At 41.6% G+C, this 116,041-nt stretch overlaps 2 protein-coding genes across 4 annotated transcripts; one reads left to right on the forward strand and one right to left on the reverse strand.

Moving 5' to 3' along the window:
* Positions 1-6,268: 6,268 nt before the first annotated feature.
* STAB2 (stabilin 2) lies at positions 6,269-81,742 on the forward strand. Its single transcript, XM_066184690.1, has 67 exons — positions 6,269-6,322; positions 7,111-7,244; positions 8,058-8,173; positions 12,133-12,218; positions 13,028-13,097; positions 14,881-14,976; positions 15,144-15,269; positions 16,723-16,919; positions 17,655-17,788; positions 21,708-21,841; positions 23,369-23,451; positions 24,083-24,232; positions 25,531-25,674; positions 26,438-26,500; positions 26,593-26,712; positions 27,280-27,333; positions 28,027-28,107; positions 29,047-29,196; positions 34,404-34,490; positions 34,994-35,105; positions 36,316-36,496; positions 37,504-37,597; positions 37,793-37,951; positions 38,338-38,433; positions 39,184-39,279; positions 40,271-40,318; positions 43,051-43,187; positions 43,552-43,666; positions 44,622-44,699; positions 44,845-44,937; positions 45,062-45,169; positions 47,585-47,716; positions 48,760-48,885; positions 49,473-49,529; positions 50,732-50,827; positions 51,864-52,059; positions 52,585-52,680; positions 53,648-53,693; positions 54,754-54,830; positions 56,331-56,456; positions 56,977-57,050; positions 58,390-58,461; positions 60,355-60,474; positions 61,414-61,461; positions 62,465-62,548; positions 62,635-62,781; positions 63,177-63,302; positions 63,637-63,696; positions 64,089-64,265; positions 64,345-64,434; positions 65,671-65,817; positions 67,468-67,524; positions 67,957-68,080; positions 69,076-69,225; positions 70,998-71,102; positions 71,471-71,578; positions 72,243-72,436; positions 73,424-73,565; positions 73,870-74,003; positions 74,704-74,869; positions 75,096-75,202; positions 75,801-75,920; positions 76,722-76,880; positions 77,723-77,830; positions 78,512-78,640; positions 79,684-79,803; positions 80,397-81,742. The coding sequence occupies exons 1-67, from the start codon at positions 6,269-6,271 to the stop codon at positions 80,445-80,447; spliced, it is 7,467 nt and encodes a 2,488-aa protein (XP_066040787.1). The 3' UTR covers positions 80,448-81,742.
* A 151-nt stretch (positions 81,743-81,893) lies between these two features.
* Positions 81,894-110,815, reverse strand: NT5DC3 (5'-nucleotidase domain containing 3). 3 transcript variants are annotated; one of them, XM_066183932.1, is made up of 14 exons: positions 110,661-110,815; positions 98,704-98,888; positions 95,712-95,786; positions 95,187-95,242; positions 92,918-93,008; positions 91,131-91,268; positions 89,771-89,831; positions 89,435-89,537; positions 89,193-89,294; positions 88,123-88,204; positions 87,698-87,784; positions 86,370-86,510; positions 85,947-86,011; positions 81,894-84,832 (listed from the first exon to the last, which is right to left on the reverse strand). In XM_066183932.1, the coding sequence occupies exons 2-14, from the start codon at positions 98,869-98,871 to the stop codon at positions 84,571-84,573; spliced, it is 1,431 nt and encodes a 476-aa protein (XP_066040029.1). In that variant the 5' UTR covers positions 98,872-98,888; positions 110,661-110,815; the 3' UTR covers positions 81,894-84,570. The 3 variants fall into 3 exon arrangements, with proteins under 3 accessions (XP_066040029.1, XP_066040030.1, XP_066040028.1); XM_066183933.1 differs by lacking the exon at positions 110,661-110,815 and adding an exon at positions 110,555-110,590; XM_066183931.1 differs by lacking the exon at positions 110,661-110,815 and adding an exon at positions 101,932-102,118.
* Between the last annotated feature and the right edge of the window lie 5,226 nt (positions 110,816-116,041).

The raw sequence follows: 116,041 nt of genomic DNA on the forward strand, positions 1-116,041 counted from the left end.
TCCTAGCTTCCAATATCCTTTGATCATGTCTTAAAGCTGAAGCTCCTTATATGCTGGCATTACACAGCCACATGTTAACTGAAACTACAAATTTATTTTGGTGTATTTACCCAGCAGATCATAATTGCAATTCATTTTACTTCACATCTCTGCAAGGAATACATGCTATATTTATACTCCATTAAACATGAGATTTAATGACTCTGATGTGTGTTATACCACCAGGAAGAGCCACAGTGTCCAAAGAAAGTCGAGATTTTGTACTAGGGCAGTACCTCCTCCATTTATCACACCATTAGCTGGCAGCAGCATGGCATCAGAGTCTGTGTATGGTCCATCAAGAACAACAAGGCAGTAGATGGAAAGTAGAGACAGGGACACAAAGAGGGCTTTAATATTCCTGTAAGCCACCTGCACTTCCAGATCCAGGTTCTTTCCCCTGCCCCATGGCATTGCTGCCCAGGAACCCTGTAGATTCATCCCCATGTACATTCGTCTCACAGCTGTACGCAGAGAACACTTCCAAGAAACTGGGGACTTCTCAATAAGTCTTGTGTCCTACAGAACCTACACAACCTGGGACTTTACCCATTCCTTGAGGATGACTTCCATTTTTTTTAAGCAACTTGCAATTATAAATAACGTGAAAGGGTAGCAGAGGTACCTGTGAGCAGCCCCTGATTTTGTGGTCATTCAATTTTAGAGCATGATACCGATTCTAAGCTCAGCCTCGCAGCTCCCCAGCCCAATCTTGCCCTGAAAATTTGTGGTAAATATCATTGTCCAAATTAGCACCACACACACCACTCTCCTCATGGCTCCCTAGCAATGCTCTCTCGCCACGGCTTCAGCTAGAATGCCTTTTGTTTACAATTTCACCAGCTGAAAGACTCTTTTGAGTACACAAAAAAAAAAAAAAAAAAAAAAACAGAAGGGAAAGAAAGAAAGCTGAAGAGGCCACTATGAGGATCTAATCTATGGCTAAGACCACCCCTTGCCTGGCAGTCTGCATTGCCATCAGCTGTATGCATCGTGAGCGCACTGGGGTTTAGATCAGCTGTCTGTGCCTTCTCCCTCATTAACATGGATAAAAGCGATGGCCTCTGCCGGGTGCACGGCATTCCTCAGCATACCAGCTGCAGCTCCATCTTAATGCATCCTCTGGGCTTGGAGAATTAATTAGTTCTGATAGTCACCATGTTTCAAAATGATGGCTGTCATAACCCCCCAGATAAAATTACACACCCCTGGCATTTTCCACATTGCCCATTCAGGCTCCCCATAGGCCACCGTTGGCTTCCTCAGATGCATGGCACTGGAAAGATTTAACTTGCCAAACCCTTTTTTTTTTAATATCTCTTTGTTATGTTCCAATTAAGTCTGTGTTAATCAAAGGCACTATTTCCCAAATATTCCCCCCTCCTTTCCCCAAGCCTCCTCCTAGGCAACTTGATGGTTTGTACCCCCCTGCCTCCCACCTACAATTAGCATTCAGACGTTTCTCTTGGCAGAGTCAAAGCCTCCCTCCCCCTAGGAAGCCTTCTTCTTATGAACACATTTTATATTTCCCTAACCCTCTGCAAGGTGCTTTAGCCAGTTTCCAAACAAAGAGCAAAGTGACTTCCCTCAGACATGTGGAGCCTCCAACTGTATTCAAACACCCCTGTGACAGTTTTCCTGCTGTGACTGGCTCTAAAACAGAAGCCACATACAGTAAAAAAACAATAATTCATTGATTTTCTTCCGCTTACTTCCAAATTACCAAGTAAGAATATCAAATTTAGCTCAATACTGCCCTCACCCTTGACACTCTCTAAGATCTCACTAAGTAGTCTGCACCCCTGGGAAAGGAGCAGAGCTGCAAGTAGGGTAGAACATACCAGGAAAGCAGTACCGGCTTTTATCATGCAGAGCTCAAAAATATTCAGGCTGCAATGAGTGCTTTCTATCAAAGTAGTCTTGTTTCTTTCTTATTTCTTCATCTGAAATGGTTCTTTGGCAATATGATTGTGAAATGGATGAGTTTTGTATGAGTCTCTGAGACCTCATCATGTGAAGTTCAGTCACCTCTAGTTGCTGGCTGAGAGAGTTTCACATTCTGAAATTTAAGGGGAACAATAAACAATGCAATCTATGTGGTCAATATTCAAATTTTTTTTTTTTTAACTGCAGGAAATTGTGTGGTCGTCAAAACTGTGTAGAGTAAAGTGGGTGCTGCAACCCTCATGTCTTTATCTCTGTTGATTTTGTTTTACTTTTGAACTGACCTCATGAACCTAGCTCTGAGAAAGAGCAACTACTTCATTGTAATGCTGATATAAGCACAAGCATTGCTTTCAAAAACATCTACATAAATGAGCCATCACATATTCCCTGGTTGGTTGACATTTACAGCACTGAAATAGAAGCAGTAACTCAGGGAGAGGCAGTAGGTGGATTAAGAAAGTAAAAGGACAACTAGTTCACAATTACCTAAAGTAGGAGCATCCAGTCCAGGAATGCAATAGCAGAGCAGTGCAAAACTGTGACACACAGAAGGGAATGCCCCAGCACGTGGTACTTGCAGTATTAAAGCACACACAGTGACTCTTAATAATCTTTTTCACCAGACTGCTTGCAACCTGAAAGTTTTCAGGGGTACAAGGGTGACTAGCAGCTGAGACACGTGGTATCTGAGGAGGGAGGCTTGGCTGGGCTCCCCATGCCAAACTGATCTCAGCTTCCAGGAAGCCAGCTCCCTGGATGGCTGTCAGACACCCTGCCACACTGCACAGGCTGCTTCAATCCCTGAGGTGCCACCTTCTCACTGCCAAGGGCCCAGGGAGCCCCAACCTGTGTGCTAGGTGACCTTTTAGCCTGAATTTCTGTCCAAAGCGGGCCAGGAGCCAGCCAGGTAGAGCTGCAGACAGAGCCTGGCACAGTCTGTAACCGCAATGAAGAAGGAAAATGCCCATCACCAACAAGAGGAAAGGGTGGCTGGTCCCTCTGGAACAAGGAAAGCTGTCATCACAGCAGTGAGGAGGCCACACCCTGATGAGAAGGGAAAGGAAGGAAAGGGGAAAAGAATTGACTTCACCCAAATGCCTATACAAGAGGCAAAAGCAGATAACAAGAAAGCTGATGCTGTTACTTTTTATCTCAGTCTACAGGACAGGAAAGGGATGTGCTTGACATACAGCTCCTTTCACCACTGTGTTCCCTGAAGTGGTAACAGGCAAGAGACCTAGGCGACCTCAAGCTGCTGAAGAAGCTGTCAGCTCCTGCCAGCACCCACACAGGGACCAGGCAGACACGTTTTGCCCAGGTGGCACAGACCCTGCCCAGACAGCCACTCTGCCCACACTCCCACCAGGCACTTCTGCACAAGAGGGAGGGTAAGTTTCATTCCCAAACATCCCACAAAGAATGGGATGTGGCCATGGGCTATCACCACCAGGAAGAGGAGTTCCTCCAGGATTCTGCTTTTAGAGTAAAACCTGAGCCATCCCTTCCGCCAGGCCAGACTGTGCATTGTATGCAAAGCCAAAGTAACGTGAAACCTTGACCTCAAAAAAAAAACCTCAGCCCTTCTTAGGAACATACCTACTGTCAGCATGTCCATCACAATCCTGGCTGCTATCATGTCTGCATAAACAAGGAATGATTTACTCTCCTCATCATATAGAGAAAGGAACAGGATCTGATGAGTGCACAGGAAACACCTTGTCCTGCCATCTCCAGCGATTTTGCAGTGTTCTTTTAGAGCATAGAGCAAAAGCAGACGGATTTATGCATTATGTTATATGATTATCATCACTCAGTCCTTTAGGAAAACCACACAGAGTTAAAGACAAGGTGTTACAAAGCACAGCTTTGTATTAAGGCACCTGTAAGGAGCACTTTCTAATGACAGAAAAAAATCTAAGGTCAGGGGGACCAGGCAAAGCTGACAAACTGGAGGGAACCGTATTGGCAGGTATTTGAGACATGAGAGAACCTGCCCTTGCAAGACTGACCAGAGCAGTGGCAAAGAGCAGCACTAAAAATGAGCTGAAAAACTCTGAGAAGGGAGAAAAATTATTGCTTTTGGCAAATAAAAATGGCAAAATCAAAATGCTTTTGACAAATCTGAATATTCATCTTTCTCAACCATATCCAAGTAATATAACTGAGTCCATTTTCTTCTGCTAAGCCCCAGAAAATCAGTCAAAATGATTTAACAAAAATAGCAAAAAAGAGGGGGAAATATGCCCATTTTTATCTAGCTGACCAAATCTGGAAGATGTTCTTTTGGCCTCCTGAGGTAAAATCCATAGTATTTCTCCCAGAACCACATTGGGGTGACCTATCCTTATGTTATTAGGGCTGATAAGTCAACTTCCAGAGATCCTTAGCTCTGCCTTAGATCTGTTAAATAGCTGTAATAGTAAGAAGCACAGTAGTTACTCCAGCCCCCTATCCATGCTCACCTAAAAGAAGAAATCATCTTCTGTCATAAAAGTTCAGTATCCTTGGTTTTGTACTATCAACAGCTCCAGAGAGAGGAATAAATGATCGGAGCCCCATCAGGATATCCTGTCATTCAGTGAGGGAGGCTTTATTCAGCTTTCCAGGGAAACTTTCAGCAAATACTCTGCATTTTGCAATCTCTCCTGCCTGGGCAAGCTCTGCATACCTTATCCTTCACTCATTTACCTTGGGGAAGACAAGAGTCCTGTTAAAAATTTGCCTGAGAATGCAGAAGAAACAGCACCTTTAACAATCATTTGATGTCAGAATCTGAGTTTTTGTGCTTGGACAGCTCTGAAAGAAAAAAGTCCAATTCACAATGGAAAAAAAGCCAGGGTTTTTGTTCTTTTTTGCTTTTTTGGCTGCAGTGAAATTATGTTTGACATCACAAATCCAAGATGAGGTAAGAAGCAGCTTTTTACATAACAGATTATTATTTGTCTGTATTGTTCTGCATTATAGAGAGAACAGTTATCAGATTCTGTATCTTATAGCAGAAAAACCCACTTTAACAGTCACTGGTACATATGACAATCAATTATAACCTAAGAGCTTTGGAATTCAGGCCTCTGAAATAACAGAAATGCATTTGTTTATTCTGCATGAAAATTTGTCTCAAACGATACAGCATGAGTACACTGAAAAGGTCTCTAAAACTGGCATATGTGGCAAAAGACTATAAATGATGCATTTATCAAAAGAAATTCATTGTGACTTCTGGTAAGTCAGAAATGAAAGTAAAAATTTTTCTATAGTGAAAATTATCTTTTCCTACTAATTAAAAGGATGAAAAGCTATTTTAGAGAGGTAAGGGAAAAAAAATCTAGGGAATTGAGATATTTAAAGTAGTAACACAAAGTTATAAACATAATTAAAGGGTTTGTAGACCATTGGGGAAGTGGTGCATTTGTCATGTACAAACACTATGAATCTGTAGAATTTCACAACATCATTTTCACCACCCTTGTAGAAGGGCAGAACAGATTTAGAAGAGGAAACAAAAGGACAGAGAGAAATTAGAAGGGGGGAAAGAAAGACACTCAGGTGTTTCGTTGCTCTTGTTGTTGGTTGGTTGCAGTTTTTAAATGGAAACATGTATTGAAATGTATAAAAAGTACTGAGAAATATGTTTAAGTTATTCTTTTTCTTAAAAAAAAAAGACTAGAAGAAGAGACACTAAAAGAAGAAACAAAAAAAGTCAACTTTCTTCAATTTTCTCTAAATAGCAAAAAGGGAAAATGAGGAATTGGGAGAAAGTGGAAATAATGTTACCATTCCAAAACAAATAGTATTTTACAGCTGGTAGTAGAGAAAGGGCTTAAGTTATTTTTATTTAAACCTTTGTTTTTCAAAACACTCAATTAATTTTACTGTTCCAGAAACAAAATTTTGTGGGGTGTCTTTTTGTTGGCCAAAAATCTAACCAAATGTCTTTTCAAACTGTATCCACATTATACCCACATCTGGGAAAAGGTCACATTTTTACTTCAAAAACACCTGAAAAGCATCTACACAACAAAAGGGTTTCACTACCCTAATACTTCAACATTGCCCAGACCAGATTTCAGCAGTGCACTTATGAAGACTAAAATTTGACAACTGACAACAGAAGTTGCAATGTGCTTATATGTGGGTAGTGGCAATCACATACAGTGGCTCGGAGATTATCAAGCTAAATCTCCTTATCAGTGTCTGTGATACATCCTCACAAACTTTGCTGCTGGAATGTCCATCTGTCAGGGGGAGAATCTGCTGAGGGTGGGCTTCATTCAGGACCACCATGGGAGGTGTAGAAATCCTGCCCAAGGTGCCAGGGTACCCACCCAGACCAGCTGTGAGGTTCTGCAGGGGCTGCTGCATCCCACGAGTACCCAGAAGGTCCAAGACTCTCTGGACTGCACAGGGTTATGTTGCTGGATTTTAAAAACATACTCTGAATTAGGCCATTTCTCACCATTTGAGAATTATAAACTTCCTCCAACAAATACCAGGAAGAAAGAAGATGAGGACAACATTAGATGCAGTTCAGCAAAGACTTACTGTTTTAAAATAGACATATAAAAACAGGTTAAAAAAAGAGAAAAAAAATGGGGCTGTTCTCAGCTCGGTGGTCTGGTGGGGTCAGGCCCAAAACCTCCACCAGATCTGAATGCAAAGCAAGATGTCATGCTTTGTCACCAATTTGAAAATACCAGCCATAGCCCTTTAGATCAGTATGGTGGTGCTGATTTAATTTTGCCTCTTCCACACCTTGTTTAATTTTGCCTTTGAGTGGGGACTTTGAGAGGCACTTGTCAGCAACTTTGGAACTAATACACCGTAGGCTGATGCTGTCTCTGTAACCTGGCTTTTAAGTCTGAAAAACTTAGTATTTGTTGATAAAGCACTCTTAAGGAAAATATTACACTTAGAAAGGTTTGTTCTGCAGTGGTTGGACATATTTTGTGCAGACAAAGCTTCTGCAAAGCATTAATATGTGGTCTATTACCTAGTTTAGCTCCAAAACAAGGAGGTCCTGCTGAACAGAAAGGGGTTGTGAGTGGGAACAAACTTGTCACTTTTCAGCAATGTCATTTGGGGTGGTGTTTTTCCTTCTTGGTAATTATTCTTCTCCTATTGCAGGTGAAGAAGCAATGTGATCAAAAGCTGCTCATTAGAATGAAAACCAAATGTGTACCTTGCTCTTTAAACCTTGACACCCAGTGCCCTGCTGGTTACACCAAAATTACCAACGGGACTGGGACACCAGACTGCAGGTATCTCCTCTGTCAGAGCTTTGCTCATGAATATTGTTCTCCAGTAATTAGAAAACGTTAATACATATCAAAATTTCTCTAGTCGATGCAATTTTCTGACAGAATATTTACCAGTGGCTTCACCAACTCCACAACTCAAGCTGCATTCAGGGTATTTGATGCTTGAGGTTAAACAGCAAGTGATGTAAGAGGAAAACAAACATTGCTATTGATGGCCTAACAGATTTTCTCTTGAACAGTATCATAGAATCACTTCTATATTTATTCTGCATATTTGATATGAATGTTACAAAAATATATGATAAATACATATTATTATATTTATGTGTTTATCTTATACATCTTATAAATAAAGTATTTTTCACACTTCTAGACTGGAGAGTTGTGAGGATGAAGGGCAGGAAGAGATTTATAAAAACCAATTTCACATCCTGCCATTCCAACTGGGAAAAAAAAAAAAAAGAGCAGTTTTTAGAGAAAATGTAATTATTTTGAGCTTACTTAGCATTGAAAGAACCTTGACATTAAACATTTTTTAAAATATTGTTTCAATTCAAAACGTTGAGAAATGTGCTGTATTTAGGCTGGGATGAGAAGATAAATACACTGTTCAAAAGAAACAGTTCCAAGGATCTTTTTAGACCTTGTCATTCAATGCATGTTTTAATGAAGAATTTAAAAAGGTAGACCTATGCAACCAAGATTAAAGTGCTCTTGTCTGACAATGAAAGAAGGAGAAGAACCTAAGAATTTCATTTTTCCCTACAGGAGGCTTGTAAGTACTTTAATGAAGCTCTAACTTCTTTTCCACAGGTATTACCTGGAAATTAAAACATACACACTTTCTTTTCCGGGCTGTCGGCATCGTTGTGTGAAGGAATTTGAACAACCTGAGTGCTGTCAGGGTCACTGGGGCCCAGACTGCATGGGTAAGTTGGTTTGGGCTTTGGGGTTTTATTTTCGTATAGAATTTGAAGAGAAATAAACCAGCAACTTGTCTTCTTTTCAGAAACTATTGCTGTCAGAAGTTTGTTCCTTAGAGCTTGTTATAAAAGTAGAAATAAATAGCAGTTTTCAGCTAAAACTTAGGGGATTTGAAGAAAATCTGGTATTCAAATTTTAATTTAAAAAGAAAAATTCATAGAAAAATGTAAAGAGCCTCAGAAAACCTCCGAGAGCTTGACATTTTCAAAACAAATCGTTACAGGTAATGCCGGCAAAATTATTTCATTTGGGAGGATCCCCAAAATGGATTTTAAAAATTAAGATTTTCAAACCACAAATTTAAATGTTTCGTTTTAGGTCAAAACCACCCTTATCTGCATCTGAAATATTTCCAGATCTCTCACTCTTGACTTCATGGTGTAGGGAGGGTCTTTTCTTTCACCTCAGCTTGAAAGAGTTTCTTGAACTGCCTTGCAAATGCTGAAGGCAATTACTGAAGCAAGGGAATCGGGAGTGCCTCCTCTCCTGCTGCCCCTTCCTCAAGAAAAGCTTTTCAGCATCTCCACAAATGCATCAAATCTCAGGCGACCAAGAGGGGCATCCAGACCCACAGAGCAAGTTTCCCTGCCCAGCCAGAGAGTTTCCTCCTTTAGTTAATGGCGTTAAGGTCTGTTTCAATGTCTGTGAAGTCCTTTGTCCGCAAAATAGATTTTTTAAAAAGTATCATTTTAGCCCAAGCTATTATTTAAATACCAGTCATTTGTCTACTAAAGGGAAATAGTTTAAACACCAGCCATTTATCCACTGAAGGAAAGCAGTCAAACTGCTCACAGCAACTCAAGAGAGAAGATGGGCAAAGAGTTGAGTGCATAGTGTGTGGTCATGTCTCCTGGAGAGACTGACCTTGGTGGTGGTTCACCATCCCACCTCCAAACGCAGCCTAAGTGCTCATGCTCCCATTATTGGGGTGCTCTGGGCAGCCACACAAGGGTCATCACTATTTCTGGGGAGTCCTGCCTGCACCACTATGTGAAGGAGGCTGCAAAGGCAAGGAAGCCCTCTCTTCCTTTGGACAAACTTCCTGACCCCAAAAAGCAAAGAATCAAGGTCTCAGCATTGTTTCTGCTTTTATTTGCAGGGGAAAAAAAATTATCTCTACATTATCACAACCTCTGTAATGGAATATGATGCAAGCTGAAATATTTGGAGGAAAGACAGTCCTTCCTGAGGCCAGGCAAAAATCCCTGACTAGGTGTTTACTTCATATTTAGCATCTGATGGCAAGGACAAAATTAGGTCTTAAATAGCACTCTGACTTCCTTAAAGGACAGCACATGCTGAAACACACAGCATAAATGAAAGATCTTTTGTCCTGCTCCCTCCCCACGAAGAACACCGAGCCATCCAGCTGCACACCAACCCCTCTGCAAAAAGTCATAAGTCAAAGGAGAAAAGCACTGGGTCTGAAAAGGTGCAGGCGGAAAGAGCACAGCCTTTCCACACTGCCAGTATCATCCAGCCACAGCTACCACAGCTGGTGGAGCTGCTCCCTACCACAGCACAGGTTCCCACTCTGGGCAAATATGTCCATGGCTCCCAAGAAAAGCCTGGGTACCAACTGAAAGGTGCATGGCACACCAACTGACTAGAAAGGACAGTAAGAATAAAAGGGGGGAAATATTAGAAGAGAAGGTAAAGGCCAAAAGGAAAGATACTAAATTTAATGCCATCATATTATATGGGTCAAAATACTTCTTTCCAAGTACTACTCACTGCTTCAGCCTCACAGGGAGTCAGGCAAAGAGAAGTATTTTAAGAGGCTCTATTTCATAACACTTGGAAAGTCCTGAATTTAAGTCCATGAAGGGAAAAAATGCTGATAGATTTAGGTCCTTTTGGCCTAGATTCAAATATTTGGCTTTCACACTCTGACAGCTGTTAAGAGATAGCAAAATTATCTCCTTCTCATTGCTTTTCAAAAAACATCCCCAATAAAAGCAAAGGTCTCTCTTCTCCCTGAGGAGGCAGCAGGTGACGGTGCCAGCACTGCTCCAGTGTCCCAGCACTGTCTCCTGTGGCCCTGCTGGTTGAAGGAAGGACTTCACCTGCCTCGCCAAACTTGTACAACAGTATGATAATTTGCCCAACTTCTGATAAAGCTGTCCCTTGGTGCTGGTGTCAAAACAAGAGACAAGATGTAGCGAAGACAAGGGGAAGTGCAATGAATGCCAACAGAAAAAAACAAACCACACCTGCTTTGTCAACAATTTTAAAGTAACTTTTCCTAGGAATTACACCATGAACTCTGAGTTTTCTCAATCCTTGCACATTCAATAAAAGCATCAGTGCAAGTAAACTATTTTCCATTCTGTGCAAATATTAAACAGTTGCCAGAAATCCTAAAGATAAGATTTAGCTGTCATATGGTAGCCAGAAAACAAGATTCACTAAAAGCCACTTTAAAGACTAAAGTGAATGTATTAATTAGTTTCCCTCAATTATAGTTATTTAACCCAAATTCTTAAAATATTATTTCAGCGTGTATGAGGTAAACAGCAATAAAATTTTCATCTTTAAATTTATTGGTTTTTCAAAAGAAGCTTACACAGATACAATAGACCCCAGACTACATCAAGGAATAAATTGAGAAATATTAACAGACTGGTTTAAAGCCAAAGCTTTCAGTGGAATTAAGTGAACACATATGCACATCTACTTATTTGCTCATCACTGTATCCAAATCAAATTAATTTTTGCTAAAACTTCCACATTACTTAAATACTCTCAATCAGGATAAACTTAGGCAGGGGGAGTATAAATCCAGTCCTGCTCCTCTCCACCCACACAGAACAAACTCTGGGGCTCTTTATAAGCAATAAATCTCACTAGTAAGGTACAACAGAGTACCTGTGAGGCCAGTAGGGGTTTGATTCATTTAGATCTCACCTGCATCAAAATTATGGTACCTAATGGAAATTCTAATTACAGGAAGGAAAGGCTTATGGAAGAGAGTTAATACATCATTTACAAGGAGGGGCAGGACAACTGTGAAAAATAAGGGTATTCCTATAGGAGAGAAAACCTGACAGAATGATCTGCCTAAAAACCACTGTAATATACATTTCCTGTAGGCAATCTTTCAGTAAAGATTTGAATCTTTCAAGCTTTCAGACAAAAAATTAGACTATTTTCATTATAAATATAGTAATTTTTTTATTTTCTCATCCTGCTGGCTGGGGTTTTTGTTCAGACTGTCTCCCTTCTATGCCACTGCCTGTAACCATGGTTTTAGCACCAGAGACACTGAAAAGCATAACACACCGTTGTCACACAAGTTTGATTAGTGACCACAATCCCTTGGACAGGATTTAGTTGTGAGATATCTAGGCATTTCAATTCCCAAGATTGTTTGAATCAATTATCACAATCTCATGTATGTAGCAGGGAAAAGAAAAAAAATCCAACGTAAAGCAAATGCAATTTTTGGTGGGGAAAAAGGTGACTTATTAAACTCCAACTTAGCATCAAATAAAATCCTGAGAGCAAATTATCAATCCATCAGAGTTTTATCAACACACAGGAGTGGTCAGGCAAGCTCCACTTGTACCAGAAAAGCCAACAGCTTAGGGTGTGGCAGACAGAGGTGGATCAGCAGGAACAAAACCATATTTTTTTAGAATAAGATAATTATTTTTTGTTCAATCCTTTGACTACAGTCCCTAGCCCAAGCTCCCAGACAAGAGAGGGTGATGGTGTCTGCTGATGCTGAGATTCTAGTGAAGAGATTGAGGTAGCTGCAAAACAGCGGCTGTCCCCCAGAGTCCCTGTTTGGCCCAGAATGCCAAGGTGGTCACCTGCACAAGGGGTGGTCACCTGTACAAGTGCAAGGGGAGCAGAAGGGTCAGAGCAAGGTGACTGATGGCTTAAACATTTTCATTTCCAGCATGTCCAGGAGGAGCTGCATCACCATGCAATGGGAGAGGACGCTGTTCGCAGGGCATAGCTGGGAATGGAACATGCACTTGTCAGGTACGTCCTTTCTTTTAAATGAAAAAGAAGTACAACAACAACATGCAAGTTGTGCTGAAAAATAATGAATGTCCGACTGCATAAATACAATTAAAGTATTCCAGAAACAGTAGACATGATCAGCTTGGAGGGTTTTTTTCTGCTTGGATTGCAGTAATCTTCGCTCTACTATTTCTATGGACTTGAGCACGTTCAGGTGATATTATTAAGAAGTTTTTTCTTCTTGCCTTCCTGACACAGGTGTTTTGAGTTCCTCTTTTTTTTTTTTTTTCCGTGCTATTACTTGTGGCTTTTTGCCCTAAATAGAATGTACTTCTACATGGGCCTATACTCTCCATACATTGTTCCTTTGCTGAGAGTCAATGTATAGTGCTTAACCTCAGGCAAACAGATTTTTAATAAGCAATTCAAATCAACCTTTTTTACCTCCCTCTCTACTGGTTCATCTTTACTTTACATCAAAAATCCTCTTCTGGGGACATGTGGAAAAGTGGCAGAGGTAGGAGCAGACAGAAAACACAGCCTAACAATTGTAAGCCTGATTTGGACATTAGGCTTGATTATTTTACTTCATTGTTACCTTGATACTCAGAACATCTGATTTGAAGATCTACAAATTATTTTTTTAAAATATGTGGGGGCAAGATTGTTCAAAAGACAATGTTTTCTAGATTGTGGTAGCTGTTGATTGAAACGGTCATGTTACTTTCTTTTGGCAGCAAAAGATTCTGTTTTCATCCTGCTAAGCATGTATCTGTACTGAGATAGATGAGAAACTTAAGTTTTGATTTCCATTGTGTAATTCACAGAAAGGGTTTGGTGGAACAGCCTGTGAAAAATGTGCTGAAGACAATTTATTTGGTCCTGACTGCACATCAGGTACATTTCAACTTGCTTTATGTGATTAGGGAAAAGAAGGGAGTGAAAGCTACATTCATACTCTAAGAAATCACAGTGAAATGGGTAGAGGGCCCAAAGAGCTCCCAGTAAGAGCTGCTGCCTGCCTCAGAGAACACAATGGGGAAAGAGAGCTCCTTGCTCTATTCTGTGCCAGGGAGATATACAATTCTGCCAGAAGGGTGGGAAAAGGTGTGTTTACTTTAGTTTTGGGGTTTGGGTGATTGATGAATTCACTGCTTAGCCATACATCTATCAGAAGTGGAGGTCTGATGGAGCAATTGAAGCTGTGCACACTTTTTAAAATGTTTATGTATCACATGTGTATATATGCATATAACATTTTCCACTTTAGCCTGCTTTAATCATCTCCACTATTTTACCTTCCTGAGCCTTGCTGAAAATTACACTGAAAAAACAGAAAATTCCCTGAAAAAATGTTTAAAACACTCTTAAGGGGTAATAGTTGCTTATCTCAAAGTAAAACTCTTTTTCTTCCCTCAAGATCTACATAATGTTACTTTTAAGGAGTCACAAATTGTCTCAATTTAAATAATCTGTGTTGGCCTTTCTACACTAATCCTACACCACTGCTGGCTCAGAGGCCCTTCTTCCACCAGTTGTCCACTGGATGCCAGTGTTGATACACAGAAATGTAACTGAGCCAGCATTTTCATGAAAATAGGGTACTTGAATGAATTTAATATCATAAATGTAATTCTTTTCCAAGAAGTTATTGGAGGATTCAATTAGATATTAATTTAAGCAATATTTTACACTTCATCTTTCAGATATTTGATCTCCTAAAAGTGTTCTAAAATAGATAAAATATAAACAATGTTCATTTGTGGATAAGTGCTTTTCAGTAACACCTTAAACATTCCTGGGTTTTATATTATTACTATTAACATAGGTAGGAAGTTATTAATTAATTAGTGCAGGTGATTTCCATGAACATGAGCTATGTTTTTAAGGGGAAGAGGATATGCTACATCACTGCAACTTAAACATGAAGTCAGCAATACAATTCTGTACCACCTTTAGGCATTTCCAAGTGTAACTCCAAATGGCCTTTTAAAAAAGCATCATTGCCATAATTCAAACAGTTACAACTATAAAGCTTTTGCAGCATACCTAAGGCCTCAAAATTTATTTATAGATGGGTCTCGCCGTTGCCTGGACTGTGAATGCGTCATCTTGTGTGCACACTGTCACTGAGTTCATAATCAGAATATAACCAGAAATGAGAGACTACAAAGAAAGAAGCCTGGGACCTCCACAGTGAACAATTCCTCTTTTAACTAAATAAATTCTGTTCAGGAAGGGGATAAAAAATCACAAAATGTATCTCTTCTTGAGGTACTTTAGAGGTACAGCATTGAAGCAAAAACAAACAATAGCTTAACTTTTATTAAAGAGGTCTATGTTACACATCATGTCCAATTTTGGCATCAGACAGTTTCTTAAATTTTACAAGTTTTATGGCATTAGCAACAAGTCAGTTTGGTGTTCACAGTGTCTGTTCTGCCGATTTTCAGACCCCGAGATCTTAACAGCCTTCAAGAATTCGTGTGTTATTTACTAATGTATGCAACTGCAAGTAGTGATCACCTCAGTAATGGAAGCCTATAAATACAGGCACTCAGGTCAGAGCTTGGTCTGGCCAAAGCTGCTGGCCAGGACACACCTTGCTATGAGCAACCACTAACAATGCGATTCCAAACACCATCATTGTTCAGTAAAGCAAATCCATTTCTCCCTACAGTTTGTGATTGTGTTCATGGAGTATGCAACAGTGGAATTACAGGGGATGGAAGATGCACTTGCTTGTCTGGATACAAAGGGCTCCGCTGTGATCAGCGTAAGTAGCATTTTCCATATGAGATGTATTCAACAGCTGCGATACAGGTAGAACTGGTAAGGATGAATTGGTCTCAGGCTAGTCATGCAAGAGCAACCAAACATTCACTGAACCTCAAAGCCTCACAGCGTGCAGGCACAGCTTAACCTGTCCCCTCTGTCCCTCAGCCATAGCCGAGTGCGAGGCGCTGCGGTGCCCTGCGAACTCCAGGTGTGCTGCCTCAGGTGAGAATGGAAGGCAGCTGCAATGCACCTGTCTGCCCAACTTCCACGGGGACAGTACACGATGTGAACGTGAGTAATTTCCAGGCCTACCCCAGTTCTTTGAATACACCACCATTAGTGTTATAGTTCAGATACAGAATGTTCTTTTGAGCCACATGTCACCATCTAATTTTTCTTGGGCTCATACCCCAAAGCACAAACTAGATTCCTTCTGGGTGAAACAAAATCCTAAAATGTGCTCATCAGAAGCCCATCCATCCATCTATCCAACTGCTAACAAGTTACTGCCCATGCAATCAGACTAAAGCTAGTCAATCCCATTGAAATACATAAAGTGGATACTGGGTCATCAGGGCTTACAAATCCACTGCTGCCATATCCCTCTGCTTGGTCCAGTTCAGCTTCATAGCTTGCTTCCATAAAAATCAACAACAGCAGCCAAGGGCTTATATTTATTGAGCATCCATCATGCAGCAGCTCAGTTCCTTCAGCAAGCATAAACTCTACAGGCAAGTAAAGTTCATTTTAGCTTGCCTGCTTTTCATGAAACAAAGCTAATAGCACCTCAGCTAGAGGTAAACTCCACCTTAGAGACATCTTTATAGACTCCTCGACTTGCCATTGAATGCCCGAATTGACTGTATAAGAGTCCAGATTTTCTTTTCCCTACTCACTTTATATCTTATGGTACCAGTATTTTCTAGACCAATTGCAACAAAGAATATTGTTTAATCCAATGCTGGAAGCAAAATTTAGAGGGGGTTGGCTCAGATCAGTCCCAGCTGAGAGGAAAGAAGGGGAGAAAAAGAGGAGAAACCATGAGAAGCACCGCTTTTTAGGTGTGTCCTAGGCATGCCATCTTCTAGATACAATGTGTGCTTAACCATAACCTAACCTGCTCACAAAGGTGTGAGAAGATTCGCTCCAAGCACTGCTTGATTTTGAAAAAATAAGCAATGCTATGGCCTCAAAAAAATGGTTCATGGAAATAACTAGTGAACTTCTAGTTCCATCCTGAAAGTAGAAAAGTGTGGAAGACTAAAGCACTTGCTGGATAGTTTTCCATACAGCTGAACCGATGACATTATATTGTTTAACTACCGGAAAGAAAACAGCGAAGGCCTATTGTATTGAGAAATATTTTCCAACTGATCTAACATGTGCTTGAAGCTTGCACAGACCTCACACCTCCCACCTGACCTTCTCTAGCTAAAATCCACCAGAGAACAAGGAAATAATTGTGATATTTTAATGACCACGGTTACATGCTTTAAACTGTTTATAACTCAATTTGCCAAGTTAAGAGATCGTTTCTGCTCAAAAGCAAACAGCTGGTTGCTACGTTAGCATAAACACATTCCTCCCTTCCATCTCCATGCGGCCACAATAGTTCAGACTTGGCTGTTATGAAAAGTTTAGTCTACCCAGGCTTTGTTTGGCATGGAGGTGCTCTGGTAAATCCTTGTCTTCAATTTTAGAACTGTGGGCAATGATTCATTTACTTCACTTCTTTCTTCACAAGCTATCAACCCATGCTCCAAAAAGGTCTGTGATCCTAATGCCAACTGCGTTTACCTCGGGCCAAATCAGCACAGATGCACCTGTCGAGAAGGTTACACAGGGGATGGTGAAATCTGCCTGCCCACAGACCCTTGTCAGGCAGCAGGTGGGAGCTGCCCTGCACAGTCCAGCATCTGCATCTATGACGGACCAGGAAAGGTCAGTGCAACTGCCCAAGAAGAAATAATGCTTTCTCTCCAAAAAGAAGCTGTGAGGGTATGGAAACAGCTCTCAAGGAAATCTGTTCCTAGCTTTACCATAAGCCCTGCTGGTGACCAGGAGGGAGTCCTTATAGCTCCCCTCCGAAAACAGGAATGGCAATAGTGTTGCTGTTTCTGAGATTATTTTGGCTCTGATTTGCCTCCCCAAAATAGAAGCACTGAAATAAATCTTACCCACTTAAATTTTGTCTCTCTGACCACAGGGGACTTGTAGAACCAGCAGGGTCCTTATGCTGGTACCACATATACATGTCTAAATTTAGTTTATTTAGGAAAGAGGCAGTCTGAGCCTTTGAAAACAATCAATGAGCAGCACTTTGCAAAGACTGAATATTATTCATGATGTTGGGAACTGGCTCCAATTTCTCTGCGTAAAACTTCCACCATCAAAAAAGCAAGACTTCAAAAGGCCTGGTTTGCTTGGACACCCTGAAGAGCCAAAAAGGGACTTGATCATTCAGGCTTGTTTTGCAGTTCATGTTCACGTCACAGTGAAGTGCATATTTCTGAAACACATGCTGGTGTGTACAAATAGAAGCTTTATATTTGTGTCTGGACTCACCAGGTGATTGACTAAGACACTCTGTTCAAGCCCTAGTTCCAGAAATTATGCTGAAATCCACAATTTCTGCACAGCTAATTTTCTCTCCCTTCTCACATCCTTCTGATTTAGTCCCACTGTGAATGCAAGGAGCATTATACCAACTTTGTACCTGGGAAGGGCTGCAGCATGAAGGACATCTGTGAAACAAACAACACCTGCCACAAAAAAGCCAAATGCTTAACAGTTGCACCAGGACAAATTGCGTGAGTCTTTTTGTTTATGAAAGTTTCTCACAGTTTCTCCCTCCTTCCCTAGTAAATGGGCTGCTAAAACAAATCCTGTGGATGGACACCTCCTGAAGCTATCTTTAATGACTTCTTTATCAAGGACAAATCACAAGATTAATGGGGTTAGGGTCAGCCAATTAACATAGTGTTAGATTTCATCAGGCCATTTGCTAATACCTATTAAGTTTTATTTTTAAAGCAGTCAGAGGTCATTTCTATACTAGTAAATAAAAGGGACCAAAACCTCTTTTCTCTTCCTGAGGGCAAGCAGCATTGTTTGTCTCACAGCTAAAGCCTCTTCCAAAACAGAGTAACTGCCTCTTGGCAGCAGTCCCTGGCACATGCTATCCCTTCAACAGTGCCTGGGCACTGCCAGGGAAAACGCTACTTGGTGTGGGCCAGAAACAAGCCAGGCAACATGCTGAAAAGTAATCAGCATTAATTATGGGATAGCACTGGAGACCTGCCTCCTCTGAGTATACCAATACAGATACAACCAGGGAATCTGCCCCCCAAGCTGTGAAAGCAACACCTACCCCAGCAGATTCCTTAAAACCTCAAGTCAAGCAGATAGGAAACTGCAAAACCTCTGGCAGACTTGGCTTTTCCTGTACAGAAATCAGCTGCACAGACGTTAGGACAAAAGAAACAAATGGCACTAAACTCGACAAAGCTCTCTTAGACAACAGAATTTGGCCTATGTGTTTCTACAGCACAATGATGGAAGGTACTTGGTTAAAGAGCTGTGCCTGAAATACAGTTTTTGGGAGCTGAGAGCTTGAACATGAAGGACAATACAGGCCATTCATTGTAAGTTAGGAACAAATTATCACATAGATCTATAGACAGAAAGCAGTCAGGAGAGTATCCCTATTGCCAGTCCTCGTGTCATCATGCAGCTTTCCCTTGCAGGGTAATATCAGCATCTCTTCTGCATAAGCTATTGTGCATTTCAAACAAATTTATCTAGAAAACCCCCTAGTTCTCTTCTACAGCATAGTGTGCTACTCAAACTGCTTACCATAGACTTACCCAACACTTAGTATAGAGTACCACCATACTGCACAACATCAGTTGGAATTTTGAATTAAAATTCCAAATCAGAAGCTTTTTTCCCTGATCAGTTGTTATTTCACTGTTGTAAAACAATTTCCTAAAGCTGACAAAGTTTTGAGAATTTTAGAATGGGAAAATTAAAAATTTATTACTGGTGATGGAAAAGAACAATAGAAATTCTCTGCACTTCATTCATTTAATGACATTTAACGGCAAAAAAGTAAAGAAGAATGGACTGAGATTGAAATAAAACTTGAGCTAAGGAAAGTCCATATATGCAAAAGGAACTTTACAAAGAAAAGCACCGATTTGTAAATGTGGGCACAATAAATAGATTTTGGTAGGTGAGAGACTGTATTTTGGCTGCATCTCAGATTTTAAATGTATTCAGGAGAGGTTTTTGATTGGGGGTTTTTTGTTTGTTTTCTAAAACACAAAGCTATAACAGAGGCCACAATACTGCATTTCTTCCTTTCTATTTTTGTTTTGGTTTGGTTTTTTTGAGGATACAGTTGTGCTATTAGCTTTCCCCACACAGACAGTTCTACTTTCTCCAGAACCAAATTATTTGTACAGGAATAAATCTCTTGTACAGTCAAAGATGTAAAAAACCCAAACACTGGATTTGTGAATATAACACAGCAACCTCCTCAAAAATCTCAATTGCCTCTGTCTTATGTTCCCATGTAGATCTTTCCTGAGTGAGTGCTGACAATTTCTACAGTGTTTCTTCAGCACAGTAATCATGTTCAGCCTTGCCCAGAAGCTATGAAGCTCCAACCAGTGCAGAATTACACTGTATATTAGATCACAACCTCTCTGGTTTCCAAGGAGAGCTGCAGTTAAACTCTATTATTTTCTTTCTTAATCCTACTCTTATTTTTTCCTCTAGGTCTTCAATGTAGAAATCATTAGCTTCATAAACCAAAACTCTGTTATAGAGGGTTTTGGTAAAATGGAGACAGAAACTTGAGCTTTCCTCTTCCAGAGATAGAGTTTTTCTTCCCTGAGTAAGTTGAAGTGGTGACAGTTCCCATCTTTTCCAATCCTGCTGGTCTGTCCCATGCCCAGCCACAGAAAGTCAATTCCTTCATCAGTAAGAGTGAGGAAACACACAGGTTGAAGGGCCCAATCCCATGCAATAGGTGCTAATCTTTAATTGCTCAGTGCTTTCCCTTTGGCACACAAATTCAAACTATGTTACTTGGATGCCCACTCAGTCATGAGCAATATTTTCCTCAGGAGAGAAGTTTCAAACTATGCAGGTATTTCTGCAGTTCACTGTGCCCCCAGAAATGATAACCAAAAAAAAGTTATTATGTTTAACCACCTGCTTCTTTACGAACATTGGATGACGAAGAGAGGAGAGCTTTATTTTGAAACCTGGATCTAATTCATGCCATATTTCAAGGGTAGTTCCTTTTTTCTATTATGCTATTTCTCAGCTCCTTTGAAGCCTCAGTTGTTTTCTTCTCTGTTCAGAAGAGGAAGGAAGCTACCTACAGCAATTCAGCAATATTTGCCCAACCAGCTCCCAAGAAGCAGCCGTTCCTCACTCCCAGCTGCAAACCCTTCATCCACACTTCATGGTCATGCTCTCTCTGCTCAAGAGATCCCCTTAAAAAGAAGTGGATTCACCCTCAGAATAGCATCAAATAAAAATTTAGGATGCTTTTAGACTGCCATTTTTACCCGGGATCAGAGTCAAAAGCTTGAGACTCTTGGCTAAAATCTCAACACTCCTCTGAGCCTGTATGCAGCTCCCCAGATTGCAGGCACTTGTGGGGACTTTCTCTCAGCAGGGAAACAGCTACAGCAGAGACCATACATGGGAAAAAAGAGAGGGTCTGGCATCAGGCTGATACTACTGTGGGGTGTTAGTGGCAGGTGTGTGTTTCTACCAGCACATGCGAATGATTAATTATAGGAAGGGCATCTTTTCCTGACGTGAAGTAATGTTCCTTCTCTAGTGATGCCACTAGGAAAAAATATCCAAAGAGATGAATCGTGGATAGAGTTTATATGAATATTGAACATGTTGCAGACTTAATTGGGAAAGATACTATTAAATCCAGTGTCTGTCTGTCCATCTCATGGGCACTGTGACTTGAGTCTGCTTCAGACATCGAGAGTAATGGGTCAGGAACATATCACTGGCACCTCTCACAGGCTGGAGTCCCCAGGACTGTGAGATGCTATTGGCAGAAGAGAGACAGCAGCAACACATGAATCTAAAAATGCAGGAGATTTGTACTGCAGCAGAAGAAAAAGATAATGTTAAAAGTACAAGTATTATTGCCCAAAATGGTGGCATTACTTAAAGGGCAGGGTAACAAATTACCACTTTGCTTTGTTGAAAGGAAAAAAATGTTTTCCACAAAACCCAGGCAGCTATTCAAAGGACTGATGAGCTGCTATCGCCTCCCTTAACTACCATTAATCCTGTCAAATCCCCTGTCATGAGTGAAGTCTTCACAAAACAGACTCCCTGCTGCAAGAGTCACACCCGACATATTTATGCTGTGCTCTCTCCTCACCCACAGACGGGCAGGTTCAGTGGATTTCTGAGCTTCAGCAACCACAACATTTTGGGACCAGAGCCTGCACATAGCCTTTACTCAGAGGTCCTGCAAGACAGACACCACTGTCGCATGGCCCAGCTAACAAGAGTCCACCACATCAGGCACTGCCCCGCACACTGACACACTTCACAGCATGCCGACGCAAAGAATTAACTACAATGCACCGATGCTTCCTGAAAATGCCTTCAGAGAAGCAATCGGTAACGCCTGGTGCCTGTTTATTGAGAGCCACAGCTAAAATCCCAACCCCTTCACAGGTGCACGTGCAAGGGAGGCTCCGTGGGGAATGGGGTTGTGTGCTACGGGAACATCATGGAGCGCCTCCAAGAGCTGAATGCAGAGGTGGGAGGACAGTGGCAGGGCAAGCTGACATCCAGCCTCTTGCTCATGGGTGAGTAACCACACACAAGCAGAGCCAGCTTTTGCCCAGGGGGCTGATCCTGTCCCGTCTTCCCCCAACACCCCCTGCTACAGGAAAGTGCCTCCCACAGCATGACAGCACACGTGCTACTCACTGCAAAGTCCCTTCAGGCCATCTAAAGCTGCTCTGCTCCTCATACCACGAATGCAGTCTGCAAGAACTTCCAGGCAGAGGTGCTAAACATGTTTCCACAACCCCTCACGCATCATTTGATATCAACAGTGGGTTTTGCCCTACAGTGTAACAAGTGGGATTACCCCACTTCTTCTCCCTGTACCCACTGTTCTGGACAAAACACTAGTCCATCAAAAACACTGGCATTCCCAGTTACCTTGTGAACTGAACAACCTAACAGCCTTCATCATCTTCTCTATGGCCAAAAATTCGAGCTATGAACAAAAATTGCTAGAATTGAGCTAGATATTTAACTTGAACTTGCAAATGTGGGGGGAAAAAAAAAATCTGTCTGTTTAATGTAGTTTGCTCAGTCCCACAGAGCCCAGCAATTAAAATAAAGACCATAAATTCCTGAACAGAATAAGAATCCTCCATAGCTGGCCAAGGTCAAACCTGGCAGTGACTTTCATACTCAGCCCTGAAGAACAATATCCATTGCCTCAGCACTGAGAGCCCAGTTGCAGTTTCTCTATGCATTTCTTCTCACATGTCTGAAAAGTGCCCAGCATGCTCAGTTAACAACCCAGATTTTATGTTCTTTGGGTTAGGTTTTGGACATAAATGTGCCATATAATCTACTAGACAGAAGCTATAAAGACACATTAACCACACAGGTTATCTTACAGTATGTTCACTCCACACTGATGTCTTTCAAAAGCTAAGAATTTATAGAAGTTGTGTAGGACAGCATATTAATTTGGAGATAAATTCTCTGTACAATATACCTGTAACAGCTGTAAAGATTTTTTCAGTTCTGATTTTATACCGCCAGAAAAAGAGTTGAATATCAGAAATATTTAATGCATTCAGCTGCTGAACCAGTGGTCTCTCATGCTGCTGTCTCAGATACAGAAATAGCCTCTGGTACTAAATGAATTCTAATTAACTTTCAGTACATCAGTTTTGATTACCAGTCATATGCTTGCTGATATTTGCAGTACCAGCAGGTTATCAGCAGCATATTTCTCACTCCATAGAGACGGAATGATTTAAAGCAGAAGGCTGTATTCCTGTAAGGACACATCTCCAAAGAAACTGCTCATTTTGTGTTCTTGCTCTGGCCTGCATGCCACAGAATCCAGGCTGCCAGGAGCATCCTGAATGTTTTGCCTCATTTTGTATCAAATATGCAGCAGCACCTGGATTTCACACCCCATCTGTCTCTCATCTTTTAATGACTTGGACTCTAGAATCTTAAATTAATATTTAATAATCAGATAATATTATTTCTTATTCTCCCCTCACAGCTTTGCACAGTTCCTTTGTCGAATTAGCTTTTCAATAGGCATTTAAACTTTTTTTATTCCCTCTTCTCATAAGAAAATACCTACGAATGGCAGCTGAGCACTCTGGGACCATTTACTGTGCTTGTACCAACAAACGAGGGACTCAAAGGTACAAATGTAAGTAAACAAGAGAAAAGGTTTCACGTACGGGGGGAATTGGCTTCTGCAGAAATCTCATCTGTGCTGTAAGCGTTTAGATTCAGCAGATACAGATAATTCACTCTTGTACACTTCTGGTCACATTTAAGTCTAGGGACTACAGACTGCATTTTTCTCACTTGAAAGAAAAAAAATAATAATTTGGTGAGTTAGGGTAGAACACTGCTATGCCTCAAGTAAGTTTTGGTTTGTGTTACAGACTATGCTCAAAATCTTTTCACCCAGTTGAGACGTGTTGAACTAAGATCTGAATTGTCAGCAGCTAGGCCCTCAGGCCACCTTTTATATAAAGGGTAAAAAAAAATAATGGCTTTAGTGGAAAAAAAAAAAGACTGACATGTAAGTAGCACCTTCCATTGACATCAGGACAATTCTGGAGGCACCTACTGCTCATGCAGGGACATAAGGGTGCAATGTGAGCTGAACTGAGAACAAGAGAGGTCTCCACTTTTTTCAGATTCCATCACCTTGCTTCAGGGTAAAATATGTAACTTCAGAAAAAAAGAGAACAAAAGAGCATTCACCATGATTATTTTTTTTTTTTAGATGAAGCCTGCATTGAAATAAATCTGTTTCTCTGCTTTTCTAGATAAAGGATCTTCTGAAAAATAAACAGAAAGCCCAGTACTTCGTAAAACTCCATATTATTGCAGGTCAACTGAACACCAGTAGCTTGAAAAATGCTAATGTAATATATACTTTGACTGGCAAGTCAGGAGAGATGTCAAAGGGAGAAAAGGTAAGTGGCCTTTCAGCCTCCCACACCAAGAATAGTGCTCTCTTTTCCCTGTACAAGGAGTAGGAAAGTTTTTTTTGCAGGGAGACATCAGGGTGGAGATAACTGTTGTATTATGAGAGAACCACAGCTGCGGCCATGCATTACAAGGAGTTCAAGCCGAACTTGAAACTACACTGGCATCAAAGTTCCTGCTAAAACCAGCAAAAAAAAATTTACCTTTAGACCTGTATCAGCACTGAATGACTTGGCAGACTAAGACAGACTGGTCTAAAATGTTTACTAAAATGAAGTTATCTTAAATCTGGAGATATGACCAACAGAGCTGGGGGGGCAGGGGAAGGGCATTAAGAGAGCCCAGGTGAAGTAAGAGGTGGCAGGGGGAAAAAGAAACCCAGAGTTTATGCTGGAAACCTGCAAATACTGCTCACATGGAGCAAACATTGACTGAGCTGCAGATCTCACTTCCCACAGAGTATCAGCAGCCTTGGAATGATGCAGCAAATGGAAGTCTTCAGCAGAGATAGAACACATGGCAATTAACCATGAAAAATAGATGGCAAAGTTCATCATTAGCCCTGATTATCTATTGTCAGTAAACATCAGGGCAGTCTGATCCCACAGTTTAAAAAGTTTGTACTTAATGGATGATACACTAGATTTTGTAATCTGGAATTATTGTACTTGGTCCATTATGTGTCTCTTGATGGATTGGGCCTATGTGGAGGTTGAAATCAAATACTTCTCATGTTTTGCAGTAGACCAGTGGCATCTAAGCAGAGATATCTATTTTGTATATTCAGTGAGTACACACTCCATTTGTAACAGGAAAATAGCCTTGCTGTCTAAGCCCTGTTTGTTTCCTGAAGGCTTCGGTACAGTGCAGAATCAGCAATATTTCGTTGTTTTAAATATACATAGAATATAAGGAAATGTATTGGAGTCCCATAAGATTATAGAAGCTGACCTTTCCTGCACAACAATATTTCAAATCATTTCCTGGCAGATTTTTAATTACTAGCAGTCACCAGAACACTTTCAGGTACACTGAAATCCCCTCAGGGCCTGTCTCTGTTTCTCTTCTGCATTTTGCAGTCATGAAGCAAAAGAACATGGTTGTGATCCAAAGGATTTTATTCCATTTCCTTGATAAGCATTGGAAGCAATCTTTAGCCTCCCCAGATTTAAATTGCTCAGGTGCTGGCAACAGGAGGGGATCTTAGAGTACATTCAACCTGTGTACTCACTCTGCTGTCATTTTGTAATAAAGAATTCACTAACCATTGCCTGGCTTCTTTCAGGATAATCAGTTAAGGATTAGAATCCAAGAAGGAAGGGGGAAAGGAAAAATTTTGCAGGGAGATATTATTGCTTCCAATGGAATTTTGCACATTATTGACAAAGCCATGGACAATGTGGAGCCAACATTTGAGAGCAGCAAAGAGGTGAGCCATAAGTTATACACATGCAATGTCAAAGTTTCTCTTAAAATAAACTTTCTCTTCACATTAAGTGAATGTGAAGGGGGATGACTGACAGAAACTAAAGAAACTCTACTGAGCCATTGCACATAAGCTCACAGAAGCAACATTCAACATGAAAGGTAATGACACAGTTTCCACAGAAAACAGACATTCACCCTTCTTCCAAGCTGGTCCATGGAGGGTTTGGATGTTCTCACTGCATCTGAGTGGTTCTCCGGAAAATTGGCAGTGAATTTCACTGAATTCCAGGATCACATACAAAAAGGAGGGACATCTGTACAGATATCAGGCAAGACTTGTATTTAAAGTTTCAATTCCTACCCCCAAAAGGCTAATTTTTTTTAATGGTAATTTTAAATGCTTTGGGTTTCTTGGGGCTTAGCTTATCATGCTTGCTTAAAAGTTCTCTTCCTTATGTTGCATTTGTCAAATATTTTACTCCTCTACCTTTTCAAAATGGGGATGAAGAGATAATAACCCTTCCCCCCCACACACACAGCTGTGTCTCCTGGGACACCCCAGTATTTCAGGACAATGACAAAATCTAACTATAAACCAGCATAGCACCAGAAAAAAAAGTGCTGCCATCTCAGTCATTTCCAAACACCATCAGCCCTCCAAATGAAATGGGGAGACTCACAGAGTAAGCCAATAAATGTTTCTAAGAACTGGTGTTTATTCCATGTTCCCAACTAAAACAAATCTTATTTTTATCCTATTTCAGAAAACCATAATGTCAGTACTTCAAGCTAATGGAAGATACAGCCAATTTGCATCTTTAATAGAGGTAAGGATCCAGAAAAGCAATTACATAAAGCTACTTTCACATGTTCTTTGGCATTATTATGTAATTTCACTTTTATTTTTAAACCAAAATAGAAAACTGGCCTAGGAATGGATTTACAGCAGGACAACCAGCCTTACACAGTCTTTGTTCCAAGTAATGAGGCTCTGAGTGACATGAAAACTGAGGTTCTGGATTACCTGCTTTCTGCAGAGGTACACTGTATCAATAAGGCAAATCTTTCTCAGATAGCAGACAGATGCATTGTCCAGAGTTCACCTAAATTAGCTCCCATGACCAAGCCATCTCTAACAGTTAAATATCAAGACATCACCTAGAGAGGAAGAGGATCTGGGGTCTCCCATCACATATGGGGATGATGTTCTGCAACACCAGGCCCCCAAACCTCTCCTTTTGCCGAGACATCACACCCTGGACAGCCACATGACACAGCCCCAAAACCTCTCCTGAAATCCATCACCCTTGGTAGGAACAGTCAAGGGAAGCAGTTGCCACAAGGGCCCCACTGGATGGGAGTCACTGCTGATGGGGTCCCAAGAAGTGGATATTGGTGTCCAATCCCAACACACACGCATGTCATGGAAGGCCCATCTCAAAACAGAACATGGTGTAGGGTGAGGGCATGGAATGCAAGAGTACCTGCCACAAGCTGAGCACCACCACTGACCCAGAGGTTTCTCATCCCCATGTCTGCTCAATAAGTCAGACTGAGATTCTGAGGCTCATTTTGGGCTAAACCAGTCTCTTCTCTGCACTGGCAGGGTTCCTGGAAATTGCTGGAGCTGGTCCGATACCACATTGTCTCCAACACTGAGGTGAGTGCAGCCGCATTGCCAGCCCAGAGTGTAAGAGCAAGAACCATTGTCAGGAGGTATTGCCAGAGCTGCAGGCACAAGTAGCAGGAAAAGGAATTGCTGCCATTGAAATCAGGCTATTTCTGAGCCTATTCTGCTAAAATCAGTCTTAAGGTTTTCAGAAAGAACTGGTTTTTTCATCCTCCAAGCAAGCCCCCTGTTTTGCCTGCGGGGAAGTTCATCCCCACCCCAGTCTCTGTTGTGGGAAAAGAAGGAAAGAAGTGACTGTATCCTTAATGAAAGGCTCTGTTTATATCATCTGACCTGGTCACTCCAAACGTAGAGAGTGGAAACAGGGAACAGAGGGAACACAAGAACTATGTGTACCTTCATGGTTCCAGCACCATCACAATGGTCGATGGATGCAAACAGAACTATTTTTAGGGACAAGTACTAACTTTATTTAGACTGATTGTGATAATTGGAAGAAAAATTAATATTCTTTTGAGCAATAAGGTCCTCATATGCAGGAACCAGCAAGCTCAGTCATAATTTAATGACACTAACTTTGTTACACAAGCTGGCTAGTCAATGCAAGGCTGATCACATTGATAACAATTTTCTCGCCCTGAAGAAAGTCTTTCTCGTGAAATCTGTCTGAATTTGAAGAGTAATGATGTTACACTTCTCTCAACTAATTTATATTCTTTTCAGCTAGAGGTTGCTAGCCTTGTCTCAATAGAGCACATCAGCACCATGGCAAAGCAGTTCATTCATTTTAACAGGACCAGCACTGTAAGTCACAGCCCCCACCTGTGAGCAGCTCACTCTGATCCAGGCAACTTTGTTTGCATGCAGGGGGAATAAAAAAAGGGAATAAGGGGAGGCATTAGCAGAGGAACTTCTTGCTAAAATGAGGCAGGAATTTTCAACTTCTCATTCCCACCTCCTGTTAGCATTAATATTATAAAGGATGCAGAGCAAATGAGAGGTATATAAGGACAGCCTAAAGGGATTTTGTCCTTATGATTATCCACAATCCAGGAAGGATCCTCAAACATGCTCTGCCTCACTTTAAAAAAATTAAAATATTTAAAATCATTCTGTTACGTATTTTTAGTAATTTTAAACACTTTTCAGTGCACACAAAAACATTCCTTTTCTCTCTTTAATATTATTGTCTCTGATCCTGATGTCCCTAGTGAACAATTTTAAAAGTGTTAATTTTTCGGTAGTTGTGTAAAACCAAATGATCTGTTAGGTTAGCTTCCTTCTCTTCTGGAGTAGAGATGCACCAATAAAAATTCTTGTAAGGGCAGAGCAGCAGCAGGAGTAAATGCCAAAAGAATACTTTTTTTCTCTCTCCTGTGAATTTGGATGGATCCCAGATTCTCTCTCACTTTCCCCCTCCCATGTCAGAGAGGACACCAAGGCATGCTTAAACCCAGTGAAATCAGTGCCTGAAGTCGTCAGTGGTCTTCTCATTTTGGCCAGTTTGTTATTCACCAGTTCCACAGGCTGGCAGGGCAGATTCATAGAAAAACTTTAGATACCTCTATTGAAGACCAACATTCAAGAAAATATAAAATGTATGTGTGCTTCTTGCATAAACAAGCATAATAAAGATAAGACAGCAAATTCAAAAGCAAGTAATTTTAAACATTTAAAATTCAGCCATCAGAAACTGAGCAGCTAAAAACACTTTATTATTAATACTAATTTATTGTTTCATAGGGAAAAGTATTAGTGAGTGGAGAAAAAATGGAAGAAACAGATATTATTGCAAAAAATGGTCGCATTTATACCCTTGAGGGCGTTCTCATCCCACCCACAATTGTTCCAATCCTACCACATTGGTGTGACGAGACAAGTCAGGTCACAAAGGTAAGAGAATCACGATGAATCTATCTCCAACTCTTCCACACAAGGCATTCCAGCTTCCTCTTTACTAACTTTCTCTGATATCATCCATTTGAAAGAGATATTCTTGGAAATAAATATATCAATGATCACCAGCCTAGGAGTACTGCAAAGAGGGAACTCATACAAACACATCCTATACCATTAAAAAAAATCTAGTTGTTGCATTAACCCTTTGAAATACCCTTTGTCTCTCCAGCCCAACTCTTTCCTCCAGTTTCTGAATCCCATCTGTGCACACAAGTACATGGGCATTTAAAAGTGCCATGTTCTCAGGGAAAACTACTCCCTGTTTCTCAGGGAAACTACTCCAGATTAATATTTTCCCTTCCATTAAATATGCAGGAAAAGGAAAGAGCAAATTAAAATATTACCATAATAATTTTATATTTATATATTAGAAATATGTTATTTTCAGCAGCAAAAAAAATTCCCCTAGCCCTGCTTTCTTTCAGAAACAGAACTGTTCCTATTTAAAAGGGTGGATTCTGACAAACCTTGCTCACTTAGGTAACACAGGACAGGCCATTACTTGGTAACATTCAGATGCTATTTCTGGTAGGAGGGCTGAATGTCAGACCAAACTTTTCACTTGGAGTAAGCACAGCTCCAGCGAGCTGCCTCTGGACCATGTTCAAGCCCATATCTGGGCCAGGAACAGTTCTGGTACAAAAGGAAAACATTTAATGTCTTAGCTTACAACAGTCCAGAACCACAGCCTGGAAAGAGGTTCCCAGCAGAGCTGGACAGCATCAAAATGTAATGAAGAAAACACTGGCAGTAAAGATCTACTACCTCTGGCAATAAATACAAAGTGCTGTATGTGCAATATAATCATAAACCAGGCAGAGCTCCAAGCAGCAATCTCTGATACAAAAAGCAATCCACACCCAGAACACTCCAATAATCTGAATTCCTTACCAAAAACCTACCTAAAACTTATGTCCAACATCAATCAATCCTATAGCAACAGGAAAAAAATTATTTAAAGACAAAACAAACACTGTCAGTCACAAAAATTATTCCCAAATTTAAGTTAGGCACCTCTGTCAGCCTTGAAAGCTTCATGCATAGTTTAAAATATAGTTATATGTTCCAATATTTAAGCAGAGCACTGCTAGCCAGGAAAACACAAAGGAGCAACAAAGGCTTTTGCAGTTTTTACTCTGCATTAAGCATTTCCATCGCTCTCAGAAAACAGGAGTGACACCACCTAAAAAAATACTACTTATATTTAAAGAGTTAAAAGACACAAACTTTTTAGGGGCTGGTAGATCTACACACTTACAAGGACTTTGCATCCCTAAATATGAAACCTTTAGACTAATGCATACTTATCCGTGTAACTATACCCAAATGCTGAAAGCTGCACCTGGGCCTAACTGAAGGACAGCAGGGCTTATTCCTAACGTCACAGAGAGCAGAGAAGGCACAACAGGTCCTCAGTCCCTGCCTGATGTGTGGACTACAGCCAATTATGATGATCTGACAAGTGGTGAGGGGAGCACTGAAGGAGCAGCTGACCCCGGTTCCCTGCTCCACCTTCCCCCAGAGATCTCCACCGCTGTGGCAGATTTGATGGGAATACATCTCTGTGCTCCAATTACTTCAAAGTAAAGGCAGTGTATCAATCTGATACTGAAAACAGGCAGATCTGACCTTTCCCGGAGGTGCAGACACTTTGATCTGTCCTCTGCTGGGGCGTGGCAGAAGAGAGAGACCAGACTGCCATCCTCAGGAAAAGGAGGGGGCAGGTACACATGGGTGGGACCATTCCAGGGGAAGAAAGGGACTGAGTAGGTGACACTAAGTGGGCACTGAGCAGCAAGGAGAGCAACACCAACAGGGGGAAACATTGCCCACAACGATCAGCCAGATTTTTAAGTTCCAAAGGAACAAAGGTGCACTTTGTATTTTCAGAAATACGAAGAAAAGCAAGACCGTGTGTCGGCTTCAGACATGCCTATGCAGCTTATAAAAGAGCTTTTAAAATGTCTAAATCTATTTGCCAAGATACATCTGACCCAAAAACCTTCAAAGCATAGTAGCCATATTGGTACCTCAGCTATTTGATGCAAAAATTCTTTTTAATTCTGATCCTTTATTCCTTTAAGTCCTGTACAACGTGAAGGACTACTAAATCCAAACAAGTATCTGATTCTTTCCCCACAGCTCCAGTGATAAATCTGTGGGAGAAAGGCCATAATTCAGGTTTATAGTCTCCTGTCCAATGGCTACAAAACACAGCAATGTAACACATCAAATTCTGGCTCTAGGATTTATGCTAACTTGATTGAAAAACAAGGCATTGATAGTCACAAGGACCATAGCTTGGACAAACTCCATATCCACACTCTGAAAGGTTTAACCTCTCTGAAGTTATTGCATGTTGAGTTTGCAGAGAAATCACCTTTAAAACTGCCAGTGGAGTTTATATCTCCTCAGTAATGTAATTGCCAGCCTCTGTCACCAACACAGGGTGATAAATTGGCTAGTCAGGTAAAGAAACCAAAGGGTGAAGTCAAAAAAATATCTTTGTACCACTGGATTATAATGTAGTACAGAATCTACGATGGGGAAGAAAATTCTTTGCCGCCTATACACAAGACAAATTTCTGTTCACAGTGCTTGCGTTCTAGACTCAATTAATCTGTGTTTTTCCCAGAAAAAATAAAATATTCTCATAGAAGTTAAATGTGTAGGCTTCACTAAACTCTCAGACAACATTAGTTAACTCAATATACTGAGTTGAATAGAAGACACCAGTGTACTCGTGTCCTTGTTTTCTTCTGTTGAGGAAGCTCCATATTCATTAAAAGAAGGGAGTGAGGGAAGGAAAAGGGGAGAAAGAAAGGAGAAGGTGGAAATGAACCAGCATTCTTCAAAAATCAAAGCCAGTAGATATAGCCCTGGTGCTGCCCTTTGGCTCCAGATTCATGCTGTAACACTTAGAAGTCATAAAACAGAGGTACTTAAAATTCACAGGATACACCATCCATAAGTACGCATCTCAGCAGTTGGTATAATGCCTTTTTAAATCCCTATCCCTATTGTTTCCATCTAGAAGGTGTGTGCAGGTCGTTTACAACATGCACTGTCTCCCTGTCCCCAGGATGCACAGCCCATTCTAAGTGACATTTCCCAACAGAGTTGCTGGTTGTACAAAAGGCACAGGGGGAAGTCATTCCTATATTTTGGTTGTTGCTCTGCCAACGTAGAGAGCAAAAGAACCACATATGAATACAGGAGACTTCATAAAAATACAGAGAGATATATAGATATATATACATTCTTTTACGTCTTTTTGGCGATGACTGAATCTGATAATTTCAGCATTATTTTGTTTGCTGTTGCAAAATTCCCTGTATACTTCATAGAAGCTCTAACTTGTTTCTCAGGTGGAGCAAGTCCTATTTCAGCAGAGGAGAGATGTGAGCAATGAGAATCAGATGATGATGCTTTGAGAGTTAATAAACTGAATATGTTTAAAATAGACCTCACATCTGTTAGAAGTTTCCTTTTGATTAAGCATCCTCCCTGAAGTAACAGTCTGTAGACGCAGGTTCAGGAAGGATTGAAGATCTCCCATCTGCTTTATATCTAAGAGATGCAAATTTAGCTGCATATTTCTCCACATACAAAATTCAAGTCTAGCTACCACAGGAATGTTATTCCCTATTTTATAAAAATTAACTGATAGCAGTCCTGTAAATCAGAACTCAGAAACAATGAAAAAAAAGTTCATATTGTGAAAAATAAGTAATTTAATAAAATTTTAAAATGCAATACCAGCAAGGTGCTTTCTGTTCTCCAGGTAAATTATGCTGTGATATTAAGACTGTATCACAGAACTCTACGTAGCTTAGAAATACTAATGTTTCCCTTTTGTGCATGTTCCAGCCTTTCTCAAAACAGAGCTGTTTATGGAACACCCAAACCTTTCAAGAATTGACTATACTAAAGCCTACAATATAACAGCAAAGCTATAGAATTACAGCTCCTTTAGGTGAAATGTTTGTAAAAGTTTTCCAAAATATCATCTTATACATGGTGAACTTTTCTTTTGGAATTGAGAGATGTTTGGACATATCCATGCAGTTTCCATGCATTTCAACACCAGGCTGAGAGGAGCTAGCACACATCTCAGAGCTAAATATCAGGGAAAATCCAGATTAGATTTCATATGTCATTGACAACAGCACACTCATACTCTGCCATGCAGGAGTTTTCACATGAGGCTCTAAGTCCAGGTGTACTCATTTTCCCATACAGCTTCACCCATGAAGAACAGGACAACTCACCCTCTCCTGGTCCCAGCCACTTCTGTCCCAGGACTTCCCATGGTATCAGATAACAATGAGTGGGAAACACTCACGAGAATCACACCCCAACTACTTCTTGGGAAGTCCAGTTCTTGCAGAAATCATTAGCCCCTGAGAAGTACTTACACCCTTCTGGCTTCTGGGGCTCCTAAACAGGCTTCTGCACTTTGTGAGCACCACTTAGTGACAGGCAGATAAGTCTAAAAACAGTAAGCTTTGTAAGCCTTTTTCTAATTCCTAGTTCTCTTGAATCACACATGCAAATGAGCCTTTTCTAATACACAGTTTCCCTTTACAAATAAATGGATAAAGAAGCCATTTCACAAATAAAACAACAGATACGACTGAAAGGGCCATTCAGAGCTGCATGGTGGCTAAATCCCACACTGATGCAGAGGGGAAGGAGGAAGGTCAAAGCAGCACATCTGACTGTCACAGTATCTCCCTGGGGCAAAACATCCTGAGGTTCCTGATCTCAGATTCCAAGGAAACTGCCTGCATCCTAATTCCACTGTACTCTCACGGGCACATATGAGACTGCACGCAATACGAGCAGATCCCACTGGCATGTTCATAAGTGGAGACAGGATGGGGATTTCTAGCACTGAGTCTGATAAGAACAAGGGCAATACCTGGTGGTCTTGCGCATGCCCTTATTGAACTGTCACCACCCTTCCTGGCCTTTAACAAGGCCTTTGCAGAGTTGGTTCTGGTTCAACATAAAGCTTTTCAGAGACAGTTTTCCCTGCAGGCCTTTCCCAGAGGGCCAAAACACAATAAAGATTGGGTCTTTATACACTGTCCCTACTCTAAAGCACTGAAAAAGAGGATGTTTTCTTTATTTTGCAGGAACGAAAGTGTTGCAAAGGCTTCTTTGGCCCTGACTGCAGACCGTGTCCAGGAGGTTTCTCCAAACCCTGCTCTGGAAATGGGCAGGTAAGCAGAGCATCCAGCAGCACCCTGCACTCCAGAGGGGGGAAGGATGAGCTGTGTCCCAAAAGACCCTGGAGCATTTCTGCACAACAGGAATGTTGGGCTCCACAAGGGCTGCCCCCTTCATCTGTGTCCAGTGATGGCCATGAATTTCAGGTTCAGTTATAGGTAGGAGGGAAAATGAACCTCTCAAATGTCCAAATTTCAGATTCCTAGGGTTCCAACACACAGGCAAGGCTGAGTGGCCCATTCTCATGTTTTAATTTGCACAACACAGAGTAATGACCCAGCTCGCTATTCTCACGTAAAAACTGCAAAGAAAGGTAGAATATATAGCAGCAAAGAAAAAGCATAAGGAAAGTTTTTGCTTTGAAACACCTTTTTCAGCAAAGCTGGGGTTCTTCCTGAGAGTCTATCAGAGTCACAAAACAGGCAAATAGTCTCTTTTCTAGGGTAAAGATCTGCTTGAATTCCTACATAACAATCTCCTCCCTTCCATATCACAGTGTATGGATGGCCTGGATGGAAACGGGACTTGTGTTTGCTCTGAGGCATTTCAAGGTTTGAGCTGTGAGTTCTGCTCAGACCCTGGCAAATATGGACCTCGGTGTGACAAAGGTAAGTGCAGCTCTATAGCCTCAGCACAAGAGCATGGCCTATTTCTTTTTGGGCCCTAGTGATGATCTGGTAGGAGTTAATTGGTTGCTAAACAGTCTCTATGGAGAATGAGCAAGATGTTCCTGGGGTATTTTCATTTCCTATTTCGAAGAGGCACATCATAAGGCCAGGGTCAGTGTAAATATTCTAAATTACTTTTTGCAGAGGGCATAGCTTGTTTTATACTAATTTATTGTTCTTTTGATTTCTGTCTCCTCACACAAGTAATTGTAAAGAAAATCTTTACAATTCTGTTTCCATCTGCTATTGCCCACAACAGAACAGATTCTGCCTGCAATGACAAACACGTGAAACCTAAGAACAACTAGATCTATAAACAAGACATGTTTAGGCTACTTAACTGTCCTCACTGAATAATTTCTGCTCTATTTTATAGCTTATAGTTCTACACTGACAGATTTAATCCTACTGAGCCAAACCATAATACATTTGAGAGTCTACAGCATATACAACATCAAATACAGATACATTCCTCATCTACAAAGCCATTTTTATCCTTCTTTGTTATGAAGCAGCCTGCCATTCATGAAGCACAGCTCATTTGAGGTACATGGACAAAAGCTGAGACACAAATTCCATAAGGAATGGTGGTAGTTCCTAAACTCTAGTCCCACCAAAGTAATAAGTGCTTGCTTTACTAGTCACCACTGGCATTTCTTTGGAATGAGCAAAGCTTTCCTGCTGTGTCCTTTGGGCACATTGCTGTGCCTCTAGCAGCACTAATCCCCAGTCCTAGCAAAGTCCTGGCAGGTCTGTGCTGATGCTCTGTGTACCCAGCACTGAGTAATCTAGGATCTGTGGGTCCAGTGTTTAAAGGCTTACCTGTCACTGAAAGCACAGCAAAAGTCATGCAACGAATAACTTTTATCATCTAGGACACAGTATTTTGTTCCTACCTCTCTGAAGCACTATGAAATTCATTGGTAAGAGCAGTGTAAAAATACAACAGGTTTTAAATAGTTACCCATAAAACACACCTGAAAAGACATGGCTATGATTAACAAACAAGTCCTCCATCAAAGTGAGATTAAAAACTACAAAAGTTTAGATCCTTGAAAAAAATAGGAAGAGCTGATTCATAAGAAATGCCATGTAGGGAAAAATGCCTTTTTCCACTGTGGAATTGCACATTGCAATTTCTCTCTGGTAGAGTGCCTCTGCATTTATGGGGAGTGTAATAACCGAATCGACAGCGATGGGACATGTCTTCCTGGATCCTGCAGAACTGGATACGCAGGGAAACTCTGTGAGAAGCAGATTGTTCCCTGTGAGCCCTCCCTACAGCTCTGCCATGCACATGCAGACTGTCAGCTAAGCGATGGCACAGTGAGGTAACTCAGTAACTTGCATCAAATTAATATTCACGGTGCTGCAGCTCCTTCCCCTTTGCCTGACCAAAACAGTCCCTGGCAGCAGTGCACAGACAGCAGCCACTGCAATCCTGCTATGCAGCAAATAAGCATAATCATGCACCACATCAGCTTTGAGTTGCAAGATAATAATTACAAGTTCTCAATATCCTGTACCTTATATATTTAATGCTGAAAGACAGTTGCATACAGATCTGATCCTTGATTAAAAGCCTCCCTTCCTTCCAACATCTACAGAGGCTTTTAGGATGTTCTTATTTCTAATTACGCCTTAGTGGTTTAGGAGTTTAAGCCCTGCTGAAAAAGAATGAAATTCTCAACAGTTTGAGGACATATCTCATTCTGGTCAGCTCAGGTAGGTTTTACACACCACAGCACCACAGAGTTCAGCACAGGTTCCTCAGTCCTGGTCACAAAACTCTGTTATTGCTCAGCTGCCCTGCACTTGCCTAAAGCTCACCTTCACACGCAGCAAGTTTGCCTCTTGCCGCAGTGTATCCATAATGAGTCACGACAAAGCACAATGGGGGATGCTGCAGAACCTGAGTGCTTAAGTAATTCTCTCCAATATAGGTTAATCCTGGGGAGGGACCCAGGGAAACAGCAGTGCTCGTTGTCTTGCACACATTTCAGGGAGAGAGCCATCTTCTGTGTCACTGGAAGAGAGCATAACCAGTCCATAAATATTTTAGAGCTGTTAGCTCAACTTTCCAATGATAACATCAGCTCAGAATTAATTTCACTCCCTGTCTCATATGCAGAGAATGGATCCCTGATTTGACTCTAATTAACCCAGTCAACATTTTGGGAAAAAACCATAATGCACACACTTGAGCTACTTGCATCATGAATCCAAGGTTACCAATTTTCAGCTGACTATAAATAGCACGTTGCAGTGGAAAACAATCACTGTACTTAAGAGCTGTCCTGTCACGTGTAACGCCTCCTTCCTCCCCTTGTCTCTGTAGCTGTGTTTGCAAACCTGGCTATGAGGGAGACGGCTTGAGCTGCAGCCAAGTTGATCCTTGTGCTGTTTTAAACCCTGGTGGCTGCAATATCAATGTAAGTATGTGCTTTTCCCACAGACAGGTAAGCAAAGAGGAAGGTTGGGCCAGAAACTTCTACAGAAGAGTTACAGTTTTCATTGGAGTTCCAGGCTCTTTCCCCAGATACCACTGTAGAGCTTAGAGAAGCCTTATGGCTAAAGCCATATGTCCTCTAAGAGTCCTGAATGGCTGCCTCTGCATCTTCCCCTAGGCTGAGTGTGTTCAGACAGGCCCAGGGGAGCACAGGTGTGTTTGCCAGGCAGGATGGACAGGCGATGGAAGGGACTGCTCAGCCATCAACAACTGCCTGCTGCCCACCACAGCACAGTGCCATGAGAATGCCACCTGCATATACATTGGGCCAGGTCAGGTAGGTCCTCGCATTCAGTGTCACCTTCAGAGCGTGTCCTCGGCCATTTTACTCTGCCAGAGTAAAATGTTTTCTTCCCCAAAGCCTCCTCTCCCTCACAGCCACGATGTTATTTCCACATGGTGCTCTCTACCCAAAGCAGTTCCTTAAATTCCAATTCCAGTGTTCCCTCGTTTCTATGTGGTGGTGCTGGGGCAGCAAACACATTTTTAGAAAGTACATAAATAGATGTCAGGTATAAAGGTCTTCTGCAGATATTAGTCAGTGTCATTCCACTAAGGGCAATGCTAAGCTACAGAAACACAGAGAAACTGATTCACCATGTCTAGAATATGCACACTATTTTAATCATTTTAATGAATTGCCATGTTTTATCAAAACAACAGAATGACTGTAAGTGTAAGGATGGATTTCAGGGGAATGGAATTGAATGCACACCCATAAACTCGTGCCTGGAACAAAATGGAAAATGCCATCATCTGGTGAGTAATTAATCACTCTCTAAACAAAGTGTTCAGATACATATCACACCTTGCCTCCTGCACACACCATAGAATTTATTTGCCATTTCAAGCCTGCAACTTCTATTTGAGAAAGCACTTTCCAAGCAGTTCTACAAGCACCAAAAACTGTGTGAACCACATCAGTATGGTACATGAGCTGAGGATAGACTGCAAGGGCAGCTCCCTAACCTGCCAGTACAGAAGGACCATCTCAAGCCTGGAATAAGTAAATGCTGTTTTTCTACCAGCAATTACAATATGGATGCACTATCCTGTTGGGATATTTACCCAAGTCAAGCATCTCTACCAGGCATCTATCAGCTTTATCAGCAGCTGCATGTGCTCTGCTGTGCCCTGGAGTCCCAGCCTCAGTTGGGGCACAGGAACAGAGCTGAGGTGAGGAACACTGGGAAGCAGAGGATGGATCTGCCATATTCAGAAGAAAGAATAGGGCCCAGAATATGAAGGGAGGAAACAAGAAAAGGTGGAGCAAGCAAGGGTTTAGATTCCTACAGACTTAGTGCATGGTGGGTAGGGGAGGGAGTTAGTGCCCTGGGTTGATGGAGTGTGTCCTACTGGAAGGTGAGAACACCCATGGAAGATGGTGAAAAGCTCATTCGAAAGTTTATGCTTATATATAAACAGGTCCTAGTAAGAGGCTTCACAGGCCACCCTTGCTGGAGTGGTCTCCTGAGTATTTGACAAATTCTCTCTCTTTCTGGTTCCAAGGCAACATGTCAGCTCAAGTCTTCTCGTGGCTGGGAGTGTGTGTGCCCAAAGGGCTACGAGGGGGATGGTACAATATGCTACGGAAACGCTGCAGATGTAAGTAACGTGGTCACTTCCTCTGGACACAGGACCTGCTGCACAGGTCTCATCCTGCATCTTAACCAGAGAGAGTAGCAGAGCCTTTATAAACAGTCAGAAAAATATGATGCCCACCAGTTATCTCTGCAAAGAGTGTTCCAGTGGGAGATGCTTGCCTGTTTCATAAATGATCTGTGTTTAAAAATATGGCTTGGAAAGGAGCCTAAGAGTGCAGAGCATTTTTCTGGCTTCAAACAATTTGAAAATTTGAAATTGAAAACAAATTGAAAAACGCCAATCCTAGAGTCCAGACCTGCAGAAGTGCTAAGCACTCACCTGCCAGCTGGGAGCACCAAGCACTGAACTCTTCTGGAGTTCTGCCCTGCAGTCTCTGTGGAAATGATCAATTTATCATGTTGAAACAAACTGTGCTGATCCCCAGGCAGATAAAACCCAAACAAGCCAATTGGTGAAATAAATATACACATAACAGCACAGGAAAAATGAAAGTGTCCTCAGTCTCAGCTCCTGGCAATAATCCGACATGGCTCTCAGCACTATCTGCCACCCCTGCTTATATTATCATCTATCTCTGTTCTAAGTACTGTGGCAGAATAAGGTCTGGGTGATGTGTAAGATGCTGTACAAATATCCGCTAAACAACATATATTTCAATCAATTTTATATGGAGTTAACAGAAGAATTAAGTTTAAAATCACATGAAATTAATGCTTAGACTGAGATCAGTACACAGCATATACCAAGGTCAGGTATACACCTAAGCAATCCATGGCCTAATTTTCAAGAAATGGTAACTCACCATTCCCATTACCCGAAAGTATCTGTATTAAGAAAACATTCATGAGATTGCTTTTCACACACACTGAAAACCTCCTCCTCCATGTCACATGAGCCAGACCAGACACGGTGGGTTGCAGCACAGTCAAGAGCACTTTGGTACAGCTAATTATAGTTTACAAACTCATTGGTCTCTCTTCTTTCTAATCAGGAGCTATCCACTCTGTCAGAAGCAGCTGCTTTTAACCAATGGGTTAATGTAAGTATGCTTCTTGGTTGATTTCTGTAGTATGTTCAAGTTTGCAGAAATACATGAGCCTTGTAGAAACGGGGAACCTCACAGCAATATTTCTGCCAGAGAGAAGTTCAAGATCTGGAGAGGCATCAGGGTGCCTTTCCCACAGTTGTGGAGGAGTTGGTCGTCTAGTTCCCTATTTCTGCCTGATAAACAACTTCTGAACCCAAAATCAGCGAGTAAGAAAGCTTCACAAGCAGCAGAGCCAGTGCTCTCTGAGGCAGGGAGTGACATAAGCCATGACTGATTTTGCATGAAAACACACTGCAGTCCAGACAAGCAGCAGCAGGGTGCGAGCAGAAACTGAACATGATCCCAAGGTGTCTCCTTTCAACTTCTCTCATTCAATAAAATGACAAGTAGGAAGGGAAGACAATGCCTTACCCCCCATTGTCATGTGCCCCATGGTAGGAAAATGCAAGCGTATGGCTGGACTGTGCTGTTGCCACAACAAGAGAGCAGGAAAAAACTCAGTCTGTGCAGGCCTGATTGAGGTGCAGGAAATAGAATCATAGACTGGTTTGAGTAGAAAAGGACCTTTTTAAAGGCCATCTAGTACAATCTCCCTGCCATAAGCAGGGACATCTTCAACTAGATCAGGTTGCTCAGAGTCCTGCCCAGCCTGACCCTGAATGTCTCCAGGGACAGGTCATCCACCACCTCCCTGAGCAACCTCTTCCAGTGTTTCATCACCCTCATTGCACAGAAAAAATTCTTTCTTATATCTAACCTAAATCCACCCTTTTTCAATTTAGAATCATTATCCTTTATCCTTTTGCAAAAGGTCCTGCTCAAATGTCTGCCCCCATCCTTCGTACAAGTTCCCTTTAAATACTGAAAGGCCTGGAGTCTTCTCCAGGTTGAACAACCTCAGTGAGGAAAGAGATTAACTTGTTTGGCTCCAGATTATGGAAGAAACACCAAATTAGGTTTTAAACCCCAAAGTTGTGGATACACTGGTCATCAAAAATCTACTTTCTATTTCCACATGCAATCATTTATTAGTGAAGCAGCAGTGACATTAGAGGTCTTACCCCGCTGTGATTGGAACTGTATGAACAAAGACCAAAACCAGTTGCTCCCACAAAGAACTTAAAAACTAAAGGTAAAAGGTGTACAGCAAATACATGGTGAACAAAAAAAGACAGTGATGTGTTGTTAATTAATAGCATCAGAAGCAGAAGACACAGCACATTAATTGCTTTAAGGCTTTTCAAAGTTAGATGGCTTGGGGATCATTAAAGTACATAACTGCAAGGAACACCTCAGGGAGCTTCTTAAGAGAGCTCAGTGTGGCTAATTCAAGTCAGTTGTCTGCCTGGCCCTGAGCTCAGACTGTGGCACTGGACACTATATAGAGAAATTAAAGAATTTAAAGAAATGGCCAGAATAGGAAATGCTGCTCACCTGCTAATCTGCTCTTTAGATAATGAGGGAACAAATCAGAGGGAAGATTCTGTAAAATCTGTTGAAACAGAGATGTGGAAATTTCTGCTACACTTCAGAGAAATGCTATCACTTAAACACTGGTAACTACAAACATGAGCAAAATAGGGAGGCATCTCCGTCTGTGGGTTTTTAACTTTGTACTTGAGCAGGAATGTGATGTTTACCACTTTTCAAAACCAAATATTTTTCTTGCTGGTCAGGAAGGATGAGAAGGGGAAGTTTGTTGCTCTTTCTATATTTAAATATTTGGAAGGTGATAGGCATGATGGCTCGAAAGAAAGATCATCTAACAGAGACAAAATTCCCAGCTATTTAAGGGAGCTGATTCCCTCCTTGACTTAAAACCCAAAATGGGTAATGAAGAACTATCCAAAACAAGCCAGCTTCCAGGCAGCACACCAGCTGCAAAAAGGTAGAATCCAAGCTCACACTGCTCCCTCAAGTTTCGCAGTATCAAAAATGGCAAGTTGTGGAGCCTGTGAAAAGCTTGGAGAACCCCATCTTCAGCAAGATCACATGTAAATATCTAGCTTTCCGTTAAAAAAAAAAATCCACACGACTGGAAAAATCCTCTCCAGTGCAAACTCTTTCCATCCTTAAGGCAGAAAAAAAATATGGAAGAAGAATTAATTTGTGCATGCTACAGATCTCACAATCCCCATCTAAAATTAGAGCTGTCAGCAGCAAGCTCCACTGCAGTGCTAGTGGGCACAGATAACTCTTGGACATCTTGAAAAAAATCCCAGCCATGTTAAATAATAGTCTTCTTCCAAATGTGTCACATTGTGTCATGGGAGTTTCTTATATCATGGTTCATAGTCCTTCTATCTATTAAACAGCATGGAGTGGTCTGCAAGAGCAAGTTACTTGAATTTATCAGTAACCACAGGCATTTATCACTTTTTTTTTTTTTTTTAATATTCAAGTGAATAATACAAAACCTATGAGACAGGCTAACTTTTTTGAGGGTCAGGTTAGATGTGCCATAATAAAAAAACAATTAATTCTGACCTGAACATTATCCCTACCCTTTAAATGCTGGCACTCCATTCTGTAAAAAATAGACACTCATTTACCATTTTTGTACAGCTCTAAGTGCTATTGTTCAAGTCATCGCTCAGAATAATAGTTTTTTCCTTTCCAGGCTGGTCACAAAGCACGTCACATACTCCACCTTGCCTAAAATGTCACCAGCTACTATTTATAGAGCATCCTTAGAATGTTTTATCCTCTTTACTTTCGTGCAGGAGGCCAAGATAAACTCAGTGTTGTCCACCACCTCAAACCTAACTGTGCTTGTCCCTTCTCTGCAAGCAATTGAAAACATGGATGAAGATGAGAAAGCCTTTTGGATGTCAAAAAGTAACATTCCAACTCTCCTTAAGTACGTTAATGGCTGGGGGGTTTGGCTTTTTAAATTAACTGGTTTTTATGCTAAAAAAGCCTTCGGTTTGAAGCTACTAGAGCAAGACATGTATTGTGATTTTAAAAGGAAGGGCATAGGATTCCCCTTCTAGTTCCAGTGGTACAAATCTCTGTAGCAAGGCCACTGGGAAAAAAGGCATTTTTTATATTATGTCAGAAATGTTTAAAGGTTGAACTAAGATCAAAACATGAACAAGGTGTTGTAAAAGGAATTCCTGCTTAAAGCCACAGTTTTAGACACACTAAGAATGTTTATCTGAAATAAGAGAGAAAAAAAAAACAGAGAAAATACAAAACATTCAAATCCAGTTAATTTCCTTTAGGTATCATGTACTGACAGGAGCTTACAGCTTTGCTGATTTCCAGAATTTATCGTCCTCTGACATGCTGCCAACATCACTACAGAGCAAATTCCTACACTTGTCTAAAGAAAATGGGGTGAGATAACCTGCAAACCACTGTGATATCATACACCAAACCCTGACCATCACTGCCACTGACTTTCTTGTATTACAAAACCACACAGACATTATGCATTTTTTAAAATACATGTCATAACATTTAAGGCATAGTTCAATTATATTGGGCCATCTGAGAGAAACATTAGCTTCTTTTTCTCCACCACTTTACATCACCAAAATTTGTCCACAATATTATTAATTTCTAATGTCCCAGTAACTGCTGCAAACACTGGGCAGTCTTGTAACCAAGCAGAAGGGCAGTCTTTGCCTGGAGCAGCCTGTGTGAGCTAAATTAAGACAAAGAGCATCAAGGAAACCAAATAACTTAATTTAGGGAACTCGGAAGGTAGGAGGAAGCAGTGAGAACACACATCTCCACATATGCAACTTGATAGTCCTAAACCACCTGAGAGTATTTTTAATGGTAAATAAGTTGCAGCCCTTCCCCTTTAGCCTTTTTATTAGGTAAATTCCATGTTCTAAGGAGGATTTCCCGGAAATACACGTCACATTTAAGCGCTTCATCCCCATTAAGGGAGAGGAAAGTTCCCCCCAACCTCCATGCTCTGAAGGAAAAATTATGAACAGGGTCCTTCAAAGCTGTACAGAACTGGGAGGGTGTGAATCAGCTCAGAGCTCAGCTCACCCTGTGCTGGAAGCAAGTGCACCTAATCCCAGGTAACCACTCCAGTGCAAGCAAGCCCAGGGCTTTGCCAGTCTGCACACAGGAATAGCAAAGAGTCCTGAAGTCCCCCTCCCTGTGCATGATTTCCTGAGGGTAACCCAGCCCCTGGCGTGATTTGGCATGAGTGGTGCCATGGGGCAGCCATAGGCAAGTGTTTGGGAAGGTGTGGAAATCCACAGTGGGAGCTGCTGGGAAAACACCAGTCCCACAATGTGAACACAAACTCTCTCTCCTCTCGCTTTTCCAGAACCTGACCCTCGAGGGCGCGCACTTTGTGGCCAGCGATATTGCATCCACAAACGGGGTCATTCATGTCATTGATAAGGTATACAATCTATTGATAAGGATTTGCTCCTCTGCACCGCAAGCAGTGCAAAACCATTAACCTCCTGTGGACAAAACTGCACAGAACAGCATTTTGTCCTGCATCTGATCCTTGTAGGTGATGTGGGAAATCTGCTCCTTTGCAGGTCCTGACCCCACTCCGCAGCGCTGTCATGCCAAGGCTGCTGGCCCGCCTGGAGCAAATGCCTGACTATTCCATTTTCAGGGGCTACATTATTGTAAGCTTTCACATCATTTCAACAATGTTTTCAGCACAGAGGAAGCTCTCTGCTTTGTTAGCATTTCAGACTAGTGTCAGACTATCTGTGGTTGCTCTGATTTTTTTAATGTGTTTCACAACAGCAATACGGCCTGGCTAATGAAATAGAAGCGGCAAACACATACACAGTCTTCGCCCCAAGTAATGATGCCATAGAAAATTACCTGAAGGATAAGAAATCTGCTAGTCTGGTAAGTATTACTCACAAAGCTTGCCCTAAAAGCTCAATATTTCATCTTTGTTTCAAGTAGATGGCTTAGGAGGACACAGATATAGGAAGAGATTTGTTTCCCAGAAATCCAGTAAGTCAGGTTTTGTCTGTAACACCAGAGAAGATGAAATAGGATGGATCTACCTATATTTTCCTGACTTGCTGGAAGAGCCTAGCTATTTTTTCTGTGTTTTGGCCTTCTCTAGATTAACAACGTGGTGATAATTTCCAAGGTATCTCGTCAGTAGACTTTTTTTGGTTTGGGATTTTGTGAGGGTTTTTTATGTAAAGAAGATCAGTACAGGAGTGACCAGAAAAAGCACTGAAATAAGTTTTTTAGGTGAACAAACTCCAGTCCCCTGACACCACTAATACCCCATCATTTATAATGTAATGAAATATTCTCACTCTTTCTTAAAACTATCCAGTTGCTGGCCTTGTCACTCCTGCAGGAATGCTGCAGCAATGCTCACTCTCTGGCATTTGTACTCTGACATATTTACAAGTTCAAACCGCCTTCTCGGTTCTGTTGGTTTCCCCCCCAAGATAAGTTACCCTTTTTCTGCACCATCCCAGCAGCTTTCTTCATATCTTCCCCAATTTGAAACAGCTTTTTAGATTGCACACACCTTGCAGAGGAAGCTTCACCCATGATTTGTCCAATGGCCTCAATTCTTCCCCATCTCTTCCAAACACATTTACCCTGCCACACTCTATCCCTACTTGCATAGTCTCCATTTATAGCCAGGAAGCTCAGGAGCACAGGGTTCAAATGACTCGTCCCAAATCATTTACCAATAACAGCAGACCCGTGACAAAAGTCCCACTTTCACAAGTGATCAAGCTTCACCTGCTCAAATGGCCTTTGAACACTATTTTAATTGTTTCTTGACACAAAATCGTCATTTCCACATCACTACAAGAAGAATTTATAACAAACTTTGAGAGACATGTAGGACATCAATCCCAGTAGATCTGGAGAACACACACAGAGAAATCATTTTTATTTCCACTATTCACCAATGTTTCTTCAGTCTTTCTTCCATCCTCCCAACCTTGCCTGATGTGGCAATCTGAGAAAAAAAAAATCAAAAAAAACCCCATAAGGTGAAGTCTACCTGAGGTTTAACCTCTTTGTGAAACCCCTGGAAGAACTCTGGTGCAGAGGGAAGAGTTTGGCATAGGGAGAAGATCCCATTTCTTGGCCCTGATGAGGCAAGGTGTCCTAGCTCTTCTGGTGATCAAAGACAAATCAAGACAGATCAGCATTAGCTTTTCCTACAATTCATCAAACTCAGGAGATCAAACAGGGCTGCACACTGATGGAGATGAGCTCTATCTTAATTCCCACTTTCTCATCTGCAAATATTTCTTTGCCAAATCTGTGGAACAAGGCCAGTCCTAAGAAATGTCATGGCCTCTCTTTCACCCTGTGGCCACAGCCAGGCAACATCACAAATCTCACATCCTGGAGCTGCTTCCTGCTTTCATACACTTCTGAAGGAGCAGAAGAACAGGAGCAGCATGGACATTCAGAGCAGGGGGACAGTGAGCAACAGGATTTCCCACAAGCACCTTTTATTTCAAAGACAAAGTTGCAGCAGCACTTTCTGTTGGCTAGGCAGTTCCTAAACTCTCCAGCACCCCAACTTCTCTCACATTGGTCAATCTCTTACCAACACATGCTGCTTCTGCTTCCTCCACCTAGTCGGGGAGAGCTGCTTCAGAACACGATGCAGAAGCCTTGGGAAACCCGCACAAAATTCTGATATATAGAGAGTAACTTCATCACTTTTCAACGAAATATGAATACACTCTACCAACCAGGCATAGAAAACACTTCAATTAAAGGCAATTAAAAGCAGTCTTCATTGACTGAAGATGTCCTTAAAAATTATAGGTATACGGATATAAAAATATAAATGGATAGATGGATAGTTACAAAAATTACTCTAAACATTCACCACAGTTTATTCCCCTACAGGTTATTCAGGACTTCCCAAAGGAATAAGGAATAGGTATGGAAAGAGTATAAAAACACTCATGAACATGCAACTCTTCATGTTAAATGGACCCTTGAAGTTCAGAGTCCTAAAAAGTCCTCTGACTTTTCCCTGAATTCAGCAGCCAGCCCTATGCACAGAAACATTCAGGCTCAAACAAACCTTGGTCCTCCCAGTTCAATAGCCTTTCTCTCTCCATGGTCAATAACATTTTCATTGTGGCAAGAATGCAGGCTCTCTACAGGAGGAAATATGGAATAGCCTGCCTATTGGAGAAGTTTCTCTTTAAACTCAGGCAATCTACGTTTGGCTTAAAACCCTCTGTAAAATGCTATCCCTAGGAAGTTTTCATTCTTTATTACCTAACTCTGAATGTAATTGTGTGTTGGCAGGATGAAGGCCAAATCCGCTATCATGTTGTGCTGGATGAAAAGCTCCTGAAGAACAACCTGCACAATGGCATGCACAGGGAGACCATGCTAGGGTTCTCCTACCAGGTTGGGTTCTTCCTCCACAACAGCCAGGTACTGCTGTCTGCACCTGCTAGGAGAAACAGGTTTCCTGCTTTTTACAAATTCATCTTCAGCTTTAAACTGACATGGAGTGAAAAGGACCTGTGCATCCTTCATTAGCTTCTGTGACTCAACAGCAAAAAATTTGACTCAAATGCAAGGCCTGTCTCAGACCTGCTTAATTCAAAGTCACCCTTGAAGGTATCTTTGACTGAATTTGATTTCAGTTGTGCTGCTCACATCAAGAATCGAATTTTAGGTATCTGTCTCTAGCAACTACAAGCCTGAGTTCCAGAAGAGTCATTAATCTGACTTGAAAGGGCTATTAGAAACCTGCCCTCAATTATAAAACATTGATTCTATTTTCTGTGGATTCACTCCACTTTCAATCCTAAGAGCTTAAAGCACTGGGCAACAAATGTGAATCGTCTTTCAATACCACTCATGGAAAAGTCAGGCACAGCAAGATTCAGAGACAGGGCCAGGAAGGGAACTTGGTCCTCCTCTGCCCCAGAACTCCCTCTGGGCATAGGCAAAGAAAGACAGGAAGCTTCTCTCTCGCAGTTTCAGCCCTGCTCTTTGCTCTGCCCACAGCTGAGCCTTGAAAAAACACCTGCAGTGGGACTGTTGCTGGTGAGGGCCCTTTGGGAGTGTGGGATATTCACTGAGAGGATGAGAGTCCTCCTTGAAAGAGCAGCTGCTGAGAGGGTTTCCTTGAAGCCCCACATCCCCCAGACACAGCAAACCCACCTTTTGGCATGCCTTAGGCTCCTTCTTCATAGCCTTTACACCCCCTGGAAAAAGCCGCTCTGCCAAATCCTGCTGCTAAGAAATTTCAACAAGCTGCAAGTCATCCCATTTAACCCTCCAGTGCAGTGAAGCAGTTAAATGCAGCAGCTGGAATATGAGCAAGTGCCTGATGCTAACTACCTTTGTTGGTTTTCCTTAAGTGATCCCTGCGCATTTCTCTCTTTCTTCCATCTCCAACTTCTCAGGTTACCACAGAGCCATGGAACAGCTCTGCTGCTCTCTAACTGATTGCATGTCTTTTGCAGCTATACGTAAACGATGCTCCTATAAGCTATGCAAACGTTGCCACAGACAAAGGAATTATTCATGGACTGGGAAAGGTCCTGGAAATCCAGAAGAACAGATGTGATATCAATAATACCGTGATCATTGTAAGTGGTCCTGTTTGTATAGAAGCTTAAAGCCCCTCAGAGAGACCTATAGCTAAACAAAGCTCAAACGTATAGGATATGTGATACTACTTCGCAGCAAGGAATGCACGTATTTTCCACAAAGGACATTCCTACCAGAGTTTTAGCATCTCTTAAAAGAACTTCGGTCCTGAAATCAGTGTTCTGACAGCCTGGATAAAATATAATCAGAGTAGCTCAGGAGTAAGAAATTCCTGAGCTCTAATATTCAGATAATATTAGTAATGCATTATTCTAATACATCTTTGTAACCAGACCACTTGTTTATAGAGTGGGGAGTAACATTTTAGAAGAGCAAATAAAAATAGCCAAATGATCTTTCCTTCTTCCCCTTGGGGGAAGGGTGTCTCCACAGAGCCACTTGTAAGGATATTCTTCCTTGCTGAGCAGGACAGCTTCCCTCACCCTCTTTGCCAAAGGGGTTATCCTGATAGTGCACCTCAAGGACTAGATTTAGAAATGTGGCTGGAAATCATTCTCTTTCTATGAAGCAACCTGCCTGCAGCTCTGTACAGTCTGTTAACTACCTCCCATTTGTGTTGCTTAAGGAGAAGTGCAGAATTTGTTCACAACCATCAAGTTGTCCCCCAGGAACAAAAGAAATAGTAAGTATTTTTTCATTAATGCTGGGGTTGTTGGATTTTTCACATCAAAACTGATTATATGTGCATTCAATCCTATTTTTAATATAATTCCCTGAGTTTCAACAAAAAATGTAGTATCTACCTCAGCCTGCTACATATATTGCTTATAGTCAAGAGACTCAAACCACCCTGACCTCAGAGATTTTTTTTTTTGTTTTTAATCTGCTTAGGATCAAGGTAGCAAAGGGCAGATTAAAGATAGCTTTATCTTTCAAGGCCAATTTCTCATATGCACTGGGACAACTAAGACTCCTCAAACTGCAAAGTTTACCTCTACCATGCAAAATTAGGGGAGTTAAATGTGGTCTGGAGTATGCCTGCTCCAGAAGGAATTACAGAACCAGCTTTGAGCCCTTCAAATCAGAGACGTACAGAAGGGCAAACTCAATCCATCCGCAGCAATATGCTGTAAACTATGATCACAAGAAGACTTGGAGGTTAGAGAGACTATGGATGCCCAGATCCAACACAGGAGAATTTCAGATATTTAGAGTTTTTTGATATCTAACTTATCTGTGAACCCCTCTCAAATGAGATTACATATATTTTCCTTTTTTTTTTTAATTAATTATGCCAGTAATGGTATTCCAAAGCAGATCAAGTCCCATCTATCTCATCAAAGTACTTGACTGGCAAAATCAAATTTAACTCCTCATGGATAAATCTCAAATTCGTTCGCATTTCCTTTACAATGAACAACAGGATGGATTCTTGTCTCAATCTCCGCACAAGCATATACTGAAATCAAAAGCTTTCTTCAGCAATCTTTCCCCAATTGTGTTCAGACCTAGATGATTTTTCCACAGCTGTTTTTGCACAACTTCATGACTCAGTTTTCCAAGAAGAATAAGAAAGATCAGAAAATGTGGAAAGTGAAAAAAAGTGTTTGTAAAGCTTCTGAACAGAATCTGTTCAGTTCTGAGCAAAGACAACTTTAGACATCTTTAAAACACAACAAGACACTGAGTTAAACTGATCATATGTTCACTAGAAATTATTTAGCTAATACATTTTTATTTCTAAAAGTATTTCCTTCATTTTAATTGTGAATGTGTGAGTCAGAACACAACATGCATAAAGTTAATGTCCCATTTTTAAACACATTTGAAAGTAGCTGATCAAAATTATTCACAAGTGCATCTGTTTCTCCAATATTTGCTCAGGCAGGGGAGAAGAAATATTGTGTGCTCACAGAAAACCACATGAGACTGTACACCATTCAGATCGGGTGCCGGCCCAAGTGCGCTAAAACTGTCATTGTGAGTTCACTGCTTCTATTGTGGTTAAAACCAGGAACCCCCTTCCCTGAGCTTCATCCTCCTCACAATTCCCACTGAGCACACGCAGCATGTCAAGGCAGTTCCTGACAGTATATTTATTTACCTTTATTCTGGACACAGCAGAAATTGAAGGTTAAAGACTGATGATAGCTGCAGGACAGGAAGGTCCACATGGTGCAGGGGGGCACAGGTTTGGGAAAGGTAGCCCTATGCTTGTCCCTAGCAATTCTCCACCTCTCACTGAGGTGGTGAAAGGCACCTGGGTCCCACCAAGTGAAAACACCCCCCGCAGCCATCCCCTAGGACTAGCTCTTGAGAGGCTTTGGAGGGATATCTGAGGGACAGGACAAAAGATTCCAAAAGAGGCTCTTACTCCAGGATTATTCCAAGGCGTTTATTCTCGAAGAGTTCCAGAGGCCAAGAGAGAGAACAAGGAAGTCCAGGGGTCTTATCTAGTCTCCCACTCTGGGAGGACGGCTGGCACTCAGCCAATTAGGTCAAGAAAGGAAGGAAAGGTCAAACCATATGGTTACAGGCATTAGGGGTCTTGGGGGGAAAAAACTATTCCCCAGAGAATTACAACAACCAAGGACTCAGGGTGGCCGCCTGTGTCCTGGCATACTGAGGAGTGTGGTCACAGACCAGCAGAGGTGATGTGCTGCTAAAAGTCACAGAATTAAAGACTAGTTTGGTTTGGAAGGGACCTTAAAGATCACCTAGTTCCAACCACCCTGCTACAGGCAGCAACTTCCTCCTCTTGACCAGGTTGCTCACAGTCCCCCGCAGCCTTGCCTTGAACTTCCAGGTATGGGGTCCACACATCACCTCTGGGAAACCTGTTCCGATGCCTCACCACAGTAAAGCATTCCTTCCTAATATCCAATACAAACCCACCCTCTTTCAGTCTGAAGCCATTCCCCCTTTTCCCACCACTAAAAGCCCTCGTAAAAATCCAGCTCTCTCATTCACCCTGCCTGCCACCCTGACCCTGAGCACAGCATTTCTGGGTTTCCAGACCAGGGAGTGCTGCGCGGGTTTCTTCAGCCCGCAGTGCCAGCCATGCCCAGGGAAAGCCGGGAACGCCTGCTTTGGGAACGGCGTGTGTCTGGATGGCATCAACGGCACGGGCACCTGCCAGTGCGAGGAGGGCTTTGTGGGCACGGCCTGCGAGAGCTGCAGCGAGGGCAAGTACGGCCAGAACTGTGACCAAGGTACTGAGCACCCCCAAGCAACACGGGAGCTTTGCCGGCCTCCTCAGGCGTCCAAACCTTCCCCGTCCATCTTCTAACCGTGTTCAGTCTAGATTCTAGAAAGACACAGCACTCCCAGGGTAATAGGCCAGCCTTAAAAACATCATTAGCTCCTTTTCTTTCCCCATTATGGTGTTTTTTCTCTAATCCCTAGGCTGGAGACAGTGCCTTCTACTCTGGCACACCACAGACTTAGAAAAGAATCCAGCAACCACAATCCTCTTCAGCACTGCTATTTTTCACCAGTTCTTTCCCATTAAAATACAGTTTCAGACCCTGGAATCGGGAGTAGAGAAAAGATAAGCATAGTGTGAATTTAGAGTTATTGTGTAATTAGAAACCAAAAGGCACAAGACAGAGCCTTCCTCCAGACAGCCTAGAGCAGAAGGTGCCATCAGCAGGTGATGTCTGGGCCACCCCTGCTGTCCTTCCTGCACACACTGCCACACTGCCAGGGACAGTGGCTTCCCCCCATCTCTCCCACAGTGTGCACTTGTGTCCATGGGAAATGCAGCAGCGGGGTCGACGGGGATGGCTCCTGTGAATGTGACGTTGGCTGGAGGGGAGTGACATGTGAGACTGGTGAGTGTCCTGTCTTTATTGTTCCGAGGTAAAAAGTGAGCATTTCAGAAAATGACAGGACTACAGCCACAATCAGATGCCAGTGCAGTTTCCCACACACAGTGAAATATGGGTCACATTCCTGTGTTACAGCAATCAACTATTGTATTATTAGAGAGCCAGTTGAGACATGATACTGCTCATGAGACTGAAATGCTTACTTAGCTAATTTTCTACCTGTGTCACCCTCTATCTATCCCAAAAGAATATCCCATTTAGTAAAGCTATATGTCTTCCAGAGCAGGATTACCCAGCACATTTTGACCCTCAGATCAAAAGCCTTTCAAATGCTTCAAAAAGTTGATTTAGCTGCACAACGCAGATATCAAATTATGTTCCTGTTAATGCAATAAAAAATAATTAGCAAGTAAGCCATTTTGTGCTGGCTTAATACAGCTCCTACATCCAATCAAATTATATTCTATTTAGACATAATTAAAATGTATTCAGTAACTATTTCAAAACTGTAACTATAACAGTATGAAATTTTAAAAAGTTACAAACACCTTTATAATAGCATTCAAGATCAGTTTCAAATTTTCCCAGGGAAAAAATTAGTAATAAGTAGAGTTTTGTAAGAGAGTTGGTATAGTTGCTATGTCTGAGAAAAATTTCAACTCCTTTAGAAAACCTACCCTTATAATTCTAACATTATACAAGATTCACGAGACTAAATACAGATAAATGACAACAGTGAAATGTTTTCCTGACAATATGACACAACTTCCTTGCAAGCGAAATTAAATGGTATCCACTGATCTATACAGACTCTACAGGTGGAGTCTTTATAGAGACTGAGAGCACAGTTGTCTGGCATAGGACTCAAACTCCAGCTCCACACAGTGGGAACAGAAGACTCTAAAGCTAGAAAGACATTGACCCAAAAGGTTCTGATCCCTACTTCTTTCTTTTTTTTTCCCACTTGCAGAAATTAAAGATGATGCATGTAACACCTCGTGCCACACCAGTGCTAAGTATGTATGAAATGTACTTATTTAGAGGGGAGGGGAGAAGAAGGGGATCTCTTGCAAGGTAAAAATCCAGTCCACCTTGTTCATGACTTCTCAGCAGCATATCTCACAGAGATAAGGAGCAATGTAAATCTAATGTATGTGGTGATGAGTCCGAAAACTTCAAACCTCTCCTCTTCACGTCAAAATATACAAGCAACAACAACAACAAAAAAAATGCTTTCACAAGTCCAGCACCAATATTGGGACACTAACTAGTTTTCAGAGAAGCAAGTGAGCCCCCCTGAGCCGTTTACTGAAGTGCATCTGTCCCCTCACCACTGAGCAGGCAGCAAGATTTACACTAGTCAAGACATCTCAAAAAACAAGGAAAAGGGGCTGGAAAGACTCCTCATTTTCAGCCACAGCTCTTCTGGAGGAGCTGAGAAACCAGAGGGGCAAACCCCCTTTTTCCCAGACGTAGGTCATTTCTCTCCCCTGTGCATTTGTGACCTTCAGTTCACAGTAGCAATATTTTACCAGGCTTTTTTGGCAAAACTACACTCAGATTTGCTCATGGGGACCCCACACATTCTGGAATCAAGACTGTGTTTGTGACAGAAGCAGATTGTTCTTTTGTATTTCTCATCCACTGACATATATCTGTAGGTGTCAGGATAGGTGCAGGCATGACAGGAGTAGGGGGAAATGATGAATTGTTCTGGCTGCATCCCTCCATAAATTGGGTGCACACAAATAAAAATTGTGCACAGCTTTTTGGGTGAGTAGACATACAAATGCTGGAGCATTGCACAAAAAAAAAAAAAAAAATAGGGCACTCAAAGACCAAAGCACAGAATTCTAATATCTAAAATAATACATCCAAAACACATTTGAAAGGCTTGGTCCAACTAGGTCCATTTTTATGGTTTTAGCTACCTCTTACTGTGTGATTAAATGCCTTGTTATTTCTATGCAACATTACCTTCAGAAACACTCACACAAACAAGGGCTGTACAAAAGACCTGGCCAATTTTTTTTCCCCCTCTCTTTTAATGATGCCTCCCTCCTTTTATTTCATTAGCTGCCTTCTCCTATCAAATGGCACTGCCTATTGCAAGTGTGCAGCTGGGTTTGAGGGGAACGGGACATTCTGCACAGGCAAGTGAACTTTGTTTCTTCCCTTTTGAAAATTTTAAAAAAAAAAAAAAAAAAAGAAAAGAAACCAAAGAAGAATGCTTGAAGTACTCTCTGGTCACAGTAGAGTTGGTGAGAGATGAGCACTTCCCTATGCACCAGTTAAAAAACAGGAATTGTTGCCAGTTCCCTCAAAACAAATAGCAGCCCAACAGGTGCAGATTCAGAGCAAACAAAGGGCTCCAAGTCTCCAAGTTTGAGGCATTGTGCTGAGGGAGACCAGAGAAAATGGAACATGCCGTGCACAACTCCAGCCCCATTGTTTGCAGAGTAATGAAACCTGGTTTGTGACTTTTACTCCCTTTCCCAACAAAGCCCAGCAAAGAGAGGCCAATTCAGGGTACAATAACACTTCCAGCTATTGGAAGCCGTGTAGTTCTACCATTTCCTCAGCTTTCTAAACTTGCTCAGATTTCTGGTGTGGTAAAATACATTTCTTTAGACTAGAGAGATTTAAGAGACCCTCAGAAAGGGGTAATAGCACATTATGCTAGATGTTCCTCCAAAAATCTGGGTTATCCAAAACAGACTGATCCAGCCACAATAATCATAACTAATTATAATTTTTCTTTATTCTTAACTGATTAAAATACTAATGTTTTTCAGAACAGAAGCCCATTTTTCCACTTACAATGGCTGGCAGGGTCCTAATCCCAGATTTTGCCACTCTTACTCTGCCTGTTTTCATTTTCTTTTCTGGCACAAGAGAGCCAATTTCATTTTAATCTGCTGGGGGGCAATTCCCCATGTGCAGGAAGAGCTGGGTGACACAGGTCACCCATAGTGACTCTGCACTCACCCTTGCTCCCACATACAGGATTCCTAGGCAAAATTAGTTGCAGGAAAAATCAACTCCCTGGTCTGAAATTGCTGAAACAGCAATTTAGGGTCATTTTAAGCAAAAATTAAAGCAATTTTCAGGTTGATTTGGGTCACACTGAAGATCAGACAAGCTCCCTCCCTGCTTTGAAGTTGTGAGCATCCAGCTCATCCAGAGTTGGAGAAAAGTATGAGTATCCATCTGAACAAGAACCAGGACTTTCTGTCACAGGAGGGCTAGGCGGTATTATACTCTAGACCTCCTGCAAGAGAAGTTATATGATCTGTACGCAGAAAATGTCAATCTCAGGGAGCACTTAAATGGCTATTTAAACTTGAGATGAACACAAACATCCCTTTTTTGGTGTTTTGTTGAAATGGGCAGACTTGGAAGACAGTTACTGAAAGTCAGTCCTGGATGAATTCTAACATTCCATACTAGAAACATCATTTTAGCTTTCCCTCTTGAAACAATAATAGGCATTAAATAACTGGCACTAATGAAGTCTGTGGCCTCCTAATTCAGAAAGACTTTGTGTTCTGAAAATGTTAGTAAATCCCTTTAAAAGATGGAGACAGATTATCATGAGAAGCAAGGAGCCAGTCCAGCACATTGGTTTAACCTCTGCTCTTGTCCCTGTTCAGCTATTGATGCTTGTGAGAGCAGCAATGGGGGCTGCTCCTCCAAGGCAGAGTGCAGGAGAACAACACCTGGAAACAGAGCCTGTGTCTGCCACGCCGGCTACACCGGAGATGGGATCGTCTGCCTTGGTAAGCACGTGCCCTGTCTCGTGTATCACACACAGGAAAATCACAGGAGCAAGGTTTCCTGCAGGGAGATGATCCTCCTTCCACTCTGACCCAGAAGTGCAGCTTGCTGATACTATATCCCCTGATGCCAGAGGCATCTTTTCCTACCACGTGGCTGGTACTACTTGGCTAACCATGCCCCTGCAGCAGCGTGGTGTGGCACCAAATCTTATCAAACAACATCTTCCTCTAGCAAGGATAACCCCATCTCCAGCAGCTTGATACACATACACTCCTCTGACCATCACAAACAAAGACTTTTAGATGCTGCACCACACCTCCCCAAGTTCGGTTTCAGAAATGCTGCTGGCAGGGCCTTAGCCTCCACCAACACAACTGAAGACCTAGACTGAGATGCTAAGTAACTAAGGGAATTAATATTGTCATAAATCTGCATTCCTAGTGTGCTTTACTTAAAATTCATTCTCCTCGGGTTTTCAGAATTACTCTCTCTTTATTACACTGTTTCTGTTTCATAAAGAAATCAACCCTTGTCTGGTGAACAATGGTGGATGTGATAGAAATGCAGAATGCACGCAGACTGGACCAAATCAAGTGAGTACTCTTTTAGTGAAGAAAAATAGGCCTAGTCAAGTGTTTACTATTGGGTAAAGAGAGATTTCCCCATGTCAATTTTGTTTTTAAGTAGAACACTGAATTTCATAATGATTCTGAAAAGTATATGCTTTTCTCAAAAAGGCATTTGAGGAGGAGTGCAGACAAACATGAAAAAAAAATCTGTTTCAGTGAAAGAAATCCAAAACCGCAGAGGAAAGCAGTGTTTTGCTATTTCAAGTGGTTGTTTTTCTCCCCTGGGAGGCTTTGATGTGAAAAGCTCTAAGTTTGGAAGTATTGCTAGACGGTGTTTCTTTTATTGTTATAGAAACTGTCCACGGAAAAAAAAATCCATTTTAGATTAGTCCTTCTCCCCCCACAGTTCAAATGTATCCACAAGGAAAAAAAGGGGCCTAAACCATAGCTCTTGCACAGGGATCACAACATTCCAGCATCCACTCCCTCCATTGTTGATTTCTAGGTCTCTAGAAGTAGTAGCTACAACCTGTTTATTTATTCTTCCTTACCTGTGAGAATATAATTGACATCAGAGTAATAACAACCTCCACTCCAAAACCCCAGCACTGCAAATACAAATTTATAGGGCAGAAACACATCTGCTTTCTCTAGGGATCTCACTCATCCAGGAGGTACATAAGCACTGCTATGAGACTACCTCCCAGTTTTATTTCTGCCACAGAAACCTCACTGAATTTTCAAATTCCTACATATTAAATGTAAATTTTAATTTGAGAACCATTAAGTAATGAATTGGAGAATATAGTTCATTTCTTTGAAGTTATTTTTCACCTTCACGATAACTGCAAATGCAAAATAAAGTAACCAGGACAAAGTGTCAGATGGATTTCCATTACACGGGAAGTTGCCAGTAACACACAATTCCAGGTGTGTTTTGAAGGTACTTTTCATCACTTAAAAAGGCAGGGGAAGGAAAGGGATGAGAAGGGAATATGAACCTAGGCAAAAAACATGAGGGAAACAAATTAGGGATTTAGCCTGCTTTGTCAGCAAGAAAATAATGTGCAGATGTCAGAGGAGTCATTTCAAATGAACAGGACAGCAGAGAGGAGACCAGAGTGGATAGGCAGGGAAAAGGCAGATAGAGCCTAATGAAAATTATTACTTTCCAGTCGCAGTCTATGGTTACTCATACTGGCCAGGAAACTGCTCTGAGAGACATCATGTACTTTTAGCTTAATAAACTGCACATCATATCACAAAGAAATTATCTGGAAAAAAGTAAACTATATACTTGTGTGCTGAAAAAAAAATTCAAGCGTTTTTCAACATCTGCATGTTTTCTGATTTTGCTTTGTAGGCAGTATGCAATTGCCTGAAGGGATATTCTGGAGATGGCAAAACCTGCACATATATCAGTCTGTGTTCACAAGTAAGTGTCCATTTAGAGACACGATTTCAGGTCTCATTATAATTATTACACTTCTGGGGGCTGTATGCATTCTAAACTAAGTTAGGTGTGCTAACAATCAATTTACATTAACTTGTCTAATCTTTAAATATTCTTGGTTTAGTACATGTTTTAGTGCTGTCACTATGAGAGAAACTAAACATGCAGGAGGGACTTTTCCTCGACCACAGCTTGGACACAACACAAGTGAGGGCCTGGACTCATCATTGAGTCTCAAATAACTCCCTTCAATCCAGAGAAACAGATCCTGGTCTGTAGTGCTAAAACCTAAGCCAGCAAATTATTTGTCATAGAGAGTTCCTACAAAAAGCCGACAAAACCATTTCCCTCTTCAACACCCAACGCAGGACATCCCATGGCACTACCCATTCTGTCCCTCACTTGTCACTGCAGGCTGAGAATTAGCCACATTTGTTCAGCACAAGCTGGCTCATGCACTGCAAGCCACATATCGGCATTCAGTGTGGTTCTCTGCACCAGCTGTACGGCTCTGCCTCTTGGCAAGCTGCAGCAGGGATATATCCACTCTCCCATGTACATTAATCCTCTGTGCTCTGAGCACAGTAACAATAATTCTCACCCTCCAGCCTGTCCTCTCTACTAGTTTTCTCTGACCTTGAAACATTGCAGAGATGAAAGAGCAAGGGCAGAAACAGAAGCTGCAGGAAGGGGAGTTAAAAGTTATGAGCCACTGCTCCCTATGATTTTGTATTCTCTTACTTTTTCCTGTGCTGTGTTCCAGCAGCTCTGCTTCCACTTGGCTAATTATGTCAGGCTAATTATGTATTAAAAAGTAAAGATCACCTTGAGGAGCATCAGCATCATACCAGAGGCTAACCTGGCTCCACAATGACCAAACCTCTGTGCAGCAAAGCTTCACAGGTAGCCAAGGCTGCCAACAGTCTGCCTAAGCCAAGCCAAATCCACATCCACAGCAAATCCACCCAAACTGCTTACAGCCAGGCATCTCTCTGACCTGGCAAGCCAGTTCCCACTGGTAGCTCCCAAAGGAGCTTCTGCTCCCTCTCATTGCCCGTGGAAAAGGATCCCTGAGATGATCACCAGCAGAAAGGACACCATGAAACAAGTACAAGAAGAGCAAACAAGAAAGTTTCTCAATTTTCCCCAGTTTGATTTCAAGCCCAGCATAAAAACTTATTTACAAACCGAGGTGGTAACAGAGAAGCACCTACTTGTGACTGAGCAGAGCTCTGAGCCCCAACATGCTGTTCCTGAGTGAGAAACATCCTGGTTTAGTACAGGGAGCTTTCTGGAGGCAGGCAGCTGGGTGAGATGCACCCACTCCTCCAGGCCAAAGCTGGACTCAGGTGCAGACAGGGGATGTTTTAGAGACAAGGACAAGGCAACTCCCTGTTACAGCTGACCTGGGCCATCAGACAGTCCTGTGCTAATGCTCCTCCATAAATTCAGGCTCCTGGCACCATCCCAGTGATTTACAGTGTGTAAATAGTTCCCCTTAAAGTAAGTCAGCACTGCATTGGCAGAGAAGCTAAGACTCTTCCCCAAGGTGCAGAGTGAGACTTGCACGCCAATATTTTGCATCCTTACAGCATCATGAACTAAATATATGAGGGAATCAAAACTACATCCTCTGCATAAAAGGAGACTTATTTTTTATAAACCCTAAGTGCTCTTTAGTGTTTAGAAGAAAATATATGCCATCAGATGTTCCATCAAGACGTGGTTTCAAAAAGATCTTGTGATGAAACCTTTCTAAATAATATAAATTGGGGGGGGGGGGGGGGGGGGCATGCAGGGAGGAGTGGTGAATTGGAATTGTTTTATACACCTGGCAATGAAGGAATTATATATCTTAAACTTTGCTCTTACAAGAATAATGGAGGCTGCAGTGAATTTGCCATTTGTAATGACACTGAGCTGGCTGAAAGGACCTGCACCTGCAAACCTAATTACATTGGGGATGGATTTAAGTGCCGAGGCAACATCTTCCAGGTAAAACACTTCACATGTTTGCTGGCTTCCATTTTTCTTCACATAGTTACTTAATACAATGGTTGAAACATACCACTTTTTTCTTAGACAAAATTATACCCCAGAATTTGATGTTATCCCAATCCAAGAAGCCAGGAATAGGAACAGGATGCTGCTAGATAACCTTAACTTCCAGAACAAATAAAAACCCCTAATGGACAACCATTATGACTGCAGTATTAGGGAGTTTTAGGTTTTAAAGAAGCCTGATGTTTGACAAAGTAAGGTAAGAACAGAACAGAAACAATAGAGAAATGATGCCTTAAGTTTTAGCTTTCATGTTTTTCAGATTCTGTGTGGCCTAGGTCTGTAGTTCCTCATATGTGTTAGTAAGCTCTTTTCACAGAGTGGGTAGACCGAACAGTCCTTTTCCAGATGGAGACCAAGGACAAATGTTACAAGTTTCAGGCCCAAAAGCATAAACAGTGGACTGAAGAGAGAAAGCAAGAATGATGGGAGTTCATAATCTGAAGCTGTAATTGGACAATTAACCCCAATATGCAAATGGACCAAAACATAAAGTGAGAGACCTTGTGACCGGTCATTCATTTTAGTGACCATTTTGGGTCCATCTTGGGTGTAGCCCTGGCCAGGCTCTTGTACTGCCAAGGTGTTCCCAAAAGGCCTTTCAATGAATATCTACTTCATTCTCTTAGCTCTGTCTAGTCTCTGCTCCAGGTCAGCCTTCCCAAAGCATCCATTCTGGCAACCACAGCAGGACAGCGAGGCATCTGGAAAACCCCTGGACCAGAGGAACACCCAGCTCCTGCCCTCCCACTCCTGCAGCACTTATTCCAAACCAGAAGTTCCCTTTCTCATCTGAGTGCTGCATTTTTGTGGACTCTGCAGGTGTTGCCTTGTATTTGTGGCATTGTTACAGAGTCTTGTTCTTAATTGCAGGAACTTCTCAGGAACACCAACACATCCAGGTTTTATTTTCACTTAGAGGTAAGAAAAGGTCGAGTGGTTGGGGTTTGTTGGGGTTTTCTTGAGGGGTTCACCTCTGTTTTTTTTTCTCTAACAGTGTAGAGCTGAGAGAAGCAGGCAAGAATCTGGTGTGTAGCAACTTCCTTCAGTGTAATTGGGGCTGGATTTAGATTATCAGTCACTAATACTTGAGATGCTCTAATGTATACTATTAACTGTCACTAAAACAGTATTAATGATCAAGACCAAGGTCCCAGGGAAAGGTAAGGCCTACAGACTGGGCATAAAACTGAAGCTTTCACCCGTTCACAGTCTGAGATCTGCCGGCACATCTCTTGTGAATTCTGAAGCAAGAATATACCACTCATTTACTTTCTGCATCTCGAATGGAAATATTCTCAGTTGCCTCCCTGAAACATCACAGGGTGCTCTGTGTCTTGCAAGGCAGCCAGTGTGCAGCCAGCTCTCACTGATTCTTGAAGACTGGTGACAGCAATTCTCTGTTTACCAGAAACCTCAGGGCAGCACAGACCCGTATACTGTCCTGCTAAACCTAAAGAGATATAATCTAGCTTTGATTAGCAAAAATTAGCAAATTAGCAAAGATTTCAGTTTTGCTACCATGGTAGACAGGTGGCTTCCTCTTGCTTTAGGAGAGCTCTCAATTTAGCTTATCAGTGGTCATTGCAAAGTGCTATTGCCTGCAATAGCCCAGGTCCATTTGTACTCCTAAGAGTAATTAATTTAATTCCCTCATCTCCTGTCTGTTTTTGCAGAGGAGATCAAGACATGGCTATAAGACAGAATCTTCTATTTAACACCTGTGAGCAAAGGTGACAGATGAGGCTAGGAATCAAAGTCCACGTGAGGAATTTCTCTCACCCCCGTGTTGCAGGGAAGGGAACTCAACGTGTGGCAGCAATGGAGCTGCAGGCACCACCTTCCCCTCCACAGGGCAGTCCCTGTCACTGTGTGGCATCACATGCACTAACTCATTGCTGCCTTTTCCTCTTAAATTTGGCAGGCCTTGTCTATCAGAGATATCTCAGACCCCGGCCCTTTCACTCTGTTTGTCCCTCACACAGACATACTGAACAGTGACCCACGAGTAAGTAAAAGTGCTCAGTAAAAATGAGCTTTCTTCTTCAGATGCCTTGCTCAGCTGCTTCTCAACCCCTCCATTCTCCACTGCAGGTCAAGGACTGGATTGCCAAAGGACTGATGCCTCAAGTGCTCCGGTATCACATGGTGGGTTGTGCCAATCTGTTGTACAAGGACCTGACAGCAATCACCAACATCACCTCTCTCCACGGAGACCTCATACACATCACCTACTCCCAGGTAACCAAACATGGAGAGACAGGAACAGAACAGTACAACAGTCTATTCCTATTCACCCTTTTAAAAACTTCAATGGTTCCCTCTCCACCGATGCACAAAAATAAATAAATGACTTTCAAGTAACATTGTCTGTTCAGTTGAAGTGTTCAGCACTTATTCGGTATTCCAAGAGTGGAGTTCTACAACCCTTTCTTTGACACAAGCTATTTTATCCTCAGACTCTGGCTTTATGAGCATGAGGAGAGTTTGAAAAAGCAAAGGGAATTTTATTAAAGCTGAAAGTACTGATTGTTGCAAAGGAAGGGTGGTCTGGGCTCATTATATAAAAGCAGTTCAGTATCAGCCTCACTTTTCCTCAAGGTTTCACAGAAAAGCTGTTTTTGTTGCCTTTCCAGAACTCACTGGTTTTGAACAACAAAGCTGAAATTATACTCAGTGATGCTGTTGGTACAAATGGTGTGATCCACGTCATAAACCAAATTCTGGTCCCTTCACATATGCAGGACTTTCCCCTCAAGAAGGTATGTGCAGCTTATCACCATTTCCAACCCAAGGGCTTTTTCACAGTTACTGTCAGATATATACAATCATATAAGTCAACAAAAAATGATAGTAAAAAGACCTTAAACAAACATTGTATGACATTACTGAATAAATTGAATATTATATTTCAAATTCACCGGAATTACAAATAAAGTAAGAACAGCATAAGAGGATTTTTGCAGAGGGCTTTTACAGCAGCTTTGATTTTATAACAAAAAGTGACTTAACAGGGAAAAGCAAGCTCTTATCTGCTTTTTTAATACCCAAATAAGGTATTTCTTAGGTAAGTTACCCACTTTTCTTTCTTTGTAGGAAAGTCTTACAATGGTTGCAGCCAAGCATGGGTACATTCTGTTCAGCTCTTTGCTAGAGGTAAGGACACAAGAGACCGGAGCCATTGGGCAAAGGTTGCAAGCTATTTTTTTTGAAGACGAAAGCACACACAGCACATGGCATCACTGACCAGATTTTGTTCAGAAGAACCAAAAGGCTCACAGTACACAACAACCCTGCTCACCACAGTCACATTCCCTCAGAGGTTGGGGGATCTTAAGCAGCCACATTTCCCTTCCCCACTCAGCTCTGTCCTACTGTATACCAAGTTCAGCTCACACATCTGGTTTTTAAAGTCAAGGTATTTGCAGGCTGGTGACCAGGCAGCCCGCAGGGCACCACACCCCACTTAAACATGACATCCACCCCACAGGGTCAGTGTCACTTTGGGCAGAGCATTAATCCCCTGCCCATTTTCTGCTGTCTTGCAGAAAAACAACCTGCTTGGGCTGATCAACGATCCCATTCACAAACCCGTCACGCTCTTCTGGCCCACAGACACAGCTATCCGGGGAATGCCACAGGAGCAGCAGGACTTCCTCTTCAGGAAGTCCAACACCAATGAACTGGTGCAGTACCTCAAATTCCACATTGTCCGTGATGCTGCGGTAAGCCCTTGCATTTTGGGAGCGTTGCCACAGCCAAAACACGCAAGCCCAGACGTGCATGTCCCCTTTTCTTTCCCAGGTGTTGGCCTACCAGCTCCCCAGCTCCACCTCACTGAAAACCCTGCAGGGCTCCAACCTCAGTGTGAGCTGTGGGGATAATGGAGAGATTGTAAGTGTTCACTCTGCTGGCACATTAATTCCTCATCCCTGCTGCAGGATCTGCCCCTACAGACCACGCTCTGCCTTTGCACAGCCCCCAGGGAGGGTCAGTGGCACCAAAACTTCATTGGTCATCACTGCTACATGCCAAGAGCCACAACAACAGATTCAGAAAACTATATGGTTTGCAGGACTTTTTGGAGCTGTCGTTTGCTCTGTTGTAAGATGCTGTTTGTTCAAAACAGCTGTCAGTCACCTTGAAACTAAAACATCAGCACGCTTGAACTTCTACAATACCAGTGCAAAACCACTAAGATCAGCCTGGTTTTGAACCTCATGAATGTAGCATCTGCATGCAAACTCTAGTGTGTAAGCACTTCCAAGCTAAGGTTGCAGGCACACACATAGCCTGATAAACCAGAATAATGTCACATTTTTCTTTGCAAATGTATCAGATCATACCTGGCAAGCATCTAAGTCTAAATATACATAAGATAAACCTATGAGCATAAGACTGGCATATTCTGTCCTCTTTAGAAAAGAAAGATATCATAGAATAATTTGAGTTGGAAGGAATTTTGAAGATGATCTTGTTCCAACCCCCCTGTTATGAACAGTGATACCTTACACTAGACCAGGTTGCTCAAAGTCCCATTCAACCTGGCTGTGAACACTTTCCACAGTGGAGTGTCCACAGCTCTCTGGGCAACTTTTTCCAGTGTCTCACCAACCTCACAGGAAAAAATTTCTTCCCAATATCCATTTAAAACCTACCTTCTTTCTATTTAAAGCCATTACCCCTTATCATTACATGCCCTTACTAAAAATTCTTTTCCACTTCTCAGATTTTTCCCACTTAGGGACTGGAAGGTGCTCTAGGGTCTCCCTGAAGCCTTCTCTTCTCCCAGCTGAACAGCCCCAACTCTCTCAGCCTGTCTTCATAGAAGAGGTGCTTCAGCCCTCTGACTACCTTTATGGCCTTCCTCTGGACTTGTTCCAACAGGTCCACATCCTTTCTGTGTTGGGAACCCAGAGCTGGACACAGTACTTCAGACACACATCTGCCTATAAGAAAAAGAGGCCCCCACAACTGGGTTTGAGCACCTATAGCTATCAATTTTACTTACAGGATAGTCTGACATAGCACCTTGCCTTCTGTAGGAAGAGCACTCCTACAGAGAGCAGGAACCCAAGGAGGAGCAGCTCATGCCTTGCCACATCCCCCTCTCCCCATCCCATCTCCCAGGGCGCCCTTTTCCTGAACGACGGCCAGTGCAGGGTGGTGCAGCGGCAGCTGGAGTTTGACGGGGGCATCGCCTACGGGATCAACTGCCTGCTGACAGAGCCCAGCCTGGGGGGACGCTGCGACAGCTTCCTCACCGTGGAGTTCATGGTTAGTGCCCGCCTCGCGTCCTCACCCTGACGGTGACACAGCCCAGGGACCAGTGTCCACCTACACTGCAGCTCCAGTACTCCTGCGAGTAAACCCCACTTTACCAGTGCATCTGCTGCACTGGTTAGAGAGAAATTAAGAAGTGCAGCACAGTGCCTCAGAGGTGCACAACAGAAATCCTGTATCCACAAGAAGCAGCACACGGGACAAGTGGTGATGAAATTCTGCATGGGGCCAGCACCTTATCAGCTCCACGAGAGTTCATCATGCCCTGAGTGTGTCCAGCACTTCACAGAAATGGCCTAAAATAATTGCAAGGCAGTTGATCCGGCATGCTTTGAAAATCAAAGGTTTTAATAAAAGAGAAAATAACAAACGATACAAAAACAAAAGAACAAAAGCTGTGCACAGTGCAGAGAAACCCCTTTTGCGCCTGCTAAGGCATCCCAAAAAGCCCGGAGCACCTCTAACCTCTTTCTTATCTACTTAATGTTTGAGGAGGGCTTTTAGCTTGCTGCCCAATAGAAACTAGACACATTTCTGAAGAGCAGCTACAGAGACCAACAGGTGCCTTTGTCCTGGCACTGGGCCAATTACAATGAGAGAAGAACAGAAAGTTCTGGCGCTTCTTCCTTAAAAGTCAGGGGTGCAATTGAGACCCTTTTCCTTAAATGGAAACACCTTGCTCAGGTGTGGGAATGCAATGCAACAAAGTGGTTCCACTTAAGACCATAAAGAAAAAGCACCCTACACATGCAAACAAAAATTTGAGCAAGGACAAATCTTTCTGTGGGGCTTTTAAATTAGCGGGAGTTCACACTACAGTTTTTCCCTAGAGATCACATTTATAAAGTTCCCTATTAAAAGAGAACAGCATTGCTACTCCAGCATCACAGGGTGTGAAGGATACAAGCTAGAGAACTGCCTACTCTGTCTCAGTCTCTGATGCTTCTTGTTTTTAACACACCTGAACAGGCACTGTTAGCGTGGAGGGAGTTTCCTCCATGAACTTTGGTGGGTTCCACAAATGGGAAATTTTTAAAGTCATCTTCAAACATTTCAAGACCAAGTTTACTTCAATTTTATTTAAAAGTATGAAAAAAATTTCTAGAAGTAAAAGAGCTTTCAGGTAGTCAGTCTTTAAAAAAGCTTCTCAGAACATGTATTTCAATTACAAAACCAACAATTATGTATATCCCATCTGGTCAAGTTGCCTTTTGTTTATGATATCATTAAATGAAATTAAATAGATATCATTTCCTCAAATTTCATCAGCATTTCCTGAGAAGCAAACATTGTTCTGTACTCCAAACTAGACATCCAGGTCTGATACAGATCACGTCAATACTTGTTTGAAGAACATTCAGCATCTCCTCCCTCCTTTAAATCCAGAGCAGTTTCCTCTTCCTGAACTTATATTCTGGTATCAAAACTATTTTCTTGTATTTTTGTGGCACTAAATTATTGCAACTATTTTGTTGTCACTCTCCTCTCTTGTTTCTCCAGAGTTGTCTATTAATTTTTTAAGTGCAATTAGCTTTACCTTTTCTCTGCTCATCTTTTCTGCTCTCATAAAACAGACTTTTTGTCCAAGTCAAATGGCCTTTTGCAGCTACTCTTTTAATTTACTTTTCTTTTTCCCTATTCCAGGGGCATTGTGCTAGCTGTTTCAGTAACTCTAAATGCCCTCCAGGAACAAAACCGAAGGTAAAACATACAGATCTCACATTGAAAGCAGTCTAACCTGCTCTTCTCCGTACTTCACAACAGCAAACCAGAAAAAGTTTCTTAGAATAAATAAAAAGACAACCTTTGACAGTGCTACCACACTATTAAGTGATAAAGCTGTCCCTGGGCAAACACCCAGGTGCTGGTGGTGGGGGATGCTTGTTGGTCTCACACAGCATCCACTGTAAACGTGCTTCAGCTGACTCCAGAGCAGCCCCTGCACTCTAACAAATGGTGTTTCGCATGTCAGGAATCAGGGAGGGTGGGGGTCTCACACCCACACTCTTCACACATCACATTTTGATTCAATGTAGATCAGAAATTACGATTTAAAGAGGAAAAGAAACCAAACTCCTTGCATCACTCATTCTCCTGTGTTCTCCTCCCGCCTCTCTCTGTGCTGACACGCAGGAAGGAATTCACTGGTGCACCTACGAGTCCTATGGGCTGCGGAGGGATGGTTGTCGTAGGAACTGCTCCATGGTCATCCACATACCCAAGTGCTGCAAGGGCTACTTCGGGCCAGATTGCCAAGGTAGGATTCCCACCCGCATGGCCATCCCGTGCCTTCCCCTTCCCCAGTACAGCTGTGTAGCACCCAACAGGCAAAACCGGGAGAACTGGGATAAGGGACATGAGGAAGATGCAAGATGAGGGAACTCGGTTGCAAGAGCTGAAGAACACAAAGTGTTAACTGCTTCTTTCAATTCAAATCTTCACATGTAGAGCAAGTTTTAAACTCCATAGTAGCAGGTGAGTGCTACCGGGAATAAAGGCTGTCCTGCTGAGTGGGTCACCAGCTGAAAGCCCTTCAACACAGGCTCAGGTTCACACAGCAACACCAGCACACACCTGAGAACCAGTGTATAATTGCTCAGCTACAGGCAAATGCACTCATCAGCACAGTAAGCTCAGAAGTTGTAGTTCTGAACAGGTGGAGATGATTTGGGAGGCTCCATCTCAGCACTTTCTAAGCAGACACTTCCAAACTGTCCTCCACCACCTGCGAGCCCTGTGGGGTCACAGTTCTGAGGCCCCTACCAGGGCACAGAGGGTCATGATCCAGGTCAGGATCTCTGCTGGCAGACAGGCCCAGCCACACATAACCCTGCCAGCTTGCTCTGTCCCAGTTTCACAGATAGACATGTGCAAATCCCATGCAATTTTGGCCAGCTCAGCCTGAGCTGCCCTTTGGGTTCACCCTGACAGCACATGGACCCATAGAGACACACAAGAAAGGCTCAGATGGGTCTGAATGAGCAAGTATCCAGATAACAGCATCCACAAGTCAGGGCTGGAAGGATCCTCAACACCTTTCTGATAGGAGCTGTGGAAATGTGCCAAAGAATTTAGAGCACAAGGCTTGCCGTAGTCATAAACATCACAGCCACTTTCACACACCGCAGGGGAGATGCATTTACAGGCATTCCCTGCTCAATCATTTGTTTAGAACACCAGATAACCGACAGTGACCATGAATAAACATGCACCCGAGCTAAAGAGCCACTTTTGTCTTTTTCAACCTTTCAGCTTGCCCAGGGGGCCCGGAGAGCCCATGCAATGGCCACGGCTCCTGTGATGACGGGTACGCGGGGACGGGAGAATGCCGCTGCCACGGTGGCTTCAACGGGACCGCGTGTGAGCTGTGCCTGCCGGGCAGATACGGCTTCACCTGCAGGCGTACGTTTGAGTTCCCTCTCCCTATCTGTGCCCACGGCAAGCCTAAACTGCTCTGTCAGCAGCAAGTTTCTAAGTAAGCCAAGGAATGCTTCCCTCTTAACACCAGCGTTTTTCCTGGGTGCCTCTTCACACCAGGGATGGAGCAAGGTCTCAGAAGGGAGGAGAAGAGGCGGTGCAGAGGCTGCATGGCTGCATCTGCACAGGACCTCCTTCCTTACTCAGCACACCAGAAGCAGAATAGAAGCAGGGCCTCCAGCAGCAAGTGGTTTTAGCTACAGCACAGCTTTGTCCTTCATCCCCATAAAGCTTAAGAGAGCATTTTAGCAACATGGCTCCTCAAGGAATGCTGGAGGCTGAGGCTGTGCCCTACTTCCACAGGGAAGGGAAAGGACACCAAGATGAGGGCTGTTTGCAAAGAGGGATAGCCAAGCAACTGCTCACAAAATCCACCCCTCTGCGGCTTCAAATATAAACTAGGTGGGAGCAGTATCAATATCTCCCTTTAAACTTAGATGTTTTCCTGACATAAAGCCTTCAGATAAGAAGTTACAGCATTAATGCTTCCATCCTAACTCTGTGCACCCATGCTGCTCCTGAGGCACATAGGATGGGAGGATATAGGTAAGATAACAGGCTTGCACACAGATTCTCGGGATTATGCCTACCTACAATTCATCCACTCTATAGCACACCACAGCCATTAGCGTGAAACCATATTATGAAACTTAAGAGAAAAAAGGTTTATAGCCTGTTCCTTTTGATGGAGATTTAAGTCACACAAAAATTAACTAAGCAGATTAAGTGAAAAAAAGCCAGCAAGTGAAGTTCCTTTTCAGCAGGACAGGTATGCAAAAAATCAGTTCCACAAATCCCACATAATTTTCTTCTCTAAACAACAATATTTCAAGAAGAAGGGTAAGGCCATAAAAGATGCTACAATATGACATTATAAAATAGAGAGCCATGAATAATTCTTTAAGACGGACTTAGTACATAAGTTATTGGAGGGCCCAAAGCGGAGAAGAAAAAACATCACCTATAGATTAAACAAACCATCACAGCTCAGGTTGGAGGGCAGAAGGAGCAAAGCCTCTCCCATAAAATGAACTGAAGGAATCCAAAAGCTTTTAGTCATGAAAATATCTGAAACGTAAAAAAAGAAATTACGGGTAACTTTTCTACCTTTTACAGCAAAACTCACCAACATCACGTCTGGCATCCTTACTCAGCTGGACCTTCTCCCACACAGCAGCCAAGTGCTCCCCCTCTACACACCTTGTTTTTCTCTGGCTTCCCCACAATTAACAGCTGCTGCTCATTTGGACTGATTTGTCTGGGTCTTCAGTTCAGCCATTAACTCTTTCCTGCCACAGTTCTCTGTGGAGTAGGAAACTCCACTGCAATGTGCAGATTTTCATTTTCAGAGGCACATTGAACTAATGCCAATTATAAAACCATAGGACCTCAGGATAATTCAGATTGGGAGGGGTTTCAGAAGGTCTCTAGTCCAACCCATTTTCAAAACAGGGTCAGTTCTGAGCTCATGTTGTTCAGGATTTATCCTGTCAGGACATGAAAACCTCCAAGGATGACAATTGCTCAACCACTCTGGAAAGTCTGGTCCTTGGCTTGACTGGCCTCATGGTGAAATAGCAGAAAGTTAGACTCATCTAAATTATTTCAGGATAATACCGTATCTAAACTGACATGATGATGTTTCTCTAGAGAAAGACTTTCCCACTCTGCAAGTGACCTCTGTGTTTGTTTTCCAGCCTGTGAATGCAAGAACAACGGGCAGTGCGATGAGGGATACTCAGGAACGGGACGATGTTTCTGTGAAACAGGATGGACTGGCCGGCTGTGTGAAACCAAGCTAGGTCTCTGCCTGCTCTCGCCAGACTGTCCATGGGGCTGTGGGTTGAAACTACTTGCAGTTCAACAGAGGGTTTCCATAGATAAGGCAGAAAGGGTTAATAAATGTCAGGAGCCATGGAAGAGCACTTAGGGACTCTGCTCTGGACTTAGCAGGGTAAATCCCTTCACTCCACTGTCTCCTCTTTCCTGATATGGCATTTTGAGTTCCTACCTCCCCTGCGGAGGGGCTCTGGACTGCGGCAGTCAAAAAATAAAATTCTTACAAGTTGTCCAGTTTGCCAGACTGATATGAAGGGTTCTCCTTCTACATGAAACAAGGGCATTGTGGCCCCAGAGCTCTTTGGTTCCAGCTCTCCTGCCTTCCCTGCAGCTCTGCCGCCAGCATGTTCCCCGAGCTGCTCAGCCAACGCCGTCTGCACGGAGAACAACACGTGCCAGTGCAAGCCCTTGTACAACGGGGATGGCATCACATGCACAGGTGAGTTCCCACCCCCACTCACGGCCAGAAGGCAGCTTCTTCCCTCTTGCACAGGCACAGAAATGCAGTTACTGCCCACTATGAAATGTTTCCTGTCCAGCCTGTAAACTTCCATTGTGCAGCAGGTGGAACAAATTTAGGATGCATGGAGTTCAGGTTTTTCTAAATCAGAAGGCTGATTTTTTTCTCCAGGTTTTTCCAAGTAGGGCCATGGGCAAAAAGCTTTGAAGACAGCAGGGTTTTTAGCTGGGTTTCCCTCAAAGAATTTACAGTGGGACACAAAGATATCAAAGGGGTTTTCCAACAAAAATGATTCTATGATTTTTTTTATGATTGTAGGCAAGGCAGTTCCCTGGTAACACGGCTACAGAAAGAGTTGCTCTTTCTCAGCCAGGTGCCTTACATCTTTCAAAGTCGACTTGGCCAGAAATCTGAGGGTTGGTACCATGTCTCCTGAATCAAGAACATCCTGACAAGGCCTTCAGAGCCCTAAGGGACAGACTTACAGAAATTCAGTAATGCCTCAGGAAACAGAAACAGCTTTTTTTTCCCCAAACAAGTATTTTAGTATTTTTAGTGTGAAAGGACTGGTGATGGTTTGTCTTTATGAAAAACATCCTCTTGGAAAGCAGACTTTACTCACTTGGTTTTTTTCCCCTTGCAGCTGCAGAACTTTGCAAACAAAACAATGGTGGGTGCCACAAGGCGGCCGGATGCACACAGCACGGGGTGAAAGTCTTCTGCAGCTGCCAGAAGGGATACAAGGGAGATGGGTTTACATGCCTTCCCATAAATCCTTGTGCTGATGGGTACAATGGGGGCTGCCATGAGCATGCCGTCTGCACTGTCATAGGACCTGTAAGTTGATTTATTTCAGTCCCCTGGGGACTCAGGGAAGCCTGAGGAGTTTCTCCCTGGTGCCAGCAGAATTCTCCTCTGACTGGATCACACTCTATATCCCTCTAAATCCCTGTTTTCCAAAACAAACTTTACTTAGCTCCAACCTACTTTCCACATCAGTTTGGTATGCTTTCAGCTGAAGGCTGAGAAACAGTTTGACACCTTTGCTCTGGGGAATGGGGTAATGGAAGCTGGGCTGTTTTGCATATGTAGTCTTTCTGTGCCAATCTTAGCTCTCCTTTACTGTCTAACCTTATTTGCAACACAAATTTTTTGGATTAAAATTAAATACATTTTGGAAGCTAAACAAAGGGATAGCTGGGAGAATAGTGTCACATGTTGATTGCTTGATACCAACTTAAAAAGCTCTGCGGCTCCATGATGCAAATTCCATTACTCACATAGTGTGGTTAGGGAAGATTTGTGCAGGTGACTTGATCCAGCACTCGTCCTAGTGCTTGCAGGATCAATTCTCCTTTCCATTTTGGTGTCTTGCCTGAGCTGCCTTCCAGGAGTGATCTAGAAAAGTCTTGCTGATAATCCATTCCAGCTGTCAACCATTACAATCCCTGGATGTCACCATTTGGTTTAGAGTTCTCATTTAATACTAGCAGTGGGCTGTTAAATTCCATGCTTGCTTCCATGCCCAGTCATTTAAATATCTTTTTAATATATTTGTCATCAGTTTTTGTGAATTACGTATCATATAACCCTCCAATGAGTGTTATTAACCTTGTGGATGAAATTACGCTTTGGTGTTAATTCAGCAAAGCACCTAAGTACATGTGTAAATGTTTGGCTTAGCTGTTAAAAGCAACTTTTCTGTTTGTCCTTTCCTGCTTATATCAAGTGAAATTTCCCCAACAGTTCAGAATGTTTCCTGAAACATCAATTCGAGGTCAGCTAAATGCTCATCTTGGCCTTTTTCCTTCTCTCCCTGAGCAGAACAAGCGTAAGTGCGAATGTAAGAACAACTACATTGGTGACGGGCTGAACTGCTCCGTGATGCAGCTGCCCCTGGACCGCTGCCTGCAGGACAACGGGCAGTGCCACCCCGACGCCGACTGTGCCGACCTGCACTTCCAAGGTGAGCAGGGCACACCCTGCGCACCACCAGCCCTGTGCCCCGAGGCCACTGACCAGGAGCTGTTAGCTCACTCAGGCCTCTCCTTAATGTCCCCATTAAAACAATGACATTACAGTTGGAATGTGAATGTTTGTAGCTGTAGATTCATGAAGCAATGTGTGAGGGCATTCCAGGTAGGAATGTTACCCCTGAGGAATCAATCTGCTCTAATTACATTTCACAAAATCCACGGGTATTTGTACTGCACAGCTGACTCTGCACCTGGACATCTTCAGGAAGAGCTGGTCCTTGTCTCTCTTTGCAGACACCACGGTCGGGGTGTTCCACCTGCGGTCCCCCGTGGGACAGTACAAAATGACCTACGAGCAGGCCAGGGAGGCCTGTGCCAATGAGTCGGCCACCATCGCTACCTACAACCAGCTGCTGTATGCACAGAAGGTGAGGAGGCCTCTCGGAGGGAGGAGATCCCCAGGCAGGACCAAGACACAGAGTAAATGGAGAGGGAGGAGCAAGGGGGCTGCTCTGTGCTACTAAGCATCATTTTCCCTCCTTTCCCTCACCCATACCCCAGGGTAAGTTTGGCTGGGAGCAGTTTTCTGACTTTTTATTGGTTTCATGCCTGCTCACACAGCACTGAAACCACTTGCCAAGTTCTTGTTTCCTGTGATGCTGAGTGAGAGGTAGTTAGACTTCCAGAGTATTTTCAAGAGGATTTTAATTATTAGCACTTTTAAAGAAATGTACACTTCAGAATTATGCTTAATTTATTTCTTTTAAGTAAGTCTCCAGGAATCTTTTTTCTCAAATGCTGTTAAAAAACCCATTTCCATATAGCCTCCCTTGAGCACATTGTAGACAACACATGGCTGATGTCAGTGTGATGAGCATCTCAGCTTGGGCTTGCAAAACTTGTTTTAGAAGAGTGGGTCACACTGACTGTGTCTGGCTCCTTCCAACTACAGAAGGAAGAAAGACACTCACTGTTTAGAAACACCTTTAGCAAAATGTGAGGCTGGACCGGTGCTGGCAGGGCAGGTGCTGAGTACCCCGGGGGCTCCATTTATTCCATGTGCAGTTCCCCAGCCCCACCACCCAGCTTTTCCCCTGAGTTTTTCCCTTCTGGCTGTGCTGACCACAGGCAAGGTACCACCTATGCTCTGCTGGCTGGCTAGATGGTGGAAGAGTGGGCTACCCCACCAGCTTCTCCTCCCCAAACTGCGGCTCCGGATACGTCGGCATCGTAGACTATGGGACAAGAGGCAATCTGAGCGAAACCTGGGATGTTTTCTGCTACAGGGAGAAAGGTAAGAGGTCCTTTGCCTCATCCCTCTGTGAAAATGAGAGCAGCAGCCCAGATTTTGGTTCATTCCACCAGCCACAGGCTGCTAGATAACACTGCAAGAGACTGCTTCTTCTTTAATTAAAAAACCTAACCTGTTGCTTACAAGTAGTTTTTCAGGCACAGGGCAGCCTAAAGCTTTCTTGGAAAGGGTGTTTGCCCATACAGCTCTCCCTGTTTTTACCTTTCAGATGTGAACTGCACCTGCAAACCAGGCTACGTGGGGGATGGCATCTCCTGTAGTGGGAACTTGCTGCAAGTGCTGATGTCCTTCCCAACATTGACAAACTTCCTGTCGGTAGGAGCCAAGGCTGGGGCAGGAGTGGAGTAAAGCAGACCCTGAGTGTTGTACCCAGGGTCTGCTTTACTAGCCCAGCAAACACAGGCAATAGCAACACACCAGTGAAGAAAGTCTGAGTGGTCTAAATCTGTGCCTGCCTGGTCTAAATCCAACCAGTTAGTTTAGAACTTAGTTACTGGATTCTAAAACTCAGTTGGTATTAGAAGTCTGGTGCAGCTTTAGCTTAAAGGAGACTGCACAACTTTTTAAGCGTCACAAGGAGCACTGTGCTTTGGAATATCATTGAATTTCTACTGGGAAAAGGCAAAATGTAAGAGTTGTTTACTTGTCACTACTCAGAACAGCACTGTATGTATCAGCAGCCTCAAAGACAACAGAGGCCCAACGTCTGCAAATCAGTTCAATATGTACTCATCAAATTAGCAGCTGGAGCTGGGTTTTGAATACAAGCTTCCTTTGGAAAGTCACTCCAGAGCTGCTTCATGGCTAAGAACAGAGAGTTTCTTTGTTGTCATTTATACAGTGTCATGTTTTCTGCTCTCTGCAGTGGAGTGCACAATTGCTCTCTAGTAAAGCTGGATTTTGTTTCTGCCAGGACATCATGGCTTACTCCAACACTTCTAGGAAGGGGAGAGAGTTCCTGCGGTACCTCACAGACCTGTCAGTGAATGCCACTCTCTTTGCTCCCAACGATAATGGGTTAAAGGAAAATGAGGTCAGGGTTTTTTCTTTTTTTCTTCCTTGTTCTCACAAACACTTCTTAAACAGCTATTATGGGTTTCTGCATCCCATTGAAACTTAAGCTTAGAAAAATAATCTTTGTATGATGTGACTTCTGCTTTACCCCAAATAATTTAAACTGTGCTCACAAAAGCACAGAGCGCCTCAAAAAGACATTAATTCATTATTTCCATTTCCCTTCCATGGTTAGGGGTGCAAGGTTATTGAGTGTTCAAGTCACTACAGGGACTTTTCCATCAGGGATTTTAGTAACCCTGTTATGAAGGAGCCTGCCTGAGATGAAGTCTGTTCTGGCTCATTAGCATGGAGCACAGTTATTTGAAGAAAGCAGCACACAGCTTTGGTATTTCCCGCAAATACATTAAAGGCATTCATTTCTAACTTCACTTCTATGCTTATCCCTTTTATACTTTCTTTCCTTCCTTCAATCAAACACTGTGTCAAACAATTCACAAGGGTTTATGCAGTGGTTCACATCTTCAAGCTGTTTGGAATATCTCTGAGTCTCATCACTTCAGGTCATCCAACAGAGAAGTAAAATCCTTTGTCCCGCTGGAATTAAGGTCTTGCCTGCTGCAGGCAGCCATCAGAGGCCAGCAGGGACAGAATGTCCCACTATTCCCATGCAGATTTCCCAATAACCTCTAATGTTGCTGCACTTGCTGCAGCATTAATAGCAGAGGGGGAGAAAAGGTCACAGGCACATAGCTTACTAGTAAATCCAAAGGATTAATGAGATCCATTAACACTGCTTGTATTTTGCCCTCATTTGCAGACACTTTCTGGGAGAGACATTGAGTATCATTTATCTAATGCCAATATAATGTTTTATGAGGACTTGACCAATGGAACCATCCTTCTAAATCGTCTGGGGAAAAAACTCCTCATTACAAACACTGGGGGCCAGGAACATCAAGTCCCCACTGCTGACCAGGTACCTCTGTAATAAATTTCTCATCTTTGTGCTTTTCCTCCTCTTATGCTATATCCTGTAATCAAGTGACACACTAATCTGGAAAGCATTTTGATAGGGTTAGAGTGGGCAGCAATGACAGACTGAGTTCAGAAGGCTCTTTCCTGTCCAGAGACTGCAGGATAGCAGCTGTCAAACTGCAAATTTACAGTCTTGCAAATGGATATCTCTTACCTGCAAAACTCAAAGGAAGCTATTGAAGTGGCTTTCAGGAATGGAGAAATGGGGATATAGGCTCCATTTAACTTTTCTCTCAGCTTGGTGGGATTATGGGAGGTGGCTGTGTGATAGGTGAAGAGATGAAAGCAGCAGCTTATCATTAAAAAACAATGTTGGCATTTGTGAAGTTTCTTGGTAACTTTCTGGGAGAGGCAGGAGAAACCAAGAGAGCCTTGCTCACAGCAAGCAAACTCCAGCCAGCAAACTCGAGTGGTAAGTAGCATCCCCCACAGTGCAAGTGGCTGTCTGGCACTCAGGAATAACAGCACTTATAGGTAGAGCTCGGCAACTTCACAAAGATCACAAAAACCTTCATTTAGAAAGAAAAAAAAAAAAAGAGAGAGAGAGAGAGCAACATGAAGGCAACAAGCAGGTAATGATGATGGCTACTTCATGCTCAGGAGAACCGTGTCCAGCTAGGGGCCATGTCCAGGGAGATATCATTGTAACTTTCCATGGTTTTTTCCACGTGTTTTTTCTCTCTGGGTGTCAGCAAGTGAGGTGGGGAAACCATCTCAATGTCAATTTCAGTACCAAAGGGAGAAGGGTCAAAGTTCAGCTCTCATTCCTTCTTTTCCTGGCAGAGCGAGATCCGATATGTGGACAGAAGTGCTATTGTCGAGTGGGATATAATTGCTTCCAACGGGATAATCCACATCATTTCAGAGCCTTTAAAGGCTCCATTAGAACCTGTAAGTACATAGTGATTCAGGTTTTTGGGGTGGTGAAAGGTAACTGTGTCTTATTTTACCCTAAACTCATTGCTGACATTCATATATTACCAGGTTCCCTGACATATATGCAGCTTTCAGCTTAAAGGTTACTTTCAAAGAGAATTAAAGTTGAAAACCAGGTATCAGTGATACCAAAAATTTGTCTAAACAATTTCTTCCCACAGTTATAAATTTGTTTTCTTTATGTAAAATAATGGAGCTCATGTATTTAACAGAGAATTTTAAAAACTCCATTTTAGTTCTTCCACTTTCAAGCTTCTGAGGCACCTTGTTTACTCTTGCCTTGGCATTCATTCCTATCCAAAACAACAAGGTGTTTTGAAAATAGATATCTTTTGCCTGCATGAATTCCTGCAAAGCTCCCAGTTATCCAGCTGTCTCCTTGGTCCACAAGGTTTAGTGATGGACTTGGCAGTGCTGGGTGAACGGCTGGAGTCAATCTTCTACTTCAACATAAACAGTTCTGTGATTCCATCAAAAGGCCACATTTAAATGTCTCTAGGGAGCACCTACCAGGAAACCCAAGCAGAGGAACAGCTCAGGACCAGAGCATATCTCAAAGGGATACTGCATGTGCTTGGGTGCAGTAAGCTGTCCAGTGCCCACCCATAGCTCACTCACCCTCTCCCTTGCTTCCAGGCTCCTCTCCATGCCAGTACTGGGACAGGAATATTCTTTGGCATCTGTCTAGTTATTGGAATTGTGGCTCTTATTGGATATTCTTACCTCAGGTTCAGGAAGAAAAACATAGGCTTCCAGCACTTCAAGGTAGGTGGCAGGTGGGAACACGAAGCAGGGAGGAACAACTGCACTTCGCAAATTCACAACTTTCAGTTTCTCCACACATTCTGTTAAGCTAGAAACATTCCTGATCACTTCACACTTGACCTGTCCAGACAGAGGCACAGAGGAAGTGGGGAAGGCTCACATGCTTGCCTTGGGCATGAGCTTACTTCTGCCCCCAGACCTTTCCACCCCAGTGTCTGCTCACACTGACACTTCCAACACCAAGGACTGGCCCAAAGCTGATTTAACGACACCACAGCAGTGCAGAAGTCCCTGCCTCCCAGAGACCTCACCCTTAGGGATGCAAGGAATTAGAACCACTGTAAGGGCACCTGTTCTTCTCCTCCATTAAGTACTAATTTTGTTATTCTGGAGGTTGAAACATTTCACAGGAAAAAGGCCAGATCCAACAGACAAACAAATTTAAATGCCTGTAGAATTGAAAAGTGCAGGTTTTTATACTGATGCACTTTCATGCCTGATTTCTCTTAACTAATTTTGCTAGCAACACATAGATGCAAAACCAGTCAGCAACAGCCAAACTGCAGAGATGAGGGATGAGGAAAAAAGTTTAAAAATACACAAGAACAAACCCAAAAGAAAGTCTACCTAGAAGTGAACAGAAATCTCTTCCTGTTCTAGTCCCTGCACGTAACATCACTCATCTTGTACAAACAAAACTCAGCAGCCAAGAGCCAGAGGAAACACTTCTATTTTTAAATAGTTTCAATGAGAGCCCTCAAGACTAACCAGGTACTTTTTAACCCAAGCACCATTTCAGGGCCACGCTTCCTCTCCCATTTTTGCTGAGGCTTTAAGAAGAGAGATGATAAGAGATACCAGTGTTAAGTGACCTGAGATACAACAACAACCAAAACCACAGCTCATGCTGTGAGAGACAGATTTAGACAGTAAAGCCAGTTGAGTCACAACACTGCACCAGCTGGTAGGGAAGCTCAAGTGCCCCACTTAGTGCACAGGGGGAAGAAGATGAAATTTAAGCAAGTTTGTGTGCTTTTCTGTAGTCAAGAGATGACACTGACACAACGTCACTGGACAAGTCACAGCCTTCAAATATCACCAACCCCTCATACGAAAGTTCTTCAACAGTGACTTCACCAGAACCTACTTATGATCTTTTCTCAGTAAGTGCTCATTTTGATTTGAGATTGACACACTATTAATATAATGGTAAGAGGGAATGACTTTATAAAAGAAAAATGTCTAGTTGGAAAAGAAAAATTAATTCAAGAAACCAGCATTTGAGTTCCTGGCACTCCTGTATCCCCCCTGCTTGAAACTGGGTTCCTCACCTCTAGTAAAATTGAAGCTATGGTCAGCAGCTGCATCTCAAGGCCATCTCCAAACGCAGCTGAATTAAACTGGACTTCAAATGCCACTGGATGACAGTGATGCAACTATAAAAACTTTAAAAGCCTTCTAAATTTGTCTTCATGTCTCCTTGCTACAAACGCAGCTGAGAGCCACGCTAGCACTCCAAAGAATCTGAAACAGAGCAGGGAGGGGGCTGGGAATCCAGAAGAGGAAAGATTGCACCCTCATGTACATGCAGAGTCTAAAATCAAAATGCACCATTTTGCATCCAGTAATAGGACATGTTTGGTGCAAAAATGTCAGGTGCCAACTCTGCCATCTGTACAGACAAATTTGCCAAAAGGTTACTTGTGCTTCTTAATGAAATGTTCAAGTCTGATTTTCTTTTTATTCTATTTTATAGGATTCAGATGACCAACAGCTTGTGATGAGTGGTCCTCATGATAAGAATTAAAGACTGAATTTGGCATTAGTCAGCTAATAAACACATTCTTATTTACACTTACTGTGGAAAAAAAAAGAGCACCTACATTACAGGGAATAAAATCTTGTCATAAATTAAAAACCAAAAGAGCACAGCTTTGTTTAAGATGCCTTCCACATAGCTCAGAGATACCAACTTCAGAAGTGTTGGCTGAATCTGAGCAGTACCAACTGTGAGTACTAAAAGCAAAATTGAGCCTTAACTAACCTACCCAGAAGCAGATACCTCTCTGGGGAAAGCACCTGATTTTCACTCACCTGCAATTTATTTAACTGCTTTTTTTCTTCTTCATAGACTTTAAAATGGCCACAAGCACACAGAGCCACTAACTTGGCAAATATCCTAAATTATCTAGTACTCTGGGCCTGTGCTTTCATTTTGGCTCAGTTACAATTAGAACAGGCAAATGTGAAACTGAACATGTGGTAAACCTCTATTTTTAAACTGAGGGGATTTTTTTGCTGGTCTACTTTCCTGTTAGATAGTCAGCAGCAGGAAACACAGCCATCCTGACAGTCCCCCTTGCCTCCTCTAGCTTCTCTGTCTTTCCTCGACCTTGGCTTGGTGTTTGGTCTACATCTCACCTCACTCTACAAAGGGAAGCAGTAACTGAGGCAGCTTTAGGAAGAAATGCAAGTGATATGAAACCATTCAAATTAACCATTTTTGTGAAAAGTGGACTCTGGAGATGAACATCCCCTTGCCATGCAATGGCTACATTCATTTCGTCAGATCTGAAAGGAGCAGCTCCAGCTGCTCCTTCACATACTGTTTTTATCAAGCACAGCAGTAACAGCTGCCACTGTCACCACACACTATTAGACATGAATCAAAACTTGAGTTTGATTCACTGTCACCTCCTTCCATCAAAATATTAAATATCATAATGACAACGTGAGAACATGAAAGAAACGACAGAAGAGCAAGAAAAGAAAGGATTTTTTTTCTGGCAGCAGTAACATCCCCCCAATCTGTAGGGGCAGGAGGGATGCCCAGGAAAGCCTTAGTTACCTCTGGGAACTACCCCAGAAGGCATTCCCTCAGAACAAAGCAGTGGGCAAATCCAGAGTTGATGCAGCTATCAAGCACAAGGAAGGGAATATGAGGTGTAAATACACATTCATCTGGATGAAACAAACAGACAGTCAATTTCCTCAACTCCTTCCCCTGTCCCCCTACACAAGCCTGCTTCTTTTCATAGACTTTAGAAAATTTAGAACATAAACACATTCAAACACTCACACACATCTAGGAGTTTTCCCCAGAGAATTTTGCAATCAATACAACTCATGTTCTTTCCTTCTCCCCAGTCAACCAAAATATCAAGGTTCACAGAGACCAGAAGATAAAGTCCAAGCATTTATTTTTGTAATAATCATTAAATATTTTTATCACAAAAAAAAGCTCCAGAATTCATTAAACTCCTTTTTTTTTTATTGACAGGCTGTTCAACTTTGCATTTTTAATAGACCATAACAAAAATTACTTCTTGCTTTGGTGTTCAAATGAACCATACTCCAAAATTAGTGCAGAGACACTGCCCATTAAACACGCCTAAAAATGTCTTTGAAATCAGTAGCATAAGGTTAAAATGAGTGATGCAGAGAGCGCCAAGGTGAAATCATTAAAAAAATGCAAGACATTTTTAAAATTTAACAAGCAGCACTTTAGCACTGAAAAATAAATAATACACTTGAATATTCTCACTTAAAATTTATATTATATATAGTTGGGTTATTTTAAAGAAGCATAACCCTTCAATAATTAACTTTTTTCATGCAACACTGTTTATTTCAACAAGTCATGCAATATAAACAGTATTTTACTTCAGCTGGCTGTTGCAACATAGCTTGGTAGAGAAGTTTGATTTCTAATTTAAGAGAAAGGAAGGGTGAGAGAAGAAAATAATCTTGAAGCAAAACCTGCATTATGAGCATAATATAACCATCCAAGCCAATTAAACTGTTCCTGCTTAACACAGGATGAATGTACAGATGAATGTACAAACCAAACAGTGGTTTGGGTGGGTCATTTTGTTTGAAGAGTGCATTGAAATCTCTGGAGCATGAGAGGTGCTACACACGGAACACCAAGTTCAGTTAAAGCTGAGCATTGGGATAAAGAACTGAAGGCAAATAAGGATATTCTCATCTTCATATTTCATTATCAAGTTTTGTTAAATATTTCTTGCACAGTCCCACCAAGTAAACTCCTGATGCAGTCAAACTAACTTCTGGCAACACATCATCTTTTTTTTCCAGCAAAACAAGCAGGACAGTCAGATGAACTCATTTCAAGTACATTCATCTGTTTAAACACAGGGGTGTTTAAGTCACACACTTCAGTCAAGTTTGAAATAGGAGCATAGGAAAATTATAAAATCTAAACCACCTCTGAGAACTTCGTACTAATTTCAAGCATACAGGAAAACTACTTACAAAATTGTGCAGGCTAAACTAGAATACATTCTTTACTTTGCAAACGTGCTTTTAAAAACATGAAATACACTGTATAAGAAATTCAATCCAGGTACTTGCACATACAGATAGGTTAAAAAAAAAAAAACCAAAACAAACAAACCAAACCAGAAAACTTTTGGTCAACAAAAGTTGTTTGCCTGACAATCATCATAGAAAGCAAGTGATATCCCAAAATGAATACCAAATGCTATGTTTTGTTAATCACATGCTTTTAAAAACCAAGCCTTTAATAACTAAAATTTGAAAATTATTAATCATATTATGCCTTCTAAAGTGGCTGGGGTGGGAAGCACCACTTAAAAAACAAACATTTCCTTTGGATTCAGAGAAAGGAAACAATTCTTATTTAAAAACAACTATATAGCAGTTCTATAAAGTGCCTCTGAGGAAATACATCAACAGATGCTTTCCTTGTGCAAAATAGACATTTTTAAGCTCAAATCTTTGAAACACATATGCTACCCAGAGTTTGCGTTCATGCATTATCTTCAATATCAGTAATTCAATAAAACTTCTAATCTATACCAGAACTATTTTTCTTTATTCAAAATGTGTACCACTCCTATTTTAGCTTTCAAGCCCTGAGCTAAAAACACATCATCAGAAAACTCTGGACCTCATTTTCTCATTTCTTAATTTTTTCTTCAAGTCCTTTGCCCATTGTGCGTGTTTACTTTTGACTGTAGAAGTCCATTACTGAAGGCTATATGAAATACATTCTCTCCTAGGGAACAGCAAAGCCACATTGCATACCACTGGAATAAGACACTGTTAAAACCTTTAAAAGCAGCTTTTAGGATCAAACTAAAGCCTGAAAGAGAGATCTGCCTCCACTCCGAAACGCAAAATGCAAAGCCTCTTGAAATGACTATTACTGGAGAGTGCATACTTGAAATGTTCTGAAACTCATAAGAAAAAAGGTACCTAAAAGTTGAGAGAAGGAAGCCAAAGCAGCCCAAGCAAGTTTCAGTTTTAGGCTCAGGTTCACCTGCAGCCAAGCACAGACGTGGCAAGAATAGAAGCTGCACAGACAGGAGAAAGAGCGTGGGAGCCTGAGCCCAGTGCAGCAGAGCCAGGACACTCCAGCCCTTGGCCCCTCACAGGTGAGGCTCCATCCGTAGCAGCAAGGAAAGGTACAAAGTGTGACCATCCCCCTCAGCTTCACCCTAAGCTGGTTACTAACTTCTATCACTGAATTACTAATACTGGATTTAAGCTCTTCCGTGCCAAGATCCATTACAGGCTCCAGCTGGAGTGCTGAAAAGGGCCAGAAGAGAGAGTCCTGGTATTTCTTTGTAAACCACAAGGCTGCAGGTCAAAGTTTTCAATGAACAAGCAAAAATAAACACCCCAGAACAGCAGCAGTCCTCCCCCTCAGATGTGCCCTCCCTCCTGGCGTACTACTAATTTGGCAGTCCAGCATCTCTTCCGGGTGTAAGAGGAGTTTTCACGTGTCTGAGTAGGAAAGGAGAAAAACAGGTACAAAGCTTATGAGAATAAGTATGAAATACATATAAACCAAGGTAAAAGATTTAAGTGACATAAATAAAATACAAGTACATTCAAGAAAACAAACAGATGTCTGTCCATTTTAGAGAGGAGCCACCAAGAGTTTATTTGATCTGAACTGTCTCTTGTAGGAAAGGTATTCTGAATGTACCAGTGCACAGCTGGTCTGACCAGCCAGGAAGTTCATGCTGCAAAGGAGTCCTTCTTGGATAAAATGTGTAATCAGGTTCGTAGTTCAAGAGGCAGCTCAGTGATGCCATGTAGATATCTGCAAATCTAGAGAGACGTCTCAGGAAGTAAGTTGGATTCTCATCAGTTCTGAATATGCTTCCAAACTGCGCATTGAAGAAATTCCTGTTCATTTCCCTGTTCCCCCAAAAGAGAAAACAAAGACAACGAAGTGAACAGACCTGCACACATCTCTTCACCAGCTGGCATCCATAACTTGAAGCAAACAGATCCTGAAACCTGTCCTGTGTATTATTCCTTGCTCTTCAAAACACCAAAATGTGTCCCATGAGTTTTTTACCTCTTGCACATGTACAACCCAGGTACAGAAATCACAGTTGTGAAGAGCTTCACACATCTCCCACTAGAGATAAGTTGCTTCTGACACTAGAAACATGACATCTCAAGCCTGCTTTTCTAGGGATTGTGAAAGAAGACTTTTGCCTTTATCTAAATACTAATGACATCCAATGTTCCAAAGAAGCTTTTATATCCAAAACATCGATGTTCTGCCTTTTCTAAAGAAAATGCAAAGATTTGGTCTGATGCACACAAAAAGCTTAAACACATCTTGGAATTAAGTTCTGGGCATTGGTCACTGCCAAGTATCATTCCCATTTCATTTATTCCCACGTTTCTGGGGAAGGGTGCTTGGTGGTACAGCTGCCTGCCTTGAAAATTGTGCACTTCCCACACCCGGCATTTAGGGATTTCTCCTTCATGACAATAGATTATTAGGACTTACGGCCCTATTACCTATCTTTGTGATAAATCCACTGCTAAATGCAATCTAGCACAGAGTTGAGTTTCTATGTATTCTAAAGTGTATTACACACAATCTGCAAAAAATCATGCAAAAACCTGGAAAAGTGAACTAAATCTTGACAAAGACATACATTTTTTATTCATGCAGAAGCTGTGTAATCAACAGTGACAGCTGAACACAGAGGGACAGAAGAATCAAAATGAGTGGGGAAGGGAATTGATAAGATGTTACCGTTCCACACAGAAAAGTTACATCTGTTCTAAAGGCCGAGGACAAGGAAAAGGGTCCATATGTACAAAGTGTCAGAGGGGAGAACTGTCCAAGAGACAAGTAAAAAATTGGTTTAAAAATATTTTATAATATCTGTAACTATCAGGGAATATAAACCAGGGCTGGAAAGCAATTGCAAAGAAACCTGTGGAAGACATTGCATAGAACCCTTGGCAGCCAAAGCATACTGCAAATTCTTCATCCCCTGTGTCTTACCTGATTTCTTTTCTTTCTTTCTTCCATTCTTCTAAAATCATTTGGGAATCAGGATCACGGTGAACCTGAAATGTAAAGTATGGATAATCTGTAACTAAGGATAACTTTGTAAATAAGCCTTTCTATTAATAAACCCTTATCAGCTAACAGGATATGAGCAATAATTCAGAGATCCATATACAGAACTTATCCACGTGCATTTTAAACAACCAAAAGCAGAAACTGATCCAGGCTGACCAATGGAGAAAGGGGACAAGATGTTGAGAAAACTCCTATTAACTAACCACACAAATAATTGCATTTATCTACAGTGCAACACTTCAGCAAGACTGAAAGCAGTTGCAAACATCAACGTCCAGCATTTAGAAATTTGGCTGGATCCCTTAGACTCTCCAGAGCTGATTACACACACAGAGCACAAACCTGCATGTGTTCCAATAATCCTGTCAAGGTTTGTAGCCAGGTCATGGTTTGAATGTACTTCTCTGTGTTCATGATTTTAATCTCCGATCGTAACTCTGGAATAATCGCACCAGTGCGCCAGCCATGCTTCAGGGTCAAGTCCTGTTTACCAAGAATTACAAAATACAGATATGAGTCTTAAAAAGAACTACTTAAAAGAGAAGAATCTGACTATTGTTTATCCCAAAGCAGCACTAGTTTAACTGGTTTTTATGTACAAACAGAAGCATGAAACAGTGGGACTAAACTGTGCCAGTGGACAACAGAATTTAATTTCAGATTAAGCATCAAATCCTACATTTTTGGAGAGAAATGAAGAACACACAAGCGCTTGCAAATAAACACTCATTCATTAAAACAAACAGCAGGAAATTCCTCTGTGATGAGAGCTCTGCTGCTGCCAGCAGTACCTGGAGGAACTGTGTGCTGGGTTTGTGCTGTTTACCCACACACTCAGCTGACAGAAGGCTACAACCAGGAGCCCCAGCTATTCAAGCTCCTCCTGACAGGTACAACAAAAGGCAGCTGCCACCTGTGCCCTCCTCTCCATTGTGCCAGAGCAGAACAGAGCTGCGTCCTCCTCTTGGCCCTCAGTCTTCTGTGGCACCCAAAGTTACTAGTCTTTTTAAAAGCAGACTGAGGGGAAAACGTTAATATCTGCTGCTGCTGAAACATGTTACCAATGCTTGGCAGTGCAAAAGTCAATCCAGGCATTCATAAGAAATCAGTGACAAAAGAGCCAAGTGGTGGTCATTTACCCTAAAGCAACACTTAATAGAGCATTTGTTCATAAGGTGGCAAAAAAAAACCCAAAAAAGCCTGGAGAGTGGGGATACAAATCAGAGCAGGATCTTGGGAAGAACATTTACAGTAAGAGACAGAAAGATTGCCTCCTGCATGCAAAACACAAGTTCGTTCAGCTGTCATCCAAGCCAGGCATATCCTCTACATTTGGATATCTGTGTTTACCCTCTATTATATCTGACACAATCAGTATCTGGATCAAGAACACAACCTCACACATTCCTGACCACAGTTAGTAAACAAATTAAATGCTACAAGTCAGGTGGAAAATATGGTTGGCATTTTAAGCACCAAGGTTCTTTGCTGAAAAAAAAAAAAAAAAAAAAAAAAAAAAAGAAAGAAAAAAGCAATATGGCTTAATTACCAAATGTTGTATTTTAAAATCTCAGATGGAAGTGCGTTACATTGAATAACTGGGGAGGAAGAGAGGAAAACTAACAGAAAGCTTCATCTTTTCTCTGATTTTGGGAGAGCAAACTACTTACTGCCAAGTCACTGTATATGTGGTCACCAAAGTAGAGAACTTTAGAGCCCCTCCAGCCAGTAAGCTTCAGAAATTCATACAAGTTACCCTGCAGAAATAATGACATGGACATGGCAGCAGCATGTGACTTGCACCTTCAGAGGCATGAAAAAGGAACTTAGTACACCACTAAAAATATTTCATATCACCAATCTTGTCCTCAGTTTATATACTATGAATCCCAAATTTTACAGGTGATTTCAGTGATAGTAGCACTTCAAGAGACAAGGACACACAATATCAACAACAAATCTATACAACTTCAGACATTAAGATAACTCTCTTGAAGAATGCATCTGCATTTTAGAAGCTTTTATATCTAAAGAAGCTTGGGATTCTAGGAAATAGGTATGAAATTTCGACAGAGTGAGTCTGTTGAAAGCACACCTGTTTGTAAATCTGGCCCTTCTGCAGCTTATGAATCTTGTCCCAGAGCAAGACTCCCCTTTCATTCACCTTCCGAAACGGTCTAGAATAGATACACAATTGTTATGTTGCTGTAGAAATCCTGATACTTCTTAGGACATTAAAGTCTTTACATTAAAAATATTCATCTCTCAAAAGGAAAAAAAAAAATTATCTCTAAAATCTGAATTTTGTACGAGAAAAAGCAAAACTCCAAAACTTCCACTTTAACCAGCAAAAAGCAATGTAACTCTCCAGCATCCCTATGACATTTATAAACACAGTTTGAGAACAACTACTGAGAAGTAAGGCAGGGACCCCAGGCAGCGGGGAGGAAACAGCATGAACTGTCTGCCACTAAGGAGGAGAGAACACAAAAAACCAGATGTGTAAGAATCTTGCCAATCACTCAGTTTGCACACCTGGACAACTGAAGATGAGAGAGCACAGGATTGAGGCCAAAACATAGCAAAGTTCTTTTTAAAATGAAATGCAAAAAGTAAAGGGAAAATAAGCCCACTTCCCTCTATCTCACTTTCAAATCATAAGCACACATAAAGCAACAGGTTTTTTTCAAGGGTAAAAGTAGGGCATACACATTAGAAATGTGTTTACTTAATCACAACTAGTTCAAATATTCCAGTCTGTCAGCCGGAAAGATGCCTTTTAAATATCATGTGTGATGAAAAAAAAAAAATCCCAGAAGTGATGGAAGACATTTCCAGATAAGGGTCTGATCTGAAAGGCATGAAGATTTCTCAGGTTTCTTAAGAAAGAAGCATACTTCACCAATGTGTAAATAAGATGTTAAAAACAGCTCCTGTGGCCTTAGGTTGTTGCAGTAAACAGGTCCTAGAACTTTCTTAGGCAAGAAAGGGTAAATATTCAGACTTCAGCATTGGGTGTTGCTGCATTTTGTAATGACCTCACCCAAGATTTCATCAAATACGATTTCATTTTACATTGCAGCCAAACGAAAATATTTCCTAACACACTCTATAGCCTTATATGGAAGAACTGCTTGAATCATTCTCTACTGACTAAACACCCACCTTCGCTTATCATTGAAAAAGTTTGGTTTCTCAGCCTGGACAATGACCACATCAAAGAGATCCCTCCAGTCCTTGCCAACAATGAACTTCATGCCTTTGTCCCTAAAAAGGACAGAGGGATATTAACAATGAAATGTAGCAAAGTGCAGTTGCATGTGCTATAAAATGAATTATACTAGAGAACCTCATCTTCCCCATCCTTTAGGAATGCATAGTTAAACAGAAAAGAACTGCTCACTTACACAAAGCTGCTGGGACTGTTTGTGATGAGAAACATTTTCTTGCCATGATCAGCCAGCTTTGCTAACACTGCACGAGTTTGTTCAGCATAGCAGATGTATTTTTCTGTGAGGATTGGGGAAAACATAGCATAAACTGAGAAAACTCTTGTGAAAAGCTTTGTGTGCATTCAACCAAGAGTTCAGAACACAAGGTTACACTTAAACACCCCTTTGACAAGTGGGAGTAACTCTTTCAAACTTCAAAAATTTAGAATTTGTAATTTTTAAATACGGAAGCCAGAAAATCATATACTATCAGTAAGAAAAGCTTTGGTAGATTATACCATTAGAACTTACCAATATCTGCTTCAATTGCTCTGTACATTATTCCTTTGATATGAACATCCCTGATTGAATCCTGTAAGGAAAGCAGTGAGCAGTAAAGAACGTCATCTTTACAAGTGTTCACCAAACAGCAATAGTAATTTGTTTTTAAAACAACTCCTTTCTTAACACTTGCAATTTTACAGAAATGCCATATAATGTTCAATATAATTATATATATGCACATATATATATATACACATACATATGATGTCGCCACTAGACAAAGACTAGGCTTATTTTCTGAGAAATTAACTTCATCATTTTGGGAAGCACAAAACTATACAGCAGAAGGGCTGTTTTACATAACTGTGAAAGGTTGCTCAGGAGAGTGAAGTGGGGTGAAAACCCTCTGCAGAAGCAGTCATCACAGATTTCCAGTGACCTTTGGAGCAGAACACATTCCTTTCCCCTTACACAAAAAAAAAAAAGTTGTACATCTGACAGATTTTAGATTACAATCACTCACAAATGCCCTGATTATTTATGTAAGAAATTTATGAACAGATGAAAGAAGCTGAATGTTTGAACAAAGTACTTATAAGGCACTCTGGAGGCATTTAACAGCTCTCCTGAGCCAGCTCTGCACCAGACAAGCTGCGTTTAGAACAGTGGTAGTGCCATTTTGGTACTAACACTGGGTATGTCCTCAAAATCCCCCAAAAATACCACTATAGGGTTTCCAAAAAGCTTGTAATGCTGAATAGCACAGAAATTTCTCTACACAGTTCAGAGAAACCACAAGAACTGGCCTCCTCTATGTTACATAACCATGACATAAAATTATCTCCCCTGCAGGACACATTCTGAAGAATCAAGAGGGTCAAATTACTCTAGACTAGTACTAGAGCTTTTCTGGAGGAGAAAGAGAGGTAAACAGGGAAAATAGATAGTTCAAAAGTATGAGATAGAAAATGATGGCACACAAGCCAAAATGAAAGCTCTAAACTGGAATTCCCTATAGCCTCTTACATTCCCTATAGCCTGGTAAATCCCTGATAGCAGGAAAAAAGATATGTTCAACAACAATCAAAAGAACTTTTATCACTTTACAAGATCTTCTTCACTTTCCTTCTATTCAACCCTCAAATCTACAAAAAGAGCAACAGCCCTAGAATGTCAGCTTTCAAATGAATTTCAGTTGATTTTTTTCCAAGCGCCACCTTAATTTTACTTATGTTTTTACAGCTGTATACCCACAATTACTCCATACAAAACCTAAGGTGAGGTATTTCACTGAGGCTGACACAACAACTGAAAGCTTCCTGAAGTGCTCACAGAGAAAACACACAAATATACAAGTTTATCTAAATCTTCAAAGTTTGACATCTACCTTGACGTCTTTGTACAGATGAACAGGTTCGTAGTCTATGTTGTTTTTCAGAAAATATTCATTCACACAAGAAAGGAGTGTCATTTCTGGCAAGGAAAATATATCCATGAATTGCTTCATTGTATTTCCTTGTGAGCTCTACAGTGATGGGAAGAAAAGGGGGAAAAAAAACCAAAGTCAGGCATTTCTCAGATTAGAACACTTTCATTTGTATCAGTATAAACACCTCAGCTTAGTTGCAGATATTCAGCTTTTGCCATCCTTGTTCACATTGCTACAGATTGTTTTCCAACTAAGACCTTCAATAAAGTTATCTCCCACAAAAGTGCTGTGAATAATTCTTCAAATAAATCCAAATCAATACTCTTGGAGTGGTATTTTAATCCACAGAAACAAGACAGTGCTCAGCTAAAAGTCAAGAGAAGGCCTTCAGTAGAAGTCTGCACTTCTGCAAACAAGAGGCACTGATGGGTGAGGGATGGAGGTTTTCTTAGCTTGGTGGGTTTTTTAGTAAGTAGAATACTAATTAGGATTGCAAAACAATTTATCTCCTTGAAAAGAGATAATAAAAAGGTGTAAGGATCTACAATAACTAGTACAGTAACAGAGGAAGAGATTTCTAGTCTGCAAAAGCTGTAACATTAGTTATGTTTCACAGAAGTAGAGAATCTCATTATATAAGAACAAATACAGCCCAAATACCTCTAAGTAAGAAGGGAAGTAAAGCAAGAAGCTCAGAATCAGAGTATCACAGAGCAGAGGTTGCAAGGGACTGCTGGAGGTCATCTTGTCCAAGCCCCCTTCTCAGGCAGGGCCACCTAGAACCAGCTGCCCAGGACCTTGTCCAGATGGCTTCTGAGTACCCAACAACAGAGACTCCACAAGCCTCTGGCCAACCAGCCTGTGCCAGTACTCACAGTGAAGGAAACATTTCCTGATGTGCAGAGGAAACCTCCTGTGTTTCAAGTCTGTGTCCCTTGCCTCTTGTCCCACCACTGTCCTTTACAAGACCAAAGGAAGTATAGACCTAAACAGACCAAGGCATCCCACTGGGAATGCCAGAGTGATATTCACAACTGCTGCAGAGACTAGATTCAGGAATTCTAAATTCAGCTCCTTAAAATAAGAACAAGTGCAAGAACAATAAAATGTTCCACATCGAAAAGAAGGGCTTTTCATGTCAACGTGAAATTAACACCTGCACATAAAAGGGGTGAAATAAACTTGGCTTTTTAGCAAAAAGTCAGCTTCATCCTTCATTTGGGAAAAAGGAAGCAACACACCAGAGGGAAAAATCAACTTTCTTGGTGAAGTTTAGGATTTAATATAGACGTTCCATCTTTTATCATACATCTTTTGTCAAATTCCCTTACTTTCACTCTGCCAGTTTGCATGCAGGAGTTACCTCCATACATTTACTTCCTGCTACACCAGGTAAGCCATCAAACCACTAGGAAAAAGTAAAGTACATGAGCCAGATATGGTTCATTTCCCAGCCTTTATCAGATTCTGTGTGCAACACTGAGAAAGTCACTTGATTTTCTGTGTTCCACCACTCTGCCTGTATGACTTGGTAAGGGAACAGTCAGAGAAAAAATGACAGCGAGCAGGAGAGAGACAAGTAATTTGTCACTTTAGAGGGCAAACTTCACATATAGCCCTAAATCTAAGTCAATCATAAATTAAGAAAATACAACTGCTAGTTATAATGAGAATAAAACTTAAACACCACTACCCTCATGCCAAAAACTCCTCACCCAGTTTTAAAGATCAATTTATGGTTTTACCTTTCCATAAAAGTCACTCATTTGTTCTAAAGGGACATGGGAGCCATCATACATTGCAATGACTTCTTCATCTGGGACAACACTGAGGCCTCTGAAAAAAAACCACTAGCTTTAGTTCAAAAGTCAGATTAAAATTTTCAAGTAATCACCAAACCCTAACAGATTAACACTTAGATCTGGATCTTATTAAAGCCCTAATAATGTCACAGGAACATTTTTGGTTTTAAGTTAAAACAGCATCTTTCCTTACCAAACAAGTAACATTTTAACAGGCTCATGCACACAGAACACATTCCAATTTTAAGTCCTTTTCTACTTTCTTATGGGAAAAGAGCTTATTAGTCTCCATTAAAGCTATGCCTCAAGGGGTTTTATAAGAAGTGGTTAGAACTTCCAGTTTCTTAACACAAAGTAATTCCTCCACGCTGCCTTTTCTTTTATACAGCACTGATGATATGATAATGTTCAAATCAGATTACTCTACAGCATGACCTTGAAGATTTAAGGGAGTGAAAAATATCCACAACCTTTAACTAAATAAGAATTTATTTTAAACGGTATGAACAGTTCACTTTCCCAAAATTTAAAATTACTTGACGGATAGTTGATAATTAAAACATTCAAATATAACAACAAATGGGAAAGGAGGAGATAACATCTCCCCAGAGTTTATCAACTATTAAGAGAGTAAAGGCTTTAGTTTGGTTTTGAAAGTTTACAGCATCAGGCATCTTGCACTAAAGCATCTAAAAGACTGCAGGCATGTGAACAGCCTCACCAGAGGCCACAGAAGTTGAGATTTTACTCAGGATTAAAAAAACACTACTGCAAACCAGATCAGCTGGTCTCCTTTTTCCAAACCTCCTTATGGTGTTTCGCAACCTTGTAAAACAGACCATTATTTCAGCGCCGCCCTTTCTTGGTCTGATCAAGAAGTGCTGCCAGGCATTAAAATAAAAATAAATTAATTCACAAGCCTAGGGCTTTCAGTGCTTAAGAGTCCACACCAGCTTTGCGGTGGAAAGGCATGATACATGAACTTCCTCAGGGCTTCTGTGGTGGCAGAATCCCACATCAACCAGCTGCTGTACTACACTCCTGTCCCCACACCAACCGGGACACAACTCTGAGCTGTTGCTGGCGGAACTCCAGCATTCAAGTCAGTCTTGTGCACCAACAGGGCAGATAATACTTGGGTTTTGTAAAACAGAGTTCAGCATCAGCCCCTCCACAGCAGCAAGCACAAGGAAATGTAGCCAAAATGTAAACAGGATACCAGGTAACACCATCAGAATTAAGGAGGTATCTTCTGGTCTGCAGACAGCTATGCCAAGTGTTATCTGAATACTGCTAGAGAAAACACTCATGCATCAGGAGCTACTTGAGCACAAATCAACAGAAGACAATGGACATGTAAAAAGTAGAGAGATGACTGCCTAGGCAAAGCTGTAGATTACTTCTACCACAAGACTCACAGTCTTGACACAGTTCACAGTGCAGCTGTATAACCACACATCATCTTGACAACCAGCCCCCACAGCCTTCAGCCTCTTCTTCCCTCCCCTTATCCCTGTATGGTGTTCGGGGAAACAGTATGAAGGTGTGGTGCAAACCATCATTTCCCGATCACATCACCTTTGGGACCAAAATCTGGGTGTTCTGTCCTCATGGTGGGTGGGGGAAAACAACTAAGAGTGCAACAGAATAAATCTAGGTAAAAGTTTTGTTCAATGACTTTAAGGAAGGTGGCCTGGCTTCTCGTTTGGTTTAAAATCAGGTACTGCGTGTGGTGAAAGTTTGATTTAGTTGATGTGTCCAAACTTAAAAGCTCTGTGCAAACACAGCAGGACCTCTCAAGTGTCTCCACAACCACACCAAAGTCATGCTATCAGGCACTCTGTGACAATTATTTACATAGAAAGCAGGAGCAGAGAAGTCCTCAGGGTATTTTTAGATGTCTTTCAGCACAATTTAACAGCCGGAAACAAAGTGAGTCAGCACTATGTGACCAACCAGCTTGCCAATTCTCCCGGGGCTGAACTGGGGAATCAGCTGTGCTGATCAGGCAGTGGATGTGTACACGGCTGTGTGTACACACACAGGTGCAAAGAAAATCCCTTCCAGCAAGGCTGCAATGCTCATTCGTGTCTGTGCTCATCAGGGCACAGCTCCTGGTAAGAATCAATGCTGTACACTAATGAATGCAGTTAAAGGACACAAAAAATAAAAGCATACATTGTTATTATAAAGGAAAAATAACTTTACCCACCTGTAAACTGTTCCCAGCTGAATATAATGAAAAGCATCAATCTTCATTAATAATGCCTTACCAGACAAAAAAAAAAAAAAAAAGAAAATAACATTTTTATCACTTCAACTATTTGACATGAAATTACAAAAGTCAAAGCAATTTTATCTACAAGCTTTCTGCCTCAAGAACACCTGAGAACTCTCTCTCTGCAACTTCCTTCACAGCTTCCAAAATACTTTTATCAGTTACTTTTACCTAGTTTTATCCTGTTGCACCCTAAGTTATCTTTACCCGCCCACCGTGAGGACAAAATGCCCAAAACATGTTCTACGTAAGAGCCATTAAAAAAAAAATATTATTCTTATTGATGATGTTAATAGTAATAATAGTAATAAAGAATAAAGATTACTATTAAAGAGAAAAACATGAAACAAAATCCTTACACATTAATGCACAGTGAGAAGTTGAAAGGCTTAAAAGCTCTCTCTGTTTTCTTTGGCTAGGTTCTCAGCACTAAGTTATCACAAAGTTATTTATACATACCCGGTGAACATCATAATGAAGCCCTCTGATGGCAAAATTGGGATCATAATCATATTTTCTTATTTCTGCAGGATACTAAGAAAAGAGAGCAATGATTTGATTTTAAAACCATAATCAAAACAATAAAAATTGTTTCTGCAGAATTTTAAAAGTCCAAGTTTTGTATGCTTCTCATTTGCTCTAATCATTTAGGAGAATTTTTCATAGCCTGGTGAGATTTGCAGGAACATATGTCTGCAAGACAAGGCAAACATTTTTCCAAAATTCAAGGTCATTGTTTTATATCTAAAGCCATCCTGGCACCTGAAGTTGGACACTCAGGTAGTCTGTAGTGATTACCTTTGAATATTAGCCTCTTGTTCAAAAAGTTAATTTAACATAGTCTTAATACAATCCTCATACATTAAAAAAAATCATTTAGAGATGGATATGAACTGAATGTCTGTCATGTACTCCCCCCTCAGGTCCTTTATATATAGTGTAGGTAGCTCACACCATCATATAGTGTGAGCTGCAGCCTAACTTTTTTCAGTACAAGACCATTTTCAGTCAACCATAATTTTGTCCTGCTTTAAACACAGGTTGCCTTGAAAAGAAATGTTAGGTGCATGTCTTGAGCTAAGGGTTTTGTTCGCTTGTTCTTAAAGGGTGAAATGCTTCAGTAGTTTCAACAAGGCCTGCGAAAACTCTAATTTCTTTGATTAAGCCACTGGAAGACAAACCTTCATTTTCCTCCCACAGGTTACGTCAGCCTTAGAACCTGACACTGTTTTTCACCTTCTCTACGACAGTCTCCATACATATATGGCTAATTTACAAGCCTTCAGGGGGGAAAGTGCATTATGCAGCTTCAACAGAGCCTCTAGCTACTTTATAAAAAATAAACTATCATTTCCTCCCAAAGCTCTTATCGTGCTGAAGAGGACTTGCTCTGCAACTGCTGTAGATCGCATTTATACTGAGTACAGGCATCTACAGTTAAAGAAAACAGTCATACCAACCCTACTACCACTTCCAGAAAACACAGGGCAGGCTACTGATCCGAATGAAGAACAGCATCAAAAGCCTACAGACAGGCTGGAAGAGGTGTAAGTTTGGTCAGGGAACACAAAACAGAGACACAATGGAAATCATCAGGGAATGATACAGAATGTGTTTAACTAAAAGCTACCATGCGCTGCACATATCCCAAAGTAACCACATCAAGCATGTACAATGAAATTTATTTCTGACTTTATCAAATTTCCACATACTTGACTTGCGACTTTAATTTATTCTACTAGAAGGTTGTCTTTTCGGATACATGCCAGTACATACGAGAAAAAGGATTGCGCTTACCCTGGCACACAAATCAAAGCTTCCTTGCAAACCAAACAAAGAAATGATAAAAATAGTTTGCTTACCCCACTTTCGGTAGGGACAAATGTAACTGGACTGAAACAGCAGTCCAGGTAAAAAGGCACAAGGCCTGTGCATCAGGAAGGAAATAAAGTCAGGAGCAAGAGCTTACATAGAACACCTGCTGCCACCTCCATGACTGGCATTAAATTGATGCTTATTCTCTTGGACAATTTCTTGCTTCCTACACTGCATTTTGCAATTTTTGATGTATTGCCTCCCACCGCCACAAACAAAATTTTCTCTCTTTTGGGTTGACTGGGACAGTCATAATGGACACTTTCTAGACTGTTTTTTCTATTGGTAAAGGCAAAAAAAAAATAGTAACAGTATAAGCAGCTACAGACATAGTACCAATAAAAACTGTTGTCCCTCAGTAAATTTGAAAAGGAGACAATGAATTTCAATGAGCTGTCTCAAAAAGTAATTACAGCTTTGTTTAGTAGAACTCAGGAGATTTGAACCAAAACAAACTGGAAAGCTATTGCTACCCAAATCCATTCAAACAGTAAAGGCAGAACACCATTAGAATTTTTCTCTATAAGAATTAATCTTGACTCCTACAGACACATGGGTTTTCCCAAGAACCATGTAGCTTTAGTAAAGTATATTTACACATCCCACAGAAATTGCTATCAAGAAATTGCTGGCAAAATTGCAGGGGGATAAAGCTGTGTATGCTTGTAGCACCCATGAAGTTTTGTTTGTTCTTCCAGGGATATTTATAGGTGTTTATATATAGCTCCTAACCTTTAGATTCAAATACGAAAGTGGAATAACACCACGCATTCGGATTTAGGTTGTATAAAAATACACAAGCAGTTTTAATTAGTTACTGCGTGGAGTTTTTTCTTTTACTTTCCTGCAAGTCCTACAGTTTAATTAATTTTGCTTCTTTTAGTCCACAGATTTTTTTCAGTCTTTCTCCCAGCAATACCTTCAGCTTCCCAAGTCACCCATCTCCCCCTCAACTTCCTAACACACGGGAGCTTTTCCCATCCCCAAACTAGACAACGAGCAGCTCCAAACTGCCTGGATGTCAAGTGGTCACCGATGCAAGAGCACTGCTTGGAGAGGCAGCAGGGCAGTGCTCTGAGCTGAACACTTCCTTGTATCCAGGCTCTGATCACAGCACACGCTGCCCCTTCAGCCGAGGCAGCCAAAATGCCAGGTACACACAGAGCTCCTCGCAAGCACTCAGTGCAGTCAAAGCCCTGCTAAAAAAATTTCATAGGAAAACCAATCACTGCACTCACAGCAAGGGATGAAACACAGTAATGGTAACTTTTAAGCTTCTTATTTATTAATGTGATTCCAATAAATGACAATCAGGAACAAACAGCAAACCATATGCCCGTATTAAAAGATAAGACAAATATAACTGTATTCCTTAACAGACTGTTCTCTGCACAAAACTGCAGCTGAGAATAAAACAGGGCTTCTGCTGTGCATATGTAGCTGTTGTACAAAATGTGCTATAAGGGAGCCAAGCTAGGACTGAGGCATGAAAAGATGATTTGTGCCTCTCAGTCACAAATGATTTATTATACCGCTTTATTCATAAATGCCCTGTTATTCCATTAATTTTACTTACCCGATGCTCATTAATAAGAAGATCTCTAGCAGCATTGAATATGAGCGTGTGCAGATGTTTAGAATAAAAGACCAAGGTGTAGTCATAATCAAACCCATAAATTTCAATGTCTGACAGGCTCATTTCATTGTTTGAAAAAATAGCATCTGGATTCAGCATGTTACTCATAATTGAAGGAACCAACTCTGTGAACAGGGAAGAGGAAAAAAAAGTTATACCAACCTTGTCGTTTTATTTAAATAAAGACACAGAAATCCATTAGCAATTGCTAAATATAGATAAATGATGACGGAAACTATCAAACCAATTCACACTAACCAGCTAATCCTTAACAATATGATGCTACTCAACATGCTGTCCCCTAACTTGTCTCTGTGATCCACAGTTTTTATCCAAAGTACACTTTTCTCTGCAGTCCAAGTTTGAAGAGAAGATGCATTTTGGTGTCTTATTTATCAGAGAACACCAGACATTATTTTTTGCTAACTCCATTAACACAGTTACTAATATTTTTGAAAATTAATTTGGAGTTGAATAACATTATTATTATTATTACTACTAGTCTAGGAGCCTTGTCTTCTCCCATGCCTTGGTCTAGCTCCTGCCCTTGAAGCAGAACTAACATTGTCTTAATTTGATATTGCTTTAATTTTTTCTTCACCATTTCAAGGTTATCACATTAATTAATTTCAACTGATATGAATAAACTATATGTGACTGTGTACATAACAACTATTACATACACATTGTTATGTTTATTAAACTCCTAAAGAATCAGAAAACCAAAAATATTCTGTTTAGTTTCTACACATATACAAACACAGAGTGTGTAAACCACTTCCATTTTTAAGAGTATGTTTCAGTCGATATTTGATGGAAAAGTATACTGACTGAGAAATTAAAACCATGATATAATAAGTAACTTAAAGACCAACATCAATGTGAATACTAAACATTGAAAGTGTTTATATTTCTTGTTTACAAAACTTGAAAGAGCAACATTAGGAGGTTAAATGCTACCCTCCTGGTAGCATAAAGCAGGAGCATGTTTTCCTTCCTTCCTCATATACTGTCTTTAAACTCCAGACTTCCCTACCAGCGAGAAAAAATGTGGAACATTCATCTTAAACCTGTGCTTGGAAAGGTGGATTTTAAGGGAATATGCTTTGTTTGGTTACTTTCTATATAGGTCTAAAAGGAATTGATCAAGCTGCTCTCAAAACCTTCAGCTCTGAGGATGGATCCCCACATGCTCCACCATTGAAAACACCTCAGCAAGGCAGGTGTGGGGACTTCAGATGCAGACACCCAAGCCTTTTAATTTTTAAGAGAGGAAAAAAAGCAAATTCGCTGAGTTTAATTCCAAACTTCAAATAAAGTCCAGCAATCAAGCCAAATGCAATTTGACATGCTACGATAAGGAAAATATTCCTACTCTACAGAAAGGGCCATAAAGCATTCAATTAACTTGAAGTCATAAGCACAGCTTTTAATCAACTTCCAAAACCATGTTACAACATCCGTTTCTATACTATAAAGTATTTTTCCAAATGTCAATTGTGCAGCTTGGTGAGTCAACACTTGTTTTAAAAATAAAGATATTTATGTAGCTATATATAGATAAAAAGATACTTCAGCTGAAAACTAGCTTGACTGGTGGCTGTCTGAAAACACACAGTATAAACAGTTGGCAGCTATTAGACATTCTGGGCAGCAGACAGCATCACAAGTGCTATAAACCTTGGGTCAAAAAACAGGAGAGCCTAGTAGCCTTGTCATCGCAACATCATAACTAACTGAAATATCATATACTTGAAGCCGTTGGTTGCCTTAGGTTGTAATATAATACCCTGAAATATTCTAGAACCAGTTGCCTCATCTTTCACCAACTCACACCCACTGACCAACTTATTTTCTCACAACATTACCTGATCTCAGCTCTTAAGTATTATTTGGGTGAGGTTTAGAACAAGAGAAAGTTCCAAAAACAGGAAAAGAAAAAATAGATCCAAAATAAAAGGCAGTTCCCTTCTTCCTATCCCTTATCTCACCCTCCAAAGCCCACACTCCTCTCTTGCGATCGCTAACATGGCTTTTAATTTCACTTCTGAAATGCTGATGCTATTTTACATTCACAAATGCTTTGTCAGCACCCAGCACTGTGAAGTCCCAGTCCACGTTCAAGACTCCTAAGTGCAGGAAAACACAATAACTTATTTTTTTAAGGGCAAAACATGCAATCTAAAGCATTATCCATTGCCACTACAGGACACGCTCTTCCACTTGGTATTGTAGAACACACTCTGCTTCTTTTTCTTTCAGCCCTCAGAAAAGACCCCGTTTTCAAGCAAGAATTATCTTGGTAATTCTCTTCCCATCGGAGGCAGAAGCAAACACACGTTTCTGCCCTAGCTTTTTGCCTGGCTGAGTGAAGAACAAGGCTTCCCAGGGTCCTGTAGTGTACCGTGAGCATTTTATAACGCCTCACACAATGTTATAATGGAACCATAGGTGAAATGAAAAGAGCCGTCCAAAACTTCACAGCATTTTAACTTCTTGGAAGAGCGGCCTATTTCAGAATAGTTGAGTTGTGTATATATATGTATATAATAGTCGTCAATGAGATGACCGACTTCTCGATTTTCTTTCTACATTTGTTTTTCTACACGCAACACTCCCCCAAAACCTGCCGCTCTGCCCGGCCCAAGCTGCACTGTACCAAAGGCGCTCCGGACAGCCGCGGCCCCCGACGGGCGATGCTGTGAGGGGCTCAGCAGCCGCCCCACAGCCCGCGTCCCCGCCGCCCGGCCCCCAGGACACGCCGGGTGAGGGGCTCAGCAGCCGCCCCACAGCCCGCGTCCCCGCCGCCCGACCCCCAGGACACGCCGGGTGAGGGGCTCAGCAGCCGCCCCACAGCCCGTGTCCCCGCCGCCCGGCCCCCAGGACACGCCGGGTGAGGGGCTCAGCAGCCGCCCCACAGCCCGCGTCCCCGCCGCCCGGCCCCCAGGACACGCCGGGTGAGGGGCTCTCCGCGCTCCCGCTCCGGCCCTGGGCACACCACAGGAGCGCAGAGCACACGGAGCCGCTGCGGGACGGACCCGCGCCTCTCCCCCCGGACCCTTCCCGCTCCCCCACAGGCTCCGTCCTCGCCCCGTTCCCTCCAGGAGCGGCGGCTCTCCGGCCCGCTGAGGGGGAGCCGCGCCGCTGCCGCCCGCGGGCGCCGCTCACCCTTGGTGACCCTCTTGGCCTCTTTGTAGCGCGACCACAGGTAGCTCTTCATGTCGGGCGACGGCTGCTGCTGCTGCTGCGGGGCCACGGTGCAGAGCGGAGCGGCGCCCGCGGCGGGCAGGACGCGGCCCCGCCGCCCGCCCGCCCTGCCCGCCGCCAGCAGCGCCCGCGCCGCCACCGCTGCCATGCTCCGCGCTCCGCCGAGCCCGGCCGCTCCGCCGCCGCCGGCTGAAGTCACTTCCTCGGGCCCCGCCCCGGGCCGGGAGGCGGGCCCGGCCCCGCAGGTAGCGGCGGGAGGTAGGGCTTGGCCGCCCCGACGGGCCCTCGCCGCGGCCCCGCTGTTCCCGCGGGCTCCGGGAGGAGGAGCCGGAGCAGCGGAGCGCGGCCGGCGCGGCCCCGGGGGCTCACCCGGGCCCCGCGTCTCCCATCTGCCGTCCCGAGGAGGGAAAGCAGCGTCCCCCATCCACCGTCACCGCCGGCAGCTTTTTATCAGCGCTGCTGGGCAAGGTCAAGGGAAGCTGCCTGGAGGATACACCCCGACCTCATGGCTCCGCTGCTCTTCAGGTCTCTGCTGCCTAGGGTTCTTTCGCCACAAATACTGCATCAACAGCAAATATTTACTTCTCCAGCCCGCTTGCACCTCCGAAGTACTGTATACACCTGCCTTTAATTGTAACAAAATAAGCCCAAAACACAAGCTGCATGTAAAGTACACAGAAGCTCTACTGCTGTTTTGAGGCCCTCGTGTCCTGGTGAAGCTCTGACTACTGATAACTGTAGACCCTGGCAGTCTAAGAATTTGAGCCATATCTATCATACTTAGTGAAAAAAAAAAAATTAGATGATGCATCGATGAAGAAGAAGTAGACCAGACCACTGCCACAGTGAACTGGTTACAACTCCACACGCAGAATTCCTGATCTGCTCAGAAACTTTTTACAACAAAAGGAACATATTCTTTTTCCAGTACAGTAAACATGGAATACAACTTGTTCTTATTTCAAGGAGATCTACATAACCCATTGTCACTTATGTCTGGAAGCTACCCAGCCGTTCATCCCCATCCATCTCAAAAGAGAAAAAAAAAAAACAACAACAACAACAGCCAAAAAAAAAAACACAAAAAAAAAAAAAAAATAAAGCAATCATATACAAAACTGAAGGATTTCAAACAAAATACTACTCTGAGCATGCTCTTTTTTTTTTTTTTTTTTTAGTACCAAAGGATGGCATTCTCCTTATTTTTACAGGTAAAACCACAACAAGCTGAAAGAAAAATAATTTACTTTGGATTTCAAAGTGTCTGTCAATAGCTTTGTGTTCTGTACTTCCAACCAAGGCTGAATTCTTGACTGACAGTACAGTTGCTACAATTGAGATTGCCGAAAGTTTGTTACAGTAAGTACTTCCCAGGGTTGGTTATTGGTGGAGAGGAGACACAGCTTTCATCAGAGTTCCTACATTATCCTTTATGTTAATTGCACTGTGATTTCAGTATGTGATTCTGGTATGCATCACTACAAATCCATTACAACAAATTTTGGGAACAAGGAGAGAACAAGACCATCAATATTTAGAAAACAGAGAAAGCGAGAGGTAAAACAACATTCTAGAGAATTACTAATCTGGTACTTGCCTTCTTTGATGTTCCTAGTCTGACAATATTTTTGCAGAACCCTGCAGCAGACAAAATGCAAACTCCCATTTAACTTTCAGCATCAGATTTTCCAAGTACAACCAAAAAAATATTAAGTCATCTATGAAATTACAAGATTGGTAAAATCATTTTGAATTTATGGCATAATTCTAGAGTATCGTAGGTTTTCTTGTCAGCCCAAGTCTTCATCACCTTCAAGAAAAACATATAATAACTGGAATTCTTTTATCCAGTCTATGGGTTAATAAATCCCACAAGCAATTCTGTTGAAATTAATAGAAAAAGTCTCATTGTTCTTCTCCTGAACTCAGCCTAACCTGGTCTCTAAGTCCCAAGACTATAAATACTGTGAACAATAACCACTTTGGTAGGTGAGGCATTCTCAAGGAAGAATTACAAGAACTCCTCTGAATAATACAAGAAGGAGCAGCAATGAAGAAGGTATTTCCAGCAGACAATGGGTTGACACAGGTGTTGTTTGTTCTGCCATAAGCAGTAAGAGAATGCTGCACAGACAGGGATTTATGTTCCCTCACTGTGACACCAGCATTAAGGTTAGAAAAGTCTAATAAAAATCTGGAAAAAGACAGTACAGTGCTCTGTAGCACTATCACTCTTCCTTCAAAACCTCAAGGTTTTAAATTTTGACAATTTCTTTTTTATGCTATCAGACTGGAATGTTAATACTTCTGTTTCTTCTGGAGGTGCACGACAGAGCCTTGGATGTGCAAAGTATTATTGCTGATAGAAATCCCATCTTTGCTGCAGAGAGTTTAGGTCCCCAGATAAGCAGGACTAACCAATAAAAAGATCATTCTCCCTACATATCAGACAACATGTTTCTCTATTGCTTGATGTATACAATACAAAGAAAAGTCATTTTCTTTATGTGATTTTGTTAGCTAAGACAACTTCCATGGTGTGTTTGGCCAGTGAGTTATTCTCACAGAACAAAGTAATCCCTAAGTGTTAGCAGTGAGACTAGAGACAGAACTAAAACATGAGGTAATGGTGTTTAAAAAGAAGTTGTTAAACAACTCAGCTTCAGACAACTCTGTTCTTTCCTGTGTCTGCTGGTCTCCAAGTAATGGCTCAAATACTGGAAAATGTGTGATCATGTAAACTGGCATGAAAGAGCATACATGGAAATTAATTTATCTTTATTTGGGGTCCACATTCCTTCTTCCCATACCTAAATCAGCTTTTATTTAAGCAGAAGAGAACATGCAGAAGTAGAGGATGTCAGTTTCAAGATTTTTTTCTTGAATGGCACTTACCAGGAAATGTGATCCTGCAGGCTGATGTTACTTTATATACTTCTTAATCAGATCAGTCTAAGCGATCCTAAAGATGACTAACTGTGATGGAACAATGCACAAAAGAACCCAGATTTTCCCTCATTTTATTGTCAGAGTTCACCACACCTATGATACTTGCTGCAAACTGGAAGGCATTAAGTTATGTCTGACAATTAAAAAAAAATAAAATAATACTGGAAAAAAAATAAAACTCCATACCCAGCATAAAAGGTTTCACAGAAGAATTACCCTCCAAAGAAGAATCTCAGAGGGCTGTCTTGCAGAACAATAGAGAGCATGGGCCTAAAACCAAAATGGTATGAGTTTTGTTATGTACATAGCATGCAGGCTGATTTATACCTGGCATCCCCCTATTTTTCATGGCCTGGGGAATTAACTAGGACTAGGGTGGGGACAACAGACACAATTTCTTTCAAGCTAAAGAGAATACTTATTAACTGTTTCCACTTTTACTGAATTTTGTGACCAGGAGTAATTCTGAGAGAGGCTACACAGTATCCTCATTCACAAATACCAGCGCTTTTAGCACTGCTGAAGGATCAGGACACAGATGCCATGTGATCTCTGCATGTGTGCACATAAAACACCTCCAAGAACCCGTCGAGTGTTTCATGTACATTACAGATGACAGGTCAGACACCATATCTAATTTCTCGGCTTTGAAAGTCTTGTTGACACAGGGAAAACACACAAATCTGCAGCCTGCTCAGCCCTGCCATCTCCTTCTGCATCTGAGAGCACTCAACACCTCAGAAACCACTTGGCCAATAAAGACACTCCTGCACTTAAGTCACTGAGGGATATATTTCTAATCAGCTTGTACAGCCTTCAGCTAAAGCCTCAGACTGGGCCAATAGATACTGCAATTCATTAAAGCACCATTAAATGAAATTAAAATGCAATGCTAGGAAAGCTGACAGTGTCTTACTGCAGGTTCTGTGGTGCAGTGTTACAAAAAGAACGGCTTCATAAGCAATAAAACCATTTGACAGATTCTGTCAGACAGTAGTTTATCACAAGGGTGAATGACCTTGGACTGACAGAAAATGGGCAAAGGCAGCACAGAAACAACTTCCTGTGAAAGAAAAAAGAAAGAAAGAAGTCTCTTAGCACCTTCAAAGATTCTGAGGAATGTTATTTTCCTCGTCTTTATTATATTTCCTGCTTATGTAAGTTTTCCTAAATGTGCTTGCAAAAATTATTATGCTTTTTTTACAGACCCATCAGATGCTATTGACCCAAGTCTTCTTGGAAACCATATCCTTTTATAGTCCCTTTAGCCACTGTGCCTCTCTCACCAACAAACATTTCCACATGGAAACTTTTGCCTTTTATCCTGATATGCTTTTCATTTTGGTATTGATATTTTAAAATAAGTGAAATTGTGTTCATTTGCACCTGTTTGGCAAAAGTATCTAACTCTTTGGAGAAAAAACCTTTCTTGCCTGAGCTACTTTCTTGCTTCCTTTGCTTTTATTTTTTATTGAAATTAATTTGCCACATCTGACGTGGAAAAGAGAGACTATAAGCACACAAAAGCCAAGCATATGAATACGTGGTTACAATGAGAGCAGAAAAAAAAAGCAACTGAAATCAGAAACATTAGTGTCTGCACTGTTCCTCACAAATTCAAACTTGAATATAAAGCAGATCTGAATACTTTCAGTGTTACACTTCCACAACGCATCTGGGTAGAGAAGATTCTGAATATTTAGTTCTGCATGGTGAGCATTCATCAGCTGGCCCTCCTCCCAGAAGAAAATGTGTACTCCAAAGAAGATATGAGATTTCCTGGTAACTGAAGTGGCACAATTTTACTACCCAGGCAAGTTAGAGTATGAATTCTTGTACATTATTCCATCCACTATATCAGACATCCTAAAAACTTGCCAAAGCTCTCAATATGTTTTAATACAATTTAAAATAGCACACAGTTTGTATAGACTGTACAAAAAATCAAAAAATAAACCACAATATAGACAGATCCAGTAATGACACAGAATAATCTGAGTTGAAAGGTACTCAAAAAGGATCATCAAATCCAGCTCTGAAGTGAAGGGCCCATCCAGGAATCAATATCAAGCAATCCTAAATAGGGATGCAAGTTTTGTAACTGCTCTTGCCCAACTTCCAAGCTGTGCAGACTAGAAGTATATTGTGAAGATTAAATGGCACTCAAAAAAAAAAAACAAAAACAAAAACAAAAAACCCCAACCTTTCTTTTCACATAAGGTACATTTTAAGCTATAGATCCACTCAGGAGCAAACTTAGCAGAAGAGTTAGAAGCCAGTCATTATTCTCTGTTAATACCATCCAGTCTAGCACAGGCTACCTGTTAGGTTACAGGTGAGCCCTTAGCCAGCTTCTGGTCCAAAGAAGAATTTGAGTCTGCAAGGTAAAAAAATAAGCAACCCTGAATTATTTTATACCAAATCTCAAAACAAAAATGCTGGCTGGCAAAGCAGGCACAGCCAAGTGTGTCTTTATTTAAATTCAGAGTGGACAGTAAATGCAAAAACACACTACAGAGACCATCCCACTGTCTGGAAGATAGAGCACATCCTAAACACCTGTCACCATCCTCAGCCACTTTCATTAGCTCTTGGATAAGCTTATTCAACCCTCATAAAAAATATCCTGGAGTAAACCAAGTCCACCAGGCATGGTTAACTACATGCAATTCAAAGTTTGTGTTGTAAACACATCAAGAACCAGGCCAAAGAAAAGTAGATAAAGCCCTGACTTGGCGAGGCAGTCCTAAAATGCAGATATCACATTCATAAAAGTCAGGACATGATTTCATTATGCCTTACACCAGAACAGGGGGGTTTTCTATGCCCAGTTTCAGTACGGGCCCAAAAATTCATCCCCAACATGAGAGAATGGAAGAAAAACTTATGAAATTCAGTACTTACACCAGGTCACAACTTAAGGTTTCAAACATATCAGAACCCATTATTTTCTTTACAGACAAATTTAGGTGACGTCATCATATAATATGTCACTGATTAATCAACACTTTATACATAGCCCTGACTTTTCTTGAGATGACTTGAAAACTCTGCCAGCTGTAGTTGACCTCCAAATAAAGGATTCATCTTGCTATGCATAGAAGCAAAATGGGGAATATCCTTCACCCAAAAAAATCTGAAGATTAAAAAGATTAATTAAAAAATACAAATATGGAGAGAAATTAATTACTGGAAAATTACTAAAAATCCATAACATTACATTGCACTGTAGTTATAACTAAGTTTAGCATAATTACAACACGTCTGGAGCCTGCAAACATTTCTGGATACACTTGACTTAGGAGTATCCGTGAAGTTTTAGCTCCTCGTTGCACGAAGTCACTCCCTGAGGGAAGTCTTCATAGGCACAAGCTCCAAGAACACAGGACTCACAAACTGTCTCATCTCAAACATGTCATCAGGACATGATGCTAAAACAGTGATGTGTAAGTTGTGAATGACATTCCAAGACAGGAGTCAGTAAAAGGATGACTCCTTCCCCATAACTTTGTCTATAATGTTACTAAGCAACACGAATTTGCAGGCACTTTACTGTTGCAATTACAGTGATCTCTCAAATAAAATTGGCACAGCTTCAGTCTGCAGTCTTGAGTAATTTCTGAACCCTGTAATTAGTTTTATCAGAAGAAAGGCTCAGACTACTTTATTTCACATAGAGTAAATAGACAGCTAATTTATAGTGGTTTCCATGTTCTTTACATTTTCTGATATAAAATTAAATACGTTTGCTTTTGTTCTCCATTTTTGATATTTTGAGCAGCAGATGCTCATTCAAGAAGTCTCAATATCCTAAAGAACTGAGTACCATAAAGCCCATCAGCCTGTTTACTCTGGAAACTTCTTACTGATAAGAATAGTATGCAGAAGAAATATAACAATATAGCCATCCAGTGTAGCACTATGCAACCTGGCAAGTTCATGGTGTCTATCTTGCATGAATTAAACACTACAAACATTTTTAATGAGCCATTCAGGAAACGTCATCACTCTTTAAATCAATGGTAATTCACCCCACATGAAGAACCTTACTTTCCAATCTACCCTCAGTTTCTAGTGTGTACAACTCAAGAAGTTTTTATGGAAACTCATTTTTGGCAAATAACTGAAGGTATCTTTGTGTCTCATCTAGCTCAACCTTATAAAAATTGGAAGAAGAACAAAGCTTCTCATGCACTTGAGAGTTCAGAAAAACTCAGTATCAACGTGATAACACAGAATAGCACGTTAGATGATGACAGATCTCTCATTGCATGGCAACATACTTGGTTAAGCAGCTGTATTATCAAATAAGATTTGATCATGCACATCTGACAGGGACAGAAGTTTTGCCTCTGTTTCCTTGGGACTGAACCAAGAGTTAATTACCATAGGCAATGTTTCCAGATTGTTACATGTTAAGCAACTCTCACTTAATCACAGCAATAATAAGGAATTGTTCAGTACAGACTGAGCTTGAAGTCTTGGTTAAGATTTGACTCTCATGTCCTATTGAGCACTTACATCTTTTAAAAATCTGGATACCTAGTGACAGGTCTAAATTCAGACAATGGAGGTCCTTGAAATTCTATTTCAAGAAGTACAGCTAAATCTATTAAAACCTAATAAAACATAATTCTTTAAATACAACTTACTAAGAAAATCTAAAATCATAGATGCATTTGTTCTTAAAAATCTATTGCAAATCCTTTGAAACACTTCATTAGTTTCCTAAGATTGATATTTTCACCACAACATCCACTGCATTCTGCTGCTTCTTTAAAAGAATGTACATTAAGCATAGCAATTAATAAAAACTCAGAGCAAGAAGCATTTATTTCCTTAAAAGCGTCTAGGTCTTGTAGCTGGAGAACTTGTGAATCACTTGTTACAAAATTATTACAGCAGATTTCAGCTTGTCTCTTTTGCTTGTTTCTGTCTTTTGGGAGAATGCAGAAAATTCACTCCCTCTTCTTTCCCTGTAGATTTAATGAGCCAGGCATGACAGCATTTCATCTTACACAGCATCTTGTCAGAACCAAACTCTATCATAAATTTTATTATTGTCTGCTTTTGTTACATAATCATTCCTACAGACATTTTCATAACCTGTCGGATACAAAGAGAAGGAATTCTCAAAAATATTCCCAAAACTACTTATTTATATTCAACCCTCCAAATCCGTATTATAATTCAGAACACACAACATAGATGAGAAAACACCCAATATAAGAGGGTAGCAAGGCAGCTTTGGATTAAACACTTGTACACCAAGAGATAGGACAGAGTCAAATCAATCAGCTCTTAAAATGAGTAAGAAGTGCCAGGCTTAAAGCACATGAGAAAAATCACTGGACAGGTAGTCCTGAGTATTCTAAAATAGATATTGTCATTCATCTCTGTTAAACCTGTTCCACTTCACATGAAATAACTAATCATTTGGTCCAGGAACAGAAAGGATAGTCTAATGACACAGAGAAGACCTGAAAAGGAGTTTTGCAACTAGTGCGCTCCCAAAGCAGGAAACCAATCACAGCAGAGAAGAGTAACACATCTTAGAGGGAAAAAAAAAAAAAAAGTTTTGTCCTGATCAATAAATATTTCATTTCTTTTCCAATATATCCAGTAGCTCACTTACCAAGCTGCTCATGCTACCTGGTGCTTTTACAGTGATGAAAGTACAAGGGGTCACTGGAGTTTCCTGAACTCACCCCATAGGAGCAGCAAGAAAAGAGATTTCATACCTGTCTGCCTAGCTGGAACAGCTCAACCAGGTATCTCACTATCCCCTAACTTAAAAAAGGAAATATTTCAGAAGCACAATCCCAGGCCCACAAAAAGGCTGTAACTACCTTAAGGAGCCTGCAACCTTTCTTCCCTACAAAACTTTTCTAATGATCACCATCCATCCTCCCTCCTCTGAGGCCTCAGCTGCCAGTGCTCAAGCCATCCTCTGCTGTAGCACAGCTGTGTAACCTGGGGCAGGGTCCTGTGAGAACAGCTGTGAGAGGCTTTGTCTGTGCTTCCACCCACATACCTCCCACCCCTTGGCTGCCGAGCTGCAGTTAAGCTCAGGATTGGGCCTTAGTTTGCTTCTAGGCTTCAGGTATACCTGGCTTGGTCAAGGTGATGTCCTGGCTAGGATGTGATCTGCACCTGGTCAATATAGACTAGTCTAGTAAGAAAAAAAATGATGGTGTTATCCTTAAAACTCATTTCACGGTCCCAAAATAATGTTCTCCCTTCTTTTCTAGCAAATTTGGACATACAACGAGCACTCAGGTGATTTTTTCATTGATATAAAAATGAATTTCACAAAATTAAATAGGAAAAAAAAATTATTTTTCCTAATCAACATTATTTTAGTATTTATTTTCCAGGTACGTTACGTTTGACCTAACATATAAGAAACAAAACCCAGACATAACTAACATACATAAAGTACACCTCCAGCTATTCACAGAGATACTGGTGCTATTTCTGTACAGTTAACAGGCCTAGCGTTCCCAGGCTACTGCAGTTTACTCATGATTTCTCTGAATGGAGGAATGAAGGCTGTTTTTTCCTGACATAAATAAGTGATGCTGAAAGATTGTCTATTAACTTTCTCCAGCAGTACTGTAAAGAGCCTTTCTGAGACACAAGAAGAGAGAAATCACGACACATTTTTAAGAAGATGGCAATTTGTGTAACCACAAAAAATATATTCTCCCTATCAAAAAGAGAAATATTTTAAATGTATGCATGCATGCATATATTCATATGTGCAAAGAATAGCTGAAATATTTGAGAAACGCCTCTCTCTGGTCGTAATGTCTCTATAAGGGGATAAACATATAAAGGCAGTGCCAAAAGGAGAATACAATGATGAAATATTTCCTAAAAGGAGGAGGAACAACAAGCGAAATGCAGCCGTGTGCATGTAAGGATCTGGCAGGGCTGATCTCTCGACAAGCCACCAGGGCGAGCTCTCGCCCAGCAAATCCAGCCCCAGCCCTGCAGCTCCACCGCTCTGGTGCTTCCCTCCCGTGCTGCCAGGCAGGGGAGGGCAAAAAGGAAAACACGCTTTTTAAAACCTAATGTCTTCTCTTCGAAACCTTTTATACCTTCATGCGTCTGTTCTTGAGCAAAATGAGTGTCAGTGGGCAGAAATTGTATTAGACACAGAAATATGTTGCTGCAGGTGCAGAATATCTAGTGATACTGAAACTTACAGAGGTTCCAGTATTCGAAGACTTAAGAAGAGTTTTATAATGATCAAAACGTGGTTGTGTTATCTGTACAGAGATTCTTCTAGATACAAATCTTCACCTTAACTAATTTTGCCCTCAGTGGTAGGCTCCTTAAAATCTATTCTCTTCTGTGAATTCCTCTATTATAAAGATAGAGTATTGAACTTCAAGGAACACCTTGCAAATTTCAAAAATATTTGATGAGTGGGACGCGCCACAGATTACAGACTTTTCAACAGTGCCAGCTGGAGAGCAATCATCCGTCTCTAGAGAAATGGGATAAACACAACCAAAAGCCAAATTATAGCTGAAGAACAAACACTTTCCTCCAAACTTCAAAGAATAGAATTCTAATCCTGCTTGTATGTAGTTAGTTACAATTTTCTAATATTTGGATAATCTGAAAATTTGGATAATATTTGAAAAGCTAGCTATTGGCAGCAATCTTTTTTTTCATATTCAGACTCAGTCCCAGATGTTGCAGAACATCTTATGTAAGTGGCTGTCTTCAGTTCATGCTGTATACACAGTATTTAGTCCCTGATGCAGACACTGCAGAATATAAATTCTCTATGTATTGTTTTAAAAGATATCATTGAAGTTTAAATCACAGAGAACACAGATAAGTAGCTTTTCATATTTCCAATGCATTATCATGTAAGAAAGACAGGGCTCAATTTGGTGCTACAAACTTCAGACTGCATTAATTATTCTCATATAAAATCACTTGCATGTCTTTTTCAAATACAGTATGGTCGTAATGGCTGGTTAGCAGTGACACAAATCAAAGCATTTTAATTATCCATTAATAAAAATGTAAGTTGCGTTAGTTGCAGATTTCAATTTAACTGTGTACTAAGAGAGGTGATATTCTGGCATTGCAAATTCATTGTTTAGTTTTAGGGCTTCCTTATGTCTGTAGCTATGTACAGTATCTTTGTCCTATGTATTTTACATCCCGGGTTCAGCTCACTATTCCGAAAACCAGAATATCACCTTCTCTTAGCCACAAACTCCTGCTCTTTACCATGCTCTTGTCTGGTTCAGCCTGCACCTGATATAAGCTGATTTAACTACCAAGTGTTTTGCTGGGCTAGAGAGTTAAATCAGCTCAGGAAAGAGCCTGACAGAGCCAAAGCAGGACAGTGAAAGGAGGACTGGCTCGCTGTTACGGATGAAGCCCAGGAAGATTAGCTGGCTAATTTAGCTGGTTAAGTCCAGTACCCACAGTCAGGTCTTACGAACTCTCAGTTTATCTCCACAGCTATTTCTGTCAAGGTTATGCTTCTTGCTAGTTCCAACATCGAGTAGGAATCACGTGGCCTGCTTCAGAGAGGTGACTTACACATGGGCACAGGGATGACCTGATAAAGTGGCATTCAATGGACAGAAGAGGGGCTCACTCTGCTGTCTGCATGGAAGAAGACGCTGCCCGTATCCCTTTTCTCTTATCACCATGTGACTGAATTTTTACTTAACAGAAAAACACAGTGCTAAAATAGACTATTTCAATCATTATGCACACAATTATCAAAACATATTTAACTGCTTTATAGACCTCTGTCACGCAGATAAGTTGCTGAAGAACTATCACCACTTGACAGTTACATCTTCCCTTTGGTATTCATTCCTGAAAGGTGATACTCAGACTTATTTTGAATGGCAGCAGTACTCAGTGCAACTAAGAGCTTAAAAGCCCCCTTAAGTTTTTTAAGCAGAAATTAAGCTGAAATTTTCTCCAATTAACAGCCTCCTTGTAAAGAGAATAAACTTTCTTTCTGAGAGCTTAAGTATTTGGCTGCCTCATTCTTGCCTATCAGTTTTGTCCTGGGTAATCCAAATTGGCAATGCATGAAAGCAAACAGTATAATCTATATCAAGCAATCAATGCTGGTAAACTCATTACAGTTCCTACTAGTCTAGCCTTTAAATTCAACGGACAAACACAGATTTATCAGGTTTTGTATTTCCTTCAAAAGCAACCTTCTACACTGAATAATCATAGGGGCAAAGTAACCAATAAAATTTAAATTCCACAAAACTTAATCTAAAATCTCTGTTGGTGTAGCACAGTCAATAATAGAACTGGTTTGCATTCTCACTATTCCAGTTAGCAACGTTCAAAATGACTACCACAAAGCATTACATTTTCCTGCTGCCAGCAAAATGACTGCTAAAACAGAAATGCCAGAAAAATCTTCTAATGCAAGAATCCTACAAGACAGAGATAACTACTATGTTTATCTCTGTGTCCTTCAAATGCCTATTCGCAGTCATAAACCAACATATCTCACTCTAGGAATCATAGAGGCACAATTAGGAAATCAAATCCTGCTTGTAGAAGAGTCTTAGAAAAAGATAAACTTTCTGTGCTTAGACTCTTGAATAATGAAATTGTATTTTCATATAAGTAGGACTGCTCTTTGGAAAATAATTCTTCAACTTCACACAAGTCTTCACAAAAACCTTACAGATTTTCTTTTTTACTTACAACCCTGACACAGACCTCTCATATTTATTTTTCACATCATTCTCACATACATGTTGGAAGAGTAACCATCTCTTTTATTTCACATATAATTTGTGATCCGTGAGGAACACCTACTAAAACTGCAAATCATACAGAAAAGCTTCATTAGTCTTTTAAAGGGGTCGCAAATAAATCTTGCCTTCTTGTGGTGGTATTGGCTGCGGTAGATTTTATTTTCTTCATGGGAGCTGGCACAGGGCTCTGTTTGGGATTTGGGATGGAAACAGAGTTGATAATTCAGGGATATTTTCATAATTTCTGAGTAGAGCTTATACAGAGTCGAGCCCTTTTCTGCCCCTCACACCACCCCACCAAGGAGGTTGGAGGTGCACAGGAATTTGGGAGGGGACACAGCCAGGACAGCTGACCCCAACTGGCCAAAGGAACATTCCATGCCATAGGGTGCCGTGCTCAGCATATAGAGCTGGAGGAAGGAGAAAGGGGAGGATATTGGGAGCGATGGTGTTTGCCTTCCCAAGTCACTGCTATGTGTGCTGAGGCCCTACTGTCCTGGGGATGGCTGAACACCTGCCTGCCCATGGGAAATGGTGAATTAATTCCCTGTTTTGCTTTTCTTGCATGTATGGCTTTTGCTTACCAATTAAACTGTCTTTATCTCAGCCCATAAGTTTTCCCTCTTTTACTCTTCTGATTCTCTCCCCCAGCCCAAGGGGAGGAGTGAGGAAGGGCTGCACAGGGCTTTGTTGCCAGGTGGAGTTAAAGCACAACACTTCATTAAGAAGAACCCAAAGATAACCATTCTTTACTGCAATACAAAGGCTCCTTTTCAGTTCCATAAACATTAATTATCAGGAGGACAGAAAGGTACAACACTGAGTTTTAAAGTTTAAAAAAAAAAAAAATCTATCTGGCCCATTGTATAACTAAAGATTAAAAACTTATTTTGCCAAGACTTCCAGCTACCAATAGACTAAGCTCTGTGTTTGTGAAGTTGTAAACACAGAGAGGACTTTTATTTTTTGCTTTGAACACCGCGGATCAGTCTCTTTCAAATGCATCCCTCTCCAAGTACAAAGTTCATTAAATCATTGCTTGCAAGTTTGTTTTTTGGTATTCGGTGGAGTTTTTTCCCCAGTCTACTGTTAAATGTGTAAGACAAAACAGGTGACTGGCACATGAAAGCCTGGGCAGACTTTCTGAGAATGGTGAAGGGGGTGAAAGTTATTTCAAGTCGCTTGTTAACATAAGCTGTTAACAACAGCAGTGCACTGCAGAAGTTGCACAGGCTGCATTTCACGTCCCAAGCTGCAGCTCCTGCCCGGGACACTGGAGATGCATGGGAGGTGTGCCACAGACGGCAGCTGCCCTCACATTGACCCTGCCCGGCAGGGCGGCACCGGGT

This window comes from Chamaea fasciata, unplaced genomic scaffold (assembly GCF_029207755.1).
Source record: "Chamaea fasciata isolate MVZ Bird 193981 ecotype frontalis unplaced genomic scaffold, bChaFas1.0.hap1 SCAF_5, whole genome shotgun sequence".
Classification (NCBI taxonomy): domain Eukaryota; kingdom Metazoa; phylum Chordata; class Aves; order Passeriformes; family Sylviidae; genus Chamaea; species Chamaea fasciata.

Bases quoted from the DNA above. Each gene is read 5' to 3' on its own strand.
- STAB2 (XM_066184690.1), top strand. From the start codon at position 6,269: ATGGGAGGTGTAGAAATCCTGCCCAAGGTGCCAGGGTACCCACCCAGA. The intron at 49,530-50,731 runs GTAAGTATTTTT...ATATTTGCTCAG, and splicing joins CCCCAGGAACAAAAGAAATA to GCAGGGGAGAAGAAATATTG. The intron at 71,103-71,470 runs GTCTCTGCCTGC...CCTTCCCTGCAG, and splicing joins GCTGTGTGAAACCAAGCTAG to CTCTGCCGCCAGCATGTTCC.
- NT5DC3 (XM_066183931.1), bottom strand. From the start codon at position 102,118: ATGGCAGCGGTGGCGGCGCGGGCGCTGCTGGCGGCGGGCAGGGCGGGC. The intron at 89,832-91,130 runs GTAGATGTCAAA...CTTTCCTTACAG, and splicing joins ATCTGTACAAAGACGTCAAG to GATTCAATCAGGGATGTTCA. The intron at 88,205-89,192 runs GTGGGTGTTTAG...TATCTATTCTAG, and splicing joins TTTTTCAATGATAAGCGAAG to ACCGTTTCGGAAGGTGAATG.